We start from the raw sequence: 128,851 nt of genomic DNA, 5'->3' as shown, positions 1-128,851 counted from the left end.
GGTTATGTCTTCATGCCTCCTGCAGTTGCTCCTCAGAGCTTTGTTCATTCTTGACTGTCCTGGCAATAGCCGCAGCCCCCCCCCCCCCCCCCTGCCAGAGAAACCACCGCAGAGAGACCGGCTAAGGCACGAATGATGAATGGAATAATTCCACCCAACGTCTTGGGTATTGGTTGAACCCTGGGTAGTTTAATAGATTTTTTTTTACTCTTTTCTGCTTCAGGGCGCTTTTAGCTTCATGCACCGATGCAGTTTATCATGCATCCTTTGGTTTTCATCTTCTTCCTTAGCGCCTTACATGCAGCGCACATAACTTGGCTGTCCTTCTTCACACCCAAGCCCAACTTAACGTTACCAACATAATTTTTTCTACTGCAAATGGTGCAATGCGTTGACCTGTACCAGTATCCTTTCTCATACGTATTGCCTTAGCTTTATCACCTAAAATTCGATCGGCGGTGTGACGATCTTTATTTGCTGCGAAAGCGATGTGTTGGATACACGCTTCGTCGAGCAGAACACCGCGAGCCAATCGTTTTCGAACTTTTGATCCAGGTCCACACTAGTTATATCCAGGAATGTGTAATTCGACTGGTAATTTGTCGAGAATACCGCCTCCTCCTCTAATGCGTCTCCTATCACTCATGTTATGCTACTGAGGTGCTTGTGGTCTGCGCTCCCTGTTATATAACAAATCATTAGCGTCGATCTAGCTGTTTTGTGATACGGGAAAATCAAGCAATTTAACCAACGCTCTATTCCCTCGACGCCGTATGACCCTCGCTACGAGGTACACATCTGGTTCCGAGTTCTTCTGTAACTCTTGAGTGTAAAAGCATCCTGCAATTTCAGTACCTCTGCTGTCCTTTAACAGGTAGATTCTAGGATTCGTTCTCTGCACTTTGAAAACTGTGAATATCTCGGTTGACCAGTTTGGCACGTATGACTTCTCAAATGTTGTCTTGTGTTTTGAAATACGTACTAAATCACCTACATGAAATTGCTGTTTACTCGGATTTATCATTTTAATACGATTGTATACTCTATCTAGAAGTCTATTGTCACGAACATCGATTGGTATAATTTTTACTGTGCGATGTTTGATTCGATAATATTGTGCAAATATTTGCGGGAGGATATCGATCCATCTGTGTGAGTTACGAAGATTAAATTGCATCGACATTTGGGGTTTCACTGTTCTGTTCGGACGTTCCACGATACTCGCTTTCAGGTGGGTGAACGTCGAGTAGTGATGTATTCCATGCCGCTCCATCAAGGCCATGAAATATTTAATGTAAAACCTCCCGCCGTGATCTGTTTGAAGGTTGTCTGGGGTTCGATTCGTCCCCGTCTGAAGCAATCCATCAAACACATGTGCGACTTCCTTCCCCGTTTTCGCTTACACGGGTAATGCCTAGGCATGTTTAAAATAAGTATCAATGATCATTAAAATATATTTGAATCCGTTATTCACACGTGAATGTACCCTTATGTCGATAATGTTAGCCTGCTACAGGTCGTCCAAACCTTTAATCATAACATATCTTCGAGGGTATGTTTTGCATGCTGGTTTGTGCAGTTCTCGAACTACAGTCTCCATACTTATTCGATGAAAACCCTCTCTAAGCTCAGAAATTATTGAAACAAATTCATTCGTACGAGCTGTATTACCAGTGGTATCTGATGCCATGAGCAGTCATAGCCGGTCTATTAGCTCATTGGGTTCGTTGTAATATATACAGGGTGTTACAAAAAGGTACGGCCAATCTTTCAGGAAACGTTCCTCATACACAAATAAAGAAAAGATGTTATGTGGACATGTGTCCGGAAACGCTTAATTTCCATGTTAGAGCTCATTTTAGTTTCGTCTTTCCAACGTGATCAAATTGTAAATTTTCACAATCAACATGTGTGGGCTGACGAGAACCCGCACGCAATTGTGCAATCACGTCATCAACACAGATTTTCTGTGAACGTTTGGGCAGGCATTGTTGGTGATGTCTTTATTGGGCCCCATGTTCTTCCACCTACGCTCAATGGAGCACGTTATCATGATTTCATACGGGATACTCTACCTGTGCTGCTAGAACATGTGCCTTTACAATTACGACACAACATGTGGTTCATGCACGATGGAGCTCCTGCACATTTCAGTCGAAGTGTTCGCACGCGTCTCAACAACAGATTCGGTGACCGATGGATTGGTAGAGGCGGACCAATTCCATGGCCTCCACGCTCTCCTGACCTCAACCCTCTTGACTTTCATTTATGGGGGCATTTGAAAGCTCTTGACTACGCAACCCCGGTACCAAATGTAGAGACTCTTCGTGCTCCTATTGTGGACGGCTGTGATACAATACGCCATTCTCCAGGGCTGCATCAGCGCATCAAGGATTCCATGCGACGGAGGGTGGATGCATGTATCGTCGCTAACGGACGACATTTTGAACATTTCCTGAAACAAAGTGTTCGAAGTCACGCTGGTACGTTCTGTTGCTGTGTGTTTCCATTCCATGATTAATGTGATTTGAAGAGAAGTAATAAAATGAGCTCTAACATGGAAAGTAAGCGTTTCCGGACACATGTCCACATAACATATTTTCTTTCTTTGTGTGAGAGGAATGTTTCCTGAAAGTTTGGCCGTACCTTTTTGTAACACCCTGTATATTGCGGGACTCGATTGCTCACTCTTTTGTGTTGAATGTGAATGCCATCACCACTGCTATTCTTTTCACCATCCAAAATAGATTTTATAATGGATTTGTATTTCACATTGCTTCGGCTTTTTGCATTATTATGCAGATCAGACAAAAGCAATATTTCACGATACATTTCCAGATCTTTAGGCGATTAATTTACAGTTTTTGTGGGTCCAGGAAAATAAGGTTCAGTAGACGAGGTGCTCTTTGAAATTGTTTATCACCGATCTCTATCGTTTTTTCATTTAAAGTTATAGGCTGTGTGCTCAACATATATAGCTTCTCACCACTGACACCGAATGTTTTGTTTTTTCTAGCGTCGCTGTAACGGTTAATTAAATCGGCAATAGCATCATCGTCGTTGTGGAATTTCGCTGAGAGTTCATCGAGAGATTCAGTAACGGGTTTAATGGTTTCTTGCAGTGTCTGCCCCCGCTTCAAATACCGTAACCTCAGCAACCGTAACTTCTCGCGAACGGCCTTCCTTGCCACGATGACTTTAAGCTTAGTCGACATCTCGGCATATATTAATCGGACTTCTGTGCAACGTGAGGTTTTATATATCCGCTCTTCTTCTTCTTATGCTGCTCCCCCTTCTCGGTAACAGCTATTTTCCCTTCAGTTAAGTTGCCTATTTTCTTTTCTGGTGCTTTAACCCATTCGCACAATGTCCCTTTCTCAATGACAGCTATTCCCCTTTCAGTTAAACCATTTGCTTTCTTCTCGATTGCATTAACCAGATCATTCAGTATATTGTTCAGTCTCAGAAGGGTTTGACAATACTTCTCTAGTTCCTTGAGTACAACTCCAGCTTTATGTACGAGAGTTTGAATTTTCGCGCCCATTTACGAGCGAATGTTTTGTCTATGTAGACCCATCCTATCAAATTGAGCTCCCAGCATGCATGCAAATTTATCCATGGTGATGTGTATACTGATGTACTCACCTCTTTGCATAGCTATATACTATAAGAACTCCTGGAAGGTCCATCTGTACTGCCATCATTCAGTTTTCTTGTTTTATCCATAACGAGAAACCCATACTGTGATTGATTCCAGCAATCTGCACATATCCTTACAAATTCATTGAACAACACATCGGTTCCTACATGAGCCCAGTAAATGTGTTTAAAATTCAGATTGTCCTGTTTGAATGCTATAATTAGGTTTGCATTATCCCTCACCAGCTGTTTTGGGATTCTGAAATATTCCTGACTCATATAAAATATATCAACAGCCATAGGCGACCGAAACAGAAATATCGCCTAGTTTGATCTTGGTTTTCCGAAGCAACATCTTCAAATACGAACACTGTGTTTAGCTTTACTTTTCCCGTTGGAGGGATATCGCTGCTCTCACTGAATGTCGTGTTTGTCACACCATCTACACCCTGCAGAATCTCTTGCATTAGTTGGTAATTGGGCTGAAACCGTGTTTTTGAAAATACACATATATGCTCAAAGCAGACTCCATCTGGATGTGTTAGCAGTGACATGAGAACATTTGTGTTGCCGCATTTGGATGAACCTGCATTTATTACACGTAAGCTGTCGAGAAGGAGTGCGCCATTCTTCTTATTCCAGTCTTCTTGCACACCGTCACAGCTCCAGTCGCTTACCACAAAATCTTGATGCTTCACCCACCCTGCCATGATACCTACTACGTCAGGTACTGGCGTGCAGTGGGTTTTTATAGAAAATAATTAACACTTTGCCCTTTCTATGATACCAACCATTTCAGGTACTGGCATGCAATGGACTTTTACAGATAATTTAGTTAAATGACACACTTTTCTGTTGTTGCACGTTTCCAGTGAAAATACGGGGTCAATAACTTTAGTACTTGCAATATAATAAGAGGTAAGAAATAAAAAAACACATACATAGTTATATACTTTTTTATTCAGTAATCACACACAGGATGTACTACGTCAGTTCTTTCTTTATCTTAACGCCAGTACAGAATATAGAAAATAAAGCCTTCTTGTAAACACAGAATACAGCATGTGTTTCTCTCAAACTTATTGGCAGTACATTAGTTTTGGCTGGCATCATACTGACCCAATGTTTGAAGTCGTCTACATGCACACTGTTCATGCTTAGATACTCTGCAGTGTCTCTATACACAGCTTTAACACAAGGCAGCCATCTGTTAAGTCTTTCCAAAACAATGGATAGCACCATCTGTAGATCGAAAAAGTTTTGAATGGTGGAGTGCTGTAGATAAACGGATGTGTCACCTGATTTCACATGGAGTGCAGAAGCATTGTACACTGTTGTAATGGATAGAGTTAGAGTAGCACTGTAAATATCCAGAGGAGGACGACTCGGGTGATATTCGGCGGTCAACTGCTGCTTGATATACGCTTTTACACGACAGAGTTCATCCCATTCCACCTCAGTAAACCGCACTTTAATACTTTTAGCTACATTCTCGATTTATATCACAATATGCCATTCTCTGTCTGTGGTTCCTTCTATACAAATATCTAAACGTTTTGAACACCTAGCGGTTAAATAATACACTGAAGAGAAGAGTAGTGGTGTACAGGGCTTAATTGGTATCTTCTCATCCACTACATCCTCACTCCATGCAGTATCACAGGAATATTCTGCGGTGGGGCGTATGATGGAGGCCGATAACGATCTGTGTCATGCTGATTAGGGCTCCCAGTGCACTTCAGCGAGTCAGGGGCTGGCTGGGTGTCTTCAACTGACAATAACAGCTGATTGTCCTGCTCCATCAAGTTGACCAGGTGCGCGATAGGATCCCAGGATGCTGCCGCTAATGTGGGTCCCGACGGGTTGGAACACGTCGCTGTTGCAGACCCCGACAGGCTGGAGGATGTCGCATCCACTAATGAACAAAGAAGAAAAACCGTTACAAGCGATGATAGAGGCACAAACACCCTCACATGGCATTAAAGACAGACATTAAGGAGGGGGCACTTACTGTTCTGCGGCTTCTTCGTATTCTGCTGCTGCCGTGGCTGGATGGTGGTGGACGATCTTGACTGGTGCTTTATTCTGGGTGACTGCAACTGTGCCTGCAGAGCTGCTGGGCCCACCATATATCCCCGTTGTAATCGGATGCTATGTTCCTATTGGCTACTACCAATTTCAAGCGCCTCTACTGGTATAATTGTGAACTAGATGAGGTGTTTGGTCCTCTGGATTGGAGGCAGATGTCTCTTGTGAGTTGGAAAACTGACTGTGAATTTCAAAAATGTCTGGCAGTTATAACAACAGCATTGGTCTGCCTGACTTACAGAATGCATCTTTGTACCATTCTGCTGCATAGCCATTATCTGCTGAACAGTATTCCTCTTCTTCTTCAAGCACTCCTTTCCATTCTGCATGTAAGACGCTATGGGTGCAGTCCTCGGCAATAATCTTACAGGTAACATGGCTGTTAAACTCCTCCCACTTAGACACCAATAGCTCTTCGATAGAACACATTCCTCACAGCCGCGAGGTTGGTATGGCGGAGGGGACCTGGATGGGGATGAGCAGTTGCTCTTCAATAGTATATATCGTGTATATGAGTATGCTTCCACTGAAGTGAATTAGCATCAACTGCCTGCCTCTTCGTTTTGGAAGAGTGAATACTTCATGTGGAACACCTTGGCAGATGGCCCATGCACATGAGCATGTATCAGTTGCGACATGTATCTTGGCTCCACCCCTCTTCATTGTCGCAATCTGCTGAACTGAATTCTTCTGCTTCTTTCTTCTACACTCTTCCATTATCATAGTCTTCCATTCCTCGTTTAGTGAACTGTGGCTACAATCTTCCTTCGAATGTGTAAATGTAATACAGCTATTGAAAGTTGCTCTATCCTTCACATTCATCTCGTTGATCGAACATATCACGATGCTTCCACAACGACAGCTCAGCATAGACTGAAAGTATCCCACCAACTCTGCTCACGTGAGTTGAGAAAAAAGTTCACACCCAAATATGTATTTCCCATCAATTCCCAGGTGGTGGTGGTGGGGGAGGGGGGGGGGGTGACGGGAGAGGCACATTAACACGGCCCTGGGATAGTGAAATTTCCAACAAAATTCGAAACTACAGCCAAAATTCAAAATTCCCACCAAAATTCGAAATTCCCACCAGTAGGGTAGGTTGGGGGGAGGGGGAGGGGGAAGGTGGAGAGAGGAGGGAGGGGGGAAGGGGCCCATGTGCAGGCTGAGAAAAACACGTGACGTCATCTGGGGCTGGGGAGTGGGCGTATTCGGGGGCGGGGGAGTGGTCGGGGAGAGGGGGTGATTGGGGGCAGGGATGATTAATTGATCAATTTAATTAATTTGCATATCAATTTGATATCATAAGTGGCGTCATAACCCCAAATCACTAGTATTGACATATTTCGGTGCAAGATATTCCAAATCCTGAGGAAACAGGGGTAAACTATAGGGAAAGGTGGGTAATTTGCAATATGAAAATGAAGCAAGAGGGCACAATAAGAAGGGAAGACCAAGAACGAAAGCGGGGATTAAATGGGGTGTAAGACAGGGATGCAGTCTTTCATCCCTGATGTTCAATCTATACATCGAAGAAGCAATGGTGGAGATAAAAGAAATACAGATACAAAAAAATTACAAACCTGTCACTCTCCAATAAAATGTAATTCAAAATATCTTGAGTGCTGGCCTCTATTAAAGTCTGTAAATATTATGCAACCGGAAAATGCACAAAAAATGGGTCAGTGCGTGAATGTTAGAACTTAAGTACACCTGCCTCTGGATCTCCAGAGAGGGCATGCTTGCATATCATTGGCAGCTGCGAAATTGTTCGTGGGAGCGCCCTCGCGCTGCGATGGCGGCTATAGGAAACGCGGCACGCGTGTTTGAAAGTGCGGCCGACCGCATAGCGACCGGTACCGCATAATCAACAGCATCTAATCTAGTATTATTCCCACAGTTGATAGGTTGCGGAACTTTAACTGGTAATGTTCTAGTCTGTTTGACAAACAGTCCCTCCTTTACATACCAAGTGGGTACAATTTGAGCTACAGTATATCATTACCAGCAAGACAGCCAGGACTCACCTTTGCATTATCAGAATTAAAGTCAATAGATTTTTTCCCATTTTCTTAACACCCCAACAAAAACCTCTGGAGAAAGTTACGCATTTGACCATCACAGCAACCGCAAAATATCAAACATGTTTCCAACACCACTAACTTGGCTGATGAAACGCCTAAATGAACAGACAGCAACATCCTTCCGCCGTTAGTAAATCATTGTAGGTCACAACTGTCTTTTTTATGTAGAGTGTCGAAGTACTGTATCCTGCCATTGCCGAGTAAACCATCCGCAGCTCGTGGTCTTGCGGTAGCGGTCTCGCTTCCCGCGCATGGGGTCCCGAGTTCGATTCCCAGCGAGGTCAGGGATTTTCTCTGCCTCGAGATGACTGGGTGTTGTGTGTCTTTCATCATCATTGACTCGCAAGTCGCCGAAGTGGCGTCAGCTAAAAAGGACTTGCAATTCCTGCGGCCGAACACCCCACATGGGGTCTCCCGGCCAAAAATGCCGTACGATCATATCATTTCACCAAGCAAACCATTAAAACTTCAGTTTTCCTCAACATGTACACATCGAGTTAAAAAAGTACAATAATCATGTATGCGAATTTTAGGAGATATAACCATAAAAGACGTCATGATCAACATCATCTGAGTTAGTATTACATCCCCATGAGAAACATCATAAAATGATCTTAGGGTTACATATATGATAATTTTAATGAGTCTGTTCAATGCAGATTGCCTCCTTTATGTATCAGGAAGGTATAATTCATTCTGTATTTCCGTCAGCAAGACAGTCAGATCCTCTAAAGATGTAAAGCCTTTCTGTGCATTCTTATATTTACGTTCACCGGTATTTCCATATTCTTAACACTATAAAAAAAACCACTGAGAAGGTACTGTAGCCCATACTTGCTTGCTTACTAAAAGTAGATAGTCATCTAACCTACATATAGTTCATGGCAGAGCTGCTAGCATCGCTGTTTGGTGCTCATGTAATCGATTTCTGTGTTAAATAAATAAAACTATAGACATACAGAGCATAGCATTACAACCAATTATCGACTTTGATCATATGGAATGTACACACAGCCAGACAAATACACAGTATTTACTTTAATTCTCTGGAAGATGTCAGGTTAGACCTCACATCAGTCAGCTTAGGTATTCATAGGACAAACAGAAGATTGCATCACAACATGGCAATATGACCACCAATAGCAAAAACTTTTTTTTATTAATGATGATATTCACTGTAGTAGCAAGAAGCCATCGGCTGAAGTCCATGATGGCAACAATTCCACTCACACAATGTTCTAAATGTGATTAAACTTGCGCTACATTGTGTGCGCCATGATGTGAATACCCCAGGATCATGGGGTGGGAGGAGAGTGTGGGGTCCAGCAATGACAAGCAACATGCATAGTGCTACTCTGCACACAAAAAACGCATACTTAGCAGTGTATGTTCATTAAAGTATCAGTCCTTACGTCTATAAAAAAATGCGAGAAGCAGCTTCCAAACCTGGCAACTATAGAGCAGATTGTGATAATGCAACCCTAACATGGAGGGTCCCATAATATATGGATAATTTGGATATCATTTTAAGTAAGTGTAAGACAGGAATTTCGATAATATGCGTCATCTAGACATAGGTCCTCAGTCTACCTCTTATGCACCCACTGTAGAAGCAGTAGTAAATGGCTTGGAATACTTTATTTTTTATATAAGCACATATCAACAGCACAAGTTTATGTAATCGATTCCCATATTAAATAATTAAGAGTTATAGACAGATGGATAATATTCTGTACACGTCATACACAGTATCAAATTATCCATATTGGTAACAAAAATATTTTGTAAAGACTCTACATGGCAGCACTTTCGCTTGTAACATCGAAGTGTGGTTGTAATTATACTCTTTGATGTGAATACCACAAGGCCGGGGATAGGGCTGGATGCTGTTACGTTTTCTGTATGCATGACAGCTTACTAACGGAGGCAACTTTAGAGCAAGGGAGTAATTGCTTATAATTTTAAATAATAATAATGATAACGATAATAATAATAATAATTATTATTATTATTGTATTGTATGATGGTAAAATGTGTAACACTGGATGGCTACAGAAGCTCACAGACAGGTAGGCAGATGCAGATATATGGTCGACCCTGACGATTCAGCTGGGAGATAGTCGTGACTTACCGAACAGCATCATAGTGAGGAGGAGACAAAACAGCAATCGGGGTGACACAATCTGAGGAGTCCCTTCTCTCTCTCTCCAGTGGCACTGTATTTGTGTCTAGAGCAGTAAATTTCCCACAAATGATACTACTGGAGAGAAAATAGAAAAAGGCTTAAATGTAGGATAAACAGGTTTAAAAATTAGACAAACTCCAAGCAATAGTATTGGGATATAATCTAGGTCATGTAGGTAAAAATTATGTTACCCACGTCGTTCACAGAGCGCCTTTATATCATATATCAGCGAACTTCTCATGATTTCATCTATAGTAACGTCAATGTGCAATCATGTGTTTCGCTTCTTTTGGTTCCAAAATCATACCACATTACACTGCATCCAAATACACTCCTGGAAATTGAAATAAGAACACCGTGAATTCATTGTCCCAGGAAGGGGAAACTTTATTGACACATTCCTGGGGTCAGATACATCACATGATCACACTGACAGAACCACAGGCACATAGACACAGGCAACAGAGCATGCACAATGTCGGCACTAGTACAGTGTATATCCACCTTTCGCAGCAATGCAGGCTGCTATTCTCCCATGGAGACGATCGTAGAGATGCTGGATGTAGTCCTGTGGAACGGCTCGCCATGCCTTTTCCACCTGGTGCCTCAGTTGGACCAGCGTTCGTGCTGGACGTGCAGACCGCGTGAGACGACGCTTCATCCAGTCCCAAACATACTCAATGGGGGACAGATCCGGAGATCTTGCTGGCCAGGGTAGTTGACTTACACCTTCTAGAGCACGTTGGGTGGCACGGGATACACGCGGACGTGCATTGTCCTGTTGGAACAGCAAGTTCCCTTGCCGGTCTAGGAATGGTAGAACGATGGGTTCGATGACAGTTTGGATGTACCGTGCACTATTCAGTGTCCCCTCGACGATCACCAGTGGTGTACGGCCAGTGTAGGAGATCGCTCCCCACACCATGATGCCGGGTGTTGGCCCTGTGTGTCTCGGTTGTATGCAGTCCTGATTGTGGCGCTCACCTGCACGGCGCCAAAGACGCATACGACCATCATTGGCACCAAGGCAGAAGCGACTCTCATCGCTGAAGACGACACGTCTCCATTCGTCCCTCCATTCACGCCTGTCGCGACACCACTGGAGGCGGGCTGCACGATGTTGGGGCGTGAGCGGAAGACGGCCTAACGGTGTGCGGACCGTAGCCCAGCTTCATGGAGACGGTTGCGAATGGTCCTCGCCGATACCCCAGGAGCAACAGTGTCCCTAATTTGCTGGGAAGTGGCGGTGCGGTCCCCTACGGCACTGCGTAGGATCCTACGGTCTTGGCGTGCATCCGTGCGTCGCTGCGGTCCGGTCCCAGGTCGACGGGCACGTGCACCTTCCGCCGACCACTGGCGACAACATCGATGTACTGTGGAGACCTCACGCCCCACGTGTTGAGCAATTCGGCGGTACGTCCACCCGGCCTCCCGCATGCCCACTATACGCCCTCGCTCAAAGTCCGTCAACTGCACATACGGTTCACGTCCACGCTGTCGCGGCATGCTACCAGTATTAAAGACTGCGATGGAGCTCCGTATGCCATGGCAAACTGGCTGACACTGACGGCGGCGGTGCACAAATGCTGCGCAGCTAGCGCCATTCGACGGCCAACACCGCGGTTCCTGGTGTGTCCGCTGTGCCGTGCGTGTGATCATTGATTGTACAACCCTCTCGCAGTGTCTGGAGCAAGTATGGTGGGTCTGACACACCGGTGTCAATGTGTTCTTTTTTCCATTTCCAGGAGTGTACATTCATCTGTATTAGCTTTAACAGGTCAAGTGGAGGCAGTTTTGGAACCTTTTATTGCAGTTCGGCTGTCCTTTTACGACATAGTGTTCTTCTGCAATATTCTGTAGGAATTCCTGCATTGTTGTTCTCTTATGAGTGAGGAGAAAGAGTCGCCTACATATTGTCCTATGAGTCATATCGTGTTGTTGTTCTTTGTTTCTGGGAAGGCAATGGATTACATCTTTTAAATGTCTTGCGTCCTCAGATGTCATCGCGATAGTGGCCAGTTTTTTTTTTCTCCATTTCCAGATCTATATTATCACAGCATATCAGCTGGTTGTAACTGCAATTGACGGTAGTGAGATTTTTAGGAAAATTTTTAAGTGTATGTCGAAAGGGTAGGCTACTAGGAGATGGAGTGGTTATTTGTCATAGTAGACAAGAAACTCAAATCCACCAAGGTAGAAATTCCATCAGCATGTGAGCCTGTTTGGGCAAGACCCAGTATCAGGGGTGGGCCTAAAATTGTAATTGAATCCTTCTCCTACCCACCAAACTCAACTCCTGATGTAACTGAAAACCTAAAGAGAAAATCTTAGTTCATTTGTATGTCAGTTCCCTAATAATACAGTAATCATCAGTGGAGACTTTAATCATCAAACAATAAAGTGGGAAAATTACAGTTTTGTTAGAGGTGAGTGTGATAAAATATCCTGTGAAACATTGGTAAAGCCCTTCTCTGTAAACCACCTACAACAAATAGTTCAGAACCCCATTCATGATGGAAATGTATTTAATCTAATGACAACAAATATACTTGACATCTTTGATGATGTCAACACTCATACTGGTATCAGCAACTATGATGTGATTGTGACAACAACGATTACCAAAGTACAAAGGACAACTAAAACAAGCAGAAACATAAATATGTTCAGAAAACTAAATAAAAAATCAGTAGTTTTATATATCAATTGCAGTGTAATCAATGACTGCACTGCCACAGTGCACAAGTATCCTTGACACTGAGTTCTTGGAATCTTAGAACATATTCTGAGCTCAAACATAATGAGGTATCTTGAACAGAATGTACTCCTCCATGCCAATCAGCACGCTTTCTGAAGACATAGATCAGGTGAAGCCCAGCTCAAACTTTTCTCACATGGCATACTGAAAATTTTGGGTCAAGACAGTCAGGTAGATGCAGCATATATTGATTTTTGAACAGCATTAAACTCAGTACCACACCTATGCTTATTCTCAAAAGTCAATCATATGGGGTATCAAGTGAAATTTGAAAAATTGAGGACTTTTTGGTAGGGAGGATGCAGCTTGTTAACTTGGATGGAGAATCGTCATCAGATGCAGAAGTAACTTTGGATGCACCCCACGGAAGTGTGCTGGGACCCTCACTTTCAGACAATATTAATAGTAACCTCACACTTTTTGCAGATGAGGCAATTATCTATAAAGAAGCTGCATAAATATTCAGTTAGATATTCATAAGAATTCAGTGTTGTGCTAAGACTGGCATTTTACTTAAATGTTCAGAAATGTAAAACTGTGCACTTCACAAAACAAAAAATCGTAGTATCCTATGACTATAATATCAAAACGTCACAATTGGAACTGGCTAACTCATACAAATACCTGGGGGTAAAACTTTGTAGGGATATAAACTGGAACTTTCACATAAGCTCAGTTGTGGGTAATGCAGGTGGCAGACTTCAGTTTATTGGTAGAAGACTGGGTAAGTGCCATCAGTCTACAAAGCAAATTGCTTACAAATCACTCATGTGACCCATTCTAAAATATTTCTCAAGTGTGTAGGACTCATACCAAATAGGACTAACAGGGAATATTGAACATATATGGATAAGGACAGCAGAAATGGTCAAATCTCTGTTTGACCTGTGGAAGAGTGTCACAGAGATACTGAAGAGCCTGAGCTAACAGACTCTTGAAGATAGGTGCAACTAAACTGAGACAGTCTACTAACAAAGTTTCAAGAACCGACTTTAAATGACTACTCTAGAAATATATTATAATCCCTTACATGTCACTCACATAAGTGTTGTGAGGACAACATTAGAATAATTACAGCATGCACTGAGGTATTCAAACAATCTTTCTTACTGTGCTCCATATGTGAATGGGATGGAAAGAAACTTTAATAAATGGTACAATTCGACATACTCTGCCATGCATTTCACGATGATTTGCAGAGTATAGATGTAGGTGTAGATCAATCAGTGAGCTATGGTATCTATCAGTTCGTAGTGTTGTATGGGACTTAATTTTATTGCATATAATTTCTCTCCTGTCAGTATTGTTTCATTTGTCACATCATACAAGGCTGAAAATATGCAAGATATTTTTCCCGCTAGTTTCCATTTAGCATCTTTGTAATTAAGATTAATCAGGTTACTCATCTGCCTTTGGTTTAGCGATCTGTAAATTTTGCTGAGTGTAAAAGTTTGGAGATCATCACAAATATAGCTAAGTTCAACATAATATCCGCTTACATAATCTAGGTCTTTTTATACATGACTTACATTAATTGATACTGTCCAGTCACCTGTGTCAGCACAGTAAAAAACTGTTTGATAATGTACCCACATTGTTCCTCATTATTTTTAAATTACAATTTAAGAAGATGGCCATACATTGTTGTTGTAGTCCTTGGGAAATTCTGTGCTTGCATTTATTACGAAATTAACCATCTTTATTTGCTTAAACAAAAGTCATCAAAGTACACGTATGTTGAACACAGATACCATAATATGGACAGTCCAAAGAGCTCAAAGGCAAAGACATCAAGAAACAAATTATGTTCCTTGGCCTTAATTTCAGTCACTACAGTGACCTCTGCAGGTCGTTGTCCCCATGCAAAGAGCACCAAAGGGGGGAAAGGTAGAAGCATGATTATTCCTGAATGTATTTGTGCAGAAATGGCGGGGTCCTTAGGAGCCAGCCAGCAAGAGGTGGGAGAGGTGTCAATGCACTAAGGACATTGCTAAGTCATTCCCTCAATCTGGGGGAGGGGTGTCAGCACCACATTGAAGTGGTGACCTCAGTGCATCATTCTCTCCATCTGGGGGAGGAAAGCAGATATGAAGACCATTGTGCGATGTTTCAGAGGAAGCTGTAAGATTGTCTTGTTGACAGGCAAGTCTTTTCTCACTTTTTTGATCCAGCAATACCCATAGTGGCTTAAGGCTTTGAGTGGAGAAGATTGAGAAGTTTCCATTACGCAAAATAGTGAATGTTTTATCACCGCACTATAGCACTTTACAAGACGTGGAATACAGTTGATGCAGCGCTGCCCAGATAGTTTCATCATACAGCATTACGTGGTTACAACCTATCAATGGTCTTGTGGGTAAATACTAGTTGCACGATGTGTGCCTGAGAAAGAGATGCATGGATGTGAGCGATATGTTGTTTAACCTTAGTCACTAAAGTGGTAACTCACAGTCCACCAGATACAGAGACAGAAGCCAAAAGTCAGTGGAAAGAGCCAGGCATTTTGCTACCCAAATTTCTGCCAAAGATGCCTGCTAGTCTTCTTTGCAGGTGGTATGTATGCCCAACAATACACATTAGGGTGTCAATCCACTGTGAGGAATGGCACATGAGAGCAGCATGACGTGCTTGGTACTGATGATCGACTAGTCCTTCAGTTTGCACGTGATTTGTTGCAGTTCTAAAATGTTGAACACCACACGTTCTACACAACCCTTTAAACATATGATACTTTGAACTGTCAGTTCCGGTCATGAGTTACTGAAGACTGGCAGGCAAAACATGCAATCTCCAATTGTACAAAGGCAAGAGAAGTCGATTTGGTCGTCATATCCATCAATGGATTTCCTTCTACCCAGCACATCAATTTATCAGTAGCTGATAACATAAATCAGAAACCATGTGATTCTGGCATTGGTCCCACCATGTCCAAGAGGATGTACTGTAGTCTTCTTTTTGGAATGTCAAATTTCCATGTTGTAGGAAGGCATGATCTACTCTGGTAGCTGAGGCAAGCATGGCCCACTTCCTCCAATTCTCCTTAACACTGGACACATGAAACGTTCAGTCCCTAACTGTGAGGTTGGCGGGCGGCAAGGTGTGACAGGTAATGTACATAGCTCTGTGAAACTTAACTGTGACCAATGGACATAATTTGCCTTGTAAAGTATTGCATCACAGATGCAAAGCTGTGCTAAAGATCGCTTCTTGTTTCACTATTAATTTTATGGCGCTGCCCATCAAGAACACGGTCATCTTTCGATCCTTCCTTTATTCCTTTGCCATATCACTGAAATCTATCAGCCTTCTAAGCACACTAATGTGTGACAGGTAGTCAGCAACCGCATTATTTGCCCTGTTGATGTGGTAAATTGCAGAAGTGAATGGTCCAAGGTAATACAAATGATGGAAATTATGAGGATTGCAATTATTACAGGGGTTGCATGTCACATCTTCTGCTAAATGTGGCAAGCAGACAATTCTAAATAACCTCCCAGAAATACCTACAGCTTCACACAGGGCCAAAATCTCCAAAATAGTTGTTGTGACTCAGTAAGTTTCACAAAAAGAATCAAAGTGGCTAATGTTGGCCATTTTCAGTTTGTTTCTAAACTGCCCAGATTGCTGTACCACTGGTATCCACCATTATGGACAGTTAGCTAAAGGTGATGGGTATGCCAAAGCAATGGTGTTGTGAAGGCACTTTTTGACAGTGTCTAAAATGTCAAATACATGTTGCATCTTCAAGGCCATTGCAGAAGCACCTCAAGTAGTTTAACCTGCCAAAGTGTTAGTTACACAGGCCTGAAGTTTTGTAGCATGAAGGGTACGACTCCTATTATAGTTAGCCATACCCAAAAAATCCTCAAAGTTCACGGAATGTGGTAGAGTGTGATGTTTGTCTCACAAATTCTATATGTTCTCGCATTAGACTGAATCCATCTCATGTCACTGAGTGTCCCAGGATTGTAAGCTCGTTCTTGCATAACTGGCATTGTTCACTAATATTTCAAATTTTTCCACTGGACAGAACACCAAAATACATGAGCTCTTAGACAGTCTTTCTTTTCTTGCTCTGTTTTCGAGTGGAACAGGAAAGGAAATGACTAGTAGTGCTATGTGGAATCCTCCACCATGGATTGTATAGGGGTTTGAGAGTATATATTTGTATGTAGATGTTAGGGATCAGATATCTGTCTGGCACTGTTTGAGGGTTCAAAGCCCTATAGCCCCACAAATCCTGTATATGCCATCCATTTTAGGCCAATTCACCAACTGATGGTCATGCTAGATCCTTATAGTTCTTTGGTAGTTGCTTTAGCAACATGTAACTTATGTGGAACTAGGTTTTGAACTGTGTGGAAGACTTGAAGTCCTTCAGAAGTGTTTACTCTGCAGATCGTATTGTCCCTAATGCCACAATGTGTAGGGAATGTCGAAACACTAAACAAAACACTAGTAACAGTGATAGGGTGAGGTGATTCACGCTAAATGCTCTATGGTTACTACTTGAAGTCCATGGTTGGGGAGAGTAGGTGTAGTAGCCGACAATTCCAACTGGGCGATACATTTGTGAATGTCATGCACTGCTTCTTTACATAATCGTTTTACTTCCTCATTATATTCAGTGTTCTCAGCATCCAACTCCAACCAGGTTTGAATTACTCTCTCATCCAGGTACTGAAATTCTTTATCTTCCTTGGAAGAGCCACTACAGTTTCTCCACAGATTGTAAGATACCATGGAGATGAGGATCGGAAGATGGAGGATGCTTGATGTCGAAAATTGCGTTAATCCTTAACAATGACAGCGGAAGCTTAACTTCACCTAGTTTGCTGCTGTTGTGACACAAAAAAAATGTGTATCACCAAGTTTTCGCCGCCATATCTGCTCTACCATAGCCAGCTGTTTAATTACTGAATAGTGTATGTCTTGAAGCCCTTTTGTCGATAATGAGGAATTTGTCGTTATCGGAGGAGTAGAAACCGGTGGTTAATATCAAGAACTGAATTACCAATATCTTTTTTGTGAAGTATCCCCTCCTTTAAATTGGGGCACAAATGTAAATGAGGTACACAATCATTGCCCAACAGTAGCTCATCTACATTTTTCACAATGAATGTCCATCTATACAGTGTCTGCAGACCTTAGTTGATAGTGCATGTGGTAATACCATACAGCTCAGTAGGTGTATCACTCACTGCCTGGAGCTGTGGGAAGAGATCCTAAAGTGGGAGACATGGCACTTGTTTTCGGGATTGTGCTTATTTTAGGTCCTGAGTCAATGCTAAGATACTGGTCTGTATCTGTCAAGAACACATCTGTATATTTTGCTGCAGGTAAAAATTCAAACATAATCGCAAATGTAGCTAAATTCAACATAATATCCTCTTACATAATCTAGGTCTTTATTGTGAGGCTTATTGAGTTATACATAACTTTGAATTCACCTGATATGTTATACACTAGAAAATACTGCTCTGGCTGCTGGCAGTACTCCATCCATTCCTCATGTCATGCATCAAAAGAGCGGAATGGTGAAGGAGGCTAAATAATGGAGCTAAGTTCAACATAAGTGTCTGCTTACATAAGGGACACTTGGGGAAGTAAGTAGACACCCTGAATATGTTGTGACTCTGCATCAAAGTGTGATTGTATAAATATTCGATACTTTCCTAGAAAGCTAAATGGATGAGTGATCTATTAGAATCATGGCAACATCTGCCTCCAAACTGACAAAGGTTAAGAGCCACAATAGTGCAATGATAGTGCATTCTTGAGAGACAACAAGAAACTGTCATACTTCCAATAGTTCTTTCTCTCTCGCTCTCGCTCTGTGTGTGTGTGTGTGTGTGTGTGTGTGTGTGAGAGAGAGAGAGAGAGAGAGAGAGAGAGAGAGAGAGAGTGAGAGAGAGTGAGAAGGGAAACAGCAGTGTTATTTTGTACTGAATGCTGTGACATTCCTCATCCAATACCTGTTAGTCTCAACTAATACATATTTGGAGACGTAAAGAAATACTGTATATTCTGATTTTTCTTTAGTCTTCGCATTTGTAACGGATTTTGTGACTCTCTTATTAATGTAATACAAGTATAATCTGTGGTGTGTGCGGTGTGTCAGCAAGATGGCGGCCAAGTTGAAAGTGTATGATGTGCCTCCACGAAAAAACGTAAATTTCGGTAGTAAAAGGAAAACGTGTGCAAGTTGCAAGACTGAAATACAGAAGCTGAACGGACGGATATCCAGTCTACAGTTTACAATAGACGCTCAAAAGGTGGAAATAAGTGAACTACAATCTGAAAAACGTGAGACGCTAATGAAGAAAGAAGACTCGGTCTCGGGAAAATGGAAGAGAATGACTGAAGGAAGTTGTACTCAGAAGGTAAAAGATGTGAAAGACAGTGAAAATTTAGTGCAAAAAGACTCTTTTGAAGTGCTTTCTGCCGTGGATTCAGTCAACACGTCGGAAAGGGTTGAAAAGTTGGAAAACAAAGTACGCAAACCGTTGCTCGTTCTAAGTAGGTCAAACAGTGAAAATACTGCGTCAGGAGATATTCTAGAAGCTCCGAAAATAAGTGCGCACACCTACACTGCCACAGACTTCAATGCAACAAAGGAAACTACGTTAAAAAACGTATCTCCAGCGAAACTGCAAACTGAAGAACATCTAGAATACGTGCGGCAAAAAAACAACACTAGTCAGGTGAGAAGAAGAATCTTAAATCCTCCAGTTACAAAAAGTGTGAAACACAAAACAATCTGTGAGTTAGGTGATAGTCACGGCCGTGAAATTTCCGCAATGTTGATGAGAACATGTAGTTTCAAGGCATCTAGTTTCATAAAGCCAGGGACTCCATTGAGTGAAATAACGGACCTAACAACATCAACTGACGTAGCTAGTTTGAATAAAGACGATTTCGCCGTGTTAGTAGGAGGATCAAACGACGTCTATAGAAACGAGACACACAAGGTGATTACAGAAATGAGGAAATGGCTAAATAATTTAACTCACACAAATGTACTCATTGTGAATATCCCGCATCGTCATGATTTACCACCCTGGTCGTGTGTGACCCGCGAAATTAATGTTGCAAACGAGTGTATCACTGAAATATGCACTAACTTTAAGAATGTCGATATTGTAGACATAAACAGATTGGAGCGAGGGTTCCATACAGTCCATGGACTTCATTTAAATACGCCAGGAAAGAAATTACTAGCCGAAAAAATATGTACTCGCATTTCGAAGAAGAGTGAAGAAAAAAGTATAAGTGACAAACAAACGGAGATTAAGAAGTGCTTTAGACGAGTTCCAAGCTGTGCCATCGGCCAAACGCAAATTACGAAGTGGTTTAAACCGATTAGGCAAGAAACAATCAATCAAGTCGTCAGCCAAACGAAAATTACGAAATGGTTTAAACCGAGGAGGACAGATGTGGATGAAGCAAAACTTATACAAGCTCCAGAAGTTAACTCACCTGCTGATTGCCACCAGCGAACAGAAGCCACACACAAGAAATATACAGAACATTTTTTAGGGTAAGTGCTGTATTAGAAATGCCAGTAGATAAAGAATCAGAAACCGTTTCAACTAAAGTTACTAAGTACCCAGATTTTGCTATACTACACCATAACGTTCAGTCACTCACAAATAAAATTTCCATGTTGGAAGCACTACTCCAGTATGCACTAAACATAGACATAATTTGCATTACTGAACATTGGCTACGAAATGACGAAGTAAAATTAACATCAATCTCAGGGTATAGATTAGAAAGTCATTTTAGCCAAGAGTTTTCCAAACATGGTGGCTCTGCTATCTTTGTGAAAGAACAAATAAAGTTCTGTGATGTCAGTAACAGTTATATTGACTCAAATGAAAAAGACTTTGAACTTTCCATTACCAAACTGCCAGAGCTTAATTTCATAGTTATTAACATATATAGAGCACCAAGTGGAAACCTGTCAGTCTTCATGAATAAACTAGAGGTTCTGCAGAACAAGATCAGTACACTAAATATGAAGATAGTGCTTTGTGGGGATTTCAATACTGATTTTTCAAGAGACAGCAGCAGCAGAGATGCTTTGATAAATATGACCAACACATTCAATATGATCCCCACAATACACTGTCCAACAAGATTAACAGAATGCACAAATTCCATTATTGACCAAATATTCATCTCAGAAACAACTTACAGATTCACAAGCAGAGTACTGAGCATGGGTTATAGTGATCATGAGGCACAGCTGCTGTGTATAGAAATGCCAACAAGTAGTAGGAGTTCTGGAAAATTAGTTGAAAGAAGAACCTTTTCTGAAGATAACATTAGAATTTTTAATCTCTTACTGGCGAAGGAGAACTGGGAAAACATCGTGACTCAGAACAATGTTGATAGCATGTACATGAGTTTTCAGAGCATCTTTCTTCACTATTTTAATGTAGCATTTACAAAAGTAGTAAAAACAGTAAAACCTAACAATAATAAGCAATGGGTAACTAAAGGCATAAAAATTTCCAGTGAGAGAAACAGATTTCTGCAGTACTCTTGTAAGAAATATAGAGTAACCCAAGAATTTGCAGATTATTCAAAAGCCTGCAAAAGAATCTATGGTAGAGTAGTCAAAGAGGCAAAAATTATGTGGAATGACAATGTGATAAGAAACTTAACTAACAAAATGAGATCCACGTGGAGAGTTATAAAGAAAGAAACTTGTAGTTCAGTGCCAAAGAAAGAGAATGTATCATTAACACTAGAAGGCTCAAAAGTCACAGACTCAAATTCAGTTGTGGAAAAATTCAATGAATACTTCACCTCACTAGCTGAAGACCTCATTCAAGTACACTGTCAAGGACCAGTCCCAAGTTTTTCCAGCAAGTCAGTGACCTTCAATGCTTCTATGTATATTATGAAACAAACCCCAATGAAATTATAAGTAAAATTAAATCATTAAGCAATAAAATGTCAAGTGGTCTTGATGAAGTACCTGATTTCATATTAAAAGAATGTGCTCACCACATAGCAAACCCTTTGGCAAAAATTTTCAACCTCTCTTTAAAAACTGGTGTATTCCCAGATATTTTTAAAATAGCAGAAGTTTCACCACTGCTAAAAAAAGGTTCTTCTGAAAAAATATCAAACTACCGACCCGTGTCACAGTTAAGTTCCTTCTCAAAAATTCAAGAAAAACTCTTCTATGACAGGCTTTTAAGTTTCATAAATAAATATGCACCTCTTACAGTACAACAACATGGTTTTAGAAAGTCTAAATCTACACAGACTGCAATTTTCGAATTCTTAGACTGCATTTTAAAATCCCTTGATCAACATAAATTAGCTGCAGGTATTTTTATAGATCTATCAAAAGCCTTCGACGTCCTGGACCATAACATTCTGCTCGAAAAATTAGAAAGATGAGGAGTAAGAGGTGTAGCACATAGCTGGTTGTGTTCATATCTAAAAAAAACCACAGGCAGAAGGTATCACTTCAGTATAAATTCAACAAAATGAATAAAACAAGAAACAACTCCTTTCTTTCTAGGGAATTAACAATAAAATATGGTGTGCCACAGGGCTCAATCTTAGGTCCACTACTCTTCTTGATTTATGTAGACGACTTAGTTGAATATATGAGTCCTACAAAAACTATCTTGTTTGCCGATGACACCAGCATATTGCTCACTTGATCCAGTCCAGAAACTACACGGTCCACAGTAGAAAGTTCTATGAAAAGACTTTCTGAGTGGTTCGTAAAAAACAAACTCATTATAAATACTGAAAAAACTGTGTGTGTCGATTTTCATTTAATTCTTCTAACTAATCAAATGTCTATTCAAGCCCAATTAAAAAATAATCCCCTAGAAAATGTGTCACAAAATTCTTGGGTCTTTGGGTTCAGTAAGACTTAAAGTGGGACACACATATAAATAACTTGTGTAGAAAACTATCATCTGTGTGCTATGGCCTAAGAATTTTAAAGGCTACAACAAGCAAAAGAACAGTACTGCAGGCATACTATGCACAGTTCCACTCACTAAGCCGATATGGGTTCATTTTCTGTGGATACTCAACTCACAGTGTGAAGGTTTTTAGAATGCAAAAAAGAGCTTTAAGAACAATTTGTGGCCTTAAAAAGATGGAGTCCTGTAAACCCCATTTTACTGAGCTTGGTGTTCTAAATGTTCCAAGTTTATTCATTTTTGAAACTATCTTGTTCACTAGGGACTACCTCCTGAAAACAGGCAAACTGCTACAGAACAAAAGTGTACACAGCTATAGTACCAGAAGGGAATCAAATATACATCAAAAATATCACAGAACAGCCACCTATCAGAGGAGCATAATTAACATTGGTGTAATACTACATAATAAGATACCAGAGGAAATAAAAAATACTACTCATCCAATATTTAAAGCTAAACTAAAGGCATTTCTGATAAAGCACTGTTTCTAATCTGTCAGATAATTTCTGAATAAGTAACAAAATTAATTGTAGTAGGTACCTAATTTTAATTGCTAATACTATGTATTATTGTAACTTATCTTTGACCTGTCCAATATCAATTGTACAATTTGTGCTATATGATAAAACTGGACCAATAAAAAATCAAATCAAATCAGATATTGTAACTTCAGACTGATTAAAAAACGACAGATTAAATTGACATTTATATTCTTTCCTGTCACAAATATTTGGCTTTTTATCAGAATATGTCGCGATTTGCGAGAGCCCACTCAAGCAAGCTTGAAGCTTGTTTCTCTCGCGACCTTCGACCGTAGCTCGCGACTTACTGGTTCAAGTGCTATCGTCTTTAATGGTCACGTGAACAGGCGTCTAAATCTAGCGAAATGAGGGATGCTCAACTAACGGACCTACCGATAGATGGCTCTACCAGCTGTTTACTGTCGTCTGTATTGCCCGCCATATTCGAATTTGGTAAGAAGTTTCTCTCGGTGTGTACGGTGTATAAGGAATTAAGGACTATCGAAATGGTGATTTCTTGTTCCGCTTTCAATTGTACGAAGCGATGGAGTAAGGAAAGTGACATATCATTTCACAGGTAATAGGACTACCGATCAATACGATAAAAATACAGACTTGTGAGATTGCTAATTCGATGTTTTTGAACAGGTTTCCTCTAAAGCACCCAGAGCTACTAAAGACGTGGATTACTTCCGTGAAGCGGAAAGATTTTAATCCTACGTCTTGCAGTTTTCTTTGCGGAAACCATTTCCGACAAGATGATTACGTAGTGAGCCCTGGAACGTGGAAGAAACGTCTCAAACCCGAAGCAGTGCCATCAGTTTTTGACTTTCCGACACATTTGATGCCACCAAATAAACAGCCACGACGACATGTTGTTAGGATTTTGAGTGACAACGATGATTCTCCATTTGAGGTAGCTAATTAATTTCCTTGCTATGTGTGTGATTTTTAACTTTTGTGAATTTATTTCGTACGGACACAAATGGGCTACATAGGCCTAAGCAATGTTGTAATATATGTCCATATTTTTGTTTTTAGCGTTTTGTGATGGAATCCGTGCTTGATTTGCCCACTGCAGACGCTACTGACTGCGTGGAGAATGTTGTCAATGAGTATTCTTCCGTGGAAAGAATGTCCCTTTTATCCAATACAGAAGCTGCGAATTGTGTCGAAAACGTTAGTATAAGGATGTTTTCACACCCCCAAAGTTTTCTTATAATATTTTTTCATCAAGCCTTGAGTTGTTTCAGTCATACATAACGAAATTATTTATTTCAGAGTGCAGTTGGTTCTTCAGTAATTGATTGTGGTATACAGTCGAAAGTAGAAATGGGAGACAAGGCAACTGAAACTTGCACTTTTTTTTTCTCAGACACTGTGCACGAATTAAAACCTTAACTGAAGTGTGTCCGTGAAAAACTTCGAATAAGAGAGAAGAAAGTGTTTTCCATGGATGACATCATAAGTTCATTGAAGGAGAAGGGGCATCTTCCTGAGAAGTTACATAACTTCCTCAATCATCAGAAAGGAACACAAGTGGAATTAGTGTGCAATTTAGTGAACAACTCTCTCTCCTCAAAGAGTAATAGATACACAACAAATATGAAAATGTTTGCGATGACTGTCTACTTTTATTCACCGGCAGAATATGAATACCTGCAAAAATTAATGCCTCTGCAGACTGTGAACCTGGCTTCTTAAAAGATGTTTTTAAGTACATTGATTTGAACCCAATTGTAAGGGAACAGTTCAGCGATTCATGTCTAATTGTAGACAGTATGGCAATTAGGAAGCAAGTAGTTTGGGACCAAGGAACTAAGCAATACACAGGTTTTTTAGACTTTGGTGGGGAAGTGCCTCAGTCAAAAGAAGTAATAGAGGCATCTGAGGCTCTGGTTTTCATGCTTGTCTCTATTAATGGCAAATTTAAATGCCCGATTGCATATTTCTTTATCAACGGTGTACAGGCAAATAGGGTGCCCCAGCCAGTAGTTGATCACCACCCAGTAGTTGGTCAGTTTCACTCTAATCTTTAAATTATAAGAGTTGGCAGCACTACACTTTTAAAAATGTAAGAGCATATAAAGAACATATGTTGGCAAACTTATTTCTTCTATTGTTACAACAATTGGAGGGAATTGATAGCTTTGAGAAAATCTTTCCTTTTGTGCTGTGCTGAGAAGTGGTGTGTCGGGGCGTCTAGACTAATTGTAAGGTAGGTTACAGTGATACAGATATTTATTGACACAAGTACTAAATACTGAAATATGATGAACTGTGTTAACAGATAACTCATTATGAATGATTGATTTTATCATTTACCATAAAGGAAGTGTAAATTATTGCTTCAGTCTTCTTTAAGGGGGGGGGGGGGGGATATCAACTACTGGAGTGCATGAAAGCATATTTTCCAGTAGTTGGTCATAATGATCAATTATTGGTAATTTTTAGAATGTTCTCTCAAAGAGTTGCTTTTAACTATAGACCAAGTAGGCCTTCCTTTCTTCTGTCCCATACTGATGGAAATGTGAAATTTATATGGCTTCCAGTAGTTGATCGGGGTGATCATCTACTGGTTTACATATGATCAACCAACAAGTATTGAGGCATACAGATAAAATTTTTATCAGTCATTAGTTTCATCCCTCTATTTACAGGATTGAAATCTGCAGACTGAATTAATAAATGGCTCCAAAAGAAGATAAGTCGAAAAAAGAATTTTTTAAGTATTCTGAGGAAGACTTACAATGTGCAGTAGAAGCAGTTCAGGCGGATGGCAGTAGTATGAGGAAAGCTGCAAAACATTTTGGTATCCCATTTAGTATGCTAAATAACAAAATTAAAGGAAAAGTACCTATGCAGCGTAAGATGGGACCAAGTTCAGTTTTGACAGAGGCTGAAGAGAATTTATTGGTTAGCTGGATCCATGCCAACGCTAAAAAAGGCTTTCCAATAAAGCAAAGGACACTGTATGAAACTGTGGCAGATGGAAGACCTACACCATTCAAAGATGGAAGGCCTGGTGAAAAATGGTTTAAGTCATTCATGAGACGTCACCCTGATGTATCAGAACGGCATGCTGAGAGCATAAATACTGTCAGAGCAGCTGTTACTGAGGAAAATATCAGGCAGTGGTTCAATGAACTTCATCAGCATCTTCAGCAGGGTAATAATTTGGACATTTTAAATGAACCAAAAAGAATTGATAATGCAGATGAAACAGGATTTGAAACATGTCCTAAAACTGGGAAAGTTCTGGGTCCAATTTCTTTTGACAATCTGTATGAAGTCAAAAGTGGCAATGAAAAGGAGGCCATTACTGTAATGGCAAATTTCAATGCTGCTGGAGACACTGTACCCCCAATGGTCGTATTTCCACTTCAGAAAATTTCAGGGGACATATCCGAGAATTTGAACAGTGAATGGGGCATTGGGCAGTCAAAAAAAGGCTGGATGACAGGAGCCCTCTACTTTGAATACATTGCCAACATTTTCCTTCCATGGCTGAAGAAAGAGAGAGTCAAATTTCCTGTTATTTTATTGGTAGATGGGCACAAATCTCATACATCATATAAAGTTGCTAAGTTTTGTGCCGACAATAGGATAATACAATTTGCATTGTATCCAAATGCGACTCATGTGCTTCAACCAGTGATGTGGCAATATTTCGTCCCCTGAAATCTGGATGGAGAGATGCTGTATATAATTGGAAACACAAAACTGGTAACAAAGTTGTAACAAAAACTGTATTTGGCCCATTACTTGAGACCGTTTTCAATGAAATGGCTACTCCTGAAACAGTGAAAAATGGTTTCAGGAAGTGTGGTTCTTTCCCTTATGATCCTGATGCAGTGGACTATGCTAGATGTATGTCCAGCAAATCTAGACATTGTGCACCTGCTATAACGTGTGGTAATGCAATAAAACCATCATCATTTGGTGTTGAACATCTTTTGCATTTTGAATCTTTAATGAAGAGAGGTAGAGAAGAAGAATTCCATGCAGCAGAGAAAAATGGATGGGAAGGTGATCCAGGAGCAGAAGAACTGTTTCAGGTTTGGCGTAAAATTCGTGCTACTTGTAAATCACCTTCAACAAATAAAACTACAGATGCTAACATGCTATCTCTGCATTTGTGTAGTACAGAACAATCCATCCCCACATCAGAAAATCCAGCAGGAGATCCTCAAGTGTGTACTAACAGCAAAATATCTCGTGACTCAGAAGATGAATCATCCACATGTCATAATGAAAAGTCAGGAGATCAAGACTCAGTACAAGATAATGACAGTTCAGGTCCTCCTCAGCCCTCTTCACATCCAGTCAACCCTGAAGCAGACACTCCAAAATGCCATTCATCCCAATCATCTCAGAAAAACATAATCAGTCCACATTTTGCTAATCATGTTACATGGCCTACTGAATCCCCTATAAAGGCTGGAAGGAAAAGAGAGTACACACCATATGCAACAACATCCAAACAGTGGCTAGACTGGAACAAATCAAAGGAAGAACTAAAAGCCAACACAGAAGCTGCCAAACGAGCTACAATAGAACAACGTAAAATGGCAAAACGGACGAATGAGAAAAAAAGAAAAGGAAGGAAACTGTTTCCAGAGGCTGAGAAGGAAAAACCACCAAAAAAGAAACCTGTAAGAAAAGACAGTTCAGAGTCAGAATCCACCAGTGATGAAACATCAGAAAATGAGTCTGACTGTAATAAAAACCTTGCTACCACTGAGAAGAGGCATGACATTGGAAGGCCTGCATTCAAAGAAGGAGATTTTGCTTTGATCTTGTTTCCAGGCCAAAAGAATAATAAGTATAAATTTCTGTGCACTGTTCAAAGAGTTACCACAGAAGAGGACATTGAGGTAATGGGTTTGAAAAGCTGCGATGAAAGAAATACACTGTTTAAGACTGATGAAGATGATATAAGCACTGTTCACTCTTCACAGATTTTAGCAATACTTCCAGAACCCTCTATTATCTCTACAGGAGGTAGGCTGCGTTACAAGTTTCAACATCCTGTTGATATTGGAAAACTGGAATGAAACTGAGCAGACTTGTGTATAGTCTATTGTTGTGTGTAGGCTACTATGTTATATTGTTTTATTTCATTGAAAAAAATGTTCAATATGTTAATCATTCATGTAAGTGTGTTAAAATTAAGTTCCCAGATGTAATTATCAATTTAATGTCAGATGATTTTATTTTTGTATATTGATCAACTACTGGACTATGGGCGATCATTTTGTGGAACTGTATGATCAACTATTGGTAATTTCTGACCACTGTAACTGAAATTCGGAAAATGTAGGGAATAAGCATTTCAAGGTTAATTGTATGTATGTCATTCTTTACAGGAAACTTTTCTCTGTAATATGTGTTGTTATCAACTTACTCCTTCAAGTAGATGTTCTATAAAAAATATAAACGTAAACTCAAATTGTTAATTGATCAACTATTGGCGGTATCACCCTAATATGGTGTACAGGCAAATAATCAGGTCACAGTGATAAAATCTGCTTTAGAGAGGCTGCATAGTTCTGGCATTAGGGTTTGGTGTGTTGCATGTGACGGCTGTAAGGTAAATATAAGCACTTTACGTTCACTTGGCTGTACTTTAAATTTTTCCAAGGGTGATTTTAAAAGCTACTTTCCTCATCCTGTGGAAAAATACAATGTTTATTGTATCTTGGACATGTGTCATATGATTAAGTTTGCCAGAAATGCTCTAGCAGAAGTATCTGCTATTGAGTCTTCAACTGGCATTATTAGATGGCATTTCATTGAGCAATTGAACAAGGTACTACAAGAAGATGGTATGACATTTGCCAACAAACTATCAGGACAACATATAAGTTATGTAAATAGAAACATGAATGTTTCATTAGCTGCACAGACTTTGAGTTCTAGTGTGGCAGATGGTATAGAGTTTTTGAGGAGGGTTGGTGATCCAAATTTTAAAGGAAGTGAAGCAACAGTAGAATTTTTGTATTATATTGATATTCAGAACTCCATTAGGTAAAGGGTATAAGAGCCCCCTGAGACTTGACAACAAATCTTATTGGCTTGGTATTTTCAGACACACTGAAAATTATATCAAAAGCTTAAAAATCATTGGTGTTCCATTGCTGCTTCATGCAAGAAATACTTTTGCTTTTGGGATAATTTTCAATATGCAATCAGTCAGGCACATACAGCTCTGGCAAGTATGCTTTGTGCTGAATCTCCTCTGAAGTATTTCCTAAATTATAAACTGTCACAAGACCATTTCCTGCATTCGGTCCATAGGTGGTTGGAACAACAATCCAAATGCATACCAGTTCATGAGAAAGTTGCTCTTGGGTAACACTGTCACTGCAATGAATGGGAATTGCTCAAATTTTAATGTGTGGTGTTTGCCACCTGTTTATGATTTTCATGCAAGAAAGCATGTAGTAGAAAGTGATGAAAGTGCTGCAGAAAATGAAGTAGATAAGTGGTGTGCACTTCTTGATGATAAGATTAAGTTCTCATTTTACAAGCAAAACATACTCTATTATATTGCAGGGTATGTGTCATTGCGCCTTTCAAGGCAGATCACATGCAAAGACTGTCTTCACATACTGAAGCCACCAGTAGCTAAATCTGCATTAGAATGTATTTATCTCTATGCTTTTCCCAATATGGCCAATAGAAATGCATTTGTAAATTTTATTAACTGGGGAAAACTGGTTAAAACAAGTGACTGTGTGTACTCTGTTGTACAATACTCAGAAACTGTTTCAGATGTTTGTGATTGTTGGGGATATGTGACAGAAACATATACTGGCCAAGATTTTGCATTGTGTTATGTTAAAAATAAATTTGTAGATTACCCATTTCCTGCTCCTGCTCTTGGTCATGGTTACCATTATGAAATTGGGATTGAGGACTTACATCAGACTCAACTTGTTTGTAAGATTGCATCCATGTACTCGTACACACGCTTAAAAACACATGGAAAAAAAAAAGCCTGCTGAGAAAATTTTAAACAACAAATCAAGTATAAGGCAGAAGTTAAATAAACTCATATTGTTTAATCATGTATAGTGCTCAAATTGGAAAAGATTATGTAATGGGACATTCCATGCAGATGGGTGTGACATTTTGACAGATTTTTAAAACTATTTTGTCCATAGATTTGTTGTTGTATAATGATGAACTTCAAAGGATGAATCACATTGGGTTCCCAGGTTCGATTCCCGGTGGGGTCAGGGATTTTCTCTGCCTCATGATGACTGGGTGTTGTGTGATGTCCTTAGGTTAGTTAGGTTTAAGTAGTTCTAAGTTCTAGGGGACTGATGACCATAGATGTTAAGTCCCATAGTGCTCAGAGCCATTTGAACCATGAATCACATGGAAGTAAAATTAACTCTTTACACCCTGTGTAGATATTGTAACAAAATTATAATTGTTTATTATACATGCTTATTTTAAGCTGTTTGGTGTTACAAATTATATGCACTTGAATATAATAGAGGGAAACATTCCACGTAGGAAAATTATGTCTCCTTGTGTATGTATATGTGTGGATGGATATGTGTGTGTGTGTGCGCGCGAGTGTATACCCGTCCTTTTTTCCCCCCCTAAGGTAAGTCTTTCCGCTCCCGGGATTGGAATGACTCCTTACCCTCTTCCTTAAAACCCACATCCTTTCGTCTTTCCCTCTTTCCTGACGAAGCAGCCGTTGGTTGCGAAAGCTAGAATTTTGTGTGTATGTTTGTGTGTCTATCGACCTGCCAGCGCTTTTGTTTGGTAAGTCTCGAAATATTCACTTGCATTAAAAACAGGTGATTTGTGTGAAATTAATGGGAAAAAAATGTTCTGAGACTTATTTGACAGATAGCTTTCAGTGTGAGAAAATATTTCCCTCAATAACTATGTTAACTTGAATTTTTCAGTTTAAGAAAACAGTTCAAAGGGCGTGATCTAATGGAGTATGCAGTGGCCCTATGTTTCAAACAGTAATGTTTGTGGATACTCTGCAACATAAGAGCAATAAAATTGTTACTCTCTTAATTCTTGTTTTAATACTTCCTAGAATGAACACAATGTTCCAATTGATCGTAAGCATTCTTATTACTTTAGAATCATTCTAGAATAAGGGGGCCTGATTCAGGCAAAACCTAATTTTCAGAATTTTGTCTTTATTTTGCTAGGAGGTCTTTCTATTATATTTTCCTGTGTTGGGGGGGGGGGGGGGGGGAGAGAATGCAAAGAATCATACAGAATTAGGCCGTCCGTAGTGGTCGTGCGGTTCTAGGCGCTACAGTCTGGAGCCGAGCAACCGCTACGGTCGCAGGTTCGAATCCTGCCTCGGGCATGGATGTGTATGCTGTCCTTAGGTTAGTTGGGTTCTAGGCGACTGATGACCTCAGAAGTTAAGTCGCATAGTGCTCAGAGCCATTTGAGCCATACAGAATTACCTTTCTAGCACTACAAAGTACAGAATACAGTGATTACAGTTACACTTGGAAATCTAGGAAATTTCAAAAAAATGGTTCAAACGGCTCTAGGACTACTTAAACCTAACTAACCTATGGACATCACACAACACCCAGTCATCACGAGGCAGAGAAAATCCCTGACCCCGCCGGGAATTGAATCTGGGCGCGGGAAGCGAGAACGCTACCGCATGACCACGAGCTGCGGACTAGGAAATTTCAGTATTCATGTTACATGCCTAATTTTCATCAACATTTACCTTAATTATACAGTTAAACTTTTTGCTGATTTGAACTATGTACTACATGTTAAAAAGATTTTGTTTGGTCATAGTAATAAAAGCATTTCTTCTTCTTCTTCTTTTTTTTCAGTTCATATGTCCCATATGGAACTGAAATTATCAAGTTATGATGACAAAGGAAGGAATTAACATTAAGGAATCTTACTTCACAGAAATTATCTAATAATGGTTACACTTTTTGCAAGTTAACTTTGTCATAAACCATTTAGTTTTCCATTAAGAGTGAAAGCAGTTGCACGAGTCACGTAAAGAACAAAGTTTCCCATAGGGAACTAAAGTATTTTATGTTTGAGTTATTGCAGACCCAAAGTATTGTGATCTTCATATTTCTATTTAAAAAAAGTTTGTAACTCAAATTCACAGACATTTTGGAATCTGTACATACATGTGTGTAACAAGGTACTTTTCATGTGCCATGTGGAACCTTTAATTTTCTGGTTTACATATAATTTATTTCATGAATTACCTTTAATACCAACAATGTCTGAATGCGATATTTACCATTTAGAAGAAGAAATATTAGTGTACAGAATAACAAACCTCATGAAAAATGTGAGAGATTGTTCTGTACAGAACTTGGAATGGCTCTTTATCAATAGCAGGTAAAAAGAAGGCTTCTATTAAATGTTCAAAGAAACCAGTCAGTACCTCTTAATTCACCTTAGAGGTGATACAGTAATAAAAGAATTTAATTTTTTCAGAATTTCAGCTAAGTATTAAAAGTGTGAATACCTATTCAATAAGTATTTGCTTTACCAATAACCTGTAGTACAAACACACGTATAAGCAGGTAATTATGGGAGTCAAGAGTTATGTTAAAATTAAAGATGCTGACTGGTATTACTTGCTCACAAAACATTGTAGTTGCTGTACAGTTTATGCTGTAAGTGGTGCACCCAATGTGATTCCTGGAGGACATAATATTCTGTTATCCTATGGGAGTGCACTGCTACCACACCTATTGAAAGTAAGTTTTGCTGTGGAATTGTTGTATCAGACATCTGTACCAGAAAAATTCATGTTCTTAGGAGGAGCAAGCTTTACAGCAGCATATGCTGTTAAAAGCACAGTGAGATTTTCTTTTTCATCATTTCCAACATTGTACACAACTTTCTTGCACTTTTATGTTATCACATTTTTTCCCTTGAGAATGGAGAAGAGAGAGGAGGGGAAAATAAATAAATAAATAAATAAATTAAGCGTGCTTTCATAAGAACTGAAAACTCTACTTGTCATTTGTTATTTTCAAAATGTTACTCTCTTTCCACATACTGTGCTATTTCTTCAAACCAATTCTCAATTTCTCAAGTTATTACATATTATTTACTGTACATTGTCCAGCAATACTTCTGTTGTTACTGGATAGTTTGTAATTTGGCACTACCTTTGTACCATTGGTATTGGCTGGCGTACTTTTGCAGATAAGAAAATTGACTGGACTGGACAAATTCAGACAATATGGAACATTTTACACTAAATTTGCAATATAATGTCACCCTTGTCTCATACAGATTGTAGCAGCCATTGGTGTGCCTGTCTGGCCAACTTCTGCAGCTTTTGCTTTCAGGTTTGTTTTTTGCTTGGGCCGTATCATGACAACCAGTCATTCCAGTGATAGACACCATGTCAAAGACTGGAACCAAGATTCACAGAAATAAAATTCCATGGTTGTAATTCATAGTGTAATTAATTTTGCTCGCTGACATGTTTTGAATTCAATTTTAAAATAAAACCATGGTACCAGTCACTGTTTGGGTGTCAGACTGGAAAATTACAGTTTTAAGACACCCCCAACCTTAAAATTAACAGCTGTGATCGATGTTATTTTCAACAAGTTCCTTCACTTCCTATATCATCATGGATCAGTCCAATATAATATTATTACTACACTTAACTTCCAAATGATACAAGTTACGCATTTAAGAGGAGCCTTAACGTTGGCCTTTGTTTTTATCTCATTTAAATGTATTTCTTGTCACGTATCAAAGACTGAAGCAATGTCAAAAACTGATGCTTCCACCTTATCACTCAGTTAAAATACACCGTGTCATGTACAGGCGTTAATAAAAACATGGCATTCAAATTTCTGATCAAAGAGAGAGCCAAATTCGTAAGTGCATGTTGCAATTACAGTGTCAGCATATATGCAGATCGGTAATGCATCACTTCAGATAAAGAAAAATAACAATTTTTCCGTTTATAAGTAAGTAATACTTTAATAGCTCAGTTGTAATTTCTGTTGTCAGTAGAGATACCCCTAAGCAAACGATGTCAACTTTTTTTCAAGAGGCACCTTCACTGTTTTTCACACTTGATTTTCCGAATTATACCTGTAGTTAAAAGCTTCGGCAACCAAGGTAATTTGTTGACCTCCATTGAATCTTAAATAGTATTTTAAAACGGGCAAATAAGTAAAGCACTCATAAAATTAATAGTAAACAATTTATAGGTCAGCTTGTCAAACTTCCGAAACACACTCGAATTTAGGAATTTCATAGCAGAACTGTCACTGTTTTTTCTCGCTAGATTAAAAACACTTCATTATGTTGATGTGAAGATATCTAGAACATCCAATATAAAAGACTTATCAGGCCGCAGAACGAAAAACATTTTCATCCGTGTTTTCACACTTCCTCTTTTGCCAAATTCAGATATGGCGGACACTCAATGATATGATCTTTGGCCGGCACGCGCTAGAGCCATCTATCGGTAGGTCCGGTAGTTGAGCATCCCTCATTTCGCTAGCTTTAGACGCCTGTGTCACGTGATCCTGACTGCATAACAGATCTTTGTATTCACGGAACTTTATAGGTGCATTGCATTTGAACAAGAGAGCGCGAAAGTGAGGAAGAGCTAAAGGTCAATAATAAGTGTTAAACATAAAAACTGCAATTTGAAAGCCATACAGTAATTAATGGGAGAAGCAATGATGGAAACGGGAGCTTTGATGGTTTATCAGTGCAAAGAATGTAATCATATAGTAAGTGACAGTAGTGTACGTGTTAGTGAGAAGGGGAATATACTAGTATTGACAGGTGAGTCAATTTACGTTGTCTCTAAGTATAAATTTTTCTTCCTTGACATTGTTTATTTGCTCGTAACACTTTACAGCAACTTAGATGAATATGTCATTTCTAAAGGCTGTATAAGAACCTCCCCTATGTTCATTTGCTGTCACCGGTACCATTTTTTGACGATTGTCGACATAGCGTTGTGAGCAAGGTAAGGGTTGCTACACTCTGTTGCCAGTAATCATTCGCGTAGAGATTTGTGTGTGCACATTTATGGATGTTTGAATTCTACGAGTGCCTCAGATAATGTAATTTCTGCGAGATTTGCATGTGTAAGAGAAGCGTGTTTTATAAGTCGTGCCTTGTTTCCCATTAATTTCGTTACATATGATGTATATATTTTCACTGACGTTCGGTTTCGAATGAAAATTCATATCGATTTTCGAAAAGTAGATTCGTAAACCTGCTGTTCTTAAAATTGAAGTTCGTTTAGTGACTTGCTCTGGTCCCACGCAAACACGTCTAGCCTATGCGTACAATTAAAGTGCAGTGTTCGATGCTAAATTATTCGCTTTTGTTATTTTTCGTTCTTACTGCCAATGTGTGTCTGGTGGTATTTTTTTTGCTTTGATTCTGGTATTGAGGTGTTGAAACGATGCAGCTCGGTATAGTTGAACCAACACCACCTCGGACCTTCCAATACCAGACGAAACTACATCAGAAACAAAGGCCGCGTAATTGCAGTGTACTTCTGTGATGTCAGTTTGCGGGACAAAGTGACACAGAAATGATTGGTTTAAATGTACGGAAACATATGACTGTGCACTTCACAAAACTCAGAAAAATAGCGTCTTATAACATCTTTAGTGGATTACAATTGTAATCGGTGAGCTCATACAAATGCCATGTATGAATAGAACAAGATGTGGAAATATATAATGGAATGGAAACATGCTCATTTGTAGGTAAAGCAGTTGGTAGACTTCAGTTTATTAGGATAGGGCACTGAGAACTGCAGTCAGTCTACAAAGTAGACTGCTTATAAAACACTCGTCCAGTCCATTCTAGAATGTTGTTCTAATGTGTGGGACCCATACCAGATAATTCTAACACGGGATATTGAACGTATCCAAAGAAGGGAAGTTACATTTTGAATCCAATAACCAATGAAATTTTTCTTTTTTAAACCATAATCAACTTAGTGTAATTGTTTAGCAGTATGTTGAGAGAGCAGTAGCCTGTAGTATACAATATGCTTGAAAGATTTTTATGCACTACTGATCCACAGTCAAATTATTGAGCATGCTCTGTAGGCTCTGCCACAGGAAAATGTTGATTTATTTATTAATTTTTTTTTAAAAGACCTTTCAGTATTTTATTTGTTGCAGCATAAATGTAAGCTACAGGCTACGTATCTAACATCAATAGAGGGCTACCACGAACCTCTCCTGTTAGTTGTATGTATATAATTGTTTCTACTTCTGTCAGAAAAATCCACAAACTGGATAATCTGCACTGGCTACTTGGGAATACAACTAGATGAAATGCTATGCCACCATTACTTTGCCAAGGAATCACTAATTCCCCTCCCTCCGTCCCCCAATTTCTCTACAAACCGACAACGCTCCCATCAGATAACTATTTTCCTAGAGCAAAAGTTATACCAACTACAATAAATTTAAGTCTGACTCAGTTTGAACCAACAGTACATTTCTGTCTGTTATAATGGCAGTAACAGGAAGGATAATAAGTAACAATGTTTAACTTATTGTATGTATGTGAATAGGTTGGTGAAGGCATGATTAACTTTGTAATTGATTTGGAGGTGTAAAAGTTACAGAATTTTACACAGACAGCTGCCACCTCTGACAACAACGATGACATTAATGTGGCAGAGCACCAGGGTGAACTGTGCGTGGATGACAGATGTGGGTATGTTGTTCCATGCTGCAGAAATAGTACATTAGGTATTCAACTGTGGTCCTGGTGAGTGTTGGATGCCAATCTCTTGGCAGTCAATTATCAGATGTTTTCAGTGGGTGAAAATACCTGGAGAATGTGCTGGCCGTGCCATCAATCGAATACCCTCTGTATCGAGGTAGTCAAGGCAGCAAGAGCAGTGCGCTGTCTTACTTTGTCGTCTTGAAAGTTGTTATGAAGGCTTCAAAGATAGGGCACACCTATTGGCTACTGTCTATGAAAACCAGATTTGATTGTATTGTGCACAAAGTGGGCAGCAGTGCTCTTAAAGACATGGAGTCGACCCCTACCCCCACTTCCTCCTTTCAGCTAATAAAAAGATGTACCACCACCACATCCAATATCAAAGTACCAAACAAAAAATAGAAAATACACACCAAATAACCCCCCCCCCCCCACACACACACACACATAATTCAACTGACAGCCGTCTTTCCAGCAAGCTTCATGAAGCCTTGAAAAAGGCAGTAAACTCTCCCAGCAAGGAAATAAGGTAGAAAAGCAGAAGAGGACCTTCTGTCCCTCCCAAAAACATATTTAACAGCCTCCCCTGAGCCAAAGCAGCATTTTTCTATTCATTTTCCATGTGAACATTTTACTTTCCCCCTTCCTCTTCTCTAACTTTCTCCTTTCATTTTTGACTAATCTATTGACCCCAGCATTAGGCCTTCATGTTAATCTGCCTGATCCTTATGTAATGAGTCAGATCTAGTACTTTCTTTGCATCCATCATTCTTTCAGGAAATTAAAATCTAATTCCTGCTTGTGGGTTTGACTCACCTTTTTTCTGTTTTCAAAATTTTGTTGCTAGTTCATGTCATTTGTGGAAGGGCACTCTGTCTGTAGTGCAACATCCACTTATGGGTCATTCCATGTCAGTTCAACCAATTTGAGAAAATGTTCCAGCTGATAATCTCAGATTTGGCTGAAATTTAGCACACCAGTGCTACCAAGTGTACACTCATGTGCAAAATTTTAAGGTCCCCTGCCAATTAATTCCAGAATTACGGCTTGTAAAAGAAGGTGGCGTGACCCGGAAATTGCAACCCGCCTCTGGCAATCTATCTTCAGACCCAACTTCAGGTCTTAATAACTTTGGAACCATTCCGCACAGTCCAATTAAATTCTTACAACCCAGTAACATCCATTTAGAGAACACACTCTATGAATCAAAACACCAACAACATATTTCTGAGGGAAAATGAAAAATTCCAAAATGTGATTTAAAAAATGTAATACTTTAAAAGGTACATATTGTAGGTTCCCTCTATGCCAAACAGAATTCACTCAAAAAGTTGACAGAGATGTATTTGGTTATGTTCCTTTTAACATGATTTAGCAAATAATAGTGATGATGCATAGAACTTGTTTCAGATAAAGCTGCAGCAATTGTTGGGAACCATTAGGCAACAGAAAGTTAAACAGTGGTAGTTTTCAGGGACAGAATGAGCCATTGTTAGGTGGGAACAACAAAGGAAACAAGCAACAATTACAGGTTACTCATGTTTTTAAGAGTCTAGTTCAGACTGGTCAGTACTGTTGTGGAAAGTCAGTATGGAAGCAGAAGAGTGTACTAGTGGTGCTTTTGTTCAAACACGTTGCAGTATTGGTAGAGCACAAACATCTGAATGTCATTAAACAACATATGGAACAAAATGTGGAATTTGCTTTGTATAGTATGATCTGGATGAATCGGACCAAGATTTGTTGCTATGGAGATCTGGGATACACCCTGTGGGCCCAAGAAGTACAGTTACAGGAAACTTTAGTGTTTATCATCATATGAAAGTGCTTCTGGATAAGTATTCTTTCCGACAAAGAAGTTGTTTTGATCCATTTTGGATTCATAAGAAGACAGTGAAGTGTAGCCTCAGAGAAATTGATGTATAATCGGTATTGAAAGTGAATCAGTGCATGGGACTTAACATGAAGCCAGGACAAAAGTTATGTTCCCGGTGTGTTACACTGCTAAAAAATTGAGAATATTCTGATAATTTACATGACAGTGACGAAGAGTATCGGCCACCTACAACCACAGCGGATGAGCAATTAAATACTTCAGTGACCTCTCTTGGTTTGTCTCCCATGAAGACACAGAAAGTTGGGAAAAGAGACAGGCCCAGCTATGGTAGAAGAAAACTACAAGAAGCACATATTGAATTAAAACACAAAATAGCTGACACACTAATGGTGGAAGAGGAAGAACTATCTGCTCCAAAGGAACAGAAATCATGCCAGAAATGATGTGATTTGGACAAAATTGTGCTTGATTTGAAAGAAAAATGTGCCATATCTACACGCCAGAAAAAAGTAGTTATTCTTTCCCTTGCACCTTCCAGCTGGTCTATTGACTACACTGCAAAGGAATTCAGTGTTTCTACATATATGGTAAAGCAAGCTAGGAAAATAAAAGCGACCCAAGGAGTGCTTCCACCACTTCAGAAGGCTCAGGGTAAGCAATTGAGTTCAGAAATAAAGGTACTAGTGTCGGAGTTTTATGAAAATGACGACTACAGCTGAATAATGCCTGGGAAAAGACTATGTAACAGTGAAAATGGGAAATGTATGTGTACAGATGCAAAAAAGACTGTTGCTATGCAACATATCAGAACTATATGTAGAATTCAAGGAAAAGTATCCCAATACCAAAGTAGGTTTATCATCTTTTTTCAGTCTTTGGCCAAAATGGGTTGTGCCTGTAAGTGCAAGGGGCACACACAATGTTTGTGTATGTGAGATACATCAAAATGCTAAGCTGTTGTTTGCTGCTATAAAGGATTCTGGTCGCGATTACAAAGATACAATGAAGCTGCTAGTGTGTGACAGTTGCTACCAGTGCATGATACACAGATGTGAAAAGTGTCCTGGTAAGGCAAATCTTGCAGAAGACATGAATAACAAACTGTATGGTGAACTCCTTATGGATGAAGATGAACTTGTTTCTTAAACAATACACACACATGGATCGCACAAGTCTTGAAACAGAGCAAAGTACAGTGGAAGATTTTGTTGAAATGTGTTGTCAAAAAACGGACAAACTGACCACACACAGCAACAGCACAGTCGGCTTGTCTCCAGTTGTGTGAGGATAATTTGAAACAAGATCAAATTAAAGTAATACTAGACTTTCCTGAAAATTACGCGTTTATAACTCAAGATGCCATCGAAGGATATCATTGGGACAACAGTCAAGCAGCTCTCCAGCCATTTCCGATTTACTACAGAGGTGAATCAGGTGATGTGTCTGTCGTGAACCTGTGCACTTTTAGTGACCGTTTAATTCATGAAGCCATTGCAGTTCATGCCTACATTCGCACTGTCATGGCATATGTGAAAAACAAGCTGCCTCATACATTTTGCGGAATACTTCAGTGATGAGGCTGCTAGTCAGTACAAAAAACTGTAAAAATCTCAAAAATTTATGCATGCATTACCATGATTTTCAGATTCACACAGAATGGAAATTTTTGCAAGTCATGGTAAAAATTTATGTGATGGTATTGGTGCTACCATTAAGCGCATGGCATCAGGAGCTAGTCTGCAGCACCCTACAGAAGGTCATATTCTAACACCTCTTCAATTATTTACATGGGTACAGAAAAATATCTTTGGTGTACAATGATTTTATGTTTCAAAAGATGAGGTGAAATCAGTCGAAGAGTTGCTAAAAAGCAGACTAGAATACGTTAAAACTGTTGCAGGCACAAGGAGCCATCATCACTTCTCTCCAGCGGACTCAGACCTTGCACAGATGAGCAGACTGTCCAGTTATAACTATAGGTTCATGCAAAACCTATATCTTCCCAGTGTGTCTGACTCAGGATTCAGAAGCAAAAGCAGCAACATACAACCAGGTTGCTATGCTATTGCTGTTTATGATGACAAATGGTACTTAGGATGTGTTGCAGAGTGCTGTGAAGCAGAAGGTGATGTATTTATGAACTTCATGGCACCAGCAGGACCAGCAAGATCATTTCATTGGCCACATTTGGCAGATAGTGTTGGATTCCTTTTGAACATATTCTTATGACAGTTCCTACCACAGTGTCAGGAAGACAGTAAAATTTGCCACTCAATGTACAGAGTACATTGTGGGAAAACTTCTGTTCGAAACACAATAGACTGGTTTTTAGCAGTTAAGGTGCAGTAAACATTAATGATAGGTTGTGCTAATCTGTCTATATGTAGTTGCTTAGTGATCAAACAGTTGTGGTAGAGGATAAGAGGCAGAACAGTTTACGATATGTTTTTACAAAATTGTGTTGTGGAACAATGGCCACATCACCAAATGCATCTGTAAACTTCCATTGTACGCAAATGTCTTGCAATAACATGGTGAAATTTTGAGATATATATCATTATGGTCTACTTACACAGTGTGTAAAATTTGGCTTGGATACCACTTGTCCCTTTTGTGCTACCATGCTCAAAAAAATCCATGGTTTTTGGGTAATTTTTCAAATTTTTGTACTTTCGTGTGCTTGTAACTCAGTTTTTGTGACTGATATGGGCATGATAAGTTCTGTGTGTGTTTGGGCCACATTAAGCTTGAGTGAATTATATCTGGCATAGAGGGCACCTACAATATGTACCTTTTAACATATTACATTTTTTAATCACATTTTGGAATTTTTTATTTTCCCTCAGAAATATGTTGTTGGTGTTTTGATTCATGGAGTGTGTTCTCTAAATGGATGTTACTGGGTTGTAGGAATTTCAGTGGACTGTGTGGAATAGTTCCAAAGTTACTAAGACCTGAAGTTGGGTCTGAAGATAGATTGCCAGATGCGGGTTGCAATTTCCAGGTCACACCACCTTCTTTCACAAGTCATAATTCTGGAACTAATTGGCAGGGGAAACTAATACTTTGTACCCGAGTGTTCCACATATGGTAGAATTAGTGTACTGAATTTCAGTCAAATCTGAGACTGAGCTGGAGCCCCTGGTTGAACTGACATGGAATGACACTTATGCGTCCTCAGTACATACAGAGCTACACTTGCCAAAAAAGCCAACACTGTAACTAAGTCTACGTAGTGTGGTCGTCATGTACCCTGTAGCCCCCTGGCAATACAGAGCTTTCACTGCCAACGTAATGCAAAAAGCAGCGCCCCTTAAAGGCATCCGGACTCTTAGCGTTGACTATCAAGCTAGGTGGCGGATGTTACTGTGGCTGAGTGGCATGCATAGGGAGAACTCGCTACAGAAGAGGCAGTATCATGGTACATGCTTCACAAATGAAAGGAATTAAACTTGCACCAGATAATGGCTATTTAGAACTGATTGTCTCAGCGACTGGAAGAAGAAAATTTTATGCTGAAATGTATAACCCCCTCCACTGTTCCTTTTGTAGCCGCATCTTGGGATGGTCAACAGGCCAGGAAACAAGGAATGATACAGTTTACCTAGTACTTAGTTTACACTAAGGCAGATGGTGATTCGTTCACAGCAATGAAAGCTATGTTTTTTCTGGAAAAGATAAAGTTTGCCCAATTTTTAAAAAGAGAAAGAAGGCGCAGGAGTGTATATCATCATTCAGTTGCCTGTAATTCTTTGAAGCCCAAAAAAATACATATGGCTTCCTCCATTGGATACAGTCACAAGGACCACTTCAGGGAACAGCTGATGCAGCCGAAAGTCTTCAGTCCTTCCCTTGTTTTGCTCTGGAGAAAGACGATGTCCTCCAGTATTTTAATTGATTGAGAAATAACAGTAGGGGAAAGGAGTAAGAACAGTGAGCTGCAGTATGGTTAAATCGTCCTTTTACCCGGATGTACATACTGTTAAACTCCTTAAAGAATTAAAATTTTCTTAGGCAAAAGAGAGAGAGAAGAAAAAAGGAAAAAATGTAAATCAAAAACCTCTTTGATGGTATTGTTCGACCTTGAATATCCCTGTAGAGAGGAACTATTTGCAGAAATGGCTATTAAACTTGATGTACAGAGAAGGAACAATGACTTAAACAAGGTACCTTTCACTTTCACTGCCCCTCTTTTAACAATGACATAAATTTAATGGTTATTACTACCATGTAGCTCCACTTGAGCAGTTGGTGTCCCTTCTCTTTGCTGTATGTTGCATTACAAGCAAATCGGTTATTGGAAGATCACCTGGCTACAGTTGTAAACTCCATTGTTTAGTAGTAATTGATCTATTGTAAAGAGGTCTTCAGGAGGCATTTGCACATAGGTACAATCATCCGTATCTACTGGACAAGTGCTACTGGACACGACACCAAAGGCTGTAGCTGTTAGAACCAAACTATATGCCTTGGTAACAATTTACAACTTATCTTCTGCCAGATACAGATGTATACTATCAACAGATGGAAGGACTATTGTATCATTACCTCTTCATTTGATCCTGTTGGGAGATTTCAACACCCACATATATCTGTGGGGCAGCCAGAATACAAATACTAGAGATCAATTAATCAAGTGGCTCCTCATTGGTTTTAACCTTTGTCTAATGAATACAGAGAGCCCAACACATTTTAGCACCATCCATGGCACCTTTTCCGCAGTTGAATCAGTGCTCTTCTGCCCCCATTTCACGTCGCTAATAAAATGGAGTGTGTGCAGAGATTTGTGCAACAGCAACCATTCCCCAATCACTTTAGTGATAGATCGGAGACCTATTGATGCTCTACCAAGCTGATCCCTAGGGAAAGCAAATTGGGGAACTTACTCCTCTGAGGCTTGTCATAATGGTCCAAGGAGAGGACATTGGTATGATAGTGCAGGAAACAATGAATGTGATTATTCAGGGAATGCATAATGCAATACCCCACCCTAATGGGCCATCTAGAAGCAAGTCTGTACCATGGTGGTGTCAAATGCTTGAGCCAGTTAGAAACAAATGAAGGTCATTAAAATGATAAAGGTGACAGCCTTCCGCTAATAATTTTATACGATTGTGGGCAAAAGCATGTTTTTATTAATCAAATGCGGAAGTAAGATTGTTAGGAGTAATACCTTGTTTGAATGAATACACTAGCAGCAGATGCCCTGTTGTGGCCAAAACTGTGACATATCAAAAGATTTTTTTTTCATACTTCAAGAGATTGATATTGCTAATTTTACAGGTTGGCAATTCCAGTGCACAATTGCAATGCAAAGAAACCACCTCAGGTCCAGATACCAAACACAACCAAATACTTCACCAACATACTGAAGAAGTTGAACAGCTTGTGTCAAGAGGCAGTATATTCCCCATCCCCTGCTCCTTTCTCCTGCACTGGATAGAAAGTGTCATTGTAACAATACTGGAAACAGGTACATACCCTTGTAAAATGATAAAGCTACAGACTGACTGGTTTAATGGCAACCCTAAGCAAGCTTTTGAAATGGACGGTCAATCACAGACCTTCTTGATGTCTGGAAACCAGTAATTTGCTTTTACCTTCTTAGTGAGGATTTCGAAGGTCCAGATTATCAGCCGACCACCTTGTACGACTTGTCTGCTTTAGGGAGGTTTGCATGCTTCGTTGGCACCTGGTAGTTATCTTTCTGATGGGAGAAAGAAAAATTTGGTATGCTTTAGTTGTTTTCATGGCTGTTTCACCGCCTTCTTAACACATCAACTGGACTTGTTATGACTTGTTAGATACTGATCATATGTTGTTATAAGTATTTGCGAAATTTGACAAAACATGTTCGTGGAACCTGCTTTGTGGCTTGGAAGCCTTAGAGCAAAGGATGTTGGTGGTTATGTCAACACCAGAACAATTGAAGGTGATACTTAAGAACTGCAACTCTGAAATGTCAAATATTTCAAATCAGTGCAGTGATTTGTGTTACAATCTATTTGCAAGATCTGTATCATCTGCAATTGTAAATGGAAATAGTTCAGAGGCAAAATTGTGATAATACGGGTAGATTGAAAAGGAAAGTGTCAGCAAGGGGAAAAATGATAGTGAAAGTGAACTATTTTGCAGTGCATGTTGTTGCTCTATTAATTTTGAGACAGAATGTTTTCAGGCAATTTTTGACCATTTACTTTCAACATAATGTAAGTGTGATTCTAAAATTAAGTGTGGATGACGACATTCATATTTAGAACTTTCAGATCAGACACGTCCTTAAAGTTTGGTATGTGTGTCAACACTGTGGATGTTAAGTACCAAGGATAGTTCCACCACCACTAGATTGATTTGGACAAAGAAGTCAGTGATTTCCAATTACTTAATGGATTTGTCAAATGCTATTTGTATTGTTTTTAAGATGATCCTTGACAGTGTTTCTGAATATTTTTCACTTTGTATAAGACTGAGATATTACACATTGAGTTTCGATGAAACTGTCAATATTAAAGGTAAAGAAGAATTACAAACAACCATTACATTCTGGTCAGAGAGAAAGTATTGCACAACACCATGTCACCTAAGAATTGTATTGGCAAAGGTAACAACGAAACGTTACATCAGAAATTATGTAAAGATCTTTCTGAAGCCAACTTGTCGCAAAATAAATGCCTTATGCTGGAATCGGATGCACCTAACCAAAGAGCTTAGAAAACTAGAATAATGTGGAAAGTGTGGTTTCGAAAGAATGTTAAAACGTTAAATCATAGCTTTCAAACATGTGATGGAAAAGAAATGCTTGTTAGGTGCATAACTGAAAAGTTGTAGGGTTTTAGACCTCAAAGAATGAATAAGGACAGAAGCTACAGTGACATGTTAAAGGTTGCAAAAGTGATACTGTTCAATTTCAGGCAAGATTACTTATTAGACAAGTGGAAGGTTCTGTGGTCTGAAAAAGATGACATAGTTTTAGGAAACAGAGGTATTGACAATTACTGGCAGCAGCACATCTTAAAAAAAAAAAAAACTCATCATTCATAAAGTATCAACATTTACTGAAACTTGGTAAGGCTATTCTTACATCACCCTGTGGAAATGTGGACGTACAGAGAAGATATTCCATTTAAAAGCACACATTCGGAGAAGACAAGGTAGCACTGATTGAAATATTTTCAGTGTTTCGACTGTGAGGGATGCTTTGGGTCAACACCCATATTTACTTTCTGTGCCTACTGACACTCAGCTGGTTAGGCATGGACAGTAAGCACATAATTATACTGCTTAAAAGGAAAATTGTGAAAGAAAAAAAAACTTAAATTAGGGAGAAAAAAAATAAAGCTGAACAAAACCATCTTGAACAGGAATTAAGAAGATAACATGAAAAAATCAATTGATTTTCAGACAGCTGCTCTGAAAGAAAAGAAAAAAGAAGCTATATGAGGAGGCACGGAAAGAACTTATCTGCCAAACTTTTATAAGCAGCAAAATTGGCACAGGTTAAGCTTGAGGGTGCACAGATCATGAGAGTGGAAGAAAGAGTGAAAGAAAGGTAGGTGGAAACCATTCAGAAAAATCTCGGGAAGAAAAAATATGAAAATTCACTTCACCCATGAAACAGAAACAAACAAGAAATAAATATCCTACACATCACAATAGTAAACAAATCACAAACACTGGTTCTCGGTATACAGAAAATCTACGTCAATCAATATAGTTATTCACAATAGGCCAAACCACCCAACAGCCCACAAACATGCCAGCCTTAGTGCCTCCTATACAGACTGAACAGAATTTCAGTGGATGAAGCTTGCTATGCACAAACATTGAACATAATCAGATGTATTGCCACAGAAAATAGTTAAAAAATAAACACTGTTGACAAATTGAACCATAAAATAAAAACAAAACTGACACTGAACTCTCACAACAGTATCACAGCAAATTACCAGTAACAATCTTGCAACAAAAAACACACAAAGCACACAAGATAAAGAAACCCTCGAAAGGAAAACATCTCTCTCTCTCTCTCTCTCTCTCTCTCTCTCTCTCTCTCTCTCTCTCTCTCTCTCTCACACACACACACACACACACACACACACACACACACACACACACACACACACACACACACAGGAAACGTTACAAGAAAACAAGATATACACGTGGCTTATAAAACAAACACCCACCTGTAGAAAAGATTAAAAATACCTAACATCACCACAGATAAATTCAACAAAGCAGGTGTACACTAGCTAACATGCAAAGAGGGTGATTCAGTAGACATTGGACAGACATGTAGAAATTTCAGCATAAGATACTTCTTGAGCACTGAAAAGTGATAATACACATTGTACATTTGCTGACCACCTCATTGGAAGCATCCACCACCCCAGTGGCATAGAAGCAGATATCCAAATCCTAAACACCAGTACATTGTACAGTAATAGATGAAAATTACTACGTTCAAGAAACTATCACATGGCAAATAATCATCAATTACCAAACAGTACTGTACAACAACACATTATTCGACACATTAAATGAACTATCAGAACACAAAAATTACAAACAAACAAATGAGAAGGAGAAAACGTGAGTGCACAATTTCAAAATATGAAACACAATGCATTGAATAATAAACCACATCAATAGATCTCCATACCAAAGCTCCACAATTTTTTACCAATGTCCATGGATCAGTTCAGCTACACACAAACATCAAAAAAACATTCGATACACAAATATAAACCAGCCATAGCTCAGGACAAGCCAAATAAATCAATGGTAAGGCCAAAAAGGAGAAGGGGAGGAGGATGACAGTTGGAACTATTTTAAACAAGGTTCTGAATGGGCCTTTGGTTGACCGTTGTCAATGGTGTGTGTGTGTGTGTGTGTGTGTGTGTGTGTGTGTGTGTGTGTGTGTGTGAAGAAGTGTTCTTGCTGCAGAGAATGAGTAAAGGAAAGAAGGTTCTTTACAAATGCACCGTGGTCGAACTTAGGTTGTGGGCTAAAGATGAGGCTTTTAAATTGTACTAAGTTTTCTGCAGAGGTCAAGTTTTACACAAAGATAGACTGTAATGTTAAGGGATGGACATTCAGGGGCATTATGGTTCTTGGTGGTGGGAAAAGTTTTTGGGGGGTGTAAGGTGGAGTAAGTCAGCGAGGCACAGTCAGGGTTTGACAAGAAGGCAGGGTCAGTGTGGTGTGTTCTTTATTGGCTAGATATAATCTCATGTGGGCATAAGATAGGAGTGGTTGATACAACTTCTTCAGACAGTGGTTGGAATGTTGTTCCAAATGTTGAATAGCAAGAGCTTCTAATGCAGTGAAAGCGTTCAGAAGTTGTGGTCAGAGTAAAAGGGACAGAGGCTGTCAAGTATTGCTTGAACTTATATTGTATGATTATGGAGTACCAGTTTGCTGATAGATAGGGACTGATGCAACTGGAAAAGGTGAAGGTTCATGCAGTAAGGTGAGTGACAGCCCTAAGATCTTGACTTTTAACAGGAAGCCTGTCAGGTGGGGTACCATGTGCCAGACAAGCATTTCAGAAAGCGAGTGTATTATTGGAGTTTCGATAGTGAGAAGGAGAGTTCTGGAGCTGGTAGAGGTAGAGTAAGCAGGGATTCTGGGTCATTTTCCTTGTGGACAAATCACTTGTGAGACCTGTCTCATGTCCTCCCTTCACTTTCTACTGCAAGCCAGCCACAGGCATTTCCTACCATATAAAAGGCAGAGACGTGTGTGAAAGCAGTGATGTTATATATCAACTATGTTGTAATTACTGTCCAGCATTCTATGTGGACATGATAGGAACATACCATCTACTCACATTAATGGGCACCGTGAAACTGTGGCCAACCGCAACCTTGACCGTCCACTTGCTGAACATGCTTATTTCACAACACAGATGATTTATTGCCTTCTCCCACCACTCTTCTCGCCTCCTCTCTAACCCCCGTAAAGTCAGCAACTCCTCAAGGCCTCAGCTCTATCCCAAAACTTGACATTTGTATGCATCTCCCTCCACACACTAGGAATTAGCATCCTCCCTCCACCCCCACACCTACCTTTTACCTACTCCAGAAACCCACTGGTTGCACCATTGTGGCTGGTTACAATGCTCCCACAGAAAGATCCTCCAAGCTGTTGTCCATAACCTCTCACCCTACATCCAAAACACTGCTCAGTTCCTTCACAACCTTTCCACAGTTCCTGTCCCATTGCCAACAGATTCCATGTTGATCACTGTTGATGCGACAGCCTAGTACATAAACATCCCTCATGTCCATGATCTTGCAGTTATGGACAACAGCCTTTCCCAGCATTGTCCTGATACCAAATCCACTACTACTTGCAAATTCCTCCTGGCCAGCCATATCCTCACACACAGTTATTTCACTTTTGAAAGCCAAATCTATAAACAGATCCGTGCTACTGTGAGGGGACGTACATGACACCATCCAATGCCAACTTATTTATGGAGCGCACGGAAGAATCCTTCCGTCTATTCAACACTTGAAACTCCTTGTCTGGTTCAGATTCATTGACATTTTTCAGATTCATTGACATTTTTCAGATTCATTGACATTTTTCAGATTCATTGACATTTTTCAGATTCATTGACATTTTTCAGATTCATTGACATTTTTCAGATTCATTGACATTTTTCAGATTCATTGACATTTTTCAGATTCATTGACATTTTTCAGATTCATTGACATTTTTCAGATTCATTGACATTTTTCAGATTCATTGACATTTTTCAGATTCATTGACATTTTTCAGATTCATTGACATTTTTCAGATTCATTGACATTTTTCAGATTCATTGACATTTTTCAGATTCATTGACATTTTTCAGATTCATTGACATTTTTCAGATTCATTGACATTTTTCAGAATCTGAACTCACTGCAGGGACATCGTTTGCTCTTTCCTCCATGACTTCAACCCCTATTATCAAACCACTTCACCTGGCCCTTCTCAACTCAACAAGCCACTGCCCTGTACATCAGTCTTAACATCTCGTCAACATCTACTATATCTGAATTCTCCAAATCACTGTGAAGTGCATGGCAGAAGGCGTGTCCCTTTGTACCTACTATTAGGGCTTTCTCCCATTCCATTCACATGGATCGTGGGAAGAATGACTGCTTAAATGCCTTTATGCTTGCTGCAATTAGTATAATTTTCTAAGTAGGTTTTTGTGGGATAGTTTGCATCTGTCTTGACACATTTGCCAGTTAGTCTTTCAGCCATTTTCATGACACACTCGCCATTCACACTGCCCTTCTTCGTATCCTTCCAATGGTCCCTGTTAGTCCTATTTGGTATGGGTCTGGTCACACACACTTAAGCATTATTCTAGGATGTGTCGCACACGTGTTTTGTATGCAGACTCCTTTGTAGACTGAAAGCATTTTCGTAGCATTCTGCCAATGAACCACAGTCTGCCACCTGCTTTATGTACAACTGAGTCTATGTGAGCGTACTATTCCATGTTCCTACAGATTGATGATGGATAATTTAATCTCAAACCATACAGGTTAAGAGTGAATGTGTCACATTATTTATTTTCTGAAACATATGCATGACAAAGTTCCACAAGATACTTATCAAAAACTAAAATATTTTGATTTGCTGATGTTTTAACAAATCATGTTAGACCTCTCTAAATAAGAGCATTTATGAAAATGTTGTAATTAAAGGGAAAATAAAAAAAATCAATAAAAAACAAGCAACAGAGATTATTTTTTATATTATAATTATTTTTAATGTTCATGGTACTATCAGGTGTGATTAACACATACACACTTCTTAGATTTTTCATCTTTAATTTGGAAAATGAACTACAAAAGTTTGTAATTTTTAGCAAACATCAAAATTGTTCTGAAAATATGAATAGTCACAGGATGTTAACACTCTTGAGAAATAGTAAAGTGGAAAGACTGCCAACTGTCAGCTGTGACTTCAATGCCTCAAATTCTTAACCTATCAAAATATTTCTATATAAAGATAAGAGTATTTGAAATGTTTTGATTCTCTCTAAATTATTTTTGCGAAAAACCCTATCCTGACTATTCTAAAAATTGCATGGTATGTTAATTGGCCATTGTACTTACGGAAAGTACAATCAGAGTAGGCAATATTTTGTGATGAAAATTTGAGAAATTTTTGTCAGGCATAACTACTCAAAAGGTCAAAAAATTCTGGATATGTAAAGATTTAAATTGATATCTGTTGTTGAGTAAATGTAGTGTTGAACTGGTATATCTTAGTCAAAATAATTATTTTACGGCCTTGTAAGTGAGAGGGAAAATGATTGTTCATTTTGTTCAAACATTTTTTAGAAATGTTATTTATAGAAAATAGCATTGTATATTCATTTTTCTTTTTCTGATATTATTCACAAATTTTTATTGTCTTATACCATGATACTACTTTCTTATGACATGCTATGAGCCTACCCTGTAGCAATCAATACTGCACTGTTGAAAAGAGTTCTCTCTCTCTCTCTCTCTGTCTTTTTTTTTTTTTTTTTAGAAAAACAGAATTCCCCTATGTACTTTCATTTAAAAGTAAGTGTTTCATGTTTTGTAGAACTTTCGATGTGGTCCATATAACATTTTGTATAGCATCAACAGTTCCACGCATGAGGTTAAATCTGGTTGCAAGATATTTACAGAGACCTCCTATCACATCACATGTGCTTTTTCCATGACCTGTTGCTGAAAATATCCATTTTTTGTCTTAATTCCTGTGCTTTGTTTAGCAAGCTCAAAGCTGAAAGTGGTTTTTAAAAAGAGATGCTTGACAATCAGTCACGTACACATGTTCAGAAAATGTATGACATCTAGATGCTTGCTATGTTATCAGTTACCATGCTGGCAGCATAGCATGGATATGCACTATCATTAATGAGATCATCACTGACAGTAGCGAAACAGTGTGGTGTTGCGAGGAAGTGAGGAACACAAGTGAATATTGACACATGTGTATCAGTGGTAACTTTGAACTTCATTCAGCAAAGTCAAAATGAAGAACTAATATGTCAGTATTCTGAGATATGGTTGATTAATTACTTCTGCTATGGCCTGTCTCTGAATCCTGTGGATATGATTATGAGCTGCTACTTCCATGACCCAGTGCCTAACCTCTTGTAACAAAGTTCCCTAGCCCTGATTTCTTCTCCACAAACCTCCCACAATGCATAGGTTATGTCATTGTCAGTATCCTGAAGGTGTAATGCTTCAGTACCAAAAGGCACGGCACACTTCTGCAACTAACATATTGTGGCTCTTGACATATGCACAATAGCATCAGGTCCAACTCTGTTTCTTCCCTGTGACACTACTTACGATGAAACAAATAAGTTTTAGATTAGTGCAGTAAATACATGTGCATACTTCCTTCAGTGGCTGGCATTTTACCCATTTTGTTTGTAAGGAGTAGAATTTTGTGAGACCATTTTTTAAATTTGGGTTCCCTGTTTTCCTTAGTATATACACTTCTCTTCCTCATCTTGCCATAAATCTTTTTAACTTTTTCACCATTTTTCACTAACAGAGATAACATTAGACTGATTAGGACTTTGCCTGCTGCAATCTTTGTCATCGCTCGGGTAATAGTCCAGAGCAACATTAAGTGTATGATCTTGCAGTGGGTGCCCACAGTAGGAATCTGGACATGCCCAAACACTTTTTTCATTCTTTATTTTATAAGCTTTTGAAATTAAATAATGTGAGGAAGTGGGTATGTATTTCTTTCTGTATATGCAGCTTGGAGTAGCTATCTGGTATCAGTGTCAGTAATTGTACCTTCTCAGTATTAGTAACTTCCAAGATAGTTGTGTTTAGGTTTTGAAATCACACATCACATTGGGAGCACATGTCACTCTCTTCAGGTTCTGCACAAAGTGCATCTACATTATACATTTAACAAAGTTTGGAAAATGTTGCTTGTGTAAAACTTGTCTCAAGTTCTGCTAATTTTATGTATTGTTTTCATCCTGTGCTGCTTATGTTGTGAGTGTTGAGTGGGGGGATGTATTAGGGGGTACAATAGACATGCTAACATTCAACGCATCAACTGCTTCACATCCAGGAATATAAACATCTGCCATGTCTTCTTCAGTTTCACATTCCAGTGACGGTGATCATTCAGGTGAGTTATCAGAATGAGATTTTCACTCTGCAGCGGAGTGTGTGCTGATATGAAACTTCTTGGCATATTAAAACTGTGTGCTGGACCGAGACTCAAACTCGGGACCTTTACCTGTCGCGGGCAGGAGAGCTTCTGTAAAGTTTGGAAGGTAGGAGGCGAGGTACTGGCAGTAGTAAAGCTGTGAGGACGGGGCGTGAGTCGTGCTTGGGTAGCTCAGTTGGTAGAGCACTTGCCCATGAAAGGCAAAGGTCCCGAGTTAGTCTCACTCCGGCACACAGTTTTAATCTGCCAGGAAGTTTCAGGTGAGTTACCATTAAATTTTTTGTTGTAGTGAGTATAGCAATTTCTGCATATTGAATGTGATGGTAACACGGTTAACTGACATTGTATCTAACAAAAGTTCAAACCAAAAACAAAACTTTATACAGGATGATTCATATGCAAGTTCTCGCTTGTTTGTTATAAGCAGAAGAAAGCTGGACACAGTGTTGCTAACAAGCATATTTTACACTAGAAATTCAATTATGCAAAATATACAGAATGTTTAAAACAATTCTAACACTTTACACAAAAAAAATATTGACCATTTTGATGGCAATAACTACTAACACATTAACCACACAATATATTGTGCAATTTTCAGTAGTTTTCTGATGGGGCTTTTCGAGTAAACAATTTAGTATAACTTGTAAAAATGCGAGTTTTTTTAAACATTTCTAGTAATAAATACTTACACAATATAGGTAGCTGGAGCAGAGAAGATACTCTTTATAATTATATCAGCTGTGTCTGGTGACATAACAAGGAATTTAGCATTCTGTGACCTTCCAAATTGGAAATTCAAGTAGCAAAAATTAAATTTTGTGTGTGTGTGTGTGTGTGTGTGGGGGGGGGGGGGGGGGGTGAGGGAGACTAAATTTAAACATATAAAGATGGTGCTTTAAAGGAAAACGTGATCAGTCTTCAGTACTTTCGGTTTTTCTTTCTGTTGTCATAGTACGACCAAAAGCCAGCGTGGTAGCCATCCCATTGTGGGGGAGGGGGAAACAGATTTCTGGACAGGAAGTTGTTGCTGTGACTTGGTATCGCCCATGGGGAGGGCTTCTGTCTGGAGTAGAGGGCACAATGAAGGATAGTTTGTGCATGAAGCAACTTAAAACACTGGTGGTCATATGGCCCCAGCAGTCTCTTTAAATGGAAAGGCCTCATACAATGCAATGAAGTAAGATTGCAGCACGTTCCCTTACCTGGCCACGGCAAGGGAGGAAAGCAGGACTAGAGGACAAGGAGCAAAATCCTCCCCCCAATACCTGGTAGTTGTGCCAGGACTGATGGCGACAACATTTTCTCAGTTTTTTTTTCTTTTTTTCTTTTTTTCTTTTTTTTGAAACGTTGGATACACATACCAGCCAGAAGCTTAAAATGTCAGATGATATGTTAATGGCTTCTTTCGATATTGTGAATTTGTTCACCAATATCCCAATCGAGGAAACCCTTTCCATGATCAAGAATAACATTTTGTGTAATGCCACTACGAGCAATGGTGAGCTAGTTGAGTTTCTTGATCTCCTTCGGTTCAGTCTCATATAACTACTTTGGTTTTGATCATGTCTACCAGCAGCCAGATGGCCTTGCTATGGACAATTGCCTCTTAGCCTTATTGGCTGACATTTTTATTAATAATTTGGGGAGTAGAATTTTCAAACTGAATCAGGATTTTTCAGATGACATTGTTTATTTATAAAAAAAATGTTGATTTTCATGATTGTGAAGGGCACTTAAGACAAAGTTATGTCCATTTTTAATTTGTTCAATGAGCAGCACCCAAAGATTATGTATACATTGGAAGTTGAAGTGGATAGGAAATAGGATTTCCTGGATTTGCCTATTATGAGATATGATGAGAGCCTTGGCTTCTCAGTTTTTCGGAAGCCAACACAGTCTGATGCCATTGAAGTAGGTTGCAATGGCTAATGGCTATAAGCATTCACTGGTCTTCAGTTTGTACAGGAAGCATAGGCATGTGAAACCACTGTGGACAGATGACGTAAAAAAAGTACCGAATGTTGCAATGTATGGGACCAATCTCTGAAAAGTTGACCTGCTCCTTCCCAGCAAGGTTAAGGCTAGGATTTCGTATGAGCAGGTAATTAAAGTGTAAGTTGAAACATAGGCTTGGCGAGCTGGGATGGGGACAGGGTTGGTAAATATAATTCATATGGCATATATAAGTTGCAATGCGGACCCTGTGAATCATTTTATATCATACAAACGGGTAGAAGTTTTGTCACCTGCTTTAAAGAACATGTGGGTGCTTCTTAAAGGACTGCATTTAAAAAATTAGGGTAATTGGGTTGATACCAGAGACAAACACTATACGCAATAATTTTGCATCACACATAGAAAGGTATGCAGTTGGATATTTTGGAGAAACTTGAAATTTGTAACTGCAAAATAAATGAGCCAGGTAAAGTGACGAATGAACAAGTTGATTTTCAGTTTGGTCAGTTCTTCGATCTGTTCCAAAATGATGCATAGTTTATACTCACTCCTCCTATCACCAGCCCCATTGTTACTTCCAACCACCCCTGGACCACGAACTCCTGTACACTGGTGCTTTGCCCACTGACCGTGTTTTCTTCATTCCATTTCCGCCCTCCTCCCTTTTTACCCATTTTTTGATACTCTTATAGCAGCATTTTGCTCCTTAGGTTCATAGTCGTGCACTGAGTTCAGTTTCCAGCTTTTTTGTGTGGCTACTATCTGCTACTAGTGCTTCCCCCCACCCCTTCGTTTTTTCCACCTCCCTTTCTCATTTCATAAAATACATTACATATTTTACAGTAGGTGTTACAGTTCTTAATTGTTATATTTTATTGCTGATAAACGGAGTAGTTGTGATAATCCTTGTTGGGACGAACTCTGTTCGAAGCAGCAGCGAAGAAGGAATCATAAACGATACAATAAATGTAATTCATTCGGTGAAAAAATTGTTTACAAGCTCTAGAATTGTAATCAGTGGAATCTTACATAGAAGATCGGTGAGTAACACTTACATAAACTGTGCCGTCAGGGAACAGTGCGACGAACTTGGTGCGATTTTAGTCGACCCTAACAAATGTCTGGGCAGGGATGGCTTGCATTTGAATAGACTTGGCACAGTGATCTTTAGTAAAATGCTCATGGACATATGTAAAATTATTAAAAATAAGGGAAACTGATATGTTCTGAAAGGAGTTAAGTTCCAAGGATACCGTTTGAAAATAAAAAAAATGTGAATGTAAACAAAATAATGAGGTACTTGAAATAATTCACAAGGACAAAAAGACAGTTAGAACTGACAATGCTAAATACAGTAATAATAATTTCACAATTGTTCACCAAAATATTGAAAGTTTAAGAAATAAAGGAAGTCCAACAGTTAGAAGTTGAGCTGGAGACTATAAACAGTTCAATTGTTTGTATCACAGAGCATTGGTGCAATGAAGTGGAAATCAATCAAGTAGTCTTAAAATCTTACAATTTAGCATGTGCATACAGTAGAAGTTCTATGAAGTTTGGAGGTTGTTGTATTTATGTTAAACAAAATTATCCATAGAAAGTCAGAAGTGATTTATGTGCAAACAGTGAAGACAAACATTTTGAGTTGGCAGCAATAGAATTTAGAGACCAGTACAGATGTAGAAAATTAACTATTTTGTGTTTATACAGGTCTCTTAGTGGAGATGTAAGTTAGTTTTTGTCTAAACTAAATCAAGTACTTGATATGATATCCACTCCAAAGAGCAACATTCTCATATGTGGAGACCTAAATATAGACAAACTGAATCCAGATCCTATCTGGGAACCATTAATAAGTGTCACACAAATTTTCAATTTAGTGCCAAGGGTTAACAGTGCAACAAGAGTAACAAACCATTCAAAGACAGCTATTGATCAGATTTTAACAGATTTAGACAAAGAAAACTGTAGTGTAGATGTTGTTGAGCTAGGATTATCTGACCATGCTGATCAAATTATAAATATAAAAATGACTACAGAAATAAAAGAAAATACAAGTAAATAGGCGAAATTTTTCCAAACCAAAAAGGCAGGAGTTTGCTTAACAAATGGCAGATGAAACATAGGAAACGGTATACTTAGAGGTATGTGCAAATGATAAATTCAAGAACTTCATGACACTATTCAAACTAAAATTTGAAGAGATCTTTCTTAAAGTGTTACATCCATTCTCAACAGCTGAACAAAACGAATGGGTGACAAAAGATATCAAAAAATCATCTCAAACACTGAAGCACCTCAGCTCTATCAAACACAGTCAAACAAATCCATCTTTCTCACTCTTTTATAAAAGGTGTAGGAAAACATACAGGAAAGTGTTGTGTGTTGGTAAGAGGGCTCACAACTTCAAACTGGAGCTGAGTGCTGAAAACAAAAACAAAGCAGTCTGGAAGATTGTAAAACAGGAAACCGGCAACAGAAAGATGAATGTGGCAGACAAAAAATAAAAAAGAAGGGATTCTAATAAAAGATCCAAAATATTTGGCAAACTATAGAAATAATTATTTCAGCAGTATAGGTACAAAATTACAGCAAAAATTGCAAAAAGTCCTTCAGATCACAAAGCTAAACAAGTGTACCACATTCAATGGTATTACTGCCCACAGCAAAGGAAGAAGTCTACAAAGTAATTTGCAAACTGAAAAATAAAAATTCAGCTTGTTTAGATGAAGTTCCAATTTTTCTAATTAAAGACTGTATAGAGCGCCTGTTATCACCATTAGTTAATATTATAGACCAATCATTCAAGCAGGGTTACTTTCCTGACTACTTAAAATATGCTAAAGTACTGCCTCACTTAAAAAATGAGATACAGAAAATTATAGGCCACTCTCACTGCTCTCGTGATTTGCAAAAATAATAGAAACTATTGTGAAAGATAGACTTATGAGCTACTTAAATAAGCACAACCTCCTAGCCAAGGACCAGTTTGGATTCCAAACAGGGAAAGGCACAGAAGCAGCGACAGCATATCTCACTAAATATATCCTAGGAGCACTTGATAAAGGAAACTATACAACATATATATTTCTTGATCTAACCAAAGCTTTTGACGCCGTGGATCACAAAACACTGTTGGTTAAGCTAGATGAACTGGGAATAAGGGGGATTGTAAAAAATGGTTCCAGTTGTATCTAGATAATAGAATGCAGATGACTGAAATAACACATTTATCATGCAACTCCAACTGTATTGAAAAACATGTTTCTGACCCCAAACATACAAATATAGGTGTACCACAGGGTAGTGTCCAAGGTCCAGTACTATTTCTAATTTTTATTAATGATTTCCCACAAAGTATAAAACATGGGCATACAATATTGTTTGCAGATGACTCTAATGTGCTAATCAGTGACACATCACATGTAGATCTACGAGAGAAAGCTGAAGAAACACTAAAAAGTGTATATGGGTGGGCAGTTAACAACAAAGTGTCTCACTTAATATTAAGAAAACAAGTGCTATGAACTTTTACATAAACAAAAAAAACATATTATAATAACCTGAAGTTAGGTAATGAAACCATACAATGGGTGGAAAGCACAAAATTTCTTGGCATGCAAGTTGATAGTCAGTTGAAGTGGGAAGACTATGTAAAAATACTTCGTAACAGAATCTTTACAGCATGCTATGCCCTCAGAGTTCTTACTTCAGCATGCAATACTTCATGTATTAGATCAGTATACTTCGTGTGTATCCATTCTGTTATTAGTTATGAGATAATATTCTGGGGAGTGAACAGGAAAAATATCGAAGCTATATTCAAATTGCAGAAAAGAGCAGTACGTATAATGAACAAGAGTGGCAGCATAGCTCACTGCCTTGAACTTTTTAAAATGCTGAGAATCTTAACTGTCCCATTTGAATATATTTTTCAGAATGTTATGTACATTTTAAAAAATATTGGACACTATGTTAACAATGGTTCTGTACATGGTTACGAAACTAGGAACTGCAATAATTTGCATCTGGATAGAAAAAATAGTTAAAATGCAACAGAGTGTACTGCACAATGCCATCAAATTATATAATAAATTACTGCAAAACATAAGACATGAGACAAATTTGCTCTTTCAAAGAAAAACTAAAAAAAATTTTACAAAATAATAGTTACTATACAGTAATGGAGTACTTGAATTAGAAAAGGTTACGTAAAATCTGAAAGTTCTGTGTTAAACTATATGGAAAAATAATAAATATATAAGACTGAAAAATTTAAATTAGATTATAAGACAATTTCACAGCCAACTACTGTGTAAGAAACAAATTTACACTGTTAAATTGTCTATTATTCAATGGTGAAATCCATACAATGTAAATTGTTCACGGATTAATAAAGAAATCAGATCAAATCAAAGTACGGCTCTTGTTTAAATTGTGCATTATTGTCTGTGGGGCCTATAGTCTGCTGCTGGTTGGATAATAAAGTTTCTGTGTTTGTTGTGCCTTTATGCTACTTTTGGTGTGATGTGTGTAGCCTATTATGAAGCTTGGTTTTTTGAAATCTTTGGAAATGCCATTTTTGACTTTGTCATGTAAGTTTAAAAAGATATGTTCTGTATCTTTGGCATATGCTTAAGAACTTGCTAGTAACTGTATTATGCACGAGTGTAAATTTGGTTCTCTGCCGTGCAGGTTGATTTGAAAATGGGCCTCAGCCCGGAACTAGTCATCGAATGAAAAATAAAATATTTGCGACTTGGACTGGTTTTTCATTCTGTTAAATACTGGGAAGTTCTCTGAAATGAAGAGCGGTTCCCTCATTAAAACATCATCTCCCGCCCGGTCACAGGTGTGGGTGTCTTGTAAAAACTAGGGTGATACTCCCATGACCGTCACTCCCCATAAGGGTCTCAGTATAACCGTGATAATTCTTCTGTAACCTGATGATGAGCTGCAGGCCAACTTAGAGCGATGGGGTGTGCACTTCCTCTGTTGTGCCCTTAGTGGACCAAGGGAAACCAGAGTTGCTACTGGGGCCTCCATCTTGGCTTTCAAAGGTGATACATTGCCTTAGGTCAAGGTGAGTACTGGTGTGTCATGAAACACTATGTTCCACTTCCTACGAGTTGCTTCAGTTGTATGAAGTTCAGACATAAGTCTTCCCATTGACCACTACCCCTGTCTGCAGGGATTGTGGACATCCACTGCATGCGAATGTTCCTTGTGCCCCTGAGGCACCAAATCTCCCCAGCCAATGTGCCACAGAATCTATGTTAGTGGATCCCCTTACATCTCAACTGGTGGCAGTACATGACTCTGGGTTACCACCTGCCTGCAGCCCCCCCCCCCCCCCCCCCTCTCCCTCTCCCCAATTGCTTCGTGCTAAGTATTCAGACCATCTTATCCTCCAGTGGAATTGTAATGGGTTTTTCCACCCCCTGGTTGCGCTGCATCAGCTTTTAAGCAGTTAGCCTGCACCCTGTATTGCCATCCAGGAACTGTGGTTTTCAGCAGCTCGAACCCGGTCCTTCCCTTCTTGATTATCTAACGTATTTTAAGAATTATACTGTCTGACAGGGTTTCAGGTGGAGTTCGTACGTATGTGCTGGACTCGACGTACACTGACATTGTGCCTCTTGATAAACCTTTGGAGGCTGTGGCTGTTCGGGTAAGCACTTGTCAGATTTTGTACCCTCCAGTGGGCTTGCCACTCTTTGGCGGGTTCTTGCTTGGCTACCACATGGCCCCATCCTTGGCAGCATCATTTCCCTTCCATGCTGCATGTCTGTCCTCTTGAGATTCGTTTTCCCCTCCCTTGGGGAACATGTCTGTGGTGGTGTTGGAAATACATTCTGCATATTCAGATGCTGATATCAGAACACTCTCCACTGTCCCCCCCCCCCCCCCCCCCCCCCCCGTTCTTCTATCCTTTTTCCACTTTGGCATTTGAGGTTCCTCTTTTCTTTCTTCCTCCCTGTGCACTCCTGAAGGCCAGCCCACCTTTCTGACGCGTTGCCGATTGGTCCCTCTGTCAGATGTATGGAAAGTGTGACCTGAGGTGTGAACAGTCACCTAAGGTGAGTGCACCCCCTTCTGTGGGTGGGCCCCAGTTGGGAGTGTGCCATCAGAGACTTTGGCAATCATGGGTGATTTTTCTCACAATAAGCCAATCATCTTTCACACTGTCAATGTCTACTAAATGTAAATGGAATGAGGTTAACGATTCAAAGCCCCTCCTAGCTGCACCATGGTTCCTCATGGTTTCATATACTGAAGACGGTAAATCCATTTTTTATTCAGAATGGTGTTGATGCAATTGCTGGCCCTGTGAAATCCTGCTCTTGTTTGCAAAATGGGACTTTGCTTCTGGAGATTACTTCTGACTCTCAAGCACAAAAACTGTCTGCAGCTTCACTCCTCCACGGTTACCCTGTTCGTGTCTAGGCCCATAAAACGCTGAATTCTTCCCATGGCTACTCGATGGTCTGACTGAGGCAGAAATCCAAACATACCTCTCTGATCAGTGTGTCATTGCAGTCCATCAGGCGATGAAAAAAGTAGATGCATCCTTAGTAACCAAACATACTTTTTTCCTCACTTTTGACAGAGTGGTGCTTCTGTCAAAGATCAAAGCAGGTAATGAAGTTATCGCAGTCAGATGCTCTGCTACCGGTGTCATTGTTAAACCCACACTTGAGAGTCCTGTCGACATGCAGTCAGATGTGTAGGCTGTGGTAGGTATGCTCACGAGGGTCATTGTCTGCCTCCTCCTTCCCAGTGTATCAACTGCAGTGGCGGCCATACTGCCTCCTCCTGAGGTTGCCCCCGTGTATCACGATGAGCAGACTGTCCAGGAGATCTGGGTGAAGGAAAAAGTGCCTTACCCAGTTGCTCACAATTTGTTGGCTAGTCAGAAACTGTGCATTGTACCATCCGGCACCTACAGTACTGTTCTTGCTACATCTCGTTCCATGAAGGATTTAACCACGCAGGCATGCGACCTCAAATTTAGCACCACAATTGTGAAATCGCCCATCATGGTAGTGTCCCCCTCTCCTCCTCCAACTGTGCGACAAGCCACAAAACTTTTGCTTCATGGGGAGGAGTCACCTGCTACACAACCGTCAGGCCAGAAAGTACAGAAGGAATACTCCCACGAAGACTTCCTATGTCCCTCCAGCCAACAAACATCAGGTTCTTCCTCTGCCAACCAGAAAGGTTCCAAGACGTCTAACAAAGGGTCTTCTCCTTCGCAGACTCAGATATCCACTTGATACCCTTGCCCGCCTGAACTTCGTGTCGCTGGTGCGAAGTACCAACCGCTTGTCTGCACTGGACTCTGCAGACCGACAGAAGGAGAATGCCGACGCCTCCGTAGACCTCATGAAAGAGGATCCTCCAGCTTTTGGTAGTGAGTCTTTGAAGGCTGGCATACGGCATCTTTTCCTTGTCATGGCTGTCCTCCAATGGAACATTTGTGGCCTCCGATCCTGTGAGCACTCACTTTTCTTCCCAGTTGGCTTTGACTTCCACCCCCCCCCCCCCCCATCCCCCTTGTCCTCCCCACAAGGACCACATTCCATCTCACGGGGCAGTCATGATGCTCTCATCTTGGATGATGATCACAGTCTCCCATCTCCCTGACTACCCGGCTCGAAGCTGTTACAGTTCTGTTTCCTTCCTCGCATGGCATTTTCCCTTTATTTACATCCCTCCATCATTAGATTTCACCAGGGCAAACTTCCTACAGCTTCTTTGGCATCTCTCCCACCCTTTTCTGCTACTCGGGACTTAAATGTGCACCATCCCCTTTAGTGTTCTCTCAGAACCTGTCAGAGATGCCCTGTTGACTGACATTCTCAATAACTTCTCCTCATTTGTCTTAACGTGAGAACAACCATGTTCCTTTCAGATCGATGCACACCTATTTTCATTTGGACCTTTCTTTCAGCACTGTCCAGCTTGCCCGTCTCAAGTGGTCTGTCCTCTCTGGCTGTCCGGGGCCAAGGTAGATTCCCCAATTTCCGGCCTGACTGTAGCAGATGACATCATAGTGAACCCTATTTCTATCTCCACCACCTGTTTTGTGGAGATTTCGAGTTCCACCCAATGTCGCCCTGCCTTCCTCTATCAGAAACGAGTGGAGGAAGCTTGGGCGATACCCTTCGCTTCTCAGAATCATGAGTACTACACTGCCGCCTTTACTATGAGGGAGGTAGATCGTGCTCTTACTTCATACCGATGCTCCGCCTCAGGGCCAGACAATGTTCACATTCAGATGTTGCAGCACCTATCTCTTTGGGACAAGCACTTTCTCCTTCATATGTACAGTCGCATCTGGGAAGAGGGCACGTTTCCCAGGTGCTGGCATGAAGCCACTGTTACGCTTATACCTAAGCCCAGTAAGGACAAACACCTTCCTTCTAGTTACTGCCCAGTTTCTCTCACCAGTTGTGTTTGCAAGGTGATTATTCATGCCAGCTGCTATGGTGGCTCGAATCTCGTAATTTACTAACCACTGCACACTGTGGATTTCGAGGGCACCATTCTGCGGTTGACCCATCTCATCACCTTGTCAACCCAAGTCATAAATGGTTTTCTGCACACATACCCAACTGTGGCTGTGTTTTTCATCTTGGAGAAAGCCTAAGATACTGACTGGAGGATTGGCATCCTCGTACGCTTTACACTTGGGGCTTCCGAGGCCACATACTATGTTTCCTTCAGGAAGTTTTAAAAGACTAAATTTTCAAGATACTTGTGGGTTGTGCCTCGTCAGGCACCTTTATCCAGGAAAACAGTGCGCATGACGGTTCTGTGCTGAGTATTGTCTTCTTTGTTACAGCCATTTATTCTATAATGGCCTGTCTCCCACAAGGCATTTCCGCCTCCCTTTTTGTTGACGATTTTGCAGTCTAGTGCAGTTCACTGACTTGTCTCCTTGAGCAGCGTATTCAGTGATGTCTCGATTGTTTTTATTTAGGGAGTATTCACAATGACTTTTGCTGTTCCACTGACAAAACCATTTGTATGACTTGGGTGGCCCATTGGGTTCCTTCCGGCGCCCTTACATCTTGGGTCTGTTGCTCCACCGTTCTTTGAATATATGAAATTCCAGGTGGTCAAGCGCAATGGGAATCTTTCTCGGTCTTCTCGTGTGCCTTACCTGGCAGCCCACTGTACGCGGTCCCTCAGTGCCACACTTGTCTTCAGCGGTACTTCCGGGGGAGCAGATTCGACCACCCTCCTCGATTTGTACCAGTCCCTGGTCCATTCAAAACTAGTCCACGAGTGTCTTGTTTATGCATATACGCATCCATCCCTCTTGTGCTGCCTCAATACTATCTACCATCGTGGCATCTGTTTGGCCACTGGCGCCTTTTACACTTGCCCTGTTGAGAGTCTGTATGCTGAAGCTGCCGAACTACCACCATGACTTTCTCCTCAGCAGATATATGCATGCTGTTTGCCATGTGTGGCCACCCATCCTATGCCTTCTCTTTAGATGACTCCTCTGACCGCCAGTAGGGGGCCCATCTGTCTTCTCTGGCACCTCCTGGAGCTCGCTTTTCTCTCTTCTCTGGCAGCATAACTTCACGCTACCTCTCATTTTCTCGATGGGTGTGAACCCTTCACCAAATTGGCTTCATGCAGTTCATCTTGGCCTCCATTCACTTCCTAAAGGCACTACTCCAGCCTTGCTCTATTGCCGTTAGTTTCACGACCTTCGCACAGAACTTCGCAATAGTACCTTTGTGTGCACTGATGGCTATCAGACGTAGTGTGGTGTGGTGTCAGGTGTGCATTAGTCATTGGCACTGACGTTTTTTTGGTATTGGGTTCTGGACTGGTGCTCAGCATTTTCAACAGAACTTTTTAACCTGTATCCGGCCACGCAGCACATCTGGAGGCAGGCTTTTCAACTGCGTCATCTGCTCTGCCCTCTATGCCCTTCAGAATGTAAGTGTGCTGTGCACTGTCCATCGCTTAGTGCAATTTGTCCAAGGGAGCTTTCACTTGCTCACTCTTAATGGAGCCACTGTGATGTTTATATGGGTTCCTAGTCACATCGGTGTGACGGGAAAGCTGTAGTCTGTGTACGTCGGCCTGCTAGTTCTTCCACTCCCTCTGATGTTCCTTGTGTTGCCGTCTGTCTGCTGGTGGTGACACTTTGGCATCACCACTGGTCCTCCCTTCATGGGAACCAGCTCTGGGGAATTAAGCCTCTTCCGTCGCCTTGAACAACCTGCTCTCGGCCTTCTCGCCAAGAGGACATCATTTTAGCTAGGTTGCGTATTGGGCACTGTCTTTTTAGCCATCGCCGTTTGTTAAATTGTGCTCCTCCACTATGTGCTCATTGCCCTTAACCTCCGATGGTTCGCAATTTCCTGACAGAATGCCCCCTTTTTTTAACCACTTATGTTCTTATTTATGTTTGCCGCCTAGCTGTTTTAGTGAATAATACACAGGCTGTCGATGCAGCGTTTACTTTTTATCCCTCATAGCAATATGGCAAAGGCCATTTAATCTTTAGTTAGGACCTCCATTTCTGCATGGCGTATTTTATGGACCTTTCTCCAAGTCCCTGTTTTTAGCTGTCAGGACCTTTGATTGGGTTTCACTTTGTCTTTCATAACTTTTTTTTTTCTTAGTGTTCTATGGTTCTGAGATGGGCGAGTACAACCCTAGTTGCTTCTGTGCCCTAAAACAAAACAAACCATCAGGATTTTTCTATATGTAATGTTTATCTCCCTCCCGATGATGTCGGGTCCGAGGATGTACTGTCTGCGTTACTGTCAGCTATCTCCACCTTTCCTAGTTTTGGATGACTTCATTGCCTGTAATCCTTTGTGAGGTTGTACAATGTTTGCTGGTTGTGGTAACGACATGGAATCTTTACTGGCATGGCCTGATCTTTGTCTCTCTGTGGTGCCAGCTCACACACCTCAGTGAGGCATATGGAACTTATTCAGTCATCGATCTCTCCTTTTGCAGTCCTGGTTGTCTACCATCTACCAACTGGAGGGTCCATGATGACCTGTGTGGTAGTGACCACTTCCCAATATTTCTGTCCCTCCCTCACCGTTGCTCCCCTGGACCCGCCCAGATCGGTTCTCCATGGTGCTGACTGGAATGTTTTCACCTCTGCTGTCGTCCCTGTCTTGAGGCAGTATTGATGCTGCTGTTCAGTATACAACGGCAGCAATTCTTTTGGCAGCCAACCAAGCCATCCCCTCTTCCTTGGGATCCAACCATCAGAAGATGGTACCCAGCTGGGTTCCAGAGATTGCTGCAGCCATTAGAGATTATAGGTTGGCTGTCCATTGTCATAAGTGCCACTCTTCACTGGAGCACCTCATTGCCTTTAAATGGATCCGTGCCCGTGTTCACTACCTCATAAAACAATGAAAGCAGAAACCCTGGGAATGGTAGGTTTACACCATTGGATCATATCCATCGCCATTACAAGTATGGGCAGAGATCAGATGCCTCTATGCCTTCCAATCTCCTGCAGAAATAAGAGATATTTCCTTAGGTGGTGCTGTTTATCTTGGTCCAGGGACTATCGCCAAACATTTTGTGAGCAATTATGCTAGTGCATCTGTGTCTGAGAACTAGCAATCCGTCTTTCGGCTCATCAAACAGCGGGTAGAGCTTAAAGCACTTATCTTTTACCATTGCTGATAATTTGATTCACCTGGAGTCCACCATCCAGTTGTCTTTGCATTTCTTCTATTGAAGCTGTGTGTGTTGTACCATAATTGCTGACCATGCATTTAATTGTTTTTGTAGCTTTTAAACACAAATTGCTACAGCTTCATCTTTGGTTCTTTGAAATGTCCTCATTGTAAACTAACCCTTCAGTACCTGAGTGAGGCTGTGGGTAGTGAAAAATATGGTCACCTAAATATGTGGTTAATTTTGTTTTATGTAGAGCTAATTAGTGTAACTACCAACAAGGGGACAAGCACAGTAAAGTTTCTGTGCTTTCTCTGCAAAGGGCAGTTCCTGTTACGTGTGAGAACTGTTCAGAGATTTTATGATCAACTTTTAATTTTTTTAAATTTATTTTTGAGTCTCTGTTGTACACTATAAGCAGTCAGCGAGGAAGCATTTATGAAACATTTACTTATTTTTCAGTTTCAACTAAAGGTAGGGTACATGTTGGTTTTCATTTTCTGCTCTAATAAGTTCATGCATAAAAACATAAAAGACTGAGTTACTTGAACAAATGTAACCTCGTCAGCCTGAAACAATTTGGTTTCTGAAGTAGTAAAAGTACCAAACTGCTGTTTACAAAATTGAAGTACTTCGCACTTCAGTCGTGGTGACAGCGTGACAGGCATTTTTTATACACGGTCTTTAAAGTATAACATAAGCACATGTCTTTAGCTGATACACGATTTTCTCCGTGAGTTCCTGCGACAGATGCTGCATGATGGCTCGGCACGTCTTCCCTGAGATCAACATAAACCAAAATACAATGTGGTTAAATTATGATTATTGTGCACAGAAGGTGTTCAGAACGACGTCCCAATGTGGAAAGAGAGCCTGACATTTGCTGGACATATTGTCAAACACAAAAGTTTTTCAGCTTCTAAAATTCTTGAAGTCTCAAGCCTTTTGCTGTCTTCTAGCTTCTTGAATATATGGCAATTCTTTGCACACACATTTTCTTCTAATGTAGTTTTACGGTCCTCCTACCTAATTCTGTAGATGAACATGGCAATAGCATGTGAACATTCGACCAGCTTTGCTGTTTTTGTGATACTCATTCATAGTCTTTGCTTGATGATGATGATGATGATGATGATGATGATGATGATGATGATGATCTGTGCTTTGACAAAGTCGCTTACCTCACAGGGTTTCCTCATTTGCAGCCCATATCTTCGTTGGGGTGACTACCATCAATCTTTGCTGCGTTTGCATACTTTTCATAGGCATGTCACATGGCTGCAACGTCACCAGGCCCCCCCAGGGGGTCCACAACTCTTTTGTGGATACGTGCGTAGCGAGCACGGGACCCCGAGCTAATGTGGCCTTCCTTCCTTTCCGGGCTGCATACCTTCCCTTTCCTCATCCTTCCCCATCCCTATCTTCGCCCCTCCTCCCCTCACCTCTGGCTCTTTCCTTCCCTTTCTCCCCATCTGGGAGTATGGTTTGTGCCTACGTCCGGAGACGGACGCTCGTAAATGTACTGCATTCTTCGCCTTCCTTGCTTTTATGTCTTCTTCCTTCTCTTTTCCTTACCTCTTCTCTTTCCCTATTCTCCGCTGCGGCGTTTGAGACCTCTCTTCTTTCCTTTCCCTTGATCTTTCTTCCTCCCTGTGCGTGTCTGAAGGCCGACCCACGCCTTTTGTGCGTAGCCGGTGACGGGGTAACGCGCAGTTCCCCGCCCTGGGTAGACAGGTAGGACACGTACGTACCCCCTGGTAACGGCCAGGCCCAGGGAGGGGTGATTACCGGAGCTGATACCTTCCGAAAGTGCCGATTGGTCCCTCCGTCCGTTTTGTCGGGAGGTGTGACCTGAGGTGTGAACAATCACCTAAGGCGGGAGTGCCCTCAGAGAGTGCCCCCACAAGGGAGGAGCGCGCCATCGGAGACGCCGGTAATCATGGGGGATTCTTCCGCAATGGTTTCCTCACCTTCCACTATGTCTGCTCACAAACGTAAGTATACTGAGTCTCAGCCACAGACGATTCTTCCATCGTTGCCACAGTTCCTTGTTGTTTCTCGGTCTGATGAAGGTCACGACTTCTCCACGGTCAACCCTTTCATTATTCAGAAAGGTGTCGACGCAATTGCAGGTCCTGTAAAGTCTTGTTCCAGATTACGGAATGGCACCCTGTTATTAGAAACACACAGTGCCCTCCAGGCACAAAAATTGCTGCGTACTTCTCTGCTCCACACCTTCCCTGTCCGGGTGGAACCGCACCGTACCTTAAATTCCTCGCGTGGAGTCGTTTATACACGCTCCCTCGATGGATTATCTGACGAAGAAATTCAGCACTATCTGTCTGACCAGGGCGTCACGGCAGTTCATAGAGTTAAGAAACGGGTTGACACGAACATCATTCCAACCCGCACTGTCTTCTTGACATTTGATAAAGTTCAACTCCCATCGAAAATCAAAGCAGGCTATGAGATAATTTCCGTTCGCCCTTACGTCCCAAACCCTACGCGTTGCTATCGATGTCAGCGGTTCAATCACACCAGCCAGTCCTGTTCCAATCCGGCCAAATGTGTTACGTGTGGCAAGGAGGCCCATGAGGGTGCTTGTCCACCTCCATCCCCTCGCTGCATCAACTGTATGGGTGACCACGCTGCTTCCTCTCGAGATTGCCCCGTTTTTAAGGACGAAAAGCTCATCCAGGAAATAAGAGTGGAGGAAAAGGAGTCGGCCTTTGCTGCTCGAAAATTATTCGCCAGTCGCAAGCCCACCGTGCCTCAGACAGGAAAATACAGCACTGTCCTTGCTTCTCCTCGGCCAACAAAGGAGGTGGCCACGCAGACTTGCGACCTCACCTTTAGTGCCACGGTCGTCAGATCGGCCAGCGCAAAGATCGCTCGTTCAACCTCACCACTTTCGCCTGCCCACTCTATGGCTCACCCTTCGTCGGGTTCTGCTAAATCTCGTGCCCAAAAGTCGGACGCCAAGTCTTCGAAAAAAGAGCATACTCGTGAAGAGTTTTTACGTACCGCAACTTCCCAACCATCGGTTCCTCCTTCATCTAAACATCATTCTTCCAAGAAGGCTACAAAGAAACCCAGTTCCTCTCCTTCTCCGCCAAGGCGTGTCCCATCTACAGCACCACCTGGCGGAAATCGCCCTCGGCCGTCTTCTGTGTCGCCGAGGCGCACTGCTGGTGGCCGGTCAACCGGCCGATCGCTGGTGGCAGGGGCTGCTCCTGACCGACCTATGGATCAGGATCTTCTGCCTTCGGCTGAATGCCATTCCATGCTGTCGGTCGCTAGCTCCGAGCAGTCTTTGACTTGACAGCAACTTTGGTCACAGTCCTCCATTTTCTGTTCATCCCCTGTCCATTATCCACTGGAATATCCGCGGCATTCGAGCCAATAGGGATGAATTGTCGATCCTCTTACGATCCTACTCGCCGGTCATCTTCTGTCTTCAGGAAACAAAGCTGCGTCCCCATGACCGCTTTGTTCTCCCTCATTTTCAGTCTGTCCGATATGATCTCCCCTCTGTTGAAGGCTCTCCAGCCCATGGAGGACTCACGATTCTTCTCCATGATACTCTCCATTATCACCTAATCCCCTTAAACACTTCCTTCCAAGCTGTCGCCGTCCGTCTTTCCCTTTCCGGATACACGTTCTCTCTTTGTACTGTGTACATTCCATCGTCCACACCAATGGCACGAGCTGATCTCCTTCATCTTCTTGGTCAGCTTCCACCCCCCTATTTGCTGGTTGGGGACTTCAATGCCCACCACCCGCTTTGGGGATCTCCACATCCTTGTCCACGTGGCTCCATATTGCTAGACGTCTTCCACCAAGCGGATCTAGTTTGCCTCAACACTGGGGTCCCCACATTTTTGTCTGCCTCCACGACAACTTTATCTCATTTGGACCTTGCGGTCGGTACTGTTCCTCTAGCTCGGCGCTTCGAATGGTTCGCCCTTGATGATACACACTCGAGTGACCACTTTCCATGTGTCTCAGACTGCAGCCTCAACTGCCATATATGCGCCCGCGACGCTGGAAGTTTGCCCAAGCCGATTGGACACTTTTTTCGTCTCTCGCGACATTCGATGACCGTCGCTTTCCCAGCGTCGACGATGAGGTCACACACATAACCGACGTTATCCTTACAGCTGCGGAACGTTCAATACCACGCACCTCCGAATTGCCCCGGCGCCCCCCAGTTCCTTGGTGGAACGAGGCATGCCGTGACGCAATACGTGAGTGGCGACGTGCTCTTCGTATTTTCCGTCACCATCCTACTTTGGCCAACTGTATCCGCTATAAGCAGCTCCGTGCGCGATGCCGTCGCGTCATCCGCGATAGCAAGAAGGCAAGCTGGCAATTCTTTATTAGCTCATTTAACACCTTCACTCCCTCCTCGGAAATTTGGAGTCGGCTTCGACGGTTCTCAGGCGCGCCTAGTTTCTCCCCGGTCTCTGGGCTCACTGTCGCGCATGATACCTTAGTGGACCCCGTCGCAAATTCTAACTCGTTGGGTCAGCACTTTGCTGAGATTTCGAGCTCTTCAAATTACCCGCCAGCGTTTCTCCCGAAGAAACGTGCAGCAGAAGTGCGACCTCTTGCTTTCTCCTCTCAAAATCACGAAAGCTACAATACTGTTTTCTCCATGCGGGAACTCCAACATGCCCTCTCATCTTCTCGCTCCTCCGCCCCAGGTCCGGATGGTATCCATGTCCAAATGTTGCTGCATTTATCAACCCCTAGTCTGCGTTACCTCCTTCGCCTTTATAATCGCATTTGGACCGACAGTACCTTTCCCAAACGGTGGCGGGAAGCTATTGTCGTTCCCGTTCCGAAACCTGGAAAGGACAAACATCTCCCCTCTAGCTATCGTCCCATTTCTCTCACGAGTAGTGTCTGTAAGGTTTTGGGGCGTATGGTGAATTACCGTTTAGCTTGGTGGCTGGAATCCCGCAGTCTTTTAACACCAGCCCAATGCGGATTTCGGAAGCATCGTTCTGCAGTTGACCATCTTGTTGCTCTCTCCACTTATATCATGAACAATTTTCTCGGGAAACGCCAAACGGTAGCAATATTTTTTGATCTGGAGAGAGCATACGATACCTGTTAGAGGACAGGCATCCTTCGCACACTGTTCTCTTGGGGCTTTCGAGGCCGGCTGCCCCTTTTTCTTCGCGAATTTATGGCAGAGCGCACTTATAGGGTGCGGGTGAACACTACTGTCTCCCGTACTTTCTCCCAAGAAAACGGGGTACCCCAGGGATCCGTGCTGAGTGTTGTACTGTTTGCCATCGCCATCAATCCAATTATGGATTGTCTCCTTCCTGATGTCTCGGGCTCCCTCTTTGTGGACGATTTTGCGATCTACTACAGCTCTCAACGGACCAGCCTTCTTGAACGACGTCTTCAAGGATGTCTTGATCGCCTCCACTCGTGGAGCATCGAAACCGGCTTCCGTTTCTCACCCAGTAAGACCGTTTGTGTCAATTTTTGGCGACGTAAGGAGTTTCTTCCGCCCTCCTTACATCTAGGTCCTGTCAACCTTCCGTTTTCAGACGTCGCTAAATTCTTGGGTCTTATGTTTGACAGAAAACTGTGCTGGTCCTCCCACGTTTCCTATCTTTCGGCTCGCTGTCTGCGATCGCTTAACACCCTCCGTGTCCTGAATGGTACCTCCTGGGGAGCGGACCGAGTGGTCCTTCTCCGCCTCTATCGCGCCTTAGTGCGCTCAAAATTGGATTACGGAAGCATAGTCTACTCCTCTGCTCGGCCGTCTATTCTTCGGCGTCTCGACTCTATTCACCACCGTGGATTACGTTTAGTGTCTGGAGCTTTTTACACTAGCCCTGTGGAAAGCCTTTATGCTGAGACTGCTGAACCTCCGCTGTCCAATCGGCGAGCAGTCCTCCTGAGTCGTTATGCTAGCCATCTGTCTTCCATGCCTGCTAATCCAGCCCATGACCTTTTTTTCGACGCCTCCTTTGATGTAGGGTATGCAGGCCGCTCCTCCTCCCTACTACCCCCGGGAGTCCGCTTCCATCAATTGCTCGATTCTCTTTCCTGCCGCTTTCCGAAAACCTTTTTGACAACTTGGGGTACAGCACCGCCTTGGCTCCGTCCCCGGATCTGCCTGCTCCATGACCTATGTCAATTTCCCAAGGATGGTACCCCTACACTTGTTTATCGTCGGGCATTTGCTGCTCTATGTGCACAAATGACGGACGCCATGTTTATTTACACCGACGGCTCGAAAACATCATTAGGTGTAGGGAGTGCCTATATTGTTGGCGACACCCCAAATCGCTTTCGACTTCCCGACCAGTGTTCGGTTTATACTGCGGAGCTTTACGCTGTTCTCCAGGCTGTCCACTACATCCGCCGCCATCAGCGGATACGGTACGTTATCTGCTCCGATTCTCTCAGCTCTCTCCTCAGTCTCCAAGCTCTTTACCCTGTGCACCCTCTGGTCCACCGGATTCAGGACTGTCTGCGCTTGCTCCACCTGGGGGGCGTCTCGGTGGCTTTCCTCTGGCTCCCGGGACACGCTGGTATCTGTGGGAATGAGGCGGCCGATATGGCGGCCAAGGCTGCAGTCTCTCTTCCTCGGCCAGCTATTCAGTCGCTTCCCTTCACCGATCTACGGAGCGGTTTATGTCGCCAAATTGCTCATTTATGGCATGCGCATTGGTCAACACTTCCCCGTAATAAATTGCGGGAAGTGAAAGCCCTTCCTTGCGCTTGGACCTCTTCCTCCCGAACGCGTCGTCGGGAGGAGGTCATTTTAGCTAGACTCCGGATAGGGCACTGTCTTTTTAGCCATAGACATCTTTTAAGCGGTGATCCTCCTCCACTCTGTCCCCACTGCTCTCAGCCGTGGACGGTAAGACACCTTTTAATTGAATGCCCCTATTTTAATCCGTTACGCTCCTGTCTACAGCTATCGCCTGATCTATCGTCGATTTTAGCAGATGACACGCGCTCAGCCGACCGCGTTCTCCAGTTTATTAGTGACAGTGAAATGACGTCAGTCATTTGAAGCTTTTTTTTGGGGACAACCACCCCCTGTCTGTAGTGGATTTTTAAGCATTCTTTCTACTTTTAGTTTCTCCAATTTTATGAGTTTGTTCCCATTGCTGCTGGTTTTCAATTTCGGTTTTTTACTGTCTTAAGTCACGGGCTGGGCGCTAATGACCATAGAAGTTTTTGCACCCTAAAACCACAAAAAAAAAAAAAAAAAAAAAAAAAAAAAAAAAGTCACCAGGCAGCATCCAACTTTGCGGAAGGCAGTGGTCATAATGTTTCGGCTTACCAGTGTATATTGACAGAAAAAGTAGAAATGGAGGAAAATAAGAAGAATGAAGCAAAAATAAAAGAAACTCACTATCATAGTACCCCTGTCAATATTCTGTTACAATGGTAATTTGCAATTTTTAAATTGCTAAAGACTGTTCACTATGCAGTTAACTACAACTGTGTTTATCCCTATTTAAACTACTATCAAATGATTAAGTGTGTGTCAGCAGCACTCTGGGCTTCACATTGCCATTGCGATTCATCTTACTAAATTCTTTTGTGCAGTTTAAACAATCGAACAAATGTACACATTACATTGTTGATGAGTGTACTCATCAGCAACTCATTCTGATTCATCATGGTGTCCCTCTGAACTCAGAAAGCTCATTAAGCTTACCTCCTCATTGTTCCGTTGTTGAATTTCTTTTTGAGGTTGTCATGCTGCTGCTGATGCTTCTGTTCTTCTCGTACACATGTGCTCCAAACCACCTTGATTTTGAGTCTTTGCTTAGTCATCAGTGTCCCTATCTTCACCATTGTAAAGCAGTGCTTCTGGAATTCTGTTGCCAACAGAGTTAAGTAACTTTTTTTTCTTTTTCCTCCTCAAGTGCAGATTGCTCAGTCTGCACTCCACTTTCTTGATGGTGTAAATTACAATTGCGCATTATATGTTCAGGTGTTCTGTTTCTCCACAGCTGCAGAGAGCAGTTGTGTGTCTCCCTATTCTGTGTAAGTGGTCAGGGTAAGGACCATTTCTATTAAAGAAATACACTGTTCCCTTAGTTTGGTTTTCTTGGCACACTTGTAGTCTGTTTTTAATGTGTAGGGCTGATACTAATTCTAATTGCAGGATTTCTGGCCTGAGTCAGTTGCCCTTTGAATACTATGTAGGTAGTGCTATTGCTAGTTTATTATATGAACACCAATTGCACATGGATCCATTTTCTCAAAATTTCTTTACTACTTTATGTATTTTTGAATCATTGGTAAGGTGTACACTGGGAGATATCCATATCAACGTGAGCTGACATCACATTATTGCTCCTACTCTGCACAAAAATATCTCATTGAACTCATTGAAGTTTAGTATAGTCAGTGGGAACAATACAAGTGACTCAGGAAATATATAATTTCATAGTAAATGAGGACACACACACACACACACACACACACACACACACACACACACACACACACACACACCTATTTGCTGAAATAACTGTAAATTAATACAGTTGTACGAGGTCTGTTCAAAAAATTCTGGAACTTTGTCCACAAAATTTTTCTACGTTTATATTTTACTTATTGTGGATGATCTGCTTAAAAATACTCTCCTTCACAATTGAAAAACCGCTCCCAATGCCATTTCCACTTCCAGAAGCAGTCTTGCTATGCCTCGTGCTGGATTGTGCAAACTGCAATCTGTGAATTTTCTTTTATCTTGTCTATTGTTGCAAATCTTCATCCTTTCACCGGGGTTTTCAACATTGGAAATAAAGTAAGTCCGCAGGAGTAGGGTCTGGAGAGTACAGAAGACGAGGCAGCACAGTGGTTTCATTTTTTTTTTTTCTTTTTTCAACAGTCATGCATTAACAGGGATGAATGTGTGGTTACATTATCATGATGCAAGAGCCATGAACTGTCTCACCACATTTCAAGTCGTTCCCTTCTCACATTTTCTCGCAGGTGTCGCAACAAGTCTCGATAGTACCATCGATTAACAGTTTCTTCCTGTGCCATGGATCCATCATGAATTAATCCCTCAAAGTCAAAGAAAACTACCAGCATGGCTTTGAGATTTGACCTGTGAAGACTGAACTTCGGTCTCAACGCCATAACTGTAGACATACATCTCACCACCAGTTATGATTCTCTTAAGGAACATCTCGTTCTCATTTGTGCAATCCAAAAGTTCTTAACAGATTGAGAGGCAAAATTCTTTCTGGTCTTGACTCATGAGCCGTGGGATGAAATTGGTGGCAAAATGATGCATTCCAAGATGCTGTGTCAGGATTTCATGACATGATCCAACTGAAATGTTACATTCTTCTGCAACATTTTGGACAGTCTGTCTTTGATTGGCACGCACAATTTCGTTGACGTTCCTGACATGACTGTCGTTAGTAGACATAGAAGGGTATCATCTTCAACTTCTGTCCAGCCATTTCTAAATTGTGTGAACCATTTGTAACACTTGAGTATGACTTAAGCACTCATTGCCATATGCTTCCTGTGTTTTGGTGTGTTTCTGTAAAGGTTTTCTTGGGTTTGATGCAAAATTTAATGCAGACGTGCTGCCCCTATAACTCTGCCATCTCGAAATTCGCAGACTGTGTTATATGACGTTCTGCTCAATACAGCTCTGATCAATAACTAACAGATGTTCAACAACGAGACTTCTGGCAGTTACACATTAAACACATGCGTGTACAGGAATCCCAACCGCATTTCGCTCACACATACAACATTGGCGCGAAATTACAACTGTTCGGAATTTCTTGAACAGATCTCGTATTAGTAAATAAACAATTTAAGTTCAAAAATATTTGTTGTTGCATAGCCTACTTGTTGTAAACAACTAAGATGCATTTTTTATTTAAATTGCAGGTAATAAGTCTGCAGGGAAATTGTAAATTTCTCATGTTTTTTAAACAGGAACTGTTTTCCGCAGCGATGTGTGGTTAGTCACTGTACTACATGTTTGAGCCGCAGTCGGGTAAATCTGAATGTGCATTTATGTTCCCGTCCCAAGGTACTTGTATAAAATCTGGGTAGCTAGCAAGGGTTAACATACACAAGACAGGCAATATGCCACACACTCTGGCTCATTTCTGGGAACATTATGTAGTGGTCAAGGCTTGCCTATGGGACAGGGGGGAGGATGTGTGGTTTCTGTGCAACACCAAAGACATAATTTTTACTATACTTGAAATACCCTATATCTCTCAAAGGCCTTAGACACAACTGTCCATTAAATTCTGCTAATGGAGCCGGACGCATGCAGGATAAGTATTCCGATCATATCTTCAGAACTACTAGTGTTATGCTGTGTTGTTTTGTTTGGTGGTGTGAGAGAAGGGAGATGGTGAAAAACTGGGTTCCAGTATATGTTTTACTCCATTGCAGTAGCACAAGGGGAAGTACTGGTTATAAAAATCCCCACATATCTATAGTGTGTGACCTCTGTAGCCAAGACGCCATCAGAAATTTGAAGATATAATACAGGGAAGTGTGACGTGTGGTGATCAGGAACTGTGTAACAACCTTTTTCTTATTCTTGCTGACTAACTATGGGTGATGGAAAATTTATTCTGCAACTGAATACTTCGTAGTAGACTGCCATTACAAACTATCTTTGCCCTGCACAAGCATGTGGAAGATGAATTTTATTACGTAGTTCTCGTTAGCCATATGTTTGCTTACTGTAAGTTTTGATGACTACTGTTTGTTGGGAAGAGGATGTGTTCCATGTGAGTGCATTCAACTTAATGCAGTTCACTATTTTGAGCTTACTAGTGCCTATACGTACTAATTTTGTATATTAATGTAGATAGGTCAGATGGTTGTCTATATTTTGTGTTAATGTTGATTGTAGACCCAGTAACAAAATATGCGAAACACAAAAATAATACAAAATTAACTGTTATGATTTGTAAACTTTGTGAGCAACCATTTCCCGCTCTCTTATGCCGTTGACACACGGACTGTGCCTCTCAACACCAACATTGAGCGTGCTGAGTTCAACATGCTGCTGAACGCTCAGAAATGATGCAACTTTTGCAAATGCTATGTTGGCCCCAAATTGGTATATGTGATCACAATACACTCCAGTGGCAGTTATTAGCTGTATCTGGCTCATAATTAACACTGTTTACGATATGGATGGGCCTAAATTTCCCGTATTTGCTCTATTAAAATGGACACTTCCTCCTGTGCCTATATAATAGTCAAGTTATTCTGTCTGCAGTATATGTAAATAAAATCTTCAATATCTGTGAAGATGTTATAAGGCAAAAAGGAAAGTACCATGTCCCTTCAATAAGGGACAGTGGTTTAGAAAAGTTTCGTTACTAATAGTGAGATACAACTTTACAATATTTCTCCAAATTAGGTAAAAATTATTTCATCATTCTGAGTTTTTAGTAAAACTCTAAGGTCTTCTCACTGTTCCTATTCAGTAGCAGAGTCTTTACAACATATGAAATACAAAACTTAAAAGCCGAAAGTGCAAAATATCTGACTGCAAGTAGTGCAAGCTACTCTGTAGATTAAGCAAATCGGACAAAATCACTCTTCAGAAAGAGTGCACTTATATTTACATAACATTGAATATTGTAGTCTACACTTATATTAAACTAATAAAAAAAAGTACCAGAACCTATTAAACACAAATTTTAGTAGAAATAAAAATTCGGATGTATTGGCATGCGAACCACCAACACATCACACTTTTCTTTACAAATCTGTGATTCTACTCACTGCACAAAATAGATCAGGAGTAAGAGAGGACTGTACCTAGCATGTTACATCTCCTGAAAGCTTTAATCATAGCTGTGTTACTAACTGAAGTTATACCAAGAATGATGGATCATCAATATGCCATTTCCTTGAAATGGCATACTGTCATAATACACAAGATACAATAATTCTTTAACCTTGAATTTGACATTTCTTGTCATTTTATTACAACAAATTGTACAATTAATGAAAGGTTTCCGAGAGATCCTCAATTTACTGGTGCTCAGAAACAGCACACATGCATTTGGCTTCAACTGAAATCCAATACGGCACCTTCTGACTCTGTACTGTAGGGAGATAGCATGCATGTGACATAGGTGGCATACTACCATCTCATTGGTCAGTGTTCAAATGCACATTCAGAATATCTGACATGCTAGATATTGATTTGTACAAAGACTCCCAATGTGCTATTCCACGCTACGTCAGAAACTTGAAACGCTCAGCACTTAAATGTACTGTCCGTGTGCTGACAGCTTTACTAATTTAATTTCAGTGGTACATTTAAGGTTGGAGAACCACATTATTGTATCTGAATTTTATTTTATGAACAATGGCTTTTTTAAATTTTCTTATTTAAAGCTATAAGATAATTTATGTAGTTTCTCTGTTTCAGATGTAACGATAAAATTAGGCCCTGAAAAGGAAATTGAAATACCTGGCAGTCATCCTAGCAAGATACATCCAGTACAGTGTCATTGTAACACTGTTCTTGGTGCTTATTGTAAAATTCCTCCTGCTAACGATCAACAGTTTAGAGAAAAGTATGTCCTTGATGGATACAAACTACTCAGGTAAAGCAAAGTGCTGAAGTGGAGACTCCCAACATAAATAGTTATTTATTCATTTGTTCATTTGTTACATAAATCCCATCATGAAGGAAAGCCTTCTGGGATGTGAAATGATTAAAGTTCTGCACTAGTAGAAAGAAGCAGCTACTGTAGACTTTCTGTAAAGTAAACCAATAACGAATTATGACTAGTGCTTATGTACTTGTACTGACAGGAGCAGCAGCAGTTGCATTATAGTGTATATATTTATGTATATTTTGAGAACAGCAAATGCTTTTGAATTGGCTACTACTGCTTCTCGTATATTGCGACTCTGCTGCTGTTTTTATTCAACGTTTCAAACAAAGCATTTCTTTCAGCCACCTGCGTGTTGGCTAAGTCAAACCTTGTGTAATGAAAACATTACTTATATAGCATTTACATCTTCAGTGCAGATATTTTGATAATATGTGCGAGCTGTTGTTAGTGATGTATTTGCTTACTTCATTTTTGAGTATGTGGAGATTTTCAATATTCTCCCCAATGTTCACTGAAAAGGTGCCATAAACATTTTAAACAAAATGTAAAATTCAGATCTAAACCCTACATAAAGGTGCATAGTCTTCTTACCTCTAATTTTCTGATTGTGAACTGCATGGTTAATCATAAATTCACTCATGTTTTTGCCTACAAATGCCAATAAGAAATATTGTCTAGGCACTTAAGTGTAAGAATCTGCAGGTCCCTGGGGAGACTTCTGGAAGATATTTGGTTATCAACTTCACACAATATTCCTACTGCACACTTTGGTAGAACATATTTTTTGCATTACCTGCATTGCCCCAGAAATAATGCCACAGGACAGTATCAAGTGAAAGTGTGCAAAGGATGGCAGCAATCCCATCTGCAGAACAACACGATGAGGAAGTAGAAAGAGAAGTGCTTTATGGTGAACTTATCTAAGTGTTGCTATTGAACACTACCTGTTGCAATGACCTACTGACTCCAAACCTGCTACCTCATTTCTTGTATGCCAGACAAACTATATCTTTAGCTGTAACTACTACTTTCGTTAAGATGAAGAGATGCTAACAAAACTGCAACATGGCTTTGGGCACTTGGTATGCCAACCTGTATAAGGGGCAACTAAGAAACCTTCCTTGCCACCCAAGATCCCAGACCCCTGTCCACTTTAGATTTGTTGATATCTTCACGACCTGGACCCAGGCCAAGACAATGTATTTTCATTCTTCCACAGCCTCAACACTCTCTCCCACCTACTCCACCTGGTCTGAATGTTGAACACCTCTCTGATGACTGCATAACAATCTCTGTCCCTATCAAGACTAATGACAATCAACACTATTTCTGTTTTAACAGGTATCACCCTTTCCATACTTGAAGTCACTCCCACATAATCTGGCCACCATATGATGGTGGGTCTGCAGTGACCAGCAATCCTTTGCCCAGTATGTTTAAGATCTTACTAAGGCCACACAGACAGGCAGTTCCCTCCAAACCTAGTCTGCTAGCAGATATCCTATGCACAATCCACAAATGCTTCTAACTCACCAACTACCCATATGAACTAGTTGCAAAGTAACAACCCCATCATCACCTCAGGCAAACAATGTAACCACATCCTTTGTCAAGGCTTTGACTACTTACTTTGTCCAGAAATGAGGAAGATCCTATGCACAATTTTCACCACACCACCAGCCATTCAGTCTAAATATCCTTGTCCATTCTTATGTCACAGCCACTACACTTCTTACCACATGGGTTATACTCCTATGGAAGACCCAGCTGCAATACTTGTCCCATGCACCACCTAGCACACCGTATTCCATTTCCCTCACAGACACCCTTGTAGTGTTGGGGACTAGCATAGATCTGCATTAATTCTTTGCTTAAGTCATAAGAGGCAGCTAAAAGGAGTCTTGTACCTAGTCAAGCCTTTATGCTGCCAACTCTGCTGTTATCAGGCCATCTATGTCCGTCCCCGGTAGCTGAATGGTCAGCGCGACGGACTGTCAATCCTAAGGGCCCGGGTTTGATTCCCGGCTGGGTCAGAGATTTTCTCCGCTCAGGGACTGGGTGTTGCGTTGTCCTAATCATCATATTTCATTGCCATCGAAGCGCAAGTCGCCGAAGTGGCGTCAAATCGAAAGACTTGCAGCAGGCGAGCGGTCTACCCGACGGGAGGCACTTGTCACACGCCAGTGAGTGAGGCCATCTATCACTTTTAACTCATCATTCCACAACCTCTGCCTCAGACTTTTTTGGCTTAATTAGTTACAGTATCCTTTTAGGGTTTGAGCTTTATCTCCTTAAATGACACACAAGTGTGGGCCATTAAGAGAGCCATCCCATCCCACCCCTCCCGCTCCCAATGTATGCTGAAGAATAGGTACCTGTCTAGCTTGGGGCCAGGGACTCTGGGAAACAGTTACTCAGCAAGGTAGCTTTTGCTGTGGCACAGTGACACCAACCAGGAGAGCTTCTGCTAGGAGTGAGTGGCATCAGTGGATGATATGCAATGAAATGGATGAAACTTACCCATACTGGTGGTTGTGCCAGCACAGGTGGTTGTGCCAGCACAGCCATCACAGTAAATAGCAAAGATGACTACAGCATAGAGACTTAAAACTGCATGGCATTTCCATCTTTGTGAATGCCATGGGATGTAAGTCAAGTGAGGAGAAATGGAGGTGGACAGTTCACTCAAGTTTTGGTATTCTCCAAAACTGATGGAAAAATCTTTTGCAACAATGAAGCTGCTGTTTTTGTTGGAAATGTTGAGGATAGGTTTGAAGAAGTTGCTGCAATAGAGAAAATGGGAAAACAATCTCTCTTTATCAGACAAGGCGCTTCAGGCGTATGACAAGCTTGGTTATCATCTCTCATCATAACAAACTCAAGAGGATTCAAGGTCTCATCTTCCACTGGGACCTAATGCTACAAACAGACTAAGAACTACACAATAAACTAGGGCAGTGTGGAGTACATTTTATTTACCACATTAAGAGATGACCTAAGGATAATGGGGTAGTCTCCTATGGAAATGACTTACGTGAGAAAGTTAATGTCATGGTCACATGTGTGATGTCAAACCCTGTTTTCCTCCTCCTGTGAGATGTTTTAGGTGCCAGGCGTTTGACACTACACGTTGTCCTGCTGTACTAATGATGCTGCTTATGGGATGTGCAGGAGGACAGTGCATGAGAATGGACTTTGAGGAGTACCCCCTACATTTGTTAACTGCCCAGAATACCATCCCCCCCCCCCCCCCCCCCCCATTCATTGGCATGTGGGAGAAGAAATTTCAGGAATATAAAACGATTCTCCATCTGTCATATCAACAGGCTAAGAAAAAGTTCAAATGACCCCACCCAATTTATGACATCGAAATGTTGTGACAAAATCCACACTGAGCACAATGACAAGTCTCAAACACCAACTCCTGACCCTGTCCATGTGCTGGTGCCCGATTTTCATTTGTGGAAGGGGACACCAGCTCCCTTTTGTTGCCCAAACTTGTAGCACTGGTGGCAACCACCCCCATCAGCACTGCCAGGGATGTCTTGTCCTCTTTATGCACCACCAGGGAAGAGAGCACCTGCCAATCTGCTCTCCTCCCAGGACAAAACATACCATTAGTCTGCCAACACCCAGTGGCCGAAAGAGGGGTCACAGAAATGAATGTCTCCAGAAATCGAATGTTGACCCTGATTCTGCAGCTCTGACTAACCAGAACACCACCTCCCCTCTCCCCCCTTCTCACCTCCCAAGAACAAGCCGATGAATACTGACGAAGAATCACACATTCAGGGGAGCATGACCCGGTGGCAAAGTAATTTATACTCCTGTTTTACATTCATTGCTTTGTCAGATTCCAATCCAATCTTCCTTCTGTGGAATTGTAAAGGCTAGCATTACCACTTGGGAGACTCCCGTCAATCGATGGCTACTTAACTCTGCGAACAGTGTGATGCTTCAGGGGCACAGTTCTCAGAACCCCAGGTCCCTGCTGGTGGAAACTTCAAATCCTTAATGCCAAGAGGGCATCTGTAGGTGTATGCTCGCTCATACACTCTGACACTACCAATGAGATGGTGCCACTAAACAGTGCATTTAATGCTGTGACTGTTCATGCCCACCTGTCAGTTAGGGTAACACAATGTAATGTATATCTGCCCCCAGTTAGATACATACCTTATGAGCTGGCGGAGCTATTGGACCAGCTGCTCCACCTTACATCATACTGGGGGACTTCAATGCCCACAGTCCTCTGTGGGGTAGGGAAAACTCATTAGCAGGGGCAAAGTAACGGAGCAGTTGCCTTCAGAACTGGAAGTGTGCCTACTTAATAATGGAACTGCAACAAATTTCAGTATGGCCTATGGAAAATTCTCGGCCAGAGATATTACAGTCTGCATCCCGACATCTCATTTCTGATCCAGTGAAGCATCCATGGTGACCTCTGCAATGTGTCCTCTCTCTCTCTCTCTCTCTCTCTCTCTCTCTCTCTCTCTCTCTAACAACCGACCAGTGCTGGAAACGTGTGTCATGGTAGTCTAAAGAAATAGCTGCAGCTTTAGAGTGCGTAAAAGGGCACTTTGGTGTAACAATTGCTTTCCTTTTGTGGAATATTTAATAATTTCCGAGGGACTTTGAATGAAGGCATGGTTTTTAATAAAAAGGAGAAAGCAGGATTGTTAGGAAAAGAATGTATCATCCATGAGGACCCACACACAAATATCTTGAGTATGGACTGAACACTGGCAGCCATCAACTGACTGCAGTAGCTCTTGGTATCTCCCTCAGTGGCAACATGTATACTGACCCCATGGTCATTGCTGCATGTTTCGTAGCATACTTTGCTGAAATGTCTGCATGCAAAAACTACCATCCTAATATAGTCACCCGGAAACACTTGAATGAAAATAGTCTCTGTGCCCATGTCAGCTATATGAATGTTTTCACTCATTCTCTGGGTTATAATGGTTTCACTTAACTTGAGAAACAAACTGACACATGTCTCTGATACTCAAGGCCGTTATGAGTGTTTTCACTGTCTCTGGCTTTGGATGGTTTCATTTAAATACTTAATCAGCCTTTTCAATTAAAAATAACCCATCACAGATAATTCTGTTTTGGAAAATGCTCCGGTGATATGAACAGCAATCATATAAGATACAATTTTTTAAATCATTTGGTGACTTACTCACTTGTCTTTTAAGTACTATCATTTACCGAAAATTTGTTTTATTTCTGAGAAATATTCGTCATTACAGTAGAGTCCCACTATTGTGAACCCCGCCATTCCAAAAATTCGCCTATTCCAAATAGAGTTAAGAAAAGTACCGATTTTTTAAACTTAAAAACAGGAGACATAAGATGATGTCCATGCAAAACATACATTTATTATCGTAGAAAGAAGTTAAATAGAGACACACGTAGAGCCTAAGCCTGATGAAAATACCTGAAACCATATGGGAATGAAAGCTAGTACCTTCCAGTACAGTACAGTACAGTACAGTACATACAGTATGTGTTGGCTACTTTAATACAGTTCTGTACAATCATATGTCATCACTGCTAAACACAAAAACAATTAATTTATACACATTTAAGAAGGAAAATCAGTCTCATTCTCATGAAGAGTACTGAATCCATTTGAGGATGCAATTTTCCGCCATCACCAGATGAAAATAACATTATTTGGTGTTGATGAAGCATGCTGTTTGACATAGCGCAAGGTGAGGTCAAGAGCATTGGCCACATATATGTGTAATAGTTCAGTTTGAATGTTCACCTTCTCCTTGCTTTCCTCTGAGTCGATCTGAACTGATAGGTCTTGCACCATTGCTATGACATGGCCAGGGTTTTCGTGACTAGTGGAAGGGGGTCACATCTTTAACTGGTGTAAAGGTTTTATCACCAAATTCCAATGTAGGTCAGAGGTTACCTTTAGTGGTGTTATCCCAACCAGTAGATCACATCTTTTATTGTAATTTCCTTAAGTTTTTGTGGGATTGTGATTTCATTTTCATCCTCTTCAAGTAAGGTGGGAAGCAGCATTTTTTATTACTTTTTATTTATTTATTTAATGGCCACAACAAACCGTGGTCCATAGGCGAAGAATTGAAGTTACATTCAGTGGCAGAAAAACTGCTTTGATGTCTCCACAAACAAGTTTTGTTCCTTTTGTGTGAAACTGAACATAGCCTATAAACAGCAGAGCACAATTAGGCAATCCATTTTCTCTATTGAACACTCCATCCAAGCATTTTTTTTTGATTCTTACAAAACAAAGGTCGTATGTTGTTGATAATGTTTTTGAACACTCATGGTTTTGCCAAGTTGCATATTACCGTCAGTGGAAGTTTGTTTGTTGCCGAAGTGTTGCTGCAAGCTAACACTGTTAGATCTTTGGCCATTTTAAACCCTGTGGGAGATTTTTCTTCTTGCAAAGTAAGCCGTTTTGTAGGCAAAGCCTTAAAATACAGTCCGGTTTCATCTGCATTGTGAACTTGCTAGGGTCGGCAGGTTTGAGAAGAAACAAGATCTTTAACTTCTTTTAGATAATTGACAGGTGCTTCATTGTCAGCTGACAGCTTGCTTCATCAATCGTGAGCTGTCTAGTTCATGTCTTCCTGCTCAATAGTAAAAAACAAAAAAAAAAAAAAAAACGCAGCTAGCTGAAAATTGAGTCACCATTCATAACCTTGTTCAGTTAATGTGCCTTTCCTTTTACCCAAGGACCGGAAATGGGGACTGCTTTCTGTCTTTCTTGAGTGACCCACAAGAATAATGCCTCATCAAGTTTTTGATGTGAAGACAGTCGCTTTTTGCAGCTTTTCAAGTGTTATTTCACTTGAAGCAGGTCAAAACTACTAAATTTTAACATCCCCCCCCCCCAGTCACTACTCGTTGCTTTTCGACACCATATTTGAGTGATAATTTAGTAGCACTTTCTCCCTTGTTCAAACATTCAAAGTTTTTGTTTTAAAGTACACGAAGAATGACTTTGTTTACTTGCCACATTTAATGTTTAACAGTTGACTTTAGGGACTATGAACATAAATAAAAAAGGCAGAGTGACTTGGTAAAGTAACTCAACACTTACCAAACAAAGCTTAACAATAAATTTGGAATAATGTGTTTGGAATGCGGGAGGGAGAGGGATAGGTAGGGTGTCTGCGCTATGAGTTGTCAGAGGTCATTAGCAGATGTCCTTGCACTTACTTTACACCTTAACAAGTCGGTTATTCATGTAATCTGCTTATTCAGAATTCCTGCTAAACCGAATTTTGTTCAGTCCTAATTAGTTCAGAATAGAGTGACATCTGCTGTATTTGTCAACACAGTTTCATAATATGAATTATCCTTGCACTTGCTGTATATTGCGTTGACTTTATATGACTGGAACAGGGATGGTAATGCAGCCTTCAAAGGAAAGGAAAGGAGACTGCAATAGCTCGGGGCCCTGTGCATACCACACACATACCCACAAATTTCTTCCTTTCTTCTTTTTGTTCCGATTTAGACACAAAGTTCACTACCAAGAAAACCCCTATTTATAAATTGGGATGAAACACTGAACTAAAAGCTAACTATTTGCACTCAGTAAAAAGCAAATATTGGAAAGGCAATGACAGTGATGACAGGGGCAACCAAGTACACAGTCAGCAATAATCAATTATTTAACAATGGCAAAACAATTGAATGTTTCTGTTCATAACAATGTGCCAGACTGTGTAGGCTGTTTTCATTCTGTTGGTCCCATAAACTGGTTTCACTTAAAAGAAAAAAATGAATAATTCAACTGATACGTAAAACTACAATTGAATGAGTCAACTGTTTTCCAACAACTGACTGTAGAAAGTACATAACTGTGTTCTGAATTGTGGATGTCATTTTGCTCCCATGGAAACTCATATCATACACTTCTATTGAATAAGGACTGTACACACGTACCCACAACTTTACATCAGTAACCAGTTACTTGAAGTCATTGAAAATTTCAAATTTTTAAGCTCTTTGACAACAGCTGGTGTATATATGGTAACCTTGTTGACTTATAGTGATTTTGCAAGAGAAAACTTAATAATCTAATTTCTCAACAGCACTTTCCAGGGTGCAGACTGCAAATTTCTTCTCAATTCTACAAACCTGTGATCTTAGCCCACCTGAAGAATGAATATGTTGCCTATGGGTAAGCAGCACCATCAGTACAGAGCTTGTTAGACTGTCCACCACTGTGGTGTGCAGTTGGCAATTGGAGCCTTCTGTACAGACCCCATAGACGTCCTCCTGATGGAAGTTGGTGTCCTGCCACTGAGGGTCAGATGCCAGCAACTCTTGGTAAACTAAGCAGTGACTGTCTGTCAGATGTCTACACATCTGTGTTATGTGACTCAGTTTTACAGCTAATAGTTCCCAATGTTTATGAATCGCCCAAAAATATATTGGCTGGCTGGGATACTATAGGAGCATCTCTGCAAGGACCTCCATGTGTCAGATACCTCTTCTCTTGGCCCCTCTGTGGTATGTACCCATTTTGATGACCTGGAAGGGCCTCTTCTATGTCCCCTAAAGAAAATACTGTCCTTCACCATTCTTAGATGCCTATTTTGTTCCTTCCTCTGTGACTATCCCAATCGATGTACAGTTTACTTCTCCCTCTGCACTGGCCTGCATTTTTAAATTTTATGTGCATATTTTATCTGACTGTGTAAGGTAATCAGCTCTCGAGTCTGTAAAGTCTTCGTTTTCTCACCCCCATTTTAGTTACATTGAAAATGATGAAGCTTCTTGGTGTATCTGTCAGTGATGTTGGTGTGGTACAGAAATAGAGGCTAGGTTTTAGCTCACATTTAACCATCTGACTTGGGCACTGTCATGCAGATTTTCACCCATGATAACAAGGTCGCAGTCAATGGAGCTGATCATTCCCCTTTTCTTGTTTTACATCATTTTATGTGATTCCCAATGAGATAAGGACAGATAACAAAGATGTTCGGTCCCTTCAAGCCCATAATCATAATTTGTCATAGGTATATCTTACCTTATCAGAGGCAGGACCAAGTGTGAAAGCAATTGTATCAACTACATAGGTGGGGAATTGACCTTACAAGAAGTTCTTAGATCCCTCAATCCTCCTGGCCTTAATCTGTGCCAGTGTTGTCTCGCACCTACCTCGATTCCTGTCTCTGTGCCCCATCTGTTAGCCCTGAAATGCTACTCACATCGTCCCCTCCACAGTGTACCTGTTCCTCTGATCATCTGTCCCTCTCAGCCCACTGATCATTGTGTGTCGTCAGACACAATTTCCCCTACTTGAACAAGATCGAGCTCACCAGTACCTCATTCATATGCTGTGTACTTGTTCTCCCACCCAACCATCAGCTATTGTTCCTTGCAACCCTCTCCCCCCTTCCTCAATCCACCCAGTATAACCCTTCACCTCCTTTGAGCTGATGGTGACACCATACTGGGAAAAGCAAAACAGAGTCCGGGCAAATAGTTTTGTTCAATGAATTGAGGGAAATGTACATTTGTCTTTGGCATCATACACCAGGTGTACATTATTTTTATCTGCTCATTCTGACAATTTCATTCCACTTTCATTAATTTCATTGTAGCCACAGTAAGAAAGATAACTGAAGTCTCGACGTATTAGATTATTTTGAATAGATACCACAGTAAAGGGTTCTAGCCAGCAAGTATTTGGATGTTAATAAACATTTGCGACGATAATACTCCAAATTTTTATGGCAAGTGAAAAGAAGTCTGATGAACTTATGAGAAAATTTGACAAAATACTCAGTCAATCTTAACAAATTTGCCTTTCCTGTATTTGACATGGTGTTGTACTACTGTTGTCTTGTATGTACGGGTATTCTTCCTATAGCTGAGTGCTGACCATTGTCACTGGTGTACGTTTCTTGTAAAACTAAGATATTGACAAAGAACCTGCTCTCTCTCTCTCTCTCTCTCTCTCTCTCTCTCTCTCTCTCTCTCTCTCTCTCTCTCTGGTGTGTGTGTGTGTGTGTGTGTGTGTGTGTGTGTGTGTGTGTGTGTGTGTGTGTGTGTACTGCTTGAAGAATTGTGATTGTCATAGTTGTGGGGTTGAAGCTATGGAGAGGGAGCAACTTTGCTCTTCAGTGCCTTTAGTCAAAACGTGACTTGTTAATCCATTATCATGTTCTAAGTCAACAATCTCCTCGGGGAGTACCTATACAGCATCTAACAATATGTGTATTTGTATATATGATAAGCCTTTTCAAATCTTCCATTATTAACATTGCACAATATAGTGATTGGAACCTGACAAGACTGGGAATGACTCAAGAACCAGTAAAAACAGGCTGACCCTCTGAGAATTCCAAAGTGGGTTGCGAGAGTAAACAGGTGGATAACAACTAGAGTATGACAACAGAGATGGCTTGGCAGAATAAAAAGTCTAGTGAGTAAGCAGAGATGAAGCCTAAGACATACTGAATTCAGAAACAAGATAACATGTAGTGAGATCAATGCAATAGCTCGGAGAAATCACAAGTGGCTGTCGAGCTGCTGTGCTGCTGGCATTAAAGGGCGACCTCACGCAGTGATAGGCTCGTGGTGGTAATGCCGGCACCTGCAGATGTAGCAGTACGATCTAGCAGTTTTCATAGAGTTCCATACAATCCGGTGAGCCTTCACACTTGCCAGCCCAAGATATGAAACCCCTTCTCTCTGAAATAGACGTGTAGTGCTGGAAGTGCTCTGGACGATGCTTGGGAAAGCGAACTGTTGGCATGGGTGGAGGCCCTGCACAGAAGCCTGCTGAGTGGGAGAAAGGAACTGGGATGCCTGGCAATGTGCTAGGGTGCAGCAGCGGAACCAGTGGCAATGTCGTCAATGATGGCAGAGACAGCGGAGACTGTACTGAGACCACAACTTCCATACTTGGCTTCAGTGGGAACTGATGTTGCTTCCCTGGGGTGCAAGTTGTACATCTGCAGATGTGTGTGTGACAAGGGTGTCACTTCCGATCTCATTGAGTGGACAGTGGTGGTGCAATTGGTAGGAGCTGGCTGGTATGTTGGCACTCAGTTCCTCAAGAGTGTCAACTGTAGTAGAGTGCCATCCATGGATGGGAATCATTATGTATGGCATTGATGAGGGTTTTGCCCCATACAAGTGTGCTCACACAGCTGAGCCCAGCAGAAACTGCCTGGCTTGCTGTGACCAGTGTCCCATGAGCTGTGGGGCCAGGAGGTGAAGGAGCATACATGGCTGCTGCTTATGGAAGATCTCAGTCGGATTGTGGTGTGGGTACGGATGGTTCTGTAGGTGCCCAGAGATATTGTGATCTTAGCTAGGATGGTGGTAGTGCCCATGATTTTCAATTTTTGTTGATCTGTTGTTCAAACAGCTGCGTCCTATGCTCAGCTTCATGCTCAGCTTCACCATTGGAGGAGGGGGTGAAATAGTGAACTAAACAGGTGCCTGATGCCATTGTAGGTGCAGAATAGTTTGAAAGCTGTTGCCATGAATTGCGACCCATTGTCATATACAGTAGTGTGGGCAAGCCCTTCAGCAGGTTTTGAAAAATAAGAGGGTCACTCATGGAGCACATAGTGTGTGATGCACTGCAAGATAAGGTTGTGTCAAGTCTCTGCAGTGATGTGAGTAACTGTAAGGGGAAACCCATCCAAGTCGTTCCATGTTGATGTGAAAATGAGACTTCCTGTTGGTCAACTGATGGGTCTGGTCCTGAGGGTAGACAAGAGAAAGTATCCACGTTTGCCTGTTGTGATGTGGGCTTGTACTAGATGGTATAATTGTATGAGCTAAGAAAAAGTGGTCAATGCTGAAGCCGTGGGGCTGTTCACTCTGGAAGCCAAGAAATGGCCCAAAGAATTTTACCATCAGTTTGTGGTCTGTAGTGAGGGTAAACTTGATCAGGGATAGGTAAACATGGGACTTCTTAATGGCAATATAATCACCAAAGCTTCTTTTTTGAGCTGCTAGTAGTTCTTTTGACTGGGGTCAGCATCTTTGATGCACAGACAATCAGTCCCTGAGTACCATAATCTTTCAGATACGGCAACACTGCAGCAGTGCCAAAGAAAGAAGCATCGGCAGCCAAAATTCACCTTTCTCAAAATAGTCTGCCGCTCTTGTAAGGTTTGGAAGCGGGACAAATAATCAGTATCAGTAACATTGTGGTCAATGGACTGGATCCAATCTTTATTGAGCAAGTGTGTGAAATATTCCACTTCCTCTTGAAGATAACTGGCATTTGTGCATGTGGCACTTGAGTCCCGCATACACAGTGTGGTAAAGTGGGTACAAAGATTCCACATGTGCCCCTGATGTGTAGTGCACATGAAAATTAAGTCATTAAGAGATCGAGCTCCTGGACGGGAACTTTGTCTGAGATGAGCTGAACCTCATCAGTGATGGAGAATCCAAACAACGTGAAGGCATCCATGCCAAAAATGCTACCAGGAGTGTGACTATTGACAGCAAATAGTTATGAGCTGTCTGACCTTTGTATGCAGCATGGATTGTGATTTTACTGCAGAGGGGAAGAGAACTATCACCATATATGACAAGTAGACGGGAGAGAGGAGTGAAGATAGGGGAACCCAGATGAGCACACGTTTGGAGTTTAACCAAAGAAACTACAGCTCCAGTGTCCACTTGGAAACTGACATTTTGGTTCACAATTTTGATGTTCTTAAACAACTCAATAGCTGAAGTATAGCCTTGGGGAACAACTGCTTGAAGTTCGCACACTGCCCTTGCTGTATATGTGGAGTGGGATCCAACTGCCCCAATGGTTTTCAACAGATCTTTCAAAAATGACCATCTTTTCCTCAACGGGCACAATGTACCCAGCGACCTCGACAGCCCGCACGTGGATGTGCTGAGAATCAGTCAGGACATGGCAGTACACCACACTGCCTAAGTTGACAGGGTGTAACTGGCTGTTAAGAGGTTATGGACACATCCGAAAGAGGTGAATCATGCTGCCATCATTCGGAAAATTATTCAATCTCGTAAGCCTCTCACGCTCGAGGCAATGGCTGAACTATTGCCACTTAGGTTTGGACCGTGAGGTGTTCATTTGCTGCCTTTGTGATATCTTGGAAAGAGTCTGGGATTTTCAAAATATTGTGTCAGGAAGGCTTGTCCAGTTTGAGAGCTGCTGTTTTAGACATTTGGATTGGGAGCCAGATGGATCACTGGTCTTGGATCAAAGAATCTGCATCTGAAATTTTGCAAGGTGGGTTCAAACAAGTGGAATTGCAGTGGTAACTCAATCCTTTCAAATCCGTCACTCACAAGTGGTATGACTGATTAGGTTGAACTCAAGACACAGTGCCCCCCAGGGGGCTCACAGTCTTTTTGTGGGTACGTGTGTGGTATACACGGGGCCCCGAGCTATTGCAGTCTCCTTTCCTTTCCTTTGAAGGCTGCATTACCATCCCTGTTCCTCTCCGTCCCTATCCTTGCTCCTTTGTCCCTGCCCCCTCTTTTCCCTCTTAGTGGACCTCATGTTGACCTGGCTATCTTCCTGGCTTTGTTTTGGTCTGTACTATTTTTTAGTTTGCTGTTTCCATGTCCTTTTCGTCGTTTTTGGTCCCCTTCGGGTTTGACCTCCATTTCCAAAATTTTCCGTTCTGTGAGAGCCATTTCGGGATGAACTCCCTCCTAGCTTCCATGGTGCAGGTTCCTCTACCCCTCCCCTCCCTTTTCCCTTTGCAACCTGGCCCCCTTCCTGCTAGGTCACCAGCATGGTAGCCAGTCCATGTGGTGGGGCTGTTAAGTACCCACTTGGCTGAGCCTCCTGAAACCACAGGGATCACACTACTAGTACCTGAGCTGTTAATGCCTCGTGTATGCCCAGGAGTTGATGCTCATTGTTTTGGGGCACCAGAACTCCTGACAATAGCCGCCGTGCCCGACGGCCCTTGCTATGGCTGGGTGGCACCCACGGGACGAGCCCTTGATTGGAGTGGGTGGTACTAGGGCAGATGCCTTGCACATGAAATGACAAAAGCTTCACCATCCTGGCCATTCTGTGGCCGTCTCCAAGAGTGGTAGCAGACATGACACTCCTGATCCTTCGGCCTTCTCCTCCCTGGCCACCCCCTGGGAGGAGGGTCAAGCTTGCCGGCTTGGATTGAAACCTTTCCCACGGTACCTGGTTTGTACCTCGACGGATGGCGGTAGTTTTGCCATGACCAAGGTTTTGTTTTTCATGAAGACTATTGAAGATAAGTGTGGTGAAGTTGAATCGACGAGTAAAATGCAGTCCTATGCTTTGCTCATCAAGACATCTTCTGCTGCCCAATCTGATGCCCTGCATGCTTGTGACCATCTCAGTGACATCCCAGTCTCCGTCACGCCCCACCAATCTTTGAACTCGGTACAGGGCATTATTTTCCACTGAGATCTTCTTCTGCAAACTGACGAGGAGCTCCATGCTAACCTCGAGCTGCGAGGGGTTTGTTTTATCCGCTGTGTGCAGCGAGGCCCTCCAGACAATCGCATTCCCACAGGCGCCTTTAACCTGGCCTTCGAGGGGGATGTCCTCCCAGAGAAGGTCAAGGTAATGGTGTATTGGTGTGATGTGAAACCTTATATTCCACCACCGATCAGATGTTTTAAATGCGTAAGGTTTGGACATGTCTTCCCGCTGCACGCTGATCCCCTCTGTGGTGACTGTGGGCGCGCCCTCACATGAGAGGAGTGCCTGTGCTCCCCCACCAATGTGTGTAAATTGTTATGGACAGCATTCTCCACGCTCGCCTGCATGCCCGGTGTTCGTGAAAGAAAGAAGGATTCAAAAGTACAAAACCTTAGATCGGCTCATCTACACTGAGGTTCGTCAAAAATATGACCGGCCCCATCCCGTCTGTGACGTCTACTTTTGCTTAAATTACGTCCATTCCCCCTCCTCTTCCCAGCCCCACCCCATTCACCCCATGCTTTCAGCCTCCTCCTCCCACCCCCCTCTCCCACTCCCCCTTCCCCTCAGTACCCATACCCACCCCTTCGGGTGCTGCTCCCCCTCCCCCACCGGAGAAGTGTTCCCTCCTTCGGCAGCTGCCAGTACTGGAGCTCCCTCCCGGGACTCCTCTTCCCGGCACCACCCCCTGAAAGGCGATCTACTGCTCCACATCGGCAGCGTGATCCGCGGCTAGTGGGCGTCAAGTTTGCATGGTGTAATTCTGTGCCTGCCCTTGCTGAAGTCTGCCCTTCTCTTCCTTCCCAAGAGAAGAAGCAGAAACGCAGGAAGAACGGCAAGGCCCCTCTGGTACCCCCTGAGGTGCGGCCTTCCCCTCCTACAGTCAATGAACCAACAGTGTCTGAACACACCTATATGGATATTACTCCTTATTAGTGACGGATAGCGACTCAGTGGCATGACTGACTCCGGTCCAATCACTTCTACTTTGGAGTCCGGCTTGAGAATCCTCCAGTGGAATTGTAATGGATATTTGCGTCACCTTCCAGAGTTGCAGCCCCTTCATTCCTTCTACTGTGCCGCTCGTATTGCGCTCCAAGAGACCCATTTTGCCAATTCTTACTCACCCACCCTTCGTGGGTCCCACGCTTTCTGTCTGAACTGAATTGGCCCCTTGCGGGATTCTGGTGGTGTTTGCACCTTGGTCTGCAAGGACACTGTTAGAAAATGGGTTCCCCTCTATACTACCCTGGAAGCCATTGCTGTCAGGGTCCATCTGGCCACTCCAATCGCAATCTGTACTATCTACCTCCCACCTGATAGGCAGCCCACATCCTATGCCCTCTCCACCCTTCTTCAACAACTCCCTTCTCCCTTCCTGTTATTAGGGGACTTCAATGCCCACAACCCACTTTGGGGTAGTCATACGACTACTGCCCTGGGCAGGACAGTTGAAGCTGTTCTGGCAGGGCTTGACCTCTGTTTACTAAACACAGGCACTCCCACACTACTTTAGTGTGGTGCACGGCACTTTCTCAACCATTGACCTCTCCAACTGCAGTCCCGGCCTTCTTCCCTCCATTCAGTGGGGCATCCACGATGGCTTATGTGACAGCGACCATTACCCGATTGTTTTGACCTTCCTTCAGTGTCTCTCGCTCAGTTACCCTCCCAGATGGACTATATCTAAGGCTGATTGGGGTGCCTTCTCCTCTGCTCCCATCCCCCCTGTATTGCCACAAAACTGTTGATGACTCTACTCAGACTTTGACTCTCTCCATCCTTTGAGCAGCTGTTTCAGCATCCCTTCTTCTTCAGGTCCCCCCCCCCCCCCCCCACCCACCCCCACCCCCGCCGGAAGATGGTCCTTTGGTGGACTTCGGAAATTGCTGCAGCCATAAAAGACCGCTGCTGTGCTCTTCAACACGTCAAGCAGCACCCGACTCCGTGTCCGGGCCCGCTACCTAATCAAATTTCAGAAACGGATTTGCTGGGAACAATATGTAGCTGCCACAGGACCCCACACCCCCTCTTTACAAGTCTGGGTTAAACTCCGGCGAATTTTTGGTCACCATCCTCCCACCGGGGTTGTGGGAATTTCTACGCATAGTGTTGTCCTTACCAATCCGGACTTTGTGGCAGAAAATTTCGCTCAACACTTTGCTTAAGCTTCGGCGTCGGCTCAGTATCTGCCCACATTCCTTCTGAAAGAGCATTCAGGACTGCCTTTGTCTTTTGTTTCTCGCTGCTCAGAACCATGTAATGCCCCATTCAGCGAGTGGGAATTTGCCAGCGCCCTTGCCCTTTGTCCTGCCATGGCTCCTGGACTAGATCGGATACATAATCAAATGCTCCAACACTTATAGCTGGCTGGCCACCGTCGTATACTGACCCTCTTCAACTGTCTGTGGGGTGAGGGAGTATTTCCTACCCAGTGGCAGGAAAGCATTTTTGTTCCAGTGTTGAAGCTAGGGAAGCCGCCTCTTCAGTTGGATAGCTATCGTCCAATTAGCCTTACTAACACCCTCTGCAAGCTTCTTGAACACATGATGAGTCAGCAGCTGTTTTGGATCCTTGATCCCCCAACCTTTTGTCATTGACTCAAAGTGGTTTTCGCTGTGGCCGTTCTGCGGTGGATGACTTGGTCCACCTGGAATCTGCTACCCGGTCGGCTTTTGCCCATCGGCAACACCTCATTGCAGTCTTCTTTGATTTGACACGCCTGGTGCCACAACATCTTCACCACCCTTCACGAATGGGGCCTCCGTGGCGTTCTGCCCGTTTTTATCTGCAACTTCCTTTCTTGTCGCTCTTTTCGGGTCCAAGTTGGCTCCTCCTACAGCTCTCCCCATCGGCAAGAAAATGGGGTTCCACAAGGTTCTGTGCTGAGTGTCCCTCTTTCTCATAGCCATTAATGGTCTGGTGTCAGCTGTTGGGCTGACAGTGTCTCCCTCTTTGTATACTGACGATTTTTGTATCTACCTCATCTCCTCCGTAATGGGGGCTGCAGAATGCCGTCAACAGGTGACAATCTGTCGGGCACACTCATGCGCTCTCTCCTAGGCTTTCAGTTTTCAGCGGCCAAGACTTGTCGCGCATTTCTGCCGTCGTCATACAGTCCATCCCCATTCGAAACTGTTCCTCGATGGCCAGCCCCTCGAGGTGGTGGACACCCATTGCTTCCCGACCAGTGTTCGGTTTATACTGCGGAGCTTTACGCTGTTCTCCAGGCTGTCCACTACATCCGCCGCCATCAGCGGATACAGTACGTTATCTGCTCAGATTCTCTCAGCTCTCTCCTCAGTCTCCAAGCTCTTTACCCTGTGCACCCTCTGGTCCACCGGATTCAGGACTGTCTGCGCTTGCTTCACCTGAGGGGCGTCTCGGTGGCGTTCCTCTGGCTCCCGGGACACGCTGGTATCTGTGGGAATGAGGCGGCCGATATAGCGGCCAAGGCCGCAGTCTCTCTTCCTCGGCCAGCTATTCAGTCGCTTCCCTTCACCGATCTTCGGAACGATTTATGTCGCCATGTTGCTCATTTATGGCATGCCCATTGGTCGGCACTTCCCTGTAATAAATTGCGGGAAGTGAAAGCCCTTCCTTGCGCTTGGACCTCTTCCTCCCGAACGCGTCGTCGGGAGGAGGTAATTTTAGCTAGACTCCGGATAGGGCATTGTCGTTTTAGCCATCGACATCTTTTAAGCGGCGATCCTCCCCCACTCTGTCCCCACTGCTCTCAGCTGTGGACGGTAAGACACCTTTTAATTGAATGCCCCTATTTTAATCCGTTACGCTCCCGTCTACAGCTATCGCCTGATCTATCGTCGATTTTAGCAGATGACACGCGCTCCGCCGACCGCGTTCTACAGTTTATTAGTGACAGTGAAATGACGTCAGTCATTTGAAGCCTTTTTCGGGGACAATCACCCCCTTTCTGTAGTGGATTTTTAAGCAGTCTTCTAATTTTAGTTTCTCCAATTTTCTGACTTTGTTCCCATTGCTGCTGGTTTTAAATTTCGGTTTTTTACTGTCTTAAGTCACGGGCTGGGCGCTAATGACCATAGAAGTTTTGCGCCCTAAAACCACAACAAAAAAAAAAAAAAAAAAAAAAAAAAAAAAAAAAAAAAAAAAACCCATTGCTTCTTGGGTCTGGTCTTCGATGCCCGGTTGACATGGCTCCCTCACCTTCACCATTTGAAGAGGACCTGCTGGTCCCATCTCAATGTTCTTAGGTGCCTGTGCAGTACCACCTGGGGTGCAGACCACTCTGTTCTCCTGCAATTGTGTCAAGCGTTGGTCCAGTCTCGTTTAAACTATGGAAGTCCTGTCTATGGTTCTGCGTCGCCTTAGACACTGCAGCTACTAGACTCCATCCACCACTGTGAAGTCCGACTTGCGACAGGTGCTTTCCGGACTAGCTCCATACTTATCCTTCGCGCAGAGGCGTGGATTCCACCACTGCGAGTTTTGTGCCAGCAACAGCTGATATCTTATGTGCTCTGCATTTGCTGCACCCCAAAGCACCCTAATTATGGTCTGCTTTATTCAGACACGGAGATCACCCTGCCGCAGCGGCGGTCACGATGTGGGCTTACCATGGCTGTCTGCACTCAGTCGCTCTTTTCTGAGCTCCAGCATATTGCCTTTACCACCTGTCTTCTCCGCTCATGCATGTACCCCTCCGTGGTGCGTCTCTTGGCCACAACTCTGTCTTGATCTCTCAATCGATTCAAAGAATTCTGTCCCTCCAATGGCTCTTCGCCACCAGTTCTCCTGTCTCCTCAGTTCTTTTCAGGATTCAGAAGTGATCTATACCGATGGCTCCATGGTTGCTGGCCGCACTGGTTTTTCTTACACCTATGCGCGACGCATGGAACTTCGTTACTTGCCAGATGGCTGTAGTGTTTTTACTGCAGAATTGGTAGCTATTTGCGCTCACTGGACCATATCCGCTCCTGCTCAGGACTATCCTTCACTATCTGTAGTGACTCGTTGAGCGGTTTGCACACTTTCGGCCAGTGCTTCCCTCACACCCATCTAATGATCACTGTAGTTGTGCGCCACACAAAAAAAAAAAACCCTCACACCCATTGGTCATCGCTATCCAGGACTCCTTTTCTCTCCTCACTCAACGTGGATGCTCGGTGGTTTTCATTTGGATCCCAGGCCATGTTGGGATTCCTGGCAATGAACTTGCTGATCAACTGGTTAAATTAGCTACTACCAGGCCATCTCTTGCTATTGGTATTCCGGAAATAGACCTTCGCTTGTCATTACTTTGTCAGGTTTTGGGCCTTTGGAATGAAGAATGGATCACTCTTTCTTCGCCAAATAAGCTCAGGGCAAATAAGGATTCTAAAACTCCATGGCGGTCCTCCTTACCGGCCTCTCGTAAGGCCTCTGTCGTCCTCTGCCGGCTCCACATCAGCCATACTTTTTTGCTTTTTTGACTCACGGTTATCTCCTCCATCGTGAGGACCCCCCCCCCCTGTTGTGGATTGATGTTGACTGTGGCTCACATCTTATTGGACTGCCCCACCTTACGACGTACTTTTAGCTTCCCAGACTCGCTACCGCTGGTGTTGGCTGACAATGCCTCAGCGGGGGATGTCATTTGATGTTTTATTCATGATGGGTTTTTTTATCAATTTATTTAAGGGAGGGACATTCCACCTTATCAGTGGGTGGAGGGGATGGCAAGCCCTCTTGCTCCTCCCTTCGCCCCAACTGAATTCAGCCCTCTGCCTTCCCACTCATTTCGTTACGGGGTCTGTTATGTCTTGAGCGTTTCTCTTGTCTCCTGTGCTGCTTACTTCCCACCCCTGTCATTAGTCACTTTCTTTCCCTCACATCTTCTTCCACCCTTTTCCTTCCTTCCCTTAGTTTCTCATTTTATTGACATTGTAGTTGCCTCTCCTATTGTGGGATTTTATTGGTTTTAGTTAATCTAAGGTCGGAGGGACTGATGACCGCGTAGTTTGGTTCCTTCTACAACCAACCAACCAATCAAGACACAGTGCGACCACATGGATTCATTGCGGATAATTGTGAAAGTAAGGAACACAATCTCCTCGAAAGTGATTGTGACGGATTCAAGAGTGGAGCCAACATCTTTAGTGAGAAAATCTCCTGGGAAGTACATGAAAGGAAGAATGACCATTGGAGTCATTATCAGAAAACAAAAAAAGTGGCAAAATGCTGTTTCAGCTGCTGCAGATACGTGTCTGTCATCTTTGGCATTGTTAAAGGGTGGAAATGTGGGTGGATAGATCTCTGCTGAGGAACAACCACAGGTTGTGAGAGTTGGGTACTTTGAACCCGCAATTGATCCTTCAAAAGCTGAATGTCCTGATGGAGCAATTCAGCATGTTGCTGCAGTTGTTGGCGGCATTGTTGTTGTCAAAACTGTTCTTGGAACTGCAGTTGAAATTGCTGCTGCAGGAGTAGCTTTTGCTGTTGCTGTTCCACGAGTTGCAGAAGTCTGGCATCCATGGGTTCTGCTAAGCTTTTGTCTCATCGCCAGTAATAATTATCAGAATCTGACAAGACCAGGAATGACTCGAGAACCATTAGAAACTGGCTGACGGCAGTACAACGAATTGCCAGAGAGTAAACAGGTGGACAACTAGGGAAAGACAAACAATGGAGAAGGCATGGCAGAATAAAAAGTCTAGCAAGTAAACTGAGATTGAAAGCCTAAGAAATAGTGAATTCAAAACAAAAACAATGGTGTATAGTGAGATCAAACAGTAACATAAAGAAATCATGACTGACAGTGGAGCTGCTGCGCTTCTCGCCTTAAAGAGCAGCCATGGTTACTGATAGGCCGGAGGAGTGGCAAGTCCTTGCGGCAGCACTTTGCAGCAGTGACAGCAGCACTTATAGATGTGGCAGCACCGTCCAGCAGCTGTCACAGAGTTCCGTACCTTCTGGCAAGTCTTCAAACTTGCTGAGCTGGGATACCAGACACGTTAGTATGGCTTTTACTTCTGCTGTACACCAAAAAATAAAATACAATGAATGGATGTTTCTTATGTACCAAGTATCAGTATCTACATTGGCCAGCTGAGAGATTACAATTGAAAAAAAGGCTTTTTATTTTTGTTAATTTATTTATAAACTTTTATTTGGAGGTAAATAACTTGACTGTAAATGGTTATTATGCTAGTATGTTAAATACTGATTCTAAAGATTTTTTTTTCTTCCACTTGTAATACCATATAATGTTTCTGCAGTCTCCAATTTGCCTGTGTTTTATTTTTTGTTTCACTCAATAATTATTAGTGGTTACAGGCTTTTTGAAACCACAATTCCGTGGTTTTATGTTCCTATTTTATTTTTAGTTTCACGAGGAATAATGTTAGATTACCTTACTTGGGTTGTTTGTTGCAGACGTGCTGTTGGAAATGGATTTACTAAAGTTCTAAAACTAAGAGAGCAGATAAAAAATCTCAATGAAAAATTATTAGATTTGAACTACACACTTATGTTGTCAGCCAGGGAGATTGTGAAAATGAAAGAGGTGTTGTGTCTTTTGGCTAAGGATCCTAAAGTGATAAACTTACTCCAGTTAGATTCTAATTTTACAGATGCATCCAGTGATACAGATAATATGTAAGGTTGGTTTGTGGTAATATCTTGTTTCCTGTGACTGACGATTCTGATTTTTATGATTCTCAAGAAAATAAACAGGTACATTCGGCATCTTTTCCCTTGTAATTGAACTCTGGCAGATTAGTTAAGATATTGTCATGTTCTCTTAGTTATGATAGTATTCTAATCAACCTGCTATAGCTTTTATGTGAGTACTTAAGAATACACTCAAGGGGTACCTGCATGGAATGTATCTGTAAATGACTTAATAAACATTGTGAAATCTCTTCAAGGGTTAAATTGTTAACTGTGCACTTTACAATTGAAAAAAAGGCTTTTTATTTTTGTTAATTTATTTATAAACTTTTATTTGGAGGTAAATAACTTGACTGTAAATGGTTATTATGCTAGTGTGTTAAATACTGATTCTAAAGATTTTTTTTTCTTCCACTTGTAATACCATGGCGTTAACTTCATCTGGTGTATGATGCAAACATTACCTAGCTTTGGTTGTTTTGTTGTGGTTCTCCTGTTGGAAGGGGATTTACTGAACCTTTGATGAAAAGATAAAAATTCTCAGTGACATATTATTAGATTTATACTACAGTTTTGTGTTGTCACTCAAGGTTATTAACAGTGCAAAAGAAGTGTGTTTTTATGACAGATGATCATGAAGTGATGCAAATACTTAAGTTCAGTAATTATTGTACAAATGCATCTAGTTGTATGGATATTATGTAAGATTTGTTTGTGGTAATACATTGTTTTCTATGACTGACAGCTAGGCTGGCACATTGTTTTCCTTTATAGATACAACAGCAATATCTGGAACCTTCCAGAGAGTACCAGAGTGAAGCATTTTATTTGCAGTGAAAAGGCATATAAACTGAGAAGATTTAATTGAATGTTATACTTTCATTGTCCTCAGTTATTAGCAGGTAAATGTTAAACTGTTTCTTGTTCTTTTGTGTTGGTACAAACTTGATTCAAGAACTTGATAAATGATGATTTTGTTCTGTTGAGAAGTCATTAAGATAAGGAATAGTAAGAGTATGCAGGTTACACGTGTACAGTGAGTAATCTCATGCAGTTGGCAACACTACTGATGGTGTCGGCAGTGATATTTTATTGTACGCACAACAGCATTTGGAGAATCCATATTGCCATCAGTCTGCTCAACTACTTTAGAATTCACAGGATAAAATACATTTTTGTTGTTTTACTTATGTTTTGGAACTTAATACTTACGGTTTTTTGAGTGAATTGTGTGATAGTTTTGCTCATATCGCTGTACAGTACAGTTTGTTACAAAACGACACTAGTCAGAGCTCTTTGAGTGGTGTTGCCATCTCACAGTAATTCTCTAAAATGCTACATGCTTGGCCAAGAGTATATAGCAGCAGAAAAAAATCAGTGAATAAGTAATGATTTATTTAAACCTGATGGAATAGCTAGTTAACTTTTTTCTTTGTAAATGACTGATAGCTGGAGTTTCATTTAGTGGCCAGACTGCTGCAAACTCTAATGAAGCTGCTGACCAAAGGGACTGGAAATGGTAAATCCTTAGACATGTCGCATACAATAGTCCTAAAAAAAGCAATTTGTATGCTAGACTTATTGTAGGTATTCATACAATTCTTCCACTTTCTCAAAGAAGGTAAAGGAAGGGGAGAGGTTTAAAAGAGCAGACCTACACAAAAATTACTTGGAAGAAAAGGAATAAAAAGAGCCACAGGAAGTAAAATTGAAAAGAATGGCTGAAAGAAATCCAAAGAAAACTGTAAAAATAATCACTAAAAGTATTAGGTAGGAAAAAGAAACCAAATGTAAATAAGATTTTACAACTGAAAAATGAGAATCACAGACCTTCTAAATGTTCATCCGAAATCAGGACTGGATGGTATGCAGTTTATGCAAGGACTGTTGACAAGACGAATGCTCTGCCTTTGAAGGTGTTGTTGTGGCTGTGTGTCGTTCATTTGTTTCGTAGCGTGTTCTGCTGGGTGAGGCGTGCGAGTTTGAATTGTATTTGGTTTTAGTGGTGTGGGTTTACGTGTGTGTGATGTGTTTGTTGAGTACTGGGGCAGAGAGAGAGAGAGAGAGAGAGAGAGAGAGAGAGAGAGAGAGAGAGAGAGAGAGAGAGAAATTTTTTTTTTACAGAAAAAAATCAACACAAGAAAATGCCATCATCACAAAAACTGACAAAGGTAATTCAATAGTAGTCATAAACAAACAGGAATATATTCACAAAACATTAGAATTCATCCAAAGCAACAACATCACAGAGTTAATAAGTGACCCAACAAACCGATACCAAAGTAAGTTACAGAAAACCCTGAGAAACATAGAAACAATTTTCACAGAAACACAGATTGAAAAAATTATACAGAAAAATCCCAAGGCCCCCACCCTAAATTCATTGCCTAAAGTTCACAAACCCGGAATACCCATACGTCCATTAATAAACTTCACCAAAGCACCAACATACCACTTAGCCAAAAACACACACACACACACACACACACACACACACACACACACACATCCCAACAGAAGAAACCATCAACATCATAGAAGGAAACCTCCAACTGCAAGGAAACATACCCACAACAAACATACAAGAAATATTAGCCATACTCAGACTCATCACAGAACAAAACTACTTCACATTCAACAACAGATTTTACTCTCAACAAGATGGACTACCCATGGGATCCCCAATCAGTGGCCTCCTAGCTGACATTTTCCTCAATCAGATAGAAAAACAAATCTTTGACAAAATAGTAATATCAAAACAGTACAAAATAATATATACTGGTACAGATACGTAGATGACATAATATGCTTAATAGATGATCCATTGTCTCGCATAAAAGAACTTCATGATAACATAAACTCCATTCACCCACAAATGTAATTCACCATTGAAACACAAACAGATGAAAAACTTAATTTCTTAGATCTCACTATACACAAGAGAAACAACAAACATGAATTCACAATCTACAGAAAACCCACAATCACCAGCACCATTATTCATAACCAATCCAATCAACCCATAACTCACAAAGAAGCCAGCTTCAGATATTTACTTCACAGGCTGAACAAAATACCCATGAACAAGCATGACTACACACAAGAACTTAACACGATAAAACAAATTGCACAGGAGAATGGATATGACATAAAGAGAGTAGACAAAATAAATCACAAAATACAAAAACAAACAGCACATAACAAACCATGAAACATACACACATACAAACACAACTCATCACACAACAAATCAGCAGACAGTAAGCAACAAATGGCACATAATGACTTAAAACAACAAAATCACACACAGGGTAGATAATATACTAAAGAAACAAGGACTCAACATAGCATACAGAACCAACAACACAATACAGAGCAGACTAGGAAGAAATACCACCAACACTGACACATACAGCCAGTCCGGCATCTACCAACTTACTTGCAACTGCTGTCAATCTGTATATATGGGCCAAACATGTAGGACCTTCAGAACAAGATACAATGAACACCTCGGAGCACTGAAAAGCAATAGCACACACTCAACATTTGCGGACCACCTGGTAGCACACCACCACCACCACACCACCACCACCACCACCACCACCACCACCACCACCACCACCACCCAACAAACATTGAAACTGACCGTCACATCCTAAAAACTAGCAGCAGCCTATACCAAAAATTAACTATAGAAGAAAACTACCACATCCAAAAATCAGTAGCCCAAGGAACGAAAGTACTCAATGAATACACATCAGTGTGCAACAAAACCATCTTCGCCACAATAGAAGAACTGTACAAGTAACACCTACCCCACAAAAAACTCTCTCTCTCTCTCTCTCTCTCTCTCTCTCTCTCTCTCTCTCTCTCTCTCTGCCCCAGTACTCAACACACACATCTCACACACACGTAAACCCACACCACTAACGCCAAATACAATTCAAACTCGCGCGCCTCACCCAGCAGAACACGCTACGAAACAAATAAACGACACACAGCCACAACAACACGTAATGGCAGCGAAAACTCCGCCTATGTTTTGAGTAATCGGAAAAAGTGCATTGTCACGCGAACACAGGCAAAGAAGTAAGCCTATTTACTTCGCCAACAACACAGGAGAACGCACCACAACTTCAAAACTGTAAGTTACAGAAAGGAAACGTGATACAGTCTTTTATTTCCATTCATAAATGCATAACAAACAGAAAATAAATTACGTTTTGCTGTTTGCAGATGACAAGTTGTATATTGTGTAGCAGAACAGCTACCAAAATAAATGGACAATAACATCATGTAAGGTATGTTACTTATGCTTACACCCACTTTTCGCCAATTAAGTTATAAATGCAACTTTTACATAATGTTGTAAACAACACAAATGTTAATATGTTAACAATAAATTTATAGTTAAAAATAAAAAATAGAACCCACTGACGATAGCACAAAAGTGCTGAAGCACGTATGGGTGAAACAAAAGAAAAAGGTGTCTTGCATAAGGTGGAACTTCTCATCCCAGTAATTGCAATACTGTTTCCTTATGTACAGGTACATTTAGTACAGTAGTTCAGACCTTTTAAATACTGTTGTGTAGAGTAGGCATACAGTAAATGCTATCCTTCCTACAAACTGCAACAATATGTTTCTTTTATTGTTGTTGTTGTTATTGTTTAAGGTAGGCGAAATGCTACACAGGCAGCAGAACTGTACAGAGAGCGGTATCCTGACAAGAACCTACCTTCCTGACAGGAAATTTTCTCGTCTTGTTGCGACACTTGAGGAAACGGGAAGTTTCAACCCACAACAACACAATCGTCGTAGCACTCGCACAGACAAAGTCGCCAGAGTTACTGTTCTCGCTTCTGTTGCTATGAATCCACATGTGAGCACACGACAGCTTGAAACAAGAGATTGGCATTCCTTAAACCAGTGTACATCATTTTCTTACACGTCACTGGTTCCATCCTTGCCATGTACATCTACATCAAGAATTGCATGGGAATGATTTCCAGAATCATGTACAGTTCTGTCAGTGGGCACAGCAGCAAATCCTCACCAACCCGAACTTTTCCAATGTTCTGTTTACCAATGAATGTTCCTTCTCAAACAAAGGACAGGTAATTACAAGAAACATACATTATTGGTCCAGCGACAACCCACTATGGATTAGACAGGTGGAACATCAGCGTCAATGGAAAGTTAACGTCTGGTGTGGGATGCTTGGTACTACAGTTATTGGCCCTTATTTCATCAATGGTAATCTAAACAGCACAGCGTATGCCAACTTCCTCAAACAAATTCTTCTTCCTCTTCTGGATGAAGTGCCGCTAAGAACCAGAGTGCTTATGTGGTATCAACATGATGGATGTCCAGCACATAACGCCTTGCTAGCCTGTTGTGTTCTGAACCGAAGGTATCGTGCCAGATGGGTTTGGTCGAGGAGGAACAGTTACTTGATCTGCTGGGTCTCCTGGTTTAAATCCTCTGGACTTTTTTCTTTGGGGATGCATTAAAGATGTTATCTATCATGATATTCCAACAACTCTGGAGGACATGCGGAACGTATCATGCTTACTTGTAATTCTCTTCAGCAGGCAACACTGGAAGCAGTAAATAATTCTTTCATTCAACGAGTGCACCAATGTATCGGTGTCCAGGGTCGCCACTTTGAGCACCTTTGATTGTCCTACTCATGGGCAATGGTACAGGAGAGTCAGTCAATTTTGTATTATGTTTTTGCTTGGCTTTCATTTGTTTTCTGACAACTCCAGCAAGTGGACGAGTTCGTGATACTGGGCTCAAAGTCAGTGTTGTGTTATTTAATTAATAACATTGTGTTTCAGTTAATGGACACTGTAATACATTTTTGAATAGGTCTTTAGGAGAGGGAATGAATTACCAAATAAAAAATACAGGGTGCCATTTAAAAAAGTCATACCGCTGTTCATATCTTTGTAAAAAAACAAAGCAACAACGAAGGAAATCATGCTGACTGATGCCCCTGAAGGCGAAAGACCATTTGCTTGAAATATTTTGTAATTTGCATCTGGACAAACAGTTATTTAGGGTGGTTAAGATAAATGGGACACCCTGTATAGTTACAGTGGGAAAACAGAGTACAGTATAGATAGACGTAATATAGAAATTTAATTATTGCCCCCCCCCCCCCCTCCCTCGCTCCCTCAAGTCCAATTGATCCACTAATTATAACTGAGAATTGCGTGAGGTTTAAAGTGGATTACTGTTCTAGTTTCTAGCTAAAGTGTTATGGAAATGGTTGCAGAATTCAAATGTGAACAGCCAAATGCCCCACATTTGGTTAAAGTAATGTAAAAGCTAAAACTGACTCATTTATGGAAGACTGGTAAAAATCATTCCTAAAAGCCTGGATTGTGCAGTATTACAAAAATTTAACATAAAATAGTAATTTCAACAGAAATCAACTTGTGATTTACATCACAGTCAACTATACTATCCAGGGTTGACACACACACACACACACACACACACACACACACACACACACACACACACACACGAGAAAATCTTGTTTTTGTGTCAGTATATGAAATGGTTTGTTTACTGAGGTGTTACTCATCATCGTTGGGTGGGTGTTGCTTCAGAGAAGCATTCCTACTGCTTCTCCCCTTCCTAAAACTCCCCTCATCTCGCAGTCGGCTCTGCCACTACTTCTTGCTGCTAGCCTAGCAGCTGCCAACGAGAGGCAGGGAGGCGTGAGGTGTGTTTTGTTAGGATTTCATTCTCAGAGATTGTTGATGCAGCAGTCGTAGATGGTGATAATGTGTGCTTGAGTTGTGTCTGAATGACTGTGTGAATGTGTGTGTGCTCTCGTTTTCTGACAAAGGCTAAGGCCGAAAATTTAGTTCTGAGTGTGATCGTCTTTTCTACATGCCTATCTGCGACTCGGCGATCATCTTTATAATGAGTTTCTACCTATCCTCATCAGTACTGATTCTCAGAATATTTGTGCAAGTTATCTGTTGCATGGATTGATCACCGCAGTACCGTTTCAACAACATGGTGTCTGTGACATGTGAATAGCTGGCCACATGAGTGGATTCCCATGACAGGCCAAAACTGCAGGTCATTTCTGTGGGTATCTCTAACAGATCAGGTCTGCTGATCTTCTGAAGGCTGTCGTTTCCCACTAATGTGCGCAGGTGGGGGTCTGTCTGTTTTTGGTGTAATGTGGTGGACTTTAGTGCTTTATCCATGGATCCAGGACTGCAGTGATCCTTGGCAGGTCAGAGGCCCTGGGCAGTGGATTTCAGGAATTGTGACTGTCTCCCCGCAAGTACGTTGTACAATGTGGCGTTTTATAGACATTTTATTTATTGTAGTACATTTTTGGCTTTTTGAAAGTGGTTCATGTATTAGAAAGTATGGACGATAAGAACAAAATTGTGGCAGTTGCTGGTGGTTTGTACACTATGTATTCATTTATTTTTCAAAATAAAAATCACACAATACCTGCAAAATAATAGACGTAACACAGTGGGTAATAACCGACAATAACAGTCATTTTATTGGCGGTGACTTAGTGTCGGTTTAGACAACTCTTCCCTGCCTTATACACTACTTTCAAGATGGGTACTTTTTTTCTGAGGCTTCTCTGAAAACAGTGAAGGTATTTTAAAGTGATCTTGTGACTCCAAGGAAATGCATATTTTTGTCACCAAATGTGTTGTTTTATTGAAATAAAATGAGTGGTCTTAATGAAACACATACACCATTTGGGTTGCTTTCTCCGTCCAAAATCAGTTCATTGCAAAAGATGTTGATGCTAGTACTTAAGAATTTTGCTCACATGGAAGGAATTCAAAAAGAGAGGGAAACAATGTATTAGGTAGGTAAAAGTTAAGTTTACGGTAATCTGTTAAAAGAGTGGTACCTATCAGTATTTGTTTCTAGTTAACACACAAAAACTGGATTCATACTATAGTTTCATTATGTCTACAATGAAGAGCAGCAATGTGTTGTTTCATTGTTTTTCTCTCACTATTCTGTGGCCCTGCTTTTGTCACTATCATCACTATTTTCAGACTCAGATGACACATCATCTTTATTTTCACTATTCCACAACATGTTGCCTCAGAACCGCCAGTGGCACAAGAAATTTCAGTTTTTTCAAAACTCTTCTAACACTACTGACACTAATTTTCTCCCATGCATGAATTATCCACTCGCACATTGTTGGCATTGGTGGCTTCCTTATCTTGCCTCCTGGAGTCAGCCATCACCATCCATTCTGAATACAGGTGTTGTAAATGTTCTTTGAAAAGTTTGTTGACATTGAAATCTAAATGTTGAAGAATGGACATTAAACTTCCAGGGATGATGACAGGGTGGGACTTCATCCGTTTCATTTTCACCTTTACATCTTCCACAAGGCGACCATGGAAACTGCCTTGGACAAGAAGGGACTCCTTTGTAATTATGCACCTGGTCGTCCTCCCCAGACTTTCTCCAACCAATCCACCATCAAATCTGCTGTCATATATAGCCCTTTTCCTGAACTTTTAAGTGAATTCTATATGGGGTAGTATCCTTCGGTAGTGTCTTCCTTTTATAGATGGTAGAGTGTGGAAGTTTTTGCTGTCTGCTATAATGCTTATCACTGTGCATCTTTGCTTCTCCACTCCAGTTGTCTTCACAAGGACACTTTTTGAGCCAGTTGGAGCAATGGTTGTGTTGTTTGACGTATTGAATGACACGGGTATCTGGTCAGCATTATCAACTTAGAAGTCTAAATAGTCATTGCTGTTGCACTTGTATTACCTAACAATGGAACATCCCATGGTTCACTGTACAGAAGATGCTTCAAACCATTCTCAAATGGTATCCATAAAGATTCATATTGTACAGCAGCTTGCACCGCAGGATGCACGACAACATGTTGACTTCGTTCTCCAGTTTCTCATTGAAGTTGACAAGGTCTGGCCTGGACTATCCCGTGGGCAGACAAAACTCATTTTTCTCTGACAGGTAGATTTTGGTGTCTCATAACATGAATTGCCCAGCCAATGCTTGCTTTAAAATCCTTTCTGTCAGTGTTTACAGTGTGGCAACTCTCTCACAAGCTTTGTTCTGAAACATTTCAAGAGAGACAACACAACCATCATTCCAAAGTTCATTGACATAAGCAATTGTGTCATTATAAATTTCGGGATACGTCCTTATTTTAGGTCCATGGAAAGATTTGGAGCTTGTCTTTGCAGTTATGAGTTCATCTGTTTGTCTCCACCAGTACTGTATTGAATTAGGATCAATGGAGAAATGTTTCCTGCAGCTTTCACACCAATTGTATTGGTGTCGGATAACATTTAATTAAAATTTTGCCATGTAGTTCGAATATTTCAGCATTAAGAAGACAACTTTGCAACAAACTGACCAAGAAGTTAGTCTGCAACTTCACTTTTCAAATTTACGGTATTTTGTGACAATGTAAATAATTTAATACCAAGTACAGCTATGTCTATTGTTGTTCATTGTCAAGTCATTTGAAGGCTGCTCCATAAAGAACGAACCAGGAGAGAGAATTTTTTGCGATATTAATAAAACAAATTTTCTAATGATGAAAAATTGCAAAATTGCAGGGAATGGGAATATATGGGGGGGGGGGGGGGGGGGGGAGCTTATGCGGTAAAATATGGTGTATGGAGTGCAGGTATCTCAGTTTTACTTGGGTTAAGTTTTAGTCTCCATTTATGGAAGTAATGACAATTTCATCAGATCACTTGCCAGCACATTCTCATCTGCTTCTTTCTTCATTCTCCATCTCCTCCCCTCCCATCCTAAGGTGGGTGAGCCCTCCCTGTGCCAGCCCCAAGTTGGAAGGAGTGTGCCATGAGAGGTGCTGTCAATTGTGGGGGGATTTTTTTGCGATGAACCAGTCATCTTCATTTCAGCCTATGTCTACTAAACATAAACTGAATGAGGCTAAAGATTCAACTCTCCCAGCAGGACCTTGGTTCCTCATGGTGTCACGTAGTGAAGGAGATCAGTCTTTCGCTACAGTTGATCTGTTTATTATTCAGGAAAGGTGTTGATGCTATTGCAGGCCCAGTGAAATCCTGCTCTCACTTATGTAATGGGACTTTGCATCTGGAGACCAATTGTGATTTTCAAGCTCAGTGACAGCTTACACCGTAGTTCCTCCACTCTATCTTGGTTGTGTCAAGGACCATCGTACACTGAATTTTTTTTGTGGTGTTACTTACACTTGGCTGCTTGATGGTCTGACCAAGAGGGAAATCTAAAATTATGTCTGATCAGAGTGTCGCTGTGGTCCATCATGTAATGAAAAGGATTGCTGCAAGCTTAGTGCCTAAACGTACACTTTTTCTCAGAATTGATCGAGTAATGGTTCCACTGAAGATTAAGGCAGGCCATAAAGTCATAACTGTCTGTGACCCTACATTCCAAACCCGATGGTTGCCACCAGTGTCAGTGTTATAACCACACCCACGTGCCCTGTCAGAACACGGCCAAATGTGTTACTTTTGGTAGAGATGCTCAAGAGTGTGACTGCCCGCCGCCTTCTCTGCACTGTGTCAATTGTAATGGCGACCATACCAACTCATACTGTGTGTCTCCTGTGTATCTCGATGAGAGCCATGCAGGAGATTCAGGTGAAGGAGAAAATTCCCAGCCCTGTCAGAAATTGTTAGCTAGTTGAAAGCCCTGAATTTTACCATCCAGCACTGATAGCACCATTCCTGCTACACCTCGCTCCACGAATGGACATGGCTGCACAGACTTATGACCTCCAATTCAGTACTGCAGTTGTGAAATCGCTGAGTGAGTGTCGTGGTAGCATCCTCACCTCCTTCTCCTACAACTGCACAAGCCACCAAATCTTTGCCACCGGCGATGAAGTAACATGCTACACAACTGGCAGGGCGGAAAGGACAAAAGGAACACTCCTCAAAGACTTTTTGTGTCCCTCCAGCCAACAAACATCTGAGTCATCATCTGCCAACTGTAGACTAAGAAATTGAACAAAGGCAAACGGTCTTCTCTTTTCCTGATTAGGAGATCCTCCTCAAGGGGTCACTGCATTATACCCTCACCTGGCCGATCTACATTGTGCTGATACTCACCGCCTACAGTTTTTGTGTCCTGGAGCTTTCAGGTTGACTCAGGGAGTGTGCTAATGCCTCTGTACATTTCATGGAAGAGGATCCTCCAGCTTCTGTGCCCTGTAGCAGTGTGTCTTCGAAGGCGAGCACTACAGCTGCCAAGGTAAGCCCCCTTTCATTTCTTCCCACCTCGGTATTTCCTGTTGTGATTCCTCCAGTGGAACATTCATGGCAATAGAACCAACAAGAAGGAATTACAACTGCTCTTGGAATTGCAGTGACTGGTTGTTTTCTACCTTCAAGAAAGAAATTGCATCCTCACAACTGCTTTGACTTCTGCGCTGAGGAAGCTTTCCATCTCATTGGGGTTTCATGCTGTTCACTTGGAATGATGTCCATAGCCAAACTATCACATTAAACACCCTGTTTCAAGCTGTTGCTGGCCGCATTTTCCTTCCTTGTTTTACCTTTTCTCTTTGTAACCTCTACGTCCTTTAATCATTCGCTGATACCAGGGTAGACACTCAGCTTATTGGTCAGCTCCCTCACCACTTTTTGCTGCTTCGTAACTGTAACGTCCACCATCCCCTTTGGGGCTCTTAGAGAACCTGTCGAAGAGATTTCCTGTTGGTGGACTTTCGCAATCCACTCAACCTCATCTGTCTTAACACGGAGCATCCATGTTCCTTTCAGACTCCACATACACCTACAAGATCTGTTCCAAAAATTCCGGAACTTTGTCTACAAAATTTTTCTGTGCTTACCCCTCCAAAATTGATACACTGCTCCCAACGCAGTTTCCAGTTCTGGAAGCAGTCTTGGTATGCCTGTTGCTGGATTGTGCGAAGTGCTGTCTATGAATTTTCTTTTATCTTGTCTGTATGATGCAAGAGCCATGAATTGAATTGTCTCGCTACATTTGAGGCTATTTCCTCCTATTTTTTTTTTTTTTTTTTTTTGCAACACTTCCGATAGTACCATCGTTTAACAGTTTGTTTTTGTGCCACGAATTCATGATGAACTAATCCCTCAAAGTCAAAACTATCAGCATGGCTGTGACATTTGGCCTGACTGATGAGCTGCTTGTTGTTGTTGTTGTTGTTTTTGTTTTTAAAGAACCTTTCCCAATCCACTGTGAAGATTGAACTTTGGTCTCAAAATAACTGTAAGCTTCCAGCATGACTTAGTGTGCCTGTGAAGGTTGTACATAGCTGAACAATAACTAACAGACATAAAACAACGAAACATCCGTCAATTACATAACATAGTAAACATGGGCGTGAGCAGGGATACCAACCGCATTTCGCTCTAACACACTATTGGTGCGTAATTACGAATATCCCGGAATTTGGACCTCTCATTTTGCACTGTCCAACTTGCCCATCGTGTTAAGTGGTCCTCTCTCTCTGATGCATAGTAGAGTGACCATTTCCTATGCACTATCCATTTGCTGAGTTATGCGTGTAAACCCATTTGGCAGCTTTCTAAGGCCGACTGGAGTCTTAACTCGTACCTGGCAGCCTTCGACGAGCATTTCCCCATTTGTGATGACCTTATGAACATTATTCTTACTGCCACACAGTGTTCTGTACCCTCACTTCTTCGTCGTGTTGTGTCCCGGTCCCCTGATGGACTGAGATATACCACATGTAGAGAAATCTCTCCACGTTTATGATGGCGAACTGTATTCGTTATATACAGTTGCATGCGGAGTGTCATCGCAGTCTTCGGGATAGCAAAAAAGCTAGCTGGATTTCCTTTACGATTTCCTTTAAAAGTTTCACTCCATCTTCTGTCAGGTGGGGGTCTTGATTATCATTAGTTGTGGAGCATCGACAGTGACTTTCGCTTTTCCAATGACAAAACCATTTGTATGCATTTCTGGCGGCGCAATGGGTCTCTTCCATCGTCTTTACATCTTGGGCCTGTTGCCCTCACTGAAAATACGAAATTCCTGGAGCTCATGCTTAATAGGATAGTTTCTTGGTCCTCCCATGTGTCTTACCTGTTCCCTAAGTGTCCTCAGCAGTACTTCCTGAGGAGCAGATTGGATCACCCTCCTCCGTTTGTACCGATCCCATGTCCATACAAAACTAGACTATGGGTGTTTGTCCGTCCAACACAATCCACCATCACGGAATATGTTTGGCCACTGACACCTTCTACACTGGCCCGTATGAGAGTACCTGCTAAAGCTGCTGAACAACCACTTTCATACTGGCATGATGTCCTCGTCAGATGATACACATGCCATTCGTCTTTCACTTCTGGCTACACCTAGACGTAGAACGGAAAAAAACTAGAATCGCTTAGTAGTGGAAATGTGTCAGGACCAGCTGAGATACATACAAGATTCTACAAAGATTATGCAAAGAACTTGCTCCCTTCCAACAGTAGTTTTCTCACAGATCACTTGAGCAACAAAGAGTACCTAGTGCTGGAAGAAAGTGCAGGTCATTCCCATTTTTAAGAAGGGTTGTAGGACAGATGCACAAAATTATAGACCTATATCGTTGACGTCAATCTTGTAGAATTATGGAACATGTATTATGCTAAAAAATTATGACGTCCTTGGAGGAGGAAAATCTCCTGTATAAAAATAAACATGGATTCCGCAAACAGAGCTCCTGCTAAACTCAGTTTACTCTGTTCCTCCAAGAGATCCACAGTGCCTTAGACAATGGCTCTCAGGTTGATGCCATGCTGCTTCAGGAAGGCATTTGACACCGTCCTGCACTTCTGTTTCGTAAAAAAATATGAGTTTATCAAGTATCGAAGCAGATTTGCGACTGGATTCAAGACTTCCTTGCAGACAGAACTGAACGTGTCACTCTTAATGGAACAAAATCGACAGATGTAAAGGTAATTCACAGCATACCCCAAGGAAGTGTGACAGGATTGTTACTGTTTACAATATATATAAATGATCTAGTAGAAAGCGTCGGAGTCTCTCTAAGGCTATTTGCGGATGATGTCTATAAGAAAGTAGCAGTGTCAGAAGATAGCACCAATTCGTAGAATGACCTCCAGAGAATTGGGGAATGGTGCAGGCTCTGGCAGCTGACCCTGAACGTAAATAAATGTAATGTATCGTCCATACATAGGAAACGAAATCCACTACTGTGTAGCTATACTATTAATGACTGGCCGTGGGAAACAGTATCTGCCACAAAATATCTAGGAGTAATTATCCGGAGCGACATTAAGTGAATGGATCATATACAAGGCCTGCCCTGAAAATAATGCACCACTTTTTTTTCTTAAACAATTATTTATTGACCATATTGAAAATTACACACACAAAATAATGTTTTATCTACACACTCTATTTTTCCACATTATCTTCATCCCATTCTATGGCCTTGCTCCAGTGTGAAACAACTGTGTATGCCCTGTCGGTACCAATCCTTATGGTGGGGCAGCCAACGCTTCACTGTGAATCACCACCTCATCGTCCTCAAAATGATTTCCATCCATGGCGTCCTTTAATGGCCCAAACAAGTGGAAGTCCGAGGAAACTAGGTCAGGTGTGATAGATGTGGACGGTCTCCCGGACCGCTGCAAATAGTGTTCTGCCGAACCACCTTCTGATGACCTCACCCTCTGTGCCCAGCGACTAACTGTACTTCTTTCGCCGGTCGGTGTGGCCGAGCGGATCTAGGTACTTCAGTCTGGAACTGCGCGAACGCTACGGTCGCAGGTTCGAATCCTGCCTCAGGCATGGATGTGCGTGATGTTCTTAAGTTGGTTAGGTTTAAGTAGTTGTAAGTTCTAGGGGACTTATGACCTTAGATGTTAAGTCCCATAGTACTCAGAGCCATTTGAACAATTTTTGTACTTCTGTCGACAGCAGGTGCTCCGTAGACTATGCACAAGCATTTGTGTGTGTTTCCCACAGTTTCTATCTCTGCAGTGAGAAATTCAGTGATGGCACATTGCTTGTAATATACATCACCTACAGACGCTATTTTGAAACAGTCCTGCAGCTGCACTATCCGTTGGAAGTGACGGATACTTAGCATGCTCGATCAGAAGACTTCAAATAATACATACATAACGTTTCACATCCGTAGCATTGTTTTCAACTGAGAAAAAAAAAATGGGGTGCATTGCTTTCTGGGCAACGCTCCTGAAACAAATAGTTGGAAAAGCAGATGTCGGACTCACATTCATCGGAAAAATCTTAACGAAATGTAATTTATCCACGAAGGAAGAGTCGTATAGGGCGCTTGTTTGACCGATTCCCAAGTATTGTTCATCTATCTGGGATCCCTACCAGATAGGAATCATAGAAGAGATAGAAAAGATTCAATAAAGAGCTGCAAGTTTTGTCATAGGATCATTTAGTTGGCATGGCAGCATTACGAAGATGCTCAACAAACACCATTGGCAGGCGTTACAAGAGGCGTTGTGCATCCTGGAGAGATGTACTATTGAAATTTCTAGAGAGCACTTCCTGGGAAGAGTCAGACAACATATTACTTCCCCCTACTTATGGCTCGCTTAATGACCATGGGGAGAAAATTAGAGAAATGAGAGCCAATACAGAGCCTGATTGCCAGTCATTTTTCCCACGCGCTATTCGAAAATGGAGCTACGTTACGTACTGGAGTTTCCTTTCGGTTACTGCTCTGGCAGCTTAACTTCATGCTACCTGCTACTTTCCTGATGGGTGTGAACCTTTCACTGCCTTGGCCTTGTGTTCATGTTGGAATTAATTTGTTTCCCAAGGACACTACTCTGGATTCGATCTATCACTGTTAGCTTCTCGACCTTCGCACGCAGCTTAGCAATAGCACCTTTGAGTACACTGATGGCGCTGACACCGATGACTATGGTGTCGTGTGTGCCTTAGTCATTGGCACTGGCCATTTTCGGCATCAGCTTTCGTAACACTGCTCGATTTGTACAGCAAACCTCTTTGCTCTCTTATCAGGCCACCCAGTACATCTAGTAAGATGGGCTTTGTAATTGTCATTTGCTCCAGTCTCAAGTGTACACAGAATCTCTATGTGCTGTACATAGTCCATCCCCTAGTGCAACTGGTCCAAGAAAGCTTACACATGCTCACTGTTGAGGGAGCCACCGTGATGTTCATGTGGGCTACTGGTCATGTCAGTCTGACGGGAAACAAGACTGCTGATGCTGCTGCAATGGTTGCAGTCCTATCTCGGCCTGGTAGCTCATCCATTCATTCGGATGATTTCCATGTTGCCGTCTGTCGGCAGATGATGTCAGTTTGGTACCGCCAATGGTGTTATCTTTGCAGGAACAAGCTCTGGGGTATCAAACCACTCCCAACAGCTTGGCCGACCTCCTCTCAGCCCCCCTCGTCATGAGATCATTTTAGCTGGGTTGTGTGTTGGAAAATGTCAGTTTAACCATCGCCATTTGCTACGTGTTGATCCCCCACCACTTTATGCCCAATGTCATCAACCTTTGATTGTTCGCCATTATCTGACACATTACCCTTTCTTTAACTGCTTAGATACTAGTGTATGTTAGCCGTCTGAGCTATTGGCTGTTTCAGAGGTCGGCGCATGAGCTGTCAATTGTATTTTACTTTTTATGTGTCGTAGCAATATGGCAAAGGACATTTGTCATTGGATAGGGACCTCTGCTTTCTCTCTAGCATACTTTTTAGTCCTCTCTCCTTCTGTCGATTGGGCTTAATGTATAGTCACTTAAAATTTGTTTTACTTATTAGTGTTCTAACATGGACGCTTATGACAGTTTGTTTAGCACACACAAAAGAAAAAAAAAATTCATTGCTCAAGTGACATATGTCAAGTTGTTACCGATCAAGACTGACGAGTGTTCCATGCATGGTTGATCCTGAAAACAACTGTACATAGACTGGTTCTCTTGCATACTTGTTCCTGTGTAGCAACACCTTCGTGGAAGAACTAGGTGGAATTAAACCATTTCCTAGGGATTGCCTGATCGCAGTGACCGCCATCTTTGGGGAGACATCTTCCTTGATCCCTGCCATTGCTTTATGAAAAGGCCATTCACAAAATGAACTACTGTTGAATGATGTGTATGTTCTGACACTTTGCAGGAAATCAGTAATATCTTCGATGGTTCTCCTCCATAAAGTTTGCCAACAGTGAGATATACCAATAAAAATTCCACGTGTCCTTTATTTTGTTGATACCCGTCCATTTGTGGTGGTGGTTACTTATGTAGTGCCACACATTTTTCAGAGCTCTCGGTAACAAAAAGTAGTTTTCCTTAATGTCGATTCATAAGGAATGTGATGCCAAAAATATTTGTGTAGCAGTATGTGATATTCTGCACTTGAAGTTTCTAACACTACATGTTCGGAGTAACCACAGTGGAGTGCACATCAAGAAAAAATTGACAGGTGTCTGTGGAGGAAAGTGCTAGCCCACAAGAATACAGTTTTGAGTTAATGTGTATTCTATGTTTGGTTCAATCTGTAAATCATAAATCAGTCGTATTATTTGTAACTTTGTCTATGAATTGTTACACTATTTTTTAGCGATATAATTTGTTCAGTCTGTAAAAAAATTGTTAATTTGTCCTTTAAAATCGTTTATCTGTAATATTGTCTCTACTGTTGAGGACTAGCACTGTTTTAATCAAAAAGTATCTGTAAAAGTTTTGAGAGCAAATATGTTACATATTATCTTACAGCAGAGAGTAGTGCAACAGAGTCGCCAAACATCAGAAAGGAAAAAAAAAAAGAAGTGACAGTAATAGCTTAAAATAGCGTGAACTATTCACGAAATAACAATTTTAGCTTTTCTGTAGTGACTAAAGGTTAATACATAGCGTTTCCAAATTTTATGTTCAGTTTCTTTTACATTAGCAAACAGAATACTAGAGAATCAAAAATAAATTACAGTTCAATATGACCGAGCGAGGTGGCGCAGTGGTTAGCACACTGGACTCGCATTCGGGAGGACGACGGTTCAATCCCGTCTCCGGCCATCCTGATTTAGGTTTTCCGTGATTTTCCTAAATCGTTTCAGGCAAATGCCGGGATGGTTCCTTTGAAAGGGCACGGCCGATTTCCTTCCCAATCCTTCCCTAACCCGAGCTTGCGCTCCGTCTCTAATGACCTCGTTGTCGACGGGACGTTAAACACTAACCACCACCACCACAGTTCAATATGTGTAAAGCACTCAAGAAGAAACTGAGAGTTTCTGTTATGTATAGTCAAAACTTCAATGAAGCAATTCCAGATTTGCATTTTCTTCATTTGTCTAAAAATATGATAAACTATATATGTGTTATGTGATTTGAGGCTTTCCCGGCAAATGTGCTGTATCTAAAGTTCTCGGGTGACCAGCCGGATCCGATCGTCGAAGTTTCACGATATTTCGGCGAATAACCGTTCCGCCGTCATCAGGTGGTGCTGATGGAATGATCTGTCTGCGCTGTGTCCGTGATATTTATGCCCACGGGGTCCCAAGTCGTACCCCGGCGGGGACGGCCGGCGGGGCGCCGCGTGGTGGAATGGGTGGGGGTAGCTGCAGCCACGTCCGGTGGTAGGCGCAGTTCACCTCTGTCCGTCGTGGCGGAAGGATCTCGCGTCCGCTCGCGTCGTAGCTCCTTGATGGTGTTTAATAATGGTTTCCAGGCCTTTCTAAGTTGAAACCCGGTGTCCCTGTTGATGAGGTTATCTGTTACTCGAATTTCTATGGCCTCCTTGTAGATACTGTCCCAGTAGGCACTTGTGGCCGTCAGGATTTTTGTCTCTTCGAAATTCGCTGTGTGTCCGGTTTCAATGCAGTGTTCTGCTAGGGCCGAATGTCTGGGTTGGCGTAAGCGGGTGTGATGTTCGTGTTCCTTCCATCGGTCCTCGACCGTGCGAACTTGTTTGGCCGATGTAGGATTTGCCACAGCAGCACGGGATTTTGTATACGCCCACTTTCTTAAGCCCTACATCATCTTTTGCCGTTCCTAGTAGGTCACGAATCTTCGCTGGTGGTCGGAAGACTGTGTCAATCTTGTGTCGCCTTAACAGTCTCCCTATTTTTGACGACACGTTGCCAGCGAACGGAAGAAAGGCCAGAGCCTGCTTCTCTTCCTCGGGTCGTTCTTCATCTCGGTTCTTGCTGCACTTCTGTTGTCGGAAGGTCCTTTGGATTTGACAGTTGCCGTACCCATTCTTGCGGGACACTGTCTCCAGATGTTTGAGTTCCGTTGGCAAGTTCTGTTCATCAGAGATCGAGTGTACTCTATGTACCAAGGTGTTGAGCATTCCATTAAGCTGCGCCGGATGGTGGCAGCTGGAGGCATGTAGGTACAGGTCAGTGTGTGTAGGCTTCCGGTACACTCTGTGACCCAGTGAGCCATCAGACCTATGTTCCATTAGGACATCAAGAAAGGGTAGTTTTCCATCTTTCTCAGTCTCCATAGTAAACCGAATGTTACTGTGCACCGAATTCAGATGTTGTAAAAAAATCTGTAGCTGTTCCTGTCCATGTGGCCGGATGACGAACGTGTCGTCCACGTAGCGAAAGAAGCATACAGGTTTCAGTTCGGCGGCTTCCAGTGCTTCCTCTTCGAAACTCTCCATGAACAGGTTGGCCACCACTGGGGAGAGCGAGCTCCCCATGGCTACTCCGTCAGTCTGCTCATAGTATTGACCATTGAAGACAAAGTATGTAGATGTTACCACGTGCCTGAACAGTTGTCAGTTCAGGCCCGAATTTCTCACTGGGACACTCAGATGTTTAGGACAGGTGGTAGGGACAGAGCATCGAGTGATATGACCTCTAAGAAAAAATAAAAGGAAGTACACTGTATATGTACATCAGCATTTCTGGCATCTGTTTAATCGAGTAAGTGTGTGTACATATTGTAAAATGCTTGTCCACAATATTTTTTTTTTTTATATTTCTCCAGATGGGACAATTACATACATATTGCAGAGCAATATTATACCCATTGAACTAGTGTGTCACATAATACAACAAATGATAATCTTAAGAAACTCTTTAATGTACTGTTCTTTCAACACAATACATTTCAATCAGGACTTGTTCTAGGTTTCAACAATTCTTATCCATTACACATTTTACTTACATACATCAATTTGAAAAAATTATGGTTGTTTGTCACTGCTGGTCATAATATTATGGAACACTATGAAGATATCACATCCAGAGGAGCCTGAAATGCCATGGAGACATCAGAAATGACAGCAAATATTTCGAACAGCAATCTTTGTTCTTCCCCAGATGATGACTGTAAAGCATTATCATTGCCTTCTGTTTCATAAACAGAATCGATAAGTTCTTAAGTAGCACAGAGACGTCTGTTTCTGTCCATTTTTTCATATTGATGGTGCAAGAGGACACCAAGAGGGTGTAAGCCTATGGATGAGCATCATCAGAATCCAGATGATAAGTTCAGGTGTTAGATGATTGATTTCCCCTCCACTTTCAGTGGCATTATCAGTTTCCATCAAGGCCTTCTTAAAACAGTTAGTTATGGTGTTTTGTAACTTCATCCCAAGCAGCAGATATGTTGCTGATAGCCTGCAGAATGTTCCAATGTGGTACTGTTTATTGTAGTTAGATTGAACTGATGACAGTCTCAAAACATGTGGGCACCTGTAATTTAGCTTCTACAAGGTGATTATTTCTCAATACATTGGCTACAGATCGCTCGTGGTGTTATCATCATCAGACAACTGTGGCAAAATTTACTCAAAAGACAAAGTAGAGAAGCTTATATAAAATTTACTCAAACGACAAAGTAGAGAAGCTTATATATAAATATTACAAGGCCAGTGTAACATTGGGAACAAAGTTCATACTGAGTACAAGTATTACAACCTGCTTAGGAAAGCTCATACAAGTGAGCAATGTAAGAAAAATGTCAATCTTACGTGCAATTGCTGTTTAGTTTATTTTCAAAAGTCATTTTGAGACGTCACATGTCAGATTGAAGGCAGCAGACTCGAGGACAATTTCAGCTTGGAGTCAGAGGGTGTTGATCTCAAAGATCGAAGCAAACCAGGACATAGCTTTTACAACACAGAAAATGATGTAAATGTCCCTTACCACAGTTCATATTTTTTTCAACAATTGCTATATTGTCAATGAAAAAGTAAAACCTTGAATATGTTTTGAGCCAAAACCTGTCATGGGACACATACAGATTGTACAGCACACTAGGCACAATATCCTAATATTTCATCAAGAGGGATAGGGAGAGCATCATGATAAAGGAAGACATAACAATTTTTAATTATTATTTTCCAAACAAAAAAGCAAACTTCAACCTATTAAGACCACAGATGGGCCATGTCAAAAAAAAAAACAACCTGTCACTAAATAATAAATTTTCCAACTGTGTCAGGTTGGCCTGGGGATAGAGTTTTGTGGGGTGGAGGTCACTAAGGGCGGGGTAGGTGAAAGATCAGACAGATGTTCAATTAGTTGGTGGGGATGGAGTGGGAGGATAGTAGGAAAATAGGCAAGGGATAAAAAGGGGGTAGAGAACAGAACTGAAAGAAAGGGTAGCTTGAAGGGGCAGAGGGGAACAAAGGAACCAACAAACTTCACATATTCACAAACTCCTTTACCTTTACACCAAATAAATACAGACTCATTTACAGATATTTTTCTCTTACTACGTGTATACAATGACAATGGTGAAGTAGACATATAAGCTGATTTACCAAAGTCTTTATTTGCAAGTTCTGCCATGTGGTAGGTACGATAGGCAATAATGTCTCTATCAACAAAACTTTAAAGTCCAACAACACTAGGTACGCCTGTACCTCCACGTACAATGGCTACAGTAAGCCAACCATTACCATGAGAAAATAGCCATTTGTTGCTGGACCTTTGAGTGGCAGCAACAGAAGAGCAATGAGCTTTGTTGTTATTCTCATAGTGGCATGGCAGATTGAATTGGTTGACATTTTTAAAACTACATGGATTTTTGCATTTCCCAACCACTAATGGTGTGAGCTTCTCAGAACCATATGGTTTACAACACGACCACCGCAAGTCCCCCCCCCCCCCCCCCCTCCTGTGGGTCTGGGGGTTAGAATAGGCCTGAGGTATTCCTACCTGTCGTAAGAGGCGACTAAAAGGAGTTTCACACGTTTCAGCCTTTATGTGATGGTCCCCTGTAGGGTTTGACCTCTATTCTTCAAAATTTTCCCCAAGAGCGAGCCACTTGGGTGCATTGCGTCCATCGTGCATTGAGATCTTTAGGCCACTTTCTCGTTGTCGCATTGCAGTCCCGCCCATTCTCCATCTCTTGGGCGACATAGTTTTTTGTTGAGCATTTAGAGGACAAATTTGTGGAGGTGGAGGGCTTGTCCAAAATGAGATCTGGGTCAGTCTTGATCAAAGCAGCATCGCCTTCCCAGTCAAGGGAGTTACTTGCCTGTGACAAGCTGGGGGATGTTTCTGCAACCATCACTCTCCGTAAGAGCTTAAATATGGTCCAGGGTATCATATTTCACAGGGACCTTCTTTTGCAGTCCGACGATGAGCTGCACGCCAATTTAGAGCGGCGAGGTGTAAATTTCATCCGGCGTGTCCACTGGAGTCCAAGGGATAATCAGGTTGCTACCGGTGCCTTCATCGTGGCCTATGAGGGTGATACATTGCCCGAGAAGGTCAAGGTGATGTAAAGCCCTATATCCCTCCTCTGATGCAGTGCTTTAAACCAACACTGCATACTGTAGCATTTTTCCTACATGTAAGTTATTTGCTTGTAAATCTGTAGAATTCCAACAGATGGCAGCAGCACGTGTGTCAGAGTGTCTCCTTGACTTTTGTGAGCTTATGTGTAACATCGTTGTTCCTGAAAGCTCTTAAATTTCTGTTGTATTGTTTGTTGTATCTTTGACAAACGTGTTCTGTGATCTGTAATGGCAGCTGTATACTGATGTATTGAGTTAGTGTCTGCATTTACGAAGCAAATATGGAATTTTGAAGTCTTCAAAGATCATTTTTATACAGAAAAGGTATGGAATTATAGATATCAATGTTGAATCTGGGTTTTCTTTTGGTTCTAGTGGAGAAAATATATCAAAATATAAGTGTAGTGTTTTTGCTACAACATGCAACAAGGGCAGTTCTTTACAGTGTACAGTAATTGCCAGTTTCATTTATTTGTAGTTGTTTCTTAAATAGAAAATCACTATTTGAATCCAAATAAAAGTTTTCGTTGCTAATGAAAGTAATAATGGATGTAAATTATTTTTATTTTAGAGGTATGGATGTACAATTCATTGACAACAAAGGACGGAAAAGAAAGAGGAGGATGATATTCTTGCCATCCTTGAGATACCCTCTGGAAATGAAGATGATTTCTCATCAGATAACTCAATTTCTGACCCAACTGTAAACATAGACACAATAGTTGACAATATTAAGGAGTATTGTCCAACAGACACTGAATCTGACAACTGTAATAATGAAACTTCTCATGTCTCCACAGTTCCAGCACTAGACTTGCCTCATACACCTGATATGAATGATAAATCTAAGTCATCAAGGAGAAAGCTGAGAAAAGATCATGTAACATGGAAGCTGCGTAGTTTTGATATTTCAGTTGATAAAAAAATATTCAAAGGGAAGCTCCATCTACCAGATGAAGTTTGTGCTTTGGAAACACCATTTCAGTTCTTCAAATATATATTTACAGATGGGTTACTGAATCACATTGCAGAACAAAAAATATTATACAGTGTTCAAAAAGATCCAACAAAACCTTATAATACAAACTCTGAAGATCTTTCAAAATTCATAGGAATCTGAATCTTATCATCAGTCATGTCTGCAAGAAACACTAGGCTGTATTGGATCCCAGCCATGGGGTTATCTGTGATGTGTGAAACAATGTCAGTGAATAAATTTGAGAAATTTAGTCAGTTTTTGCAAGTCAATGACAGCACCTAGGAAATTCCTCATGATCAGCCAAATTGTGATAAGCTGCATAAAATTCGTCCAGTCATAGAGACACTAAAGAAGCAGTTTTCCACAATACCACTTGAAGAGAATCTTGCAATAGATAAGCAGATGTGTGCAGCAAAATCAAGACACCATGTAAAGCAATACATACCTGATAAGCAACACAAATGAGGTTACAAAATTTTCATGTTGTGTGGTATATCTGGCTTCACTTATGATTTTGAAATTTATACGGGACAGGAAAATCTTCCAGCACACCCCGTGCAAGATGAACTGGACTTAGGTGCCAGTAGCCATGTGATTGTCAGATTAGCACGATCTATGGTAGAGGGAGACCAAGAGATGAATACACTAAGCAGATTCAGAAGGGTGTAGGCTGCAGTAGGTACTGGGAGATGAAGAAGCTTGCACAAGATAAAGTAGCATGGAGAGCTTCATCAAACCAGTCTCTGGACTGAAGACCACGACAACAACATTCCAAAGCATGTGGGTAATAAGTTGTACCTTGACAACTAATACACAATCTTACCTATAATGACATACTTGGCTTCTCAAGGAATTTTGTATCTGGGAACTGTTAGGAGAAACAGAATTCCAGACTGTGAACTTCCAACGGATGATGATTTGCGAAGGGAGTCAAGGGAAACCTGTGGAATATGTGACAAATGTAAGTGGAAGAGATGTATCCTCTGTAGTATGGAAAGACAGTAAATGTAACATTACTGTCAACATATGCAGGGTAATTACCAAGGTGTGTAGCCGAAAGGTACAATTGCAAGAAGAAACGGAGAGAAGTGATAAGTGTCCCTTATGTGATACAGGAATATAACAAACATATGGGGGTGTGGACCTTCATGACAGTCTGCTTGGACGCCACAAAATTGTAATAAGGAGCAAAAAATCGTATGTCAGACTATTTTATCATCTACTAGGTGCTGCAAACCATCAATGCATGGATTCTCTACAAGCGTGTTGCAAAGCAAAACACAGGTTTAAAAACACTGAAATTGTCTGAATTTTGGATGGACATTGGGAGAAGTCTGCAAAGTAGGAGGAACACAAGGAAAGCGAGGTAGACCAACATCTAGTCCTCAGAATGAAGGGAAAAGGCCTCTTGTTGCAGCTCAGCTAACAATTAGATGTACGGAGAGATGGTGTTGGTCAGTGGCCAAAAGTGATGAAAAGCGTCAATGTTGTAAGCGTGCCAGCTGCAAGGCATTTACGGTAGTCCAGTGTGAAAAGTGTGGAGTAGCTCTGTGTGAAGAACATTGATTGCTTCAAAATTTATCACATTGAATAAGGGTCATTTATTACAGTGTTTGTTTCTAAACATTTCATGGTGACTGACAGTTTTGCAAAATTATGACTATATTGTGCTGAATTGCATCTCAGAAGCTATGAAATATTGATTGTACAGTTTGTTAAATGGTGCTAATCTAACCTAATTCATGCCACACTGCATGATGTAGCATTTCTGCACAATATTAGATATTAGTCTCACTGCATGATTTAGTGTTCCTGCACATTTTTCGTTTTGTACCCATAATGCAATAATAAATGAAAATTTATGGAATCTTAAAAGTTATTCAGTTTTTCTGGTCAAAATTACTGAAATAATTTTTTTACCATGATTTAATAACTAAAAATAAATTCATGCAGTGTTGGGTTAAGTGCTGGATGTTCGGCCATATGTCTTCCCGCTGTACTTCCAGTGTCACATGGCGAGATTACAGACACCCATCACATCCCAATACTCCATGTGCCCCGCCTCCTATCTGTGTCAACTGTGGAGAGCACCATTTGCCTTGCTTGCCAGATGGCAGGAATCTCCAGAAAGAAAGGAAAATCGTGGAGTAAAAGACCATGGACTGACTGACGTACACTGAGGCTAAGAGAGAATTTGAATGCCTGCATCCTGTGTATACGACATCGTCTTACACTGCCGCTATAACAGTTCTGGCACCATGAGCTCCGCCAACCAAAGCCACCACTCACAGCTGGAAGACTACACCTGGCCCCTTGATGATGAGGGGCATTTCCCTTTCTGTTGCTCCTGCACCACCTACTTCGGGAGCAAGAGCCTCCCAACCATCAGGGACGTCCATCCCCACTTCTAAGCCAGAGAAGTGAAAGTCTTCTTTGATTTCTCTTGCTAGGAAGGAGTCTCTTGGGTCACTCCCTTCCCAGGTTTCTGCTAGCAGGAAAGACGACACCCGCCATTGACTGAAGAGCCCAAAGCAGCTGGTTGTAGGGCTTCACACTCATCCTCAGTCCTGGAGACTGAGCCAGTGAAGTCCTCTCAGCCAGGGAAACCCAAGGAGCAGCGAGAGAAATCCAAAAAGAAAACCCCTAAGACCAAGGAAATTGCGGTGGCACCCACACCACTGCTACGTACAAGCTCTGCGTCTGAGAAGGGGATGGAGATTTTGGCGTCGGCTCCGGACCTAGATCTCGCCAGACCCTCAAACACAATGGAAAGAGACTGCTCAGGCAAAAAGTCGGTGGCAGCAGGTGACCCTGAGATGTAAACTGCCTCATTGAATGTTCCATGTCTTCCTAGTCTCACGATGTCCTCCTCCAGTGGAATTGCAGCGGTTTTTCTCACCACCTGGATGAGCTACGGTGACTATTAAGCTTTACACCTGCTATCTGCATTGCCCTTCAGGAAACCTGGATCTCGGCAATGCAGACCCCTGCACTCTGCGGCTATAAGGGATATTACAGGAACCGTAGCGACTGTAATTGAGTGTCAGATGGAGTTTGCATTTATGTCCTAAACTCAGTCTGCAGTGACACTGTGCCCCTTCAAACCCCTCTTGAAGCTGTGGCTGTCAGCATAAGGACGATGTAGGTAATAACTGTGTGCAATGTATATCTTCCTCAAGATGTTGCAGTTCCCCCTGAATGTATTAGATGCACTGATTGGTCAACTCCATAAACATTTCCTACTTTTGGGAGATTTTAATGCCCATAACCCCTTGTGGGGTGGTACCATGCGTACTGGCTGGGGGCAGAGATGTCGAAAATTGACTATCACAGTTCTACCTTGCCTCTTAAATACTGAGGCCGCCATACATTTCAGTGTGACTCATGGTAGTTACTTGGCAATTGATTTATCAATTTGCAGCCCAGGACTTCTCACATCTCTCCACTGGAGAGCAAATGACGACCTGTGTGGTAGTGACCAGTTAACCATCTTCCTGTCAGTGGTCCAGTGCCAGGCCTACGGACGCCTGCCCAGATGGGCTTTAAACAAGGCGGACTGGAAAACTTTCACCTCTGCTTTCACCATTGAATCTCCCCCACGCGGTAACATCAATGTGATGGTTGAGCAGGTGACTATAACAATCGTTTCTGCAACAGAAAACGCAATCCCTCGCTCTTTAGGGTGGTTGGCGGAAGTCGCTGAAGCAATTACGGAGCATCGGCTAGCTCAACAGTGGCACCCTTCCCTGGAGCACCTCATAGCCTTTAAACGGCTCT

At 41.6% G+C, this 128,851-nt stretch overlaps 2 protein-coding genes across 2 annotated transcripts; both read left to right on the top strand.

Moving 5' to 3' along the window:
- The first annotated feature begins 26,108 nt into the window (after window positions 1–26,108).
- On the top strand, window positions 26,109–26,918 carry LOC126188757 (uncharacterized). The gene has a single exon (XM_049930367.1). The coding sequence runs from the start codon at window positions 26,109–26,111 to the stop codon at window positions 26,916–26,918; it is 810 nt and encodes a 269-aa protein (XP_049786324.1).
- A 7,861-nt stretch (window positions 26,919–34,779) lies between these two features.
- Window positions 34,780–101,898, top strand: LOC126188048 (uncharacterized). The gene is made up of 3 exons (XM_049929480.1): window positions 34,780–35,048; window positions 79,094–79,271; window positions 101,113–101,898. Exons 1-3 carry the CDS (start codon window positions 34,928–34,930, stop codon window positions 101,336–101,338), a joined length of 525 nt encoding a protein of 174 aa, XP_049785437.1. The 5' UTR covers window positions 34,780–34,927; the 3' UTR covers window positions 101,339–101,898.
- The last annotated feature ends 26,953 nt before the right edge of the window (window positions 101,899–128,851 follow it).

Source organism: Schistocerca cancellata, chromosome 5 (genome assembly GCF_023864275.1).
Source record: "Schistocerca cancellata isolate TAMUIC-IGC-003103 chromosome 5, iqSchCanc2.1, whole genome shotgun sequence".
Lineage (NCBI taxonomy): Eukaryota > Metazoa > Arthropoda > Insecta > Orthoptera > Acrididae > Schistocerca > Schistocerca cancellata.
The sequence above is the reverse complement of the archived record's forward strand: the minus strand, read 5'-3'. Positions and strand labels throughout refer to the sequence as shown.

What these genes read in the sequence shown, in the direction of transcription:
- LOC126188757 (XM_049930367.1), top strand. Translation starts at nt 26,109, where the DNA reads ATGGGACCAAGTTCAGTTTTGACAGAGGCTGAAGAGAATTTATTGGTT.
- LOC126188048 (XM_049929480.1), top strand. Translation starts at nt 34,928, where the DNA reads ATGGGAGAAGCAATGATGGAAACGGGAGCTTTGATGGTTTATCAGTGC. An exon ending in GAATATACTAGTATTGACAG is followed by an intron (nt 35,049 to 79,093) that starts GTGAGTCAATTT and finishes TCTCTGTTTCAG; the next exon opens with ATGTAACGATAAAATTAGGC. An exon ending in GATGGATACAAACTACTCAG is followed by an intron (nt 79,272 to 101,112) that starts GTAAAGCAAAGT and finishes TGTTTGTTGCAG; the next exon opens with ACGTGCTGTTGGAAATGGAT.